The sequence below is a fragment of the Megascapheus bottae genome, chromosome 2 (assembly GCF_031878675.1).
Source record: "Megascapheus bottae isolate mThoBot1 chromosome 2, mThoBot2.hap1, whole genome shotgun sequence".
Lineage (NCBI taxonomy): Eukaryota > Metazoa > Chordata > Mammalia > Rodentia > Geomyidae > Megascapheus > Megascapheus bottae.
In genome coordinates, this window is record NC_143510.1 from 11,550,873 (window position 1) to 11,695,051 (window position 144,179).

The window sequence follows — 144,179 nt, forward strand, 5'->3', positions numbered from 1 at the left end:
CATCCAGACCCCCGACCCCAGACCCCAGACCCAGACTCAGACCCCCGACCCCATACCCCCGACCCCAGCCTGACACCAGACCCCCAACCCAGACCCCAGACTGCGACCCCAAACCCCCGACACCTGACCCCAGACCTGACGCCAGACCCCCAAACCCAGACCCACAGACCCTGACCTCAGATCCAGACCCCAGACCCCTGATCCCAGACCCCATGCCCCAGGCCCCAGACCACTACCCCAGATCCTGACCTCAGACCCCAGGCCCCGGCCCCAAACCCCAGACCCCAGACCCCTGACCCCTGACCCCACACCCCAGACCCCAGACCCCAACTTGCCCGGAGAGCCCGCCCAACCCCAGTCCCCCGACCCCATATCCCAGATCTCAGACCCAGACCCCAGACCCAGGACCCCAGACCCCCGACCACAGACCACGACCCCAGACCCCAGACTCCAGACCCCAACCTGCCCTGAGAGCCCGCCCAACCCCAGACCCAAGAACCCCGACTCCAGACCCCAGATCCCAGACCCAGACACCTGATCCCCGAACCCTGACACCAGACCCCCGACCCCTGACCCCAGACCCAGACCCTGGTCCCACACCCCAGACCCCAGACTACAACCACAGGCCCAGACCCCTGACCCCTGATCACAGACCCCCGATGACCGACCCCAAACCCCTGACCCCAGTCCCCAGACCCCAGGACTAGACCCCCAACCTCAGACCCAGACCCCAGACTCCCAACCCCATACCCCAGACCCCGAACCCACACCCCAGTCCCTAGACCCAGAAACCAGACCCCTGACTCCCGACCCCGGACCCCTGACCCCAGACACCAGACCCAAACCCTAGACCAGATCCCAGACCTCAGACCCCAGACCCCACCCAGTCCCCAGACACCCATCCACCGACCCCAGAGTCCAGACCCCAGACCCCAGACCCCTGACCCCAGACACCAGACCCCGGGTCCAGACCCCAGATTTCCGACCCCAGACCCCAGACCCAGACACCAGACTCCAGACCCAGACCCCAGACCCCGACCCCAGACCCCGACCTTCGCCACAGGACCCCAGACCCTAGACCCCAGATACCGGCCCCAGACCCCAGACCCCCGGCCCCAGACCCCAGACCCCCAACCCCAGACCCCCGACCCCAGAACCCAGTCCCCCAACCCCAGACCCCCGACCCCAGACCCCCTCCACCAGACCCAGGACGCCCGACCCCAGACCACAGACCCCCTCCACCAGACCCCAGACCCCCGACCTGAGACCCCAGACACCGGCCCCAGACCGCTGCAATGCAATACCCATCAATATCCCAATGGCATTCTTTAAAGAAATAGAAGAGGCAATTCAAAATTTCATATGGAATAATAAAAGACCCCGTATAGCAAAACCACTTCTTAGCAGAAAGAACAGCGCTGGAGGAATTTCAATTCCAAACTTTAGACTCTATTACAGAGCTATAATTCTCAAAACAGCTTGGTACTGGCACAAGAATAGGCCTGAAGACCAATGGAATAGAACTGAGGACCCAGATATTAAACCACAGACCTATGGCCACCTAATCTTTGACAAGGGAGCCAAAAAAATAGAATGGAAGAAAGACACCCTCTTCAACAAGTTGTGCTGGCCGAACTGGTTAAGCACCTGCAGAAAACTAAAGTTGGATCCTTCTTTGTCACCTTGCACTAGAATTAACTCCAAATGGATCAAAGACCTGGAGGTAAAAGCTGACACACTGAAAACTTTACAGGAAGGATTAGCAGATGCACTGGCCTCCTTGGCACAGGTTGAAACTTCCTTAATTAGGACCAAGAAACACAACACATCAGAGAAAGGCTGGATAAGTGGGACTGCATTAAACTGCGGAGCTTTTGTATGGCAAAGGACATAGCTAGTAAATTAAATAGGAAGCCTACAGAGTGGGAGAAGACCTTCAACAACCAAACAACGGACAAAGGCCTCATATCTAAAACATATCAGCAACTCAAAAAATTGAATCACTCCAAAACTAACCTCCAAAGTAACAACCATCCCATTAAAAAATGGGCCAAAGACTTAAAGAGAGTATTCTCTGAAGAAGAAACAAAAATGGCCTATAGACACATGAAAAAATGCTCAACATCTCTGGTCATAAAAGAAATGCAAATCAAAACAACTCTAAGATTCCACCTCACTCCAGTTAGAATGGCCAGGATCAGGAAAATGAATAACAACAGAGGCTGGAGGAGATGTGGCCAGGAGGGATCACTACTACACTGTTGGTGGCAGTGCAAACTCATTCAACCACTCTGGAAAGCAGTGTGGCAGTGCCTTAAAAGGCTAAACATAGAACTCCCCTATGACCCAGCAATTCCACTACTTGGCATTTACTCAACCATCCAGAAACAAGGGCATAATAAATCCACTAGCACAACAATGTTCATTGCAGCACTATTTACCATTGCAAAGATATGGAACCAACCTAGATGTCCCTCAGTTGATGAGTGGATCAACAAGTTGTGGTATTTGTACACAATGGAAGTCTATGCTGCTGTCAGAAAGAATGACATCGCCCCATTTGTTAGGAAATGGAAAGACTTAGAAAAAATCATATTAAGTGAAGTAAGCCAGACTCAAAGGAACTTAGGCTCAATGGTTTCCCTCATTTGTCATAATCAGTAGAAACCTTGGGCTCTACTAGCAGAGATCTGCAATAGAGCAAAATCTTGATACATAAGGCCATATAGTATGAAGCTAATTGAAAGGACCTCCAGGATATCAAAACAAAAGCAATATAACGAATGATTGTTGTCCTTAATGTACTATGTTGTCTCTCATCTTCTTTGCTGTCCCTTGGTTATGTCATATTGTTATAGTATGTCACTTTGTTATCTGATATATTTAATCCCCCCCCTTACATGAAGGAGTCTTGTCTCCCCAGGGAGCCAGGTGGCAGGAAGCCCTTCCCACTGTGAAGACCAGTTTGCAGAATTCCGTGATTTGGGGGCTTGGGAAAAAGTCAAAATATGCAGTGTTTATGCAAAAATAAAGTCTATTCAATGACTTCAAACCAGTGTTTCCACATGAAAACACCAAGACTGAAAGAAAAATTATGAAATCTAAAGATTAAATATAAAAGTCACTTCGATAAGATTAATGCATTCTATGTGTAATAAGATTCTTAGCTTCCGTCCTTGCAAATTATCAGTTGCCAAAGTTAAGGTAAGTAAAGTTATTTTCTACAAGGACTGTTCCATTTTTCTTTGTTATATAGACATTCATTCTTTTCCAACTGAAAATTTCTTTCCAGAATTGCACATTGTAAGTGTAGATTCATAGTTCTCTATCCCCAAAAGAGAATCAAAGTAGCTCAATGTTTTTCAGTTAGCTAAGAGACTACTATGCCATGTTTCCAACAGAGCATCTCTCTGGAAAACGATACTTGTGAATTATAAATTACAGAAACAACCAACCCCTGGTTAAGGAAAAATCAAATGAAGTAATCCAGACTCTCCCAGAGTGACAAGAGAATAGCTTGCCTTGTTGTGTAAAAGAACAAGTTTCCTGTCTCCTGGCTGTCCTCTGTCCACTAAAGAGTCAACAACATTTTTATTGTTTCTCAGTACTCCATTTGGAGCATCTCAACTTGCTTTTTATATTGCCTTAGTTTATGAAAATAAATGTTGTACTTTCCTGGTGGGACCAAAAATAAATGATGGATCATACTGTACGTGGGTTCTTGCTCATGACAATCCAGACTGCTAACAGATTGTTAATATGTTAACAGTTCTATTATAAGATGTTCAAAAATGGGGGGGCGGGAAATGGGTACCAAGACATGTGAAAGGGTATCAATGTATGTGAATTAATGCACCTTCTATCTGGCAAATATCAGGTAACTCTTTTACTAATTACAATAAAAAATAAATTTAAAAAAAAGATGCTCAAAAATGTAATTTTAAGGCCATTTGTGGAGCTGGATTCTGCATGCCAGGGGTCATCAGGACTGACATAGCTGAGAAGCTGTATGACCTCTCCACTCAGGTGTCTGCAAAGGTGTGAAGGATGAGATAACCCAGCAGTTTAGGGTAGCAGTTTTCAAGCTGTTCTGTTTACCCAGGGGTAGCCATTTTGAGCAGAATGTTAACTAACATAATACAGTAAGTATGATCGAGTTCCTTTTGGTACAGAGCTACGTAAAATTAAACTAAGGGTATTTCACATCCAGAATTTTCTGGCAATGACAAAGGTGAAGAAAAATTACCAAAGGCTGAACTCAAAGAAATTAGTGTGTATTTTGCAGTTCCTATTCGCAAAGATATTGGCAGAAACATTTAATCATATGTGATCCAAAATACTTAGCTTTGGTGTTATTCACATGTTTTATTTATTATTTATATATGTTACTTAGAAATTACGAGGTGTTCCTACACAGATTCTTGATACTGATATTATAATGGGGAAGTCTAGCATTAGGTAGGAACCTCTGTGATATCACAAAGAAGAATATACAGAAACATAATTAGTCAGATAAACAGATAGGAGTACACTCCACACATTCATCTCAGTAAATTTTCACTGAATGAGTGGCATTATTTGAAAGAAAATATTTAGTAGAAGGTTGTTACCTACTGTCACAATTGCTACCCTCAAACACTAGATAGTAACAGCAAATTCCAGCTACTGATTTAGACTGACTCAGACAAATTTCATGCAAGTCAATTTTCCTCAAACACTTCAGTGCCATACACCACAGCAAATGTTTATACTCATAAATTTCCATAAGTCAATGTGTACTCCTATCTTACGCTGTGTCATTCAGTATTTTTTTTACAAACTAAAGTATTATAGAGAGTATTTTCACATTGTTATTATGTGTTTTACTTTAGTATTTGTGTATATTTATCATTTATAGAACTGAAATTGTAGGGGAGTGTTTTGGTTTTTCAGGTGTCCACACCCCACCTGCTCATTCTCTCCCTCACATTACTAGGCAGAGGTGATATTTCAAGTAAACATGCAGAGCTTCTGTTTGCCAAGGATATTTAAATATTTTCATGATGATAACTTTATTTGGAAGCCAATTCTTTAAAAAGCCTTTAACCAGTACTCCAGATTTCCCAGCCTAGTATGTTTTTCCAGTAATTGCATATAAACGCATAGAGACAATTTCATGCTGATGCACTCTGACTGTTACAAGGCCCTGAGCCCAACTCTGAATTCCAAAGGTAGGTTCAGCATCACCTAAAACATACATTGAGTTCAAGGAAAAAATTCCTGAAAGAAACTAAAGAAGGCTCACTACTCCCCTAACTTACAACTAAATATACACAAAAACAATGGTAATATGCCAAGTGAGAAAACCCCAAATCAACTCAGACCCGGTGATCATAAGGCCAGTGGGATGTGTGCACTGCACTGCACTGCTGGCCACGGCCACTGGGCTAGACCTCATCCAGGTGAGGAAGAGGCTCCTTCTGATATGCTCTCCACAACTCACACGCAAGTCATTCCATATGTGAGAGCACATCTGTTCTCCTCACAATTGTTATGTGGGAATAGAGCTATCTTCTTCCTAAAACTATTAGAAAGGACTTCAAACTCCAAGAAAAATAGAACTATTAGTATTTTCTGGTAGTTTTACATTTGTGTTATTTAAATGTAAGAAAGAAAATGTTATTTTCTATAAGAATGCCTCCTAAATATAACAAAGCAAAAGGGCTAAAGAGACCAGGCCGAGCAGGATTCACAATCTTCCCAGGGCTAGAAGTTCAGCAATAATGTTTGCCTAGCAAGCAAATCCTAGAGCTGCCAAATAGAAAACAAGCAAAACCTTTTCCAATTGTATTCCCTCTGAAACATTTAAAACTTCTGCCCAATGACAATCCTTCCTGAAAAGGCCTTCTGAGGTCAGAGATACTTAGAACTGTGCGGAAGTATCAAGTCACATGGGAACAATGCAACGATGCAGGTCTTATTACTTGTGATTAGAGTCAGATAACTAACCTCACACTATGACTTCTAATAATCATTTCTATACTATACTATAGTATTCTTGAAAGAACTCATACTGCTTTACACAAAACATCTGCAGCTGTGAGGAGGAAAATGTCCACTGACTCACGCTGGAGTTGGGGTATTTTGACATCATTTTCAAGGTAAGCAAACAGAGAGAGGTTAAATGACATTGGAAGGTCACATGTCTCCTCTTTCTGAAGGAAGATGATGGTTGCGTTCCAAATAAAGAGAACTTCAACCAGAGAGAATTAGTGGAGCAGTCACAATTTGACCTTTCACCCTCTGACTGTAGCAAGCTATTAGAATTGTGTATATATGTCATCGTTATACTATTGCATGAGAAATGAATTAACTAATTTCCACGCTGATACTCGTGCTGCTAGAAAATCATGCTTCCATTCAATTTTACATAAAAGTATACCAATGAATTTAGACTGTTCTACTAAATCTCATGTAATGTTTAGATTTTTATTATGTCAGGTAACTGAAACCATGTTCCCCATACTTCAGAATTGAACGTATCAGAAAAGCATGGAGAAGATATACAAATGTTTAGCTCAGTTGACAAAACTCGGGTTCCTTCTGAATTACTGTTATGTTTTTACTGCTGTCCCTGTAAGTCGGCAGTGTCAATGAGAAGCCTACTCTGTATGAATCAATAGATAATGAGATGAGTGAAGGTTTAGGATTGGAGAACACTAACACTAGTTCTTTGATATAGACTTTCAATCCCAGTTACAATATAATTATACTAACCTTAATTTTCCAATGACAAATTTGAACATTTATTTGAGAATCACAAAACAGACGTTCCTCTGCTTACATGTTTCAAAATAGTACTCTTGTTGAATTTTAATGCAACCAAGACATAATTCATATCATAAAAGAGATACAAACTTGTATGAGACTTTACTTACAAGTAGTTATTTTCAGTAGTTATTTTGTATAAGAAAGACAAGGATGTTTGTATGGCACAGAAAACATGTAAAGGGGAATTTTTAGGGATAGTTATGATTTTAACGTAGCCGAGATTATGATGGAAATCAAGACAGTCTTTACGACCCATTTGATTGAATAGTATTTGTTAGCAAGGGTTACGGGAGAATTTTTGGAACCAAATGTATTAAAAACTAGTTTGGAGAAAGAGAATACCATTAAATGAATATAGAAAAAAAGATGATATGAGTACAAAAGGTGAGAAAAATCAGAGGAACAGCTGTCTTTTTCCTTGTTGGTATTCTTTATATCAGTTTCCCTTTGTCCTCCTCTATCAATCTTCCCTACCTGGGAGTAACAGAACCACAAAAGCAAAATGGAAAGTATCAGTGGTAAATTAGCTTTCTTAGCTAGTGATAGATGTCTCATAATCAGGAAAGAAATAGGACAGCAAACTCAAGTAGTTTGTTGTATCCAAACTACTGCCTATTCTAACAGGGTACTAGAACTAGAGTTAACAAGTTCTCATTTAACCTTCTCTTCATCTCTAAAAGCAGCACTCAAAAGTCTTCACGGCTTAACTTGACTTTCAAGATCATGCATTTGGGATGTATTTATCATTGTTCAGAATAGGGGAGGAGAGTGCCCAGGTAAAAGAAAGGCAATTTCGCAAAATGAATTAAAGATAATTCAAGAGAAAGGAGATTGACAAAGAAAGAAACACTTGCCACAACTGCATACATTTTACTTATTTAAGGTACAGATAATGAGATTTTATAATGACTCATACATAAGATTACCACATAAATAATTTTATTTTCTTAAAAAATGGGAAATGCCAACCAATTCTAATAGGTGAGAGATACCAGCCAGGTTTTTGAGGAAGTTATTTAGATGGGAGGAATGATGAGTACAATAAAAGGACTCTGGATACCCCAGAACAGAAGAGCATAATAGTAGGAAATGTTTAAATAAGGAACTGTTTTCAGCAAGAGGTCATGAAGGGAATTAGCTGTTCCCACGAGTCCAGATGCTCCAAATCCACAGGGGCAATGGTAAGAATTTTATGTTTCACTGATAAGGGAATGGGGGTGATAAAAGAATTAAGCTGAAATAGACATCCTAGGAGGAACTGGTACACATGCCATGCCCATACTCCAGTTATATTTGGAAAGAAACTAAATCAGAACAATGTAATTGGAGTAACATTTCTAAAGCAGAAAATAGATTAAAAAGTAACAAATGTATGGCTTCCTTCTGCCAAGTCCTGGGTAGAGAAGGAAAAAAATCCACAACTTCTCAATACTTCGCAAAGAACCACTAGTCTTGAAAATAAGAACCAGCATCCTAGCAAAAGCAGAAAATACAGGAAACAACATCACGAGACCGAGACGTGTCACTTACTACTCAAAGTAGTGAAAGATGCAGCAAACCTGCAGATTTTAACCATAGGGTTTTGAAATAGAACAGAAAATAGGGTGCTTGAAAAAGAACAGAAGAGGTTTACTCATCCTTCTCCTTAGAGTTGAGACCAATCTCCTAGCTTTGTTCCTTGGTTCTAAACAAAGTAGAAACAATCATAAGCATCTGGATAGAATATAAAATGATACATGTACACTCTTCATGCAAGATAGACACCAGGAAGAAATCTTGTATTCAAGGAAGTAGGGTTTGCCCTGTTGAAGAGATAGGAGAGTGAGTAGGTAGGTGCTGGAGAAGCATCTTCTGTAGAATTATGAGTCAACCCAAGAAAACTAAATTTCTGTATCATAAAATTAGCCAGCAAAACAGAAAGAACAGTTCAAAACCATGAAACTTGCTTGGCTTGATTTCTGTTTATATTGGTGAAGTACTTGCTCATTGAGGATCAATATTTCCACTGCAAACAACAAGCAAACTTGACTAAAATATAAAATGACTTACGTCTGGAAAGCACTGGGGAGATTCCAAGGTGTTAAGAATTTGAGAACCAAGATCAAGGAGAGAGAGAAAGGATAAAAGCAAGAGACCTAAATACCAAATCACCACATGGAATGTACAAGCTCTAACATACAAGGTGAAAATAAAATCATGGGGTAGTTGCTAAGAGATGGAGTAGGTAGATCCACTTTTAAGCTTTGTCACCAAGTTTATAAAACAAACTTTGACAGTCATAAAAGAGGACACGGGTATTTTCTGCATGATTTTACTGATGGTAAGGCTCTACTTTGCATAAAAATGTTGAAAGAAAGCAACATTTGATCGTTGGCAAGTGGCATGCAGAGATGGAGAAACTTGAGAATACATATACCATACTAGCAACACTCTCCTTTTTGAGAAGTGAATTTTAGAAGTGCCCTTAAGATAACAGTCCAATAAGTCACATTTTTATTAGTATTTGATATGTATTTTTGTGTAAATACAACATATGTATGCAAATACATATGTATGTAAATACGATAAAAATTTGGCTATATCTAGTATCGGTAACATTACTCCATTTATGAGGCAGCACTGTCATGATGTAATGACTTTCTAAAGGACTCACCTCAACACAGCAATGAAATTCCAAAAGGGTATAGAGGAGTCATTCCACCTGCGAACATCCTGCCCTGGATCCTCCACAGTTCATGTCTAATTCATGTCTTCTGCAAACACAATATACATCCATTCTATACTCCATAGCTCCCAACATCCTCACGTATTCCAACAGCAACTCAACAGCAACTCACAGGTCCAAACTCTCAGCTAAATCAGACATAACTAGACCTAAAACATCCTGAGGCAAATTCTGTCTAGCTAGGATGTTTTAACTCAAAGTGTTAAGGTTAAGTGCTTCTCAAACACAGTGGAAGGGCATACATCAAAAAAGAAATGGACAACAGGACCCACGTAAATTCACACAGGGAAAGCAACATTAGACCCTAAACTCTATACCAGTTCTCTGCATGTGTTCTCTATTGGACACACAGTGGTGGTTGACACCACAAAGCCTTTGGCAACCCTGCCTCTTTGGCTTTGTAAGTTCATCTATCATATATTTTTCTTCCACAAAGCTCTAAAGCAGAGAGAGACTGCCGAGAGGATGGGTTTTACTCCATCTTCCAGGAAATTGTTCTCCATTTACACCATAGATTGGCTAACTATACTTCCATCAGCATTCTGTCAAATTACCTAAGCACTCTTCTTAGAGGATTCAGACTTTCTCTACAGCACCCTTCTTTCTCCCAATCCTCACCAGCACAAACCTCAATATTTTGCTAGTGACAATACTGGTTTTCTGGCCTGCTCTTCCAAATTCTTCTGGTTTTTATCCAGCTTCAAAGCTGCTTCCACATGTTCAACTATTTGCTATAGTGATAGTCTCACTTTTCAATATCAATTTTCTTTTTTAGTCTGTTTTGTGATGCAGTCGCTATACCACAGACTGGGTCAATCATAATCAGTAGAAGTTTTTTTTTGTCTCACAGTTCTGGAGACTGGGAAGTCTGAGATTGAGAGACTGCATCTGGGAGGTGTTTCATGCTATGTCTAAAAAGACAGCAGGACAAACACAAAGTATGATAGAGAGAAGAAAAAAGCTCAAAGAAATTCACCTTTTTTTGAGAGACTTTTGAGAGTTAGAAAAGCCTACAAACCATAACAAATAATCTATTCTAAACATGGCAGTTGTAGCTGAACATCTTTGATATTTTCTCCAGTTTCTTACTAATTTAAAACACTTTGTAGTCTGTGAGCTGGGAGTTGTAAACCTTAAAAAGGTTGTATTATCAAACATTTAAAACAAATGTAGAAAAATTCATATGTAAAATCTTAATTAAAAACACATAAGAGGTAGAATACTAATTTATAGGAGCTATTTCCAACAAAGAAATAATCTATAATTAAGTTTCAAACATGATTATGAACATAGAGCACCATTTTAAAATATGTCTGGATTGAAAGAATGCCACGGTTTATAAAACTGTAATACTTCTGGTGAGATGATTTTTATGGCTAAGTAAAACAAAAGGTAAGATTTTAAGCAAAAATTTAATATCAATCAAACTGTTTTATTTTATTTATTTTTTTATTTTTTATTGTAATTAATAAAAGGGTTACATGATATTTGCCAGATAGAAGGTGCATTAATTCACATACATTAATACCCTTTCACATGTCTTGGTACCCATTAACCTCCCCCCCACCCACCACCCACCCCCTATCTTGGTTTTCCCCCCTTCCCTATCAAATTTCAAATAACCAAATACAAATAAATTCAATATATCAGATAACAAAGTGAGATACTGTAACATTATGAGTTACCCAAGGGACAGCAAAGGAGATGAAAGATAACATAGTAGATTAAGGACAACAATCATTCGTTGTATGGCTTTTTTTTAATCATTATAATATTTATCATCTAAGCAGAAGTGCATCTTGTGTATTGGAAATGGCAGCATCAAATTGTTGAATTATTTCTTTTTTTTAAATTGTTTTAAATTTTTTTTATTTTTTTATTGTAATTAGTAAAAGGGTTACATGATATTTGCCAGATAGAAGGTGCATTAATTCACATACATTGATACCCTTTCACATGTCTTGGTACCCGTTTCCCTCCCCCCCCACACCCCCCACCCGTCTTGGTTTTCCCCCCTTCCCTATCAAATTTCAAATATCCAAATACAAATAAATTCGATATATCAGATAACAAAGTGAGATACTATACCAATATGAGATAACCAAGGGACAGCAAAGGAGATGAGAGACAACATAGTACATTATATGGCTTTTGTTTCAAAATCACATGATTGTGTCAATAGATGCAGAAAAGGCATTTGTCAAGATCCAACACCCCTTTATGTTAAAAGCTCTGGAGAAACTAGGAATCCATGGAACATTCCTCAATGTAATAAAGGCTGTGTATGAGAAACCCACAGCTAGTATTACACTTAATGGTGAAAATCCAAAGCCATTCCCTCTTAAATCAGGAACGAGACAAGGATGCCCACTCTCTCCACTCCTCTTGAACATAGTACTAGAATTCCTAGCCAGTGCAATAAGGCAAGAAGCAAGCATAAAGGGGATCCAAGTAGGGAAAGAGGAAATAAAATTATCCCTCTTGGCAGATGACATGATTCTGTATTTAAAAAATCCTATAGACTCTACTCCCAAGATCCTAGAGCTGATCCAAAGCTTTGGAAGAATAGCAGGCTATAAAATCAACCCTCAAAAAGCAACTGCCTTCCTTTATGCCAACAGTGAGAGGAACGAGGCAATAATCAGGAAAGCAACTCCTTTCACAATAGCCTCAAAGAAAATAAAGTACCTAGGAATTAGCTTAACTAAGAATGTAAAGGACCTTTTTGATGAAAACTTTAAAACCCTAAAAAAGGAAATTAAAGCAGAACTAAGGAAATGGAAAAACCTCCCATGCTCCTGGATTGGAAGAATCAACATTGTGAAAATGACAATCTTGCCAAGAGCTATCTACAAATTCAATGCAATACCCATCAACATCCCAATGTCATTCTTTAAGGAAATGGAATTATTTCTTAACGCTGCCTCTAACTTCCTTTACGTAGCAGCAATAGATTTTGTTTTGATCTTGATTTTTTTAGTGATTCAGTCCATATAGAGAATTAACAATTAATCTGGTCCTAATATCAATAGCCTGTGAAATACTAAATTAACTGACATTCCGGATTATTAATTACTGTTTTCCAAGTTAGCATTGATCTTTTCATGGTTGGCTATGGCGCACATTAGATATCTATAAGCAGCTCCAACAGCAACTGGGACATTGTAGGGTGCTCAATAATGTTTTATTGTTTTTGGTCGTGGGACCTGAACTCTGGGTCTCGGCATTGGCCCTGAGCTCTTCAGCCCATAGCTACCACCCTACATCTTGAGCCACAGCACCACTTCCTGCTCAATGAATTTTTGTTATTATTTTAGGAACCAGAATTGGCCACCACACAATAGAAAAATTATTGCTCACAAACATCACATTAATATATAAAAGAGAATGGCTATTAATATCTTTGAAATCCATTGTGAAAATATGGCAAGAAAATAAAAAGGTAGCTTGTTAATGATAATCACACTGATAAGACTTATTATTCCTTGTATATTCTACATATGTTCATTCAGCAGGTTTCTCATGTTGAGTACAACAGACTACATAAAGGTAAAGCAAAAAGTAATTCTTGTCCTATAGGATTTAGTCTAGAAAGAGAAACAGAAATCTTATTATACAGGTGAAATTTGTTTTTGTAGAGCTCACTGTGAAACCACCAGTAAAAATGCCTACTTAGTATGAGGATAACTATGTACATGTTAAGACTTGAAGGAAGAGTATAAGGGTAGGGCAATAATCTCTGCCATGAAAGAAGAACCCCATAGTTGGAGTTTGCAGTACATACAGAAATCTACATAATAGTTCAAGGTAGCTTTCAGGAAGGAGAAACTACCAGAATAAATGAAGCTCATACCACTGAGAAAATCTGAAAAAGTTCTCAGTAAATTTGTGAGACCTACATACATACACAGTTACTTATTTGAAATGTAAATACAATTGAGCATGCTATATTTATTTTTAAATCCGTATTCCCAGTGATCACATAAGTCCTGAGTAGAAAGTATATCAGAAGAAAAATCACAATTGCAAACATGAGAAAGGGTAGTAATGTTTGTGAAGTAATATATCTTCTATCTGGCAAATATAATATAACCCTTCTATTAATGACAATAAAAATATCTTAAAAAAGAAAATTTACATTTTCAGACAGTATTTGTGGAGCATTATATTTCTGCTTTTGTTAGCTCCAATTTCTACAGGCAGATCTACATATGAACATTCCTGGACAGTCTTCACTTTAAAATGTTGATTCAGTACCCAAGTAATTTTAACTCCCCTAGTCCATAGGCTATGGGAGTGAAATCACAATTTCAACAAGTGCTGGAGGCCTAGGATGTATAGGTATAGGTACCAGAATACACCTAGACAGCTTTATCATATCCATGTTCCTCCATAATGCCTAATATTCTCTGTGTGATCCATTCTTGTACTAGAACTGTTACTCTTCAAAAACCTCAAGGTGTTCAAGGAAGAATTGAGCTTCTTTCCCAAAAGAAATGCCAGTTCCTTAATAGCAGGGTATATACCTCAGATTATATCTTAACCTTTCACCATTACAATTGTAATTATAATTAACTTTTGTTGAGTTTTTGTTGCAGGCCCTGTTAAAAAGAGACTTAAATAAATTAGAGATCTAATTAAATTCGACAGTTCAGTAACTATTTCTTAAATGCTTTCCTCTCCCACATTTTTTACATTTTAAATATATTTTTTGTAATTAATAGAAGGGTTACATTATATTCACCAGATAGAAGGTGAATTACTTCACATACATTGATACCCTTTCTCATGTCTTGTTCCCCATTTCCCTCCCTCCATCCTCGCCACTCATCTTGCTTTCCCCCCTTCCCTATCCTATTTCAAATAACCAAATAAACATATACAATATATCAGATAAAAGGTAAAATACCGTTATAATATGAGGTAACCAACTCTCCCACAATTTTTTTTGCCAGTCCTGGCTTAAGCTCAGGGCCTGAGGACTGTCCCTGGACTTTCTCAAGGCTAGAACTCTACCACTTGAGCCTCAGCACCACTCCTGGCTTTTAAGTATATGGTACCAAGGAATCGAACCCGGGTCTTCATGTATGCTAGTCAAGCACTCTACCACTACGCCAAACTCCCAGTCCACTCCCACAATTTTTATAGTTAATTTTCAACATAGCATCTAGTGAGTATCACCAATACATTTGTTCACCCTGTGTCCCACCATTTCAGTGCCCCTCTCCCTCCCACAAATAGATAACATATATACCAGACAAAAGGTACAGAAATCACAAGTGGTGGCAAAGGAGAAAACAGACAAACATCAAAAAGACAAAAGGCAAAAATCAAAAGGCAAACAGCAAAAACCAAAGTCTTATCTCCATTTCTTGTAGTTCATTTCAATAAATCGTATTTCTGGATGATCATATGCACATAGCTATTGAGTTTTTTGATCTAGAATGTGCCTATAATTCTCCAAGTAAAAACATTGGAAAGTAAAAGACAAAAATTCACTAGGATATGATAAAGTATACAGGACTGTGAACACTCACACAGTAAGACCAGAGGAGGATATTCTTATTCTTCTCTTCCAAAATCTCACTATATAATAAGCACTGGTATTTCTTGGCATGGTGGCTTTGAAGGCTCCTGGGCATCACCTCATTTCTATATACTTTAAAGCCAAATCAACTCTCATCTCACCTTACCCTCTCTCCTGTATTTCTAAAATAGCTGCACAAATGGGGGTTTAAAGTGTTAAAACTATGACTGGAATTAAGAAAAGCAAACTAATGTGTGTGTCCAGTCTTAGAGATCAAGAACATGCACAAGCATTGACTTGACTCATTTAAATCTTGATGTTTTCAAGCAGTTCCTATGATGCTCTGAGTGTCTATTAATACCGAGTACCTGCTCTGCCTCACTCAGCCTTCACATTACTAGCTCCATTTCTTTTCCAGTTAGTTTACCAGATCAATATAAAGTTAAAAATGCTGATGGAACTATTTGAAATGGAAGACTAGGAGACTTAAGGGGGATTATGTAGGCTCTCAGAAATGATTTGAAGAGTTAGATCTCTATTGGCTTTAGAAAGATTTTTAAAATTGACATTCTGGCACATTGCTTCAAGGACATAACAACTTTGAAGTACAACAACCGAAATGATAATGCTAAAAAGAAAATATCTACTCTAGGACAGCAAAAGGCTTAAGGTAATTTGTTCCAGTAATAAGTTTTAAAAACTGTACTCTCCATGATTTGGAGATACAAATGAAACTTTATTATAGAATATGGCATTCATTCTTTGCTCTGATGGGAATACTGGTCCTAGAAAGAAAAAATACAATATTGTTATACATTTTAAAGAATTAAAAGTAATACAATGGCAAGCCCTCAAATCTGTCCACTAAGAATAAAACTATTGATTGTATACTTACTAAATTTAATATGAAAAGCCTCAGAAATGTTGAATTTCTCCTTTTAGGCTAAAAACACTTTTTCCCTTATTTGGACATTATGTTATTTAAAATGCAGTAATTTAAACAAGAGAAACACAACCCAAATTTACTTTACATAAAGAAGAAAGTTTACAGCTCATGTCCTGGAACGACAGTAGGTTGGGATATGATTTCCCAAAAGGTCAATAATGTCTCACAGTTTTGACAGTTTTCTCATTATCTTGCATTTCTCCTCCTTGTTCTATTTATTCTTTGGAACCCTCTACTACACCATCCTAACAAGCTTCTAACACCAATTCCCTTTGAAATAAAGACAACTGCCTCCCAAAAGTTTGATGAGAGACTCTGGAAGTTAACTTGTTGCCCCCGATAAGGCAATAAGTCAAACTCAATCATTTTGATCAAATTTTTGGTTCATATTCCTGTACCATTACATCAATGTGTGGTACTAGTTTTAAGTCCTGGACCATTAGGGATATTGTTTTTTCTATCTAAACATTTACCCATATCAATAAATTCTAATCTGCTTTGGTTGTTTTTGACAGACACAAATAAAATGACTTTCAAAATTATATTACTACTTGATTTGTAAAATGTACTATATTATCCATCACAAAACAGTACTATATATAATCAACAGTTAACTAAAATATGGCCAGGCACATGCTCATGCCAATAATCCTAGCTACCCAAGAAGCTCACATATGAGGACAGGAGCTCAAAGCTAGCACGGGCAGGAAAGCCCAGGAAATTCTTATCTCCAATTTGCCACCAAGAAATCAAAGGCAGAGCTGTTATACAAGTGGCTGAGTATTAACATCAAGTGAAAAATCTAGTGGATAGCAGCCTGACATCAGTTCAAGGCCCAGATACTGGCATACATACACAAAAAGTTAATTAAAATAGAATGAATCAAGAACAAACCATGTAATCATAATTCAAACTATATTTGCTTCCCTGACTTTTCCAGATATGATGAAGGTTGAATATTCTCCACATAGTCACACTGTTTGAGAGAGCCAATAAGCAAAGCAATATCACTGAAAACTTTTGTGCAAAAGTTTCAAGCCTAATATTAATTTATTTAAAATGTTTGAGAAAGTTTGCATAGAAAATCTTGACAAATTAAAAAAAATATTATTTGTTTTTACCCCAGTTTCTCAAAACTCCTTATATTCGATAGCAGAAGAAATGGAACGGTACAGCATTAACTTATGCACATATCAGCTGTTTCTATCTTAACTAGGAAGCACTGTTTCATCTCTTATCAGACACAAAATGGATTGAAAGTTAATTGGAAAAGTATTTCAGAAGAAAAGTGGTAGAGAAAGGTCTAATAGGTTTTTCAAGATGTAAAGATTCATATTTTTATGTTGGAAAGGATACCAAACCAGAGAAAAGTTTCTAGTTAAGAACACAGTGAATATTTTTAATGTATGAAAAACCTAGCTACAATAGAGCAAAATAATAATAATAGTAATAATAATAATAATAATAATAATAATAAATCTACAGTTCCACTATACCTAGCAGGTCATGAAATATTTGTGATAAGCTTGAACAACCACTTTTTCATGAACTTAATAATTTTTTCTTTTCTTTTCTGGTTAGTCTTGGGTCTTGAACTCTGGGCCTGGGCGCTGTCCCTGAGCTCTTCATCTCAAGGCAAGTGCTCTACTCCTTGTCTCACCAAATAAAGGTTATACCCTTTATTTTAAAAGCTATGCCTTTTCAAATTAACATTAAAACTTATACCACTTCTGCTTTTCTGGTGGTTAATTGGAGATAAGACTCTCACAGGCTTTCATGCCCAGGCTGGCTTTGAACTACAATACTCAGACCTCAGTCTTCTGAGTGGCTAGGATTACAGGTGTGGGTCACTAGCTCCTGGCTTAATCTTTTTTTCTAAGTACTCACTTTGTTTTCAGATGAGGGACTGCTTTCCCAAGAGCCCTCTTTGTCTATTGATATCATCTCAAAAACCTTCTTCTTTTCAGTCACCATCTGTGGCTGCCTGCCTAGATATTATATATTCTTCCTGACCCCTGGAACTTGATCTGCATATTTTATCATTGTGCATATAGTAGTTGTGTAGTTCTTTTTTTGCCATCATGGGCTTGAGCTCAGGGCCTGGGCACTGTCTTTGGACTTTCTCAAGGCTCAGCACTCTACCAGTTGAGCTTCAGCACCACTTCCAGCTTTTTTCTATGTATGTGGTACCAGGGAATTGAACGCTGGTCTTCGTGCATGCTAGGCAAGCACTCTGCCACTAGGCCCCAGTAGTTGTTCTTCTTTATCAATACTGGAAGATTCTGATGACTCAGATACATCTGAGTCATTTTTTGTAGCCCCTATAATACAACTATCTGCACTAAGATGTTCTGAATACACCTGAACACACACTCTGAAATCTAAAGAAAGGACATGCATTTTGATTTAATAATCCTGAATTCCAACAACTAGGACCAGTCAGAATTATTCTGGACTGGTATCCTTAAATTCAGTTGTTATGATAAAACAAAATACTGGACTATTTAAAACTATTGTCAAAAATCTCATTCAGTGGGGTAAAAGATAAGTCATCAAGGCAAATTGAAATACATATTTCAAGACCATGAAAAGGGGACTAATCTGAAGAAGAAAATCCAGAAACGATAAAGATTTCTACTCCTCTTAAATAGCATGCTTTCAATAATATGGGAATACCTGAATGCCCTAGAAAATTAAAGCCTAAGTACATTACAAAGAAGTCAATGCATTTTAATCATCTACCGTGAAATGCCCAGAAGTGAAGTTGATCATAGATATCTGCAAAAAAATTAGACTCCTGAATATGCTAGAAGACCAACAATGACATGAGGCAAGAGGTATTCTTAACAGAGCTGCCAGGTCTTTGCAAAGGCTAAGTCAGATGCTAGCATGGCTGTGTCCAAAATCCAGGCATGCATAGTCTCTCTTCATTCAGTCAAAGCCAAACTCCCGGAAGAGAGTGTCAAGACCTTCTGTTATCTGCAAGCATAGCAGCAGTCCTGCCTGCCTCCTCTCTGATCCCATCTCCTCCTCGCCCTTCACTCCCACTAAGTGCAGTGGTGTACATACTTGATGTTACTTCAGGGTGGCAGGTGATCTCTAACATGAAACAGCTCAGATCATCACTTTCCTCTGCCTGTGTGTTTCTCCCTGATGGTCACCAAACCCCCAACCTGCACACTTTGCCCATAGATCACTTTCTCAAAGACCTTTCAGGCACTGCTACCCTGCCTCATGCATTTTCAATCCTTATTCCTGTGAACTTTTCTCCTTTTCCCCTTCTGATGTCATGTTCCTATGTGCAATATAATTTACTGCTTTATTATGCTTAGTATTTATTATCTGGTTCCCTCTAGAATATAAGCACTGGAGACTGTCCTAAAAGCTGGTTGTAAATTTACAATGAAGTTTTTAAATTGTATTTTATTATCAGGATAAAGTATAGAGGGATTGCAGTTACATACATCGGGTAAGGGGTATATTACTTCTCAAACCTTGATAACCCGTTCTCATATTTTTGTACCCCTTTCTCTTCCTCCACCCCTTCCCAATCATCTCCTAACCAGGAATTGTTAATGCTAACTGACATTTAAAGGCTATGATATACCTACTCTTTTTAGACCACTGATGTTTTCAAATCATTTGGAATAAATATAATTCATTCAACTTCTTTTCAGACTTCTTGTGAGTACCAGAAAGGATTTACTGAGGGATATTTAGCTTCCTAATATGGCACAAGCATTCAATAAGGTACCAACTAAACTGGAATTATAGTAAAATCACCTTCAGTAGCATGAATCATAAGTAATGATTGACAACAGATAACTACCAAGGCGTTTTTTTTTTCTACAAGAGCCTATAAATGATCTCAATCTGTGTCTTAGAAGAAACAAACACCAATAATATCAGTGGAGATAGGAAGGTTGGGGCAGAAAAGCAACCCAGAAAAAAAACTCAAACTCTTAGAAAGGAAAAAAAATAACTAAAGCAGAAAGGGCCAGGGACATGATTCAAATAGTATAGCACACACAACTCTGTCCTCAAAAATCATGAGTACAGTATTTATCTTTCATTAATTCACACAATAGAGTTGCTAAAACTTTTTAAAGGTACTGGCTTTATGAAAATTATTTAGTACAAAGTGAGGGTCAAGATTTAAAGACATTGCCTAAGCTACCAGAGCACTGATAGCTTTGAAAATATCTGAACACTGCACAGATAAATATTAAGGTTATTCTGTGAAGGATAAGGGGATACCTGGTATGCTATGATAGCTCATAAGTGATGATGAACATTCACTGAAACACTGATTCATGAAAACACTTTGGGCAGTAGTGCTCCATGTAACTACTACTCTGGCTGTTTCTTTCACTTCTTTCTAAGGCTAAATAATTCCTAGAATTTCATGCCCTGTCTTCAAGTGAAATTAAATGTAGAATACTACAGCAGTGCTTTTACTTGGGAACTTGTGGCAAACACATTTGTCCAGCCTTGTCCAACAAACAGAGGAGGGACACTGGCATAGCAACTCAGGCTTAGGGAGAACCTAAGCATGACATTTAGAAAAATATTTGTGAAAAAGAAGGGTTTTGTTTCCACAGCAACCAACTTTCTTAGTCTTCTGAGCTCTACTAAAAAATAAAACAAATGAAAGCTGGTAAGAGAAACAGAGTAAGGTCTAATGTAGAATGGCACACAAAGCAAAAATAAAGGACGCTGAAGCCTAGTTCATTGGAAGAAGCATAGCAAATCCTCAGTTAATCATGAGTGTCCTAATCTGGTCATGACCCTTTAAATCTTCATTTCTTTATTTTTTGGTAACTACTGGCCATGAGATTCTTCTCTTTCCATAAAACAGAGCCTCCAGAATTTATTCATCTTGTACAATTGGGTTTCAGTGCCCAGGATCAGTAACTCTCTTGCCTCTGTTCTCTGCTACCCATCACCGCAACACCGTGAGGCTGTCTATTTTAGGTAACTTGCACAAGTCTTTGTTGTCTTGTGATGAGGTTACTTTGCTTAACACATCTTCAGAATTCGTCCCTACAGCTGCCTGTGTTTGAACTCCCTTCTTTTCTAGGGTTCAATAATACCCAATTTTGTGTATATAATACGTATACTTTGTCCATTCACCTGTGGTTGAGCCCTTACCACTTCTTGAGTATGGTGCACAGTGTTTCAATCAATATTGGGATTTGGGTTTTCTTTGAGGTATCTTAACTTATCCTTCAGTAACAAGTCAATGCCTGGCCTCATAAAATGAATTTCAATGTAATCCATCTTCTTTTAGTTTTTGAAACAACTAAATAGTCATTATTGATTCTCCTTTAAATGTTTGGTATGGTTCATCAGTGAAATGTTATGGATTAAGCTTTTCTCCTAAATGACTGTATGTCATTTCTACATTCCATTTCTTCATGATTAAATGCATAAGTGTTTTATGTTTGTTTACAAAGTGCAAGTGTATAGGCAAAAATGCAACTCAGATACATGCCTATTAATTTTCAAGAGGCCACAAACAAGAATTGCTCTAAAATTTCTTTGGCTTGAAAATACCATGATAACTTTCAAAACTACTGAAAACTCTAGAAAGCATATGATTATGTGAGTTTTATCAACTTATATTTTTTCAAATGTGAAGTTGAAATCAAGTAACTAAAAAACAGTTTGGTTATTCAACCATCTTGTAGGCCATGTTCACAAGAATTATATATTTAATGAGCTACTGATATACTCTAACAAAAATATGTGGTGAAAACTGCATTAACTTTTGACAAATCGTACACATCTCTCTAATATTTGACTTGATAGAAGACAATATTTCTCATATTTTGTTCTGAATTAAATCTGCTTGGATTTGTCATTCTGGTTATGCTGCATGAACAAAATTTGATGTTATTGAGATAAGAAAGTTAGAAAAGGGATATGAAATCAAAATAGTAGTTTAGCTTACAATCTGATCAAGTATCATCATTCCAGCAGAAGTACTTTGTGAATGAGTCTCACCATGCCACACAAACTGTTTAAAAGTATGCACTCAATGTACTGAGATTTATTGACAGTATCTGACTACAAGGACATGCGATTGTCTGATCACAATTAGGCCTGAGCACTTGGTAGTAAAGGTTACAAAAACTACTAGTGTAGTGTCCTTTCAGTGATATACTAAGGCTTTACAGCACCTTTGCCTATTATTGAGTTTGTACCAGTGAAGCAAACCTCAAACACACAAAAAAAACAGCAAATAATGCTTTATCATTACTATGGAAACCTTATCTTCTAACCTCCTAAAATCTCAAGGAAACCTAGGGGTCTGAAAACTCCATGTTGAGTCCCATTGTCTTAGCATGTAGCAGATGCAAACACTATGAGTAGACTATAGCACAGTATAAGCAACACAAATATTTGCCTCACATTTCCAACTCAAAAGACACAAAATGACTGGGAAATAAACCTTCAAAATATCTCTGTTTTTCCATTTACCTTCATCCAAATTCCCCTCCATCCCCCCATTTCCTCATGACCGCTTTCAATTGTTAAAAGGAGCACATCATGGAGAGAGGAGTATGGATTTTTCTTCTACTCTATAAATACATACTTCGTAGACATATGTATATAAATATACATAATGCATAAGCAAATTTAATGTATCTTAAAATATAATTTATAAGAGGACAACACTTTTCCAAATGCAACTCAGCAATATGAATTTTTAAAGTAGGGTTGTTTCACAGTCATTGGGTGACTGAAAGGTGACTTTCACCCGCAACTACATTAGTTAGTCAGCAATTCAATTTTCTCAGATCTGTAAGAGGGGGTAATAGCTGCAAATTGTCCTGACATATGCTACCAGCTGCTTCTGTAAAGCAACAGTTATACAACTTACTCTCTCTCAGTTTGAAGCAGAAAGAAAAAAATTTTCTTTAACAGTTATTTTCCATTTTCAAGTTTGGAATTAAAAGTCTGAAACTGCCTCTGTGCACAGTACACAAAAGCCAGTTCACAAAAGCTACTCTGATACATAATTTTAACTGCTGACTCATTTTTTCACAATTTGACCACATTTTAATGTTTCCATGAAATTTTCCACTACATCTGAAATAATACCGCATTTTTTCAAGAACTGTTCAGATCCCTCACTTCTTGAAGCCTAAAAACCATGGTGAGTGGTGTGTTCAGTGTATAATGCAGGGAGTACTTGCCACAGGTCCAAGCAGGAGAAACTGAAGTTCCAGGAAATCAGAATGTGACTACTACAAAATGAGTGTCTTGATTCCTGTTCCTTCATTCAACAACAGTAACATTCAACTCCACATGAGAAAACCATTCCTATCAGGAAATCATTCTACCTTTAATTCATGCTATTTATCCAAACTCAACAACACCACCTGTGATTTTCATGGTCTCCAGAGTGTCATGCTATGCTCTGTTCTTATAACTCAGTCTTACTCCCAAGGCATGGCCCACTGACTATCTTCTCCTGGGAGGACTTCCTCGAAATTCTTCAGCAGCCCATTCTCCAGCTCAGAATCATTTTTAGTATATTTTTATTGTAATTAATAGAAGGGCTACATTATATTCACCAGATAGAAGATGCTTTACTTCACAAACATTGATACCATTTCTCATGTCTTGGTCCCCATTTCCCTCCCTCCACCCCCAAACCTCATCTTGTTTTCCCCCCTTCCCTATCCAATTTCAAATAACCAAATAAACATATATACAATATATCAGATAACAAGGTAAAATACTGTAACAATTCGAGGTAACTAAGGGACAGCAAAAGAGATGAGAGATAACATAGTACATTAAGGACAACAATCACTCATTATATGGTTTTTGTTTCTATATCCTGGAGGACCTTTCATTTAGCATCATACTATATGGCCTTATGTATCTAGGTTTTATTCTATTGGAAATCTCTGCTAGGAGAGCCTAAGGTTTCTACTGATTAGGACAAATGAGGGAAACCATTGAGCCTATGTTCCTTTGAGTCTGGCTTACTTCACTTAAAATGATTTTATTCTAAGTCTTTCCATATCCTTACAAATGGGGCGATGTCGTTCTTTCTGACAGCAGCATAGAATTCCATTGTGTATAAATACCACATCTTGTTGATTCACTCATTAACTGAAGGGCATTTGGGTTGGTTCCATATCTTTGCTATGGTAAATAGTGCTGGAATGAACGTCATTGTGATAGTGGATGTGGTATGTCCTTGTTTCTGGACAACAGGGTAAATGTCAACTAGTGGAATTGCTGGGTCATAGGGGAGCTCTATGTTAAGTCTTTTGAGGAACCACCTGTCAGGAAGGCTCTTTTCCTTTGTTTTGCAGAAACTGTTCTGTATTCAAACAGAACCCTACCTGTATTACTCACTTCTGTAAAGGATTGTACTGCACCACCTAGCAAAAACACTGAGAAACTTCAGCTTCCTGAGCAACTAGCTGCAAAAAACTATGAAACATAAGTAATACACTACTTCGTTTTTTTTTTTGCCAGTCCTGGGCTTTAGCTCAGGGCCTGAACACTGTCCTTGGACTTTCTCAAGTTTAGAGCTCTACCACTTGAGCCTCAGCACCACTTCCGGCTTTTTTTTCTATGTATGTGGTACCGAGGAATCGAACCCAGGTCTTCATGCATGTTAGACGAGCACTTTAACCACTAGGCAAAACTCCCGGCCCCAGTGATGTCTTTCACATATCTTACATGCTAGCTTAAGCTCCCAGACTTAACAACAAAGAGGTTTTATTATAACAGTTCTAAACACTCATATATTTTGACCATATTCATTCTTTTTTTAATCTCTGCTCCTCTTGTTCATTTCTGGTTGCGTATCAAGCTCATGATTAAAAATGAAATTAATGTCCCCTAAGATATATTCCTCTTTGTTATGGCTTGTATCTAAAATGTTGCCCCAAAGCTATATGCTAAAGATTAGATTGCCTGCTGATATGCTTTTTACAAAGTGGTGGGATCATGAAAACTTTGTTCTCACCAAAGGATCAACCTACTCATGTGTCCATAATTTGATGAGCTATTGGGAAGGGATAAAAACTTTCCAATTTGAGCTGGGACTTAAGGTTGGTAAATGCATCCCTGAAATGTGTCCTTGTAAATGATCTTTGTTCTGCTATCTTCTCTCTCCTATTTCTCTTCTATCTCTGCTCTCCAGTCTTCAATTCTCTTTCTCCTTCTTCCACTTCTCTCCTTTTTCTCTTCTCTCTCTCTGTCCTGCCTACTTAACGTGAATAAAGAGCTTCCTCCTCCACATACTCCTGCTAACATGATGTTCTGCTTCTCCCCAAAGCAGACTGAAACTCCAGAAAGTATATTCCAAAACAAATGTTGCCACCGTTAAGCTGATTTTCTTAGGTATTTTGCCATAGAGCTAGAAGGCTAGCACATTCTTTTACTAGCTATTTTTCCATATATTTTTATTGTAATGAATAGAAGGGTTACATTATATTCACCAGATAGAAGATGCATTACTTCATAAACATTGATACCCTTTCTCATGTCTTGGTCCCCATTTCCCTCTCCCCACCCCCGCCCCTCATCTTGTTTTCCCCGCTTCCTTATCTATCCGATTTCAAATAACTAAATAAGCATATATACACTATATCTGATAACAAGGTGAAATACTGTAACAATATAAGATAGCAGAGGGACAGCAAAAGAGATGAGAGATAACATAGTACATTAAAGACAACAATCACTCATTATATGGCTTTTGTTTCTATATTCTGGAGGTCCTTTCATGTAGTGTCATACTATGTGGCCTTGTGTATCTAGGTTTTGCTCTGTTGGAAATCTCTGCTAGGAGAGCCCAAGGTATCTACTGATTATGACAAATGATGGAAACCATTGGGCCTATGTTCCTTTGAGTCTGGCTTACTTCACTTAATATGATTTTTTCCTAAGTCTTTCCATATCCTTACAGATGGGGCAATGTCATTCTTTCTGACAGCAGCCTAGAATTCCATTGTGTATAAATACTACATCTTGTTGATCCACTCATCAACTGAGGGGCATCTGGGTTGGTTCTATATCTTTGCTATAGTAAATAGTGCTATCTAGCTATTTTCTTTACCACTGCTTGCAATACTTCATTGATATCTCAGAGGCACACTCTGACTCAGCTTTCAGATATTAATGATTCTTTTATTTCTTTACACAAATAAAATTTTCCATTGTCCTTCAACTCTTCTACTCAGTAATCTTCAGTAGCTCTCTATTTCATCCAATAATAGGCCAAAATTTCTCCTGAACCAGGAAACAGAAACTTAAGTCTCTGAGCTAGCTAATTAAACTTCTAAATTTCAAAATCACCATCTATGCATATGTGTGGACATTTATATAGTAATATTCAAATGGTAAAAGATTCTTTATAATCTTTTCTATTCACCTAATGAATTATTCACATCATCATATAATCTTCTACTCCTTGGTTATGATTCCCACTGTGATCTCATTAACAATTCGTTATGGATCCCATTTCTTCTAAGTTTCTCTTATTTCTACTTAGGATGGTTTTCTCACACCAGTAACCTTATGTTTGACCTAATTTTGAAACTATTTTCTGACCCTGATCGAGAGCTCAGACATCAAAAAGATATTCACCATCTTTCTAGAAACTGGCTTTGGTTTAACCCTAAAATGAGTAAATAGGTGTTCTTCATGAACTGCACTCAAAGCTTACTTGCTACTTAAAGCAAGACCTCAAAAAACATCACAACTCATAAAATCAGTAATATCCCAGAGTTCTTTTGTAAAGAACTTCAAGCATTTACATATATGAAATGAAACTGATGTGCAGTCAAAAGGACAGAAACAGATGGTTCTGCCATCACTTAATATGACACTTGTTTCTCCAGGCTGGTGAACAGAAGGAACCAGTTGTAGAAGGTGAAAAGGGTCTTGCAATTTAGAACCCACTGAAGTATAAAATGCCACCAAACTTGTCTCAAATTAAAACACATTTTAGTTTCTTCATTTGAAATCCTATACTGCGTAAGATTAAAAATCTCATAACTACCCAGATTTAAACTCTGAGCTTCTGATCATCTGAGGCCTGAAAATACTGGTTTGTGATGAACAGGTCTTAGGAAAACAGAAGGGGCATTTCAAATTCAAGATAAAACTATATCCATTGAAAATCTATATAACTGTCCAAACAAGAGTTTTCAAGATAAAATATCCAATTTATTTTAAAGTAAGATGTTTTAAATGTTCATATTCACCAAGTTTCACCAACTTACATATTCCTTTATGTAACAGTGATTTATTGATAAGAAATAATACAGTATAATGAACAGAGCACAATATCTGGTATTGTATACCTTGGGTTTCCTTTCCTACCTCCCCTACTTGTTGATTCTGTAGATCTATAGTCCTGGAACAGAAGCCTGGCTTTATAAGATTCATTTTTCTCTACTGTCATGAAGCAGAATGTAGCATGTAAGTCCAGACAGTATTTGGCATTTTCTGAGCAACTACGTATAAACTCACCTCCTTCACTCACGTTCCTTCTCCTGCCATGTCCTATCATGCACATGTTGAGCACAGTTCAACTCCAAAGTTCAGAGTGTGAAAAAGTTCAAACTTTATACTTAATGCTGTGAATATTATCTCTCAGCCCAGAAAGCAGAATCACAATTCTGCCATTCTTTGGTGTCACTACTTTTCATCATTCACACTGCAGCTTAAATTTTGCACCCAAGAAAAGTCTAAATCACCAAGTTTGTACATTTTTATATTATATATCTGACAGTACAGTGACTAGGATTCATGTAGCCCATTATAATTCTCAGTTGTTCATCTTTTCTTAGAGCCTGGTTATTTTCTTTGGTGTCTAAAGTTATTTCATTAGGTCCAAACAAGATAAAATGATTTGCATTTCCGTACAGAATTACAGGATTTTCCCATGCTTTGACTACTTGTACTTATTTAATTAATTTATAGAGTTATTTATTTTCGCTGTCATACAAGCTTTGAACTCAGGGCCTTGGGCTTACTAAGCTGGTACTGACTCTGTAACTGAGTCAAGTCTCTAGTCCTGTTTTTTAAGAGTCTCATTTAACTCCCAAGCACACACTCAAGTCACAATTGACTTACTTTATGCTTCTCATAGGTGCTGGGCTAAGAAACACAAACCACCATGTCTATGGCTTGTGAAAGTGATACACACATTTCAGGGCTGGCCTCAAGCTGTGTCCTCCAATATTTCCCTCCCCAGAATCTAAGATGACAGGTGTGAGCTACCGGTAACCCCACTTGACTTATTACAATTTTTTTTTGCCAGTCCTGGGCTTGGGCTCAGGGCTTGAGCACTGTCCTTGTACTTTCTGAAGGCTAGCACTCTACCATTTGAGCCTCAGCACCACTTCCGACTTTTTGCTATGTATGTGGGGTACCAAGGAATTGAACCCGGGTCTTCGTGCATGCTATGCGAGCACTCTACCACTAGACCAAACCCCGGCCCTTACAATTTTTTTTATAATTTGAAAGCAGTTCAAGAAAAGAGATTACTCCTCAGAAACCACCAGCTCTCACAAAGTGCCTTACACAAAATCAACCAATTCTATAGAAGCCTTAAATAAATTAGTGTGTATATCCTTCTACTTCAGTTCTGCAATTCCACCTGCTCATAATTCTCCAACTATGCCTCAAATAGGTTTATATTTAATGTTATTAATGGCTTCATGTTATTCCTCCTCTTAGAAATAGCAGTTTTACACATGTCTTATTAACGATGGATTTCTGTCATTAGACAGAGCTCAGTGTATAAAAAATTTTGGAACTCTCTGTTGTGTCCAAACCCTATGACATATATCACCATCCAATCTGCCTGTGTACAACAACAGTTCTCCTTTCACTTTCAAAGTATTTCTACTTTTGATAGTTGCTATCATTCCCAGTTCAAGAATGCCTACAAAAGGAAGAAAGAAGAATCTAATTAAACCAAAAAGAACAGCTAAGTGGAAGGAAAATATTATCTATTGCCCACATATTGACATTCTTATGAATTATTCAACTTGGATTTGTGCAAAACCTCCCAAACTGTGATTGCATCTGTATGGATAGATGCCTTTGGAACATGGTGGGAGCGTGATTCTTTAGGTAGGAAGTAGTTACAGTGGAAATTTCTGTGGTGCTATCATCTACATGCCAAAGAGTTCTGTGGTTTGTTTTTGCTTTTGGAGAGACTGGTGATTGGTCAGGGTGAAAGGAGAGTCTCTAAATTCATCATTTCCTAGCAATACGAAGCCTGGGTTCTATCATTTATTTCTTGTATGTTTGTCTATTATCTCTCATTTGTCATACTAAGCTACTTCAGGAACTCCTCTTCATAGATATTTGTCTGCTATCTGCTATTCTAAACAAGAAATAATTTGGGGATCATGTAAGGTGATCTATTTGAGGCAATCCTGCTGAGAAACACTAACGTGGGATTTGCTGGCTCCCACTCTGTATTCAGCAGCATTGTGACATAGTTTATAGACTTCATTTTATTCTCTCCCTTATTTCCTTTTTCTCAATCACAACATGAACTAGGGTAGATTTAATAGTTTATAAATAATTCTGACACCTAAAGTAAGGTTTTGTTTTTTCTTGCTTTTTACTTAACCAAGAACAGAGATTGTTATGGTTATGCTCCGTGCCACCTTATTAAAACAAAGAGCCCAAACAGCCCAAACTAAATTTTCTATCTGGCAGATAATTCAACAGACTCATTTTAATATTCTGCTTAGCAACTGCAGTTTTATGGATACATACTGCCCTCTGCAAAGATGCACTGCATCCAGGGACAGAGGAAGAAAAACATTCTCCAAGTCCTTCATGTACATGGAAAATATATTCATTAATATATCCTGCCACTTATTGAAGAAGGAAAATAGTTGTGAGGCCTAAGCCCTTCCCTCCTACTCTACTAGCTTGGCCCGGGGCTGCTGGGCACCAGAGGCAGAGAGACTTGCTTTTAACACACATTTCATTTTAAAGATGCTGACAGTCTCCATTTGCTGACAGTGAAAAGCGAATGCTTTATGATCATGCAGGTTACCACGGACTAGTAAATTCCCTATTGCAAAAAATAAGCCACAATTTAGCTTTTAACGTAAGCTGTTACTCTCAAGGATATAGAATTTGCTACAACTACACTATGGCTCAAATAACTAGAGATGGAAGGACAGAAATTGTGTAAATATGTCTATTTAAGAACAATATGAAATTCCATATGTAATACGCCAAACAGAAAACAGAAAAACATTTGCCTAATAGTAAAGAAGAAAGAACTGAACAAACAACATCAACTGAAGAAAAAATATTTTAATATGATTCTGTTGCTACTCTTAATATGTTGTAAAGAGGGGTAACCATTGCATAAGGTAAATAATGAAAATTCTTTGTGTTTGCTGGTTCTGGGGTCTGAACTCAGGAACTGGGCATGATCACAGACCATTTTTGCTTAAGGATAGCTCTCTACCACTTGAGACAGAGCTCTACTTCTGGAAATTTGGGTGGCTAATTAGAAATAAGGTTCTCAAAAGACTTTCCTGCTAAGCTGGCTTAGAACCATGATCCTCAGATATCAGGCTCCTGAAGAAATTAGGATTACAGGCATGAACCAGCAAAATTTAGCTGAGTACAAGGTTCCAACTTCCTTCCTCTCATCTCTGACAAGATACACAGAAGAATAGCATTTTTTAAATTTAAAATGAAACTTGATTGCAAAACCTAAAACTTTTGAACATTTAAGGAATTTTGCTACATTAACTGAGGTAAGAGTTTTATACCCATAAGGGTATATTTGGAAAGTACCATATTCTCTCTAGTAGGGAACATGAATACCAAAAGATGTTCCCTTCACCATCAAACTGTCAAATCTTGCAAAACTACCAGACAGAATTTTGGCATAAGTATCAGCTTCTAGAAGAAAGTAGGAAATGCTTTCAATAAGCTTGCAAATTTGAGTCTAGCACTTCAATTCAATAACTAATAAATATTTGAACTCTACTTACAGTAATTTTCACATTACTATGACGTCTCACAACAGATGGTTGTTAATTGATTCAATTGTTGTCTGAAAAACAGTACATCAAGAATAGTAGTCTTTCCTTCAAAACTTTGATTTCACATACAAAATAATTTAGCAGGGCCAAGTCATTTGAACAAATTTTAAAACATCTCTTTAGCAGAAATTTCCTTATGCTAATTAAATTGTAATACAAAATTTATCTTCAATATACTATATTTCCTCCACTCATTCTAACATATATCTTTCTAGTGCTGTGTCTAAGATTTAATTGAAATGGTGAACTGACCTCAAGTTTTTCCTTCCCTAATCTCCATACATATCCATCAACAATTTTTGTAGAATACCTATTCTTTTTAATGAATTTTAAATATATTTAGAAATGGTGTGATATTCTATTGTTCTTTATATTATGTAGTAAAGACCATATTATATACCTTTTGAAAAATCTCTCCAAAATCCCAGAAAATTGTTCTATCTCCAGTAAAGCAAAGTTAGATATAAGATAAACATTGGGAGCTCAGGTCTATAAGTGTGACATATTGTTTTCATTCTATTTCTGGCTTCTCTCTAGAGAACAGTTAATGTAGAGATCACATCTCTAGAGCTCATCTCTCTAGCTTGACCCTTCCTTATTTCTTACATATCCATTCTGATAATGTGCACCTTCATAATATACTTTTTAATACTGTAATTGCAAAGATTGGAAAAGGGGTAGATTTAGTTCTTTTGACAATAGAGGTGAATTCTAGGGTGATTATATTTAAGGTAATTACTAGCTATCCACATTGGTGGAAGCATCACCTTGACAATAAAATTAAATTAAAAATAAATAAATATGAAATGTCTAAAGCCATTCGCACTAAAATCAGGAACGAGACAAGGATGCCCACTCTCTCCACTACTCTTTAACATAGTACTAGAATTCCTAGGCAGTGCAATAAGGCAAGAAGCAAGCATAAAGGGGATCCAAGTAGGGAAAGAGGAAATAAAACTATCCCTCTTTGCAGATGACATGATTCTTTATTTAAAAATCCTATAGATTCCACTCTCAAGCTCCTTGAGCTGATTCAAAACTTTGGAAGAGTAGCAGGCTATAAAATCAACCCTCAAAAATCAACTGCCTTCCTTTATGCCAACAGTGAGAGGAATGAGGCAATAATCAGGAAAGCAACTCCTTTCACAATAGCCTCAAAGAAAATGAAGTACCTAGGAATTTGCTTAACTAAGAATGTAAAGGACCTTTTTGATGAAAACTTTAAAACCCTAAAAAAGGAAATTAAAGCAGAACTAAGGAAATGGAAAACCTTCAATGCTCCTGGATTGGAAGAATCAACATTGTGAAAATGACAATCTTGCCAAGGGCTATCTACAAATTCAATGCAATACCCATCAATATCCCAATGGCATTCTTTAAAGAAATAGAAGAGGCAATTCAAAATTTCATATGGAATAATAAAAGACCCCATATAGCAAAAACACTTCTTAGCAGAAAGAACAGCGCTGGAGGAATTTCAATTCCAAACTTTAGACTCTATTACAAAGCTCTAATTCTCAAAACAGCTTGGTACTGGCACAAGAACAGGCCTGAAGACCAATGGAATAGAACTGAGTACCCAGATATTAAACCACAGACCTATGGCCACCTAATCTTTGACAAGGGAGCCAAAAAAAATAGAATGGAAGAAAGACAGCCTCTTCAACAAGTTGTGCTGGCAGAACTGGTTAAGCACCTGCAGAAAACTAAAGTTGGATCCTTCTTTGTCTCCTTGCACTAGAATTAACTCCAAATGGATCAAAGACCTGGTGGTAAAAGCTGACACACAGAAAACTTTACAGGAAGGATTAGCAGATACACTAGGCCTCCTTGGCACAGGTCGAAACTTTCTTAATAAGGACCAAGAATCACAACAAATCAGAGAAAGGCTGGATAAGTGGGACTGCATTAAACTGCGGAGCTTTTGTATGGCAAAGGACATAGGTAGTAAATTAAATAGGAAGCCTACAGAGTGGGAGAAGATCTTCACCAACCAAACAACGAACAAAGGCCTCATATCTAAAATATGTCAAGAACTCAAAAAATTGAATCACTCCAAAACTAATCTCCAAAGTAACAACCACCCCATTAGTAAATGGGCCAAAGACTTAAAGACAGTCTTCTCTGAAGAAGAAAGAACAATGGCCTATAGACACATGAAGAAATGCTCAACATCTCTGGTCATAAAAGAAATGCAAATCAAAACAACTCTAAGATTCCACCTCACTCCAGTTAGAATGGCCAGGATCAGGAAAACGAATAATAACAGATGCTGGAGGGGATGGGGCCAGGAGGGATCACTACCACACTGTTGGTGGGAGTGAAAACTCGTTCAACCACTATGGAAAGCAGTGTGGCAGTGCCTTAAAAGGCTAAACATAGAACTCCCCTATGACCCAGCAATTCCACTACTTGGCATTTACCCAATCACCCAGAAACAAGGGCATACTAAATCCACTAGCACAACAATGTTCATTGCAGCACTATTTACCATTGCAAAGATATGGAACCAACCTAGATGTCCCTCAGTTGATGAGTGGATCAACAAGTTGTCGTATTTGTACACAATGGAATTCTATGCTGCTGTCAGAAAGAATGACATCGCCCCATTTGTTAGGAAATGGAAAGACTTAGAAAAAATCATATTAAGTGAAGTAAGCCAGAGTCAAAGAAACTTAGGCTCAATGGTGTCCCTCATTCGTCGTAATCAGTGGAAACCTTGGGCTCTACTAGCAGAGATCTGCAATAGAGCAAAATCTTGATACATAAGGCCATATAGTATGAAGCTAATTGAAAGGTCCTCCAGGATATTGAAACAAAAGCCATATAATGAACGATGGTTGTCCTTAATGTATTATGTTGTATCTCATCTTTGCTGTCCCTTGGTTATCTCATATTGTTACAGTATCTCAATTTGTTATCTGATATATTGAATTTAGTTGTACTTGGTTATTTGAAATTTGATAGGGAAGGGGGGAAAACCAAGACGGTGGGAGGGTGGGGGGATTGTAATGGGTATGAAGACATGTGAAAGGCTATCAATGTATGTGAATTAATGCACCTTCTATCTGGCAAATATCATTTAACCCTTTTACTAATTACAATAAAAAATTTTTTTTAAAAAAGTCTAATAATGTATCACTTAAAAAATAAAATTTAACAGTAAAATTTTGCCTATCACCTGTGACACACTTTTATATGGTAAAAGACTTAAAAGTAAAACAAAATACATAAAAATATCAACACGTGCCTAACACATAAATAATATACTTCTTATTGTTTACAATAAACATATTATTCAACTGGCTAGTATGTTTGACACGGATTGCATTCACTAATTGCATTTGTCATCTAATGTGGTGAAAATTAAAGTGTGCTGGGACATATGAACCTTTAAATGAACGTAATTAATAAAGCGCATTCATGAACACTCATCGCAAACAACCATATATAATTATGTCCTTAAGAATTAAAAGCCTTAATCTCATCATTATTTCTTGAGAGTAATATGTAAGAATTTGATTAATAAACTCTAAATACTTATTAAGCCATCTACTTCTCTCTGGATTCAATTCTCGATAACTCACTGTAAGTGAACATCATTAACGCTAATGGTCATTGCTGAAAATATATGTGACTGTTCTTAATATCTTGGCTATCATCATTAGCAAATTATACAATTCCTCCCCCAGGCTTTAGGGGTTTGATTTTGTTTTGGCAAAATGGAGAAGTATTTAGCATAATCTGATTACAGCTCATACTTGAAATAATGAAGATCTCCTTATTTTCCAAAGTTCCATGCTATACTATATACATAGCACAGTTATGAAAAAAATTAAAACAAAAATATCTAAGTAAACTTTTTATTAAGGTGGAAATTAATGAATATTCCTATTTTGAAAAATGAACAATAATCTCTCTATATAGCCTAGTTCCTGAAAACATGAAAAAGTGCAATTGACAAAATCTATGTACCAAACTTAAAATCAGTTACTTTAACCTAGATGGCAAAGGAGTACTTCATTTTTTTCTGTATTATTACAAGATACATTTTTCTTGCTTAACTTTGATTAAATATAAAAAGAATACCGCTCAGTGCCCCAATTTCAAGATAAGAATCCTTTAGTGTCTACTTATCATATTTGGGGAAGTTAGGTATTCTAATTCTTACAACACTTAAAGACAAACAACAGTATCTTCATTTTTCAGACTGAGAAAAACAAAAGCAGATCCAGAACCGGTCTCAACTACCATTCCCTAAGCCATATAGCAGACACTAAGTAGACCCTGTCTGACTCTAAATCATGATTACACAATATTCCTTCAATAAGCCTATCTTGGGTATGTTCACAGAATAATCTCACAACTGCAAATATCAAAGGACTAAGTACTATATGGCCTTGTACTTTAATGAGACACTATATCTTTTTTACGTTTCTTTTTAATTCTAAAGGTGATATCCAAAGGGATTATTAATTATATAAGTCACTTCAAACGTAGTGTCAAACATAGTGTCTAGTGAGTATCATTGCTGAATTAGGTCTCCCTTTGTTCTACCATTTTTGTGATTTTCCTTCTTCTCCCCTAATCACTTACTAGACAAAGGGTAGAGAAATCAAAAACAGAGACAAAAGGGAAAAATCAGAAGAAAAAAAGAACCACAAACAGTATAATAAAAAGAAAACGTCTTGTTTTCATTTCTTGGAGTTCAATTCCATAAGCAGCAACATTTTCTATGATCATATGCACATAATTACTGAGCACTTGTGATCCTCTCCTAAGAATATCCTCCTTTGGTCTCCCTGTGTGAATGCTTTAGAGTCCTGACCAAAGTATAATATTTTGTCTTTTACTATTCATAAAGTTTACATGTAGATTTATAGGCACATTCTAATTATTACAAGTGAGGAAAATCATGCACCCTATGTTTCTTTTGGTCTGGCTTACTTCATTTAATATAATTTTTCCCAAGTCTTTCTATTTCCATATGAATAGGGCAATGAGACACTACCTCTTGAAAAAGTGGTGAGACCTAATAAACTGACATGCATATAATACTGGGTGACTAGGTCAAAGTGGACAGTCACAACATTCCCTTCACCATTAATCTGTGGGCACTCAGCAGCATTGCTTGGATGAATGACATCAGTCCCTAGTGAAATATAAATGTATCCTTGCCTCCTAGTATTAAAATGTGTTTACCGGGACTGTGTGAAGGTACTTTCATCTATTTCACGCAAAGAATAAGCCATGAAACATTTTTCTTCATTTAGTGCACATATACCATTGTAAGCTCTAAGCTGTATTATTCCCTTTGTCACTAAGAGAAAACCTATAAACTGTCTGGTTAGGAAAAGTGTTTTGCAGGTCGTCATACAACAAAAGAGATCACTGGCAAATTTGGCAGTTAATTGCCTCTGATTCCCAGAAGAAGCCACATGCTGACAATGATACAAATTGCCTTAGAAAACTACTTCTAAATAGAAGATATCAGACCAGAACATAAACCCAAATGAAGTGGATAACTTTACATGCTTCCCTAATCATCTTCATTCACAAGGAAGAAACTGACTGTTTTTTGTATAGTGAGAATTGATGTCAAAATAATCACATTTGTTAGATCATTTTTTGTGGTATATAATAGGCTTTTCTTTTGGGCTAGTCCTGGCACTTGCACTTGGGGCCTGAGCACTGTCCTTGGGCTTTCCTCAAGGCTAACACTCTACCACATCAACCACAGTACCACTTCTGGATTTTTCTGTGTATGTGGTATTGAGGAATCAACCCCAGGGCTTCTTCAAGAATGCTAGGCAAGCACTCTACCACTAGGCCACACACCCAACCCCCTATTATAGGCTTTTATGCCAGAATCTATATTACCGTTCCATACTCATAAAATAATTAATTTAAAATACTTTGGACGCCAAAGAGAACTTTTCAGAGATTACGTCTAGTTGACTGAGCCACTCAATCAGAAACAAAACACAAAATTAGTTGGCCCATAGTTTTTCCAAAAATATGATACTATAGTTCTAATTTAATTTTTTATTAGTCAAACTTATGAACAGACATTCAAAAAGTTTTACTACTAATGAGCCACTAATTCTTACAAAAAAACAAATGCTTCTATTGTATTTGACCTAGTCTGCAATTCATAAATTGTGAATAAAAATTATAAAATATCTGAAATAGGATAGGAAAGGGGGAATAGAAGATGAGGGGATCAGGGGAGGGAAACTGGGACAAAAACATGAGAAGGGGTATCAATATATGTGAAATAATGCACCTTCTGTCTGGCAAATATAATGTAACCCTTCTATTAATTATAATAAAAAGGAATATAAAATAAAAATTATAAAATACACAATTTAAGTATATAGTTATGAATTAAAAATTACGATAATCTCCATTTATTAATTCATCTACTTATCCAAAGAAATAAATGTTAAAAATCAATTATTAATAAAATAATTCATTAGGTATTGATTATTTAGGTACTAAATATTTAAGTTTATTAATCAATAATTGCTTTTAATTGCAACTATTAAAGATACCAACTAAAACTGCAAGTTTTAAAATAATTAAAAAACTTAGGAACCCATGTACATAAAAGATTTTGATGTCTTTTCAATATTTATTACACTAAAGTCTGACCATTTAATTGGTTAAATGTTATCAATGTTTCTGCATTTCAAAATCCTAAACATTTTGACTAATGTGCAAGATCATTAGTTGTACTGAAATTTCTTGGAGACACTATGAAATGTGTTCTCAATGGGATATTAATTAATTCAGAAATAAGTTTCTGTTGATTACCCTCGAGCTAGACATAAATATTAATAGAAGATCACTGCTTAAGAGATGATGAGATGTTTTTAAATAAAATGGACTGGAAGACTGGTTTTTGTCTTTATTTTTTTAATACCTCAATTGCCTGGCAATCACAGGGTTCTTTATTTTTTCTTTTCTTTTAATTGTATTTTATTGTCAAAATGATATATACAGGGGTTACAGTAACATTCATCAGGTAGTGGGTACATTATTTCTTGAACATTGATACTCATTCCCATGTGTTTATTTCATCTATTGCCAACATAGTTAAAAAGTAAAAGCAAGATTCTTAATTTACTCCATTGTATAAATTTCAGGAATACCGTGAAGAAGAACTACAGAATTACTCATAGCATGGTGGTCAACTTTACTACAGATATCAGAAAAGTGTTCTCATAGGAAATGTCACTTAAGCAAACCAGTAGTTGTCATATAGCAAAAGTGGTATAGGTAAAACTAGGAAGATAGGTTGGGGAGATAAAGCATGCCAGGTCTATGGGAAGCTCTGAGGCTGGAGAAGGCATAAAAACACATGAGGCTGAAGGTAGGTGACTGTAAATGGAATGAACAGGTATGGGAAAGCCCTTGCTATATGAACTCTTAAATATGTGTGTATGTATTTGTAGGGTAATGTGCAGAGGGTTGCTGTTACATAAGTCAAGTATTGAATACATTTTTAACAGTGTCACCCGTTCCCTTGCTCTCTCCCTGATTTTTCCCTCATCCTCACCTGGTGAGTATCACTGCTGCAATTTTTTAACCTTTAGTCCCATCCTCTCAAAAACAGATTAACAAAACAAAAACAAACAGCAACAAATTATTTTTTTTGCCAGTCCAGGGCTTGAGCTCAGAGCCTGAGCCCTGTCCTTGGACTTTCTCAAGACTAAAGTTCTACCACTTGAGCCTCAACACCACTTCTGGCTTTTTTCTATGTATGTGGTACTGAGGAATCGAACCCGGATCTTCATACATGCTAGGCACGCACTCTACCACTAGGCCAAACTCCTGGCCCAACAAATTTTTTAAAATACCCTCTTCTTTCTGCTTCCTGGAGTTGAATAGATATTATTTTATATGCACATAGCTATTGAATCTTTGTGATCCTCTGCCAAGATTATCCTTTGGTCTCACTGTGTCAATGTCTGGAGACCTGTATAATTTATCATGTCCCAGTGTATTTTTTTATCTTGTAATACTGAGTGTGTTTACTTGCAGATTGATAGGCATATTTTAGTTACCACAAATAAGAGAAATCAAGCAGTCTGTTTCTTTGGGTTTGGCTTACTTCACTTAATATACAGAAATACAAATACAAAGAAAGTTGAGATTCTACCTTACTGGAGTTAAAATGGCCATTATCAAAAAAGTAATAATAACAAATACTGGTAGGATGTGGCCAAAGGAACTCTACTACACTACTGGTAAGAATGGGAACTTGTTCAACCACTCTGGAAAGCAGTACAGAGGTTCTTCAAAGTTGAAACATTAGAGCTTCCCTATGATCCAGCAATTCTACTTCTGGGCATTTATCCAATATAACACAAAATGCAATTCTACTCTTCCATCAGAGAGAATGATTTTGTATCATAGAAACTCATAAATCAAAACTGAAGCTCTGATCTTTGTCCTGGGTGGCAGAGGAATGTAGTACAAGTCTTTAAAGTGTGCTGGCAATGAGAAGGAAGGGTTTGGGCAGGAGTTGGTAAAAGGTTATGGCATCAAATATGGCTTTACTTTACCAAGATGTTTAATCCCATGTAATTACAGGGATATTTTCCTACTACACTAATTGCAGAGAGAGTTATTCTTAAATTTCAAAATCCTTTCATGTATGCAGGGATATGAACTACATTTACTGTCACAGAATTATTACACACAGATTACTTCTTACTTTCTAATTTATCAATCATTTTATCATAACAACTTTTGTACAGTTTTAAGATCTTCACAATTTCATATCATTACTAATTATGATAAAAAGAAATCATGTATCATGTAACCTTAACCTATAGGTGAGTCTTGACCCCTAGAGGAAACTAGCTAAGTCCCTTCTCACCTAACTACAAGATTCTCTCCCCATTTCCCTGCCACAGAGCCTCCTAGATCAAGGTGATTTGCATGAGTCCTGCTCTTTCCTGAGATTTATGTATCAGTTCTGTGCATGCCCTTAAAATGCCTCAAAAAAGGTAAACCCTTCCACACACAGGATCAGAGGGCATCCATGCCTGAATCTAGTCACCTCCCACAGCTCCTGTCTTCTCATACAATGTCCTTCTTCCTGTAAACTTGAGTAACTATTATAAACTACTGCCATGTCCATCTGTCCAATGCTGTGATCCCTATATTCATCCATCTCTAGAAACTTGAGGCAGAATCTATCCACCACAAAGGACATGAGCAGGCAGTCATTAAACTAACAATTGGAGAAAGAAAACAGCCTGGGAAAATATGTTTGAAAGTGATGAAGTGCTTTACAAATATAAATGAGACCTCTATATTAAGCAAAGTTTCCCTATTTTTACTTTGAAAGTACCCTGCACTGCTTTAGAGATAATTGAGGCCAATCAATGAACTTGTTTCTTTCTAATGGTTGTTTCTCCCAAGATCATACAATTACTAAGCATTAAAGCTGGGATTTAAAATGTTTTGTTTGTCTGAACCCCAGGCCTTTATTGCTTCTATTCTGCCATTTTGCTATCATGTACCCCTCCCCCACACTCCTTCAAGAACAAAATGCAATAAATGATTACTATTTCTATTTAAAGGAATATAAACAATCAAGAAATGATTTTCTTAAAAATAATTTGTCATTATTCTCCTACTATCCACCCAGAATTGTAGGAAAATAACCATATACAAAGCTTTTAGGCCTAGTTCCTCCATCACTGTCATCTTCTGACAGGTACAAATAGAAGATCTAACACATGAAAGGTCTAACACACACACACACACACACACAATAACAAAATACATGGCTACGATTGCTGCCTACTCCACACAGCCTTGTGAAATTGCTAATTCTCATATAAAGAAGAGGAGGTTTTTCTCTACTCAATCAACACAGAGTGCATGTGCACCAAAAAGAAAGTGTAGTCATAATATTTTAACTGGGAAACCACAGATTATGCTGTTACTCTTATAATGTTTAAATGTGTTCATGACACTATTTATTTAGCACCCAACTTGGCCAATGTCTTGGGAAGATGTTTCAAAAAGCAAAGTCTAGTGTGTTAAGAAAGTACTGATAAGTGAATGTGATCATTACTCAGGTGTGCCAGGGTCTGAGGTGTGGACTGTTAGGCCAAGGGAGGGTCCAGAATGCAGTGCTGGGACAATCCTGTGGCCAGCTTCAATCTGGAAAATAAAAGATGACCACGTTATCTTACACTAGCAAATTAAATGCAGACATTGCTTATAGTATCAGGAATCAAAAGCAAGCTTGTGCTTCTTCTACATAATCTTCAACGTGGAGAAAAGACTTTCGTGTCTATTGTGACATTTACATTCCACATATGCTTGTATAAAACTAAATGGCAATATAAAGTATTTAGTCATGATTAGTCAGAATTAACAACAATACAAAACCCAAGTTAGCAGAGTAGAGAAGCTCTTTCTTCTCAAAAGTCAGCTATGCCTTCTATAACTGTACACACACACACACACACACACACACACACACACACACACACACTACAAGTGCCTGCATTTTGCCTTTCTAAATTCATCCTACTCAGGCAATTTTCCAAATAAGAAAAATTGTAGAAAGAGGAGGAAGCGCTGGATTTTATTTAAGTCACCAGCATCTACTGAGTGTCTAATATCTACTTGGAACCTGGTGCACTTTGAACATATATGTTAACTCAAATGTACACCATCTCTCAAATATGCCCCATGGTTAGCAAGAAGCAGAGATCTGCCCACCACTTTATTCTGACTGTTTTGATTCCATACCGTTCACTGGTAAACATTTGTGTCTTTCCACATGCGAACTGGCTGCTTCATCACCAGATGGAAAGCTCATTGAAGAAAGAACTCCTTCCTATCTGCTCCATGCACAGCTGTACACCCTGCCCTCCATAGGGACCTTCTATGTTGAATATGTACTATAATATGAAGAGGTTTCCCATACAACTCTCAGCAGCAATGATTCATCAGAACTCAACAATTAAGCAAAAAGCTGTATTATTTGGGGGGATAGTTTATTACAGCACAAACAGACTATTACTAGCAAACAAAAAAAAGCCTCCTCCTATGACAAGGTCCAGAGACCAAGCACGGTTTCTGTTATCCTCTCCCAGTGGACTAGCACAGACCATTCTTAATTTCCCCAGCCATGATGTATGACAACCGACATCAAACATTGTCAGCCACAGAAGTTTACTTGAGCCCTCTTGTCCAGGGGTCTTGCCCCTGTTAATCAAATAGGAATAAAACTCCTATGAAACTGACATTATCAAGCCAATCTCTAGCCTCTTCTAAGGCCAAAATGATAAGGCAATGACCCCATCAGCCTCAAGTGTGAGTCAATACCTCATTGCACAGAGTCAATACTTCAATGCTAAGAGAATGCAAGGTGAGGGATTTTTGCAAACAGAGTGCAACAACACCATAAAAAAAAGATGGAGCCTCGTTCTGAAAATATGAGAAAATATCCCTGTGGACACTGGTAGATACCCAGATCTGGAACATAAATGGGGGTTAACAAAAGCCAGAGGTTTATAAATGGAGGCCAGAGGGTTAGAAGTTTGGCCTAGTGATAGAGTGCTTGCCTAATATGAACCAAGACCCGGATTTGATTCCTAAGTACAACATACACAGAAAAAAGCCAGAAGTGGTGCTGTGACTCAAGTGGTGGAGCTCTACCTTGAGGAAGCCAAAGGACAGTGCTCAGGTCCTCAGTTAAACCCAGGACTGGCAAAGATAAATAAATAAATAAGGCCAGATGTATAAAGAGATAGGAAAAGAGAGGTGGCAGAGGCATGCAAAGTGAATATACAACATATGAAGATCTGGAGGCACAAATTTTCAAAATGTATGCATTTAAATTCATCTTTCAACTCTTAGGTGCATCCTTTTGTATTTTATATCAAGGAAAAAACAACTCCTTACTTTGGCCAATGCATTTTAAATTCCAGTCTTAGTCTTATGCTGCTGTTTATCTAATCAAATATGTTTATTGTGAGTTACTATGTATTAAACATAACACAGAATACTGTCAATATAACTATAAACCTCAGTTCTCACTATTAATGGGGCATTTTATCTAAAACGAATTGGCGCTGTTTTACAAGTTGGGATTATAAAAGAAAGGAAAACTATAAATTGGAGTAATAGGCTAAGTCATTAAGATTATAATGATCTAAAAGGAGTTAGGCAGGTAACAGACAGAGGATAGGAAGAAGACAATGGACAGCAGTACTGGAAAAGCTTCATTGCAGCATATGAAAGGAACTACTCGGGGAAACTTGAAGTGCTCCAGGAGTAAAAAGGAAATTAATACTCCTGGGCAGACAGCAAAAGAAATGGTAAGGGAGACATCTCATGGTAGAAGGCCTTCTGGAAGAAGGAAAGGAAGAATCCTTAGTTCTTAATGCAAAGTGAGGGTTACAGAGGGCTTTCTAGAACTATTCAGTTTTTTTGTAAGAACAGCTGTAAGTTTAAGGATATCTGTGAGATAAATTTCTGTCCTGCACATGGTGTTTTCTCATCATCCAATACGGCACCACAGACACATGCATGTACATGAACACTCTCTCCCTCCCTGTCTCTGTCTCTGTCTCTCCCTCTCTCTCTCCCTCCCTCCTGTCTCTGTCTCTGTCTCTCTCTTTCTCTCCCTCCCTCCTGTCTCTGTCTCTGTCTCTCTCTTGCTCTCTCTCTCTCTGTCTCTCTCCCTCCCTCCTGTCTCTGTCTCTGTCTCTCTCCCTCCCTCCTGGCTCTGGCTCTGTCTCTGTCTGTCTCTGTCTCTCTTGCTCTCTCTGTCTCTCTGTCTCTGTCTTTCTCTCTGTCTCTCTCTCTGTCTCTGTCCCTGTCTCTGTCCCTGTCTCCCTGTCTCTCTCTCTCTCTGTCTCTCTCTCTGTCTCTCTCTCTCTGTCTCTCTCTCTCTCTCTCTTTCTCTCTCTCTCTCTCTCTCTGAGTGATTTTGTGCCTTTCCAAGAGCAGACTAGTGCTGTATGACTCCCACCAGCTATGAGACAAGAAGAGGTCCTGCATTTACTTAAGAAGGGGCAGAACCCAGGGGTGATATAATCAAGTCTCCATCACTGGTAACCTTGTAAGTCCAAGATTCAGACTTCCTAATGCTACATTTTCCAACACTTAGTTTTGAATCCATTAGTGTAAAATGTGATAATATTCATTCTCTCTCTCTCTCTCTCTCTCTCTCTCTCTCTCTCTCTCAATCTTACCAGATAGATAGATAAATAGATACATAAATACATATGGTAAGTATATATACAGTGAATTTATTTTAAAACACAAAGAAGATAAGGGTTGAGGTGCTTGCACTCAGAATGCAAAGCCTTTTAAAATGACATAGTAATGAATTAAATTCTGTATGTTCTCTCAGAAGGAGAAGCAAGAAGTGTCCCTAACAAAGGAAAAAGTTTAAAAAGCATAGAGAAAACATTGTCATCAGTTCCTCTGCTTTGGCTTTGTAGTTGAGTAGGATGAGAACCCCTATCGCTCTGAACGATTTCCTGTTTTGCACCATGCTACAATTACTCCCCTGTTTAAACAGTGATTTTAAAAAATAAAAGAGAGAGAGGACAGAAGATGGCGCCGAGACAATAGGGACGCTGCCTAGCTCTCTCTCACAAAAAGAGAGAACCAGGGAGTCCCACGAGCCAATTATCTTAAGAAATCCACACCAACAAACTTAAAAAGCAACAGAGAAGGACTCAAAGTGGAAAAGAAATCCAGATAAAGCTCACATCCAACTTTCTCAAAGAATTCGGAACGCGAGGACCCCTCCCCCCAACTCTCTCCTCTGGCTCCAAGCTGCGAAAACTGGCGGCTGGCGGAGGGCAGCCCGACCCCTGCAGAAACCAGCATAGAACTGGTTCCACCACCGTGGAACACACACAGACGGAAAGCAGAGGCGTGAGTAATACAGCAAGTCCCTAAACCCATCGGGAAAGCAGAGCAGGTGCCAAGCAATAGAATTTAACTCAGACCCCTTCACCCCACCCGAGAAAGACTGGCAGGAGTAGTGGGGCAAGGAATTAAGCATCCTGTCCCTTCCCTCAACAGCCCCCTCCCTCAGGCCATTGACTGGAGATTGACAGGCAGACTACCTAAGACCCAGCACCCCATCAAGGGAGGCGGAGCTGTCCCAACTCCCCCCCGCCCAACGGGCTTAACTCCCAGCCATCTGACTGGAAACTGACAAGCAGGCGGACCCTAAGACTCCTCTCCCAGGCCACTGGATCTGGAATGTGGAGGGCGCTGGGACCCAACAGTGGGTAGGGTGTGCAGGAAAATAAGAGCCAGCATCTCTCCCCCCTCAATTCTTGAGCGGGGCATCCTCCAGGACCTTTTTGATGAAAACTTTAAAACCCTAAAAAAGGAAATTAAAGCAGAATTAAGGAAAAGGAAAAACCTCCCATGCTCCTGGATTGGAAGAATCAACATTGTGAAAATGACAATATTGCCAAGGACTATCTACAAATGCAATGCAATACCCATCAATATCCCAATGGCATTCTTTAAAGAAATAGAAGAAGCAATTCAAAATTTCATATGGAATAAAAAAAGACCCCGTGTAGTAAAAACACTTCTTAGCAGAAAGAACAGCGCTGGAGGAATTTCAATTCCAAACTTTAGACTCTATTACAAAGCTCTAATTCTCAAAACAGCTTGGTACTGGCACAAGAACAGGCCTGAAGACCAATGGAATATAACTGAGGACCCAGATATTAAACCACAAACCTATGGCCACCTAATCTTTGACAAGGGAGCCAAAAAAAATAGAATGGAACAAAGACACACTCTTCAAAAAGTTGTGCTGGCAGAACTGGTTAAGCACCTGCAGAAAACCAAAGTTGGATCCTTCTTTGTCACCTTACACTAGAATTAACTCCAAATCGATCAAAGACCTGGAGGTAAAAGCTGACACACTGAAAACTTTACAGGAAGGATTAGGAGATACACTAGGCCTCCTTGGCACAGGTCGAAACTTTCTTAATAAGGACCAAGAATCACAACAAATCAGAGAAAGGCTGGATAAGTGGGACTGCATTAAACTGCGGAGCTTTTGTATGGCAAAGGACATAGGTAGTAAATTAAATAGGAAGCCTACAGAGTGGGAGAAGATCTTCACCAACCAAACATGCTGGAGGGTATGTGGCCAGGGGGGATCACTACTACACTGTTGGTGGCAGTGCAAACTCGTTCAACCACTATGGAAAGCAGTGTGGCATTGCCTTAAAAGGCTAAACATATAACTCGCCTATGACCCAGCAATTCCACTACTTGGCATTTACCCAATCATCCAGAAACAAGGGCATGCTAAATCCACTAGCACAACAATGTTCATTGCAGCACTATTCACCATAGCAAAAATATAGAACCAACCTAGATGTCCCTCAGTTGATGAGTGGATCAACAATTTGTGGTATTTGTACACAATGGAATTCTATGCTGCTGTCAGAAAGAATGACATTGCCCCATGTGTTAGGAAATGGAAAGACTTAGAAAAAAATCATATTTAGTGAAGTAAGCCAGACTCAAAGGAACTTAGGCTCAATGGTTTCCCTCATTTGTCATAATCAGTAGAAACCTGTGGCTCTACCAGCAGAGATCTGCAATAGAGCAAAATCCTAGTACATAAGGCCATATAGTATGAAGCTAATAGAAAGGACCTCCAGGATATTGAAACAAAAGCCATATAACGAACGATTGTTGTCCTTAATGTACTATGTTGTCTCTCATCTCCTTTGCTGTCCCTTGGTTATCTCATATTGTTATAGTATCTCACTTTGTTATCTGATATATTGAATTTAGTTGTACTTGGTTATTTGAAATTTGATAGGGAAGGGGGGAAAACCAAGACGTGTGGGGGGCTGGGGGTAGGGTAATGGGTACCAAGACATGTGAAAGGGTATCAATGTATATGAATTAATGCACCTTCTATCTGGCCAATATCATGTAACCCTTTTACTAATTACAATAAAAAATTTAAAAAAAAGAAATAAGAGGAAGGACAAGGACAAAGTAGAGGTAAGTCTATCTAGAGTTCAAGGGGTTTCAACCCATAAAACTCCTCAAAACAATTTGGGCATTTTTCAGAAGAGAAATTAGTCTTGTTCCTAATGGTCCTTACCATTAGCATCCTGTGATGGGAGCTAAAAACTGTAATTAGTAGAATATTTAAATTGTCAGTGGTTGGAAGTTACCCCATTTAAGAATAAAGAATCAGTAGTTTATCTAGTGAACCACAATGTCTGGATAGCATTACCCAAGAATACGAAGAAGCGAGTCAGACATGCATGATATCCAGTACTTCAGAGAAAAATACCATAAGCACAAAACATATATTTCTACTATTTTCTTTCATCACTCACTCCTCCTCATAATATTCTCACTCATCTTTTCAAGAAAAAAAATCTAACTGAAAGTTCAACATACTCTTTGTAGATCAGCTTATAAACATTCTTAAATACATTCAAACAATCTAAGAGCAACAGTGTTTCTTGGATAAATAATGATGTCTGAAATGGTATGTGACAATACTGACATGCATACTACCTAGTAAGCCTCACATTTGATTATTGATACCCAACATAAAATTGATAATTATTTCAGGAAAATCATAGCCTTAACATAAGTTATAAAATGAAAAATTCCAAATGGCAAAATCTAGTAATTGAACTGCTTTCAGGTAAAAGGATTTCAGGGATGCTTGATTGTTGTTCTTAATGTAGTATGTGACATTATTTCTTTTCTTTTTCCCGTTTATGATTTATCTTAAAGACTAGATAAAATTATGTGCTTGCTTTATATTTGTTTAATGCAATTACAAGTGAAATTTCAAATTATGTTGATAAATACACATAAATTTTTTTCCTTAACCTATTTTAATATGTTGTCTACCTAAATCTCTCTTCACTACTGTAATTACACAGTTTTCAAATGACTGACAAGGTTTAACAATGAAGTACTTGTTTAGAGAGACACGGAGATGAAACCTAGTTTTTTTTTCCCTCAAAACTAAAGAAAGACAGATAATGACAGTGACTTTCAGAGGATGAAACTCTTATTTTTCCCTACATATGTCATAATTTCAAAGGGTCAGTACACTGAGAAGAATATACTTTTCAAAACAATCCTCCAGAAAGGTCACCCCCACAGTGACAGTTACTGGCAAATTTGACAACTACCATCACCAATTAGAGTGTCTTCCTCCTGGGAGTCTGCCCCTGTTTTATTCTAGATGTGCAATTTGGCCTCTATCTGTCACAGACCTCCTCTTGGTAGGGCACAATAAGGAAACCAACACTGTTGCTTAATTTTTTTCAGCCATAGGAAATTTCAATCCACAGCCATCTCATCCATTGGTGTTAATTACTCTTCCCTCTTCCCGGAGCCCAAATTGGGAAGACAATACCCACAGGTCACTGAAGTGCAAGACCAGGTCAACAGGAGTTTGCAAATGGCACATTCAGCAAACCCATCAATGCAAGTGTGTGTACACAAATTATTACAGCAAAGTAGGCCCGGTTCATGGCAAAACAATAAATTAAGAGAAAAGAAAAAGAATAAGGGCCTCCCTTTCTTTGCTTTTTTCATGTATTTTTATCATAATTAATAGAGGGGTTATATAATATTCGCCAGATAGAGGGTGCATTACTTCACAAACATTGATACCCTTTCTCATGTCTTGGTCCCCATTTCCCTTCCCCCACCCCCACCCCTCATCTTGTTTTCCCCCCTTTCCTATCCGATTTCAAATAACCAAATAAACATATATACAATATATCAGATAACAAGGTGAAACACTGAAGAATATGAGATAGCCAAGAGACAGCAAAAGAGATGAGACATAACATTAAGGACAACAATCACTCATTATATGGCTTTTGTTTCTATATCCTGGAAGTCCTTTCATTTAATATCATACTATATGGCCTTATGTATCTAGGTTTTATTCCATTGTAAATCTCTGCTAGGACAGCTCAGTGTTTTTACTGATTATGAAACCATTAAGCCTAAGTTCCCTTGAGTCTGGCTTACTTCACTTAATATGATTTTTTCTAAGTCTTTCCATTTCCTTACAAATGGGGCAATGTCATTCTTTCTGACAGCAGCATAGAATTCCATTGTGTACAAATACCACACCTTGTTGATCCACTCATCAACTGAGGGGCATCTGGTTTGGTTCCATATCTTTGCTATGGTAAATAGTGCTGCAATGAACATCACTGTGCAAATGGACTTAGTATGTTCCTGTTTCTGGACAACTGGATAAATGCCAAGCAGTGGAATTGCTGGGTTATAGGGGAGCTCTATGTTTCGTGTTTTGAGGAACTGCCATACTGCTTTCCATGGTGGTTGAATGAGTTCGCACTCCCACCAACATTGTAGCAGTGATCCCTCCTGGCCACATCCTCTCCAGCATCTGTTGTTAGTAGATTTCTTGAACATGGCCATTCTAACTGGAGTGAGGTGGAATCTTAGATTCCCTTTGTATCCTCTTTATGCTTGCTTCTTGCCTTATTACTCTGGGTAGGAATTCTAATACTATGTTTTTAGCGGAGTGGAGAGAGTGGGCATCCTTGTCTCGTTCCTGATTTTAGAGGGAATAAGGGCCTCTCTTTCTAAGCAGATTGCTGAAATTCCACTACATTTTTAAGATAAGGAAAAGGGAAAGATGAGGAAAAGCAGAAATGTTCTCTGTCGCTTCAGCTATAAGTACTCTCTTCCTTTCCCTAAAAGTTCCTACCTGTAGATCAATCTTTCCTCTCCCAGAAATAAACAAGAAAAGGAGCACTATGAAACAAAGGATCAGGGATACTAGCAAGGCATTGAGTCAGAGCAACAACCTGGAAGGAAGACAAGCTTCAGAGGACTTCCCCTAGCCAAGAGCAAAATCTTGATACATAAGGACATATAATGTGAAGCTAATTGAAAGGACCTCCAGGATAGTGAAACAAAAGCCATATAATGAATGACTGTTGTCCTAAATGTACTGTGTTGTCTCTCATCTCCTTTGCTGTCCCTTGGTTATCTCATATTGGTATAGTATCGCACTTTGTTATTTGATATACTGAATTTATTTGTATTTGGATATTTGAAATTTGAAGGGGAAGGGGGGAAAACCAAGACGGGTGGGGGGTGTGGGGGGGGAGGGAAACGGGTAGCAAGACATGTGAAAGGGTATCAATGTATGTGAATTAATGCACCTTCTTTCTGGCAAATATCATGTAACCCTTTTACTAATTACAATAAAAAAACAAAAAAATAAAAAATAAATAAAAAAAACAAAGTGAAATGTATTAGCTCATGTATCTAAAACACTTGACCATGGCACCAAAAGTTCTGTGTGTGTTTATCTTTATGTGTGAAGTTGGTTTTCTGTTGATATTATTTGGGATTTTTGTTGTTGTTTTGTCAGTTGTGGGACTTGAACTCAGGGCTTGGGGGCTGTCCTTGAGCCTCTTTGTGCTCAAGGCTAAAGCTCTACCACTTGAGCCACAGCATCATTTCCAATTTTGGAGTGGTTAACTGGTGGTAAAAATCTCATGGGGACTTTTCTGCATGGGCTGGTTTTGACCCACAATCCTCAGATCTCAGCCTCTTTTGTAGCAAGGATTACAAGAGTGAGCCACCCATGCCCAGATTTGTGTGCGAGTTTTCCCTACTTCCCTCCATCTTCCAAGATATTTATAGATCTACTAAGCTTCCCTCATTCACATTCAGTGGGGAAAAAGTCACCTTTTCTCCAGAATTTGATCAAAGTGCCTCTTACTCAGATTGTACCAATTTAGATGACATAGAAACAGGGTGGCTGGCCTGAATAATCTCTTGCATAGTGTTTCAGATAATACATAAATATCTATAGAAATTGTAGTAAATCAAAATGGAACTCACTCTTCAGTAAAATCAAAGGGTTCAGATGACTACCCTTATTGGGTGCTGGAAACACGTGTACAATCTTAGCTATTCAGGAAGCTACTCGGGAAGCTACCTACAGCATTGTAGTTTGAGGCCAGCTTAGGTGAAAAGTCCATGAGACTATCTCTTCCAAATAAGAAAAATCAGGACGGAAGGATGGAGTGTTCTGACTACAAAGCAAGCCAAATGAGGACAAGACTGTTGTAGGGAAAAGTTGAGTGTTAACCTTAGCTGCTAAGTATAAATTAATTTTCCACCTTTATTTTTAAAGGTAGTAATCTAAGAACAAAAGTTATTTCAACTTTAATGCAGCACAACAAAAAATATAAAACAAATAAAAACTGAACTATGAATTTATGGATAGGGATGGGAGGGGAAAATGAAAGAGGGCAAAGGAAGGGATGATACTAATCAAGAAGCACTGTACTCATAACCTGACTTACAAAATTGTAGGACTTTTATACAACTACTTAATAAGAAAAATAAAAAATACAAGAAATGAACAAGACAAGAAACATAAAACAGTGTTATCATAACAGTCAGTAGAAGAACTGCTGCCCTCTGGCAATACAAAATCCATTACCACCAAATAAATATTTGAAAGTATTACAGGACCACTACCAAAGTATTTTTATAAACTATGATTTTAAATCTCAATACTCTTATGCTTATTTGTGTTTTCGATTAGCCACTTATGAATTCTAATGATAAAAGGTCATAGAGAATGTTGACATCCACAAAATAAAATTAACATTAAATATTAGAGAACTTCTTTGAATAATGAATTGCTTGAATAACAAGGTTTGCTTTAATTAGCATTTTTGGTGTATATTTATATCTGGACAAGGGAATAAATTACAATGCAAATTATTGAATCACTTCTCTGTAAAGTTTAGAGAAAAGGTAAACAAGCACCTTAAATAACTAGATAAAAAATGATAACTAGCTTTCATATAATGACCGTATCCTACATTGAAAGTACATATAAAATTATATACACCTGTGCCAAAAACAAAAAAAGACAACATAAGCCAGTGCTCCAAAAAAATCCTTGCATATAGAACTTTAGGTACTGATAGCCTCTTTTACATAGAAATTAAACAGCAACAGTCTATAAAGTCTATAAAGTCCTTTAAAAAGTGTATTCAGTGACCTCTGTCTCCCTGAACGGGTCATCTTCACTCTGTCATTACTTTTACCATCTCCTCCATTCTTACAGCTTCTATTCCAATATCCATGCTCGGAATGACTCAGAATTCCTCAACAAGCCTCCACCTCAGACCTCTTCATTTGCTAGTTTCTCCTGCTTGGATTGGAATTTTCTTCATGCCCTGCTCTCCTACTTCCTTCTGTTTTTTTTTTTTACCTAAATATGACATCCATGGTAAGTCCTTCTCTGACTACCCACCTGAAACAAATAAAATAACTTCCCCAATACCATTTCTTACTTTTTACCAATACTTCACCTGTGTGTATATAGATATTACACATCGGCCTATATACACACACATATACATATATTTAATTTATTGGGATATATTCCTAAGGGACACATGATGCAAAATACAAACAGCAATAAAGTAGAGAATTAAAGTCATAGAGTTAGTGCTTTCCATAATTCATGCCTGTGCTTTTGGTCTAGTGATTAAAATGCAAATCAAATACATCTTCCAGGGGACCTGACTAGGCAGCAATCCCTCAGGTGAACAAGAGTGTATTTCAGACAGTACCATCCTTTGGTGAAATAAGCGGCTTTTTGGCAGGTCTGTAAGAGTATGAGGAAAATGAGAGGATCACTCATTATAACTGCCCTCCTGGAGTCCTTTCAAGAATATGCCTCCCTACAGACAAAGGGAATTCAAAGGCTAAGAGGCACTCCACTAAAATTTACAGGAGGCTTTGGCATAGATCCACATGAAAGATAAATACAGAAGTGCAAAGGATAAAAGATGTGTCAGGTTGACAATATCCTTCATGTGCTGTGGAAAGCAGTGTTTCTGAAGATGCAAATCCAGCCTGTTGAACAGTCCTTGGCAATGACATTTTAAAAGAACATCAGGAAACTAGACGACCTATAGGGAAAATGGCTTAGAATCCAAAATTAGAGAAGCTGAGCACTAAAGCAAAACATGTACTGCCTTCTAAACCTTATGGTTCAAAGATCACTGCCATTTGTGGTGTAGAAATTACAAAGTTGAATCACTTCCAATAATTTCTGTGTTAACAAATGATGTATAACCAAAATTTATGGTATCACAATATTCTGCTCTCCTTTCTAAGGGGTTCTTTCTCTCAAATTTAACAGGATTTTACAAAGTAAAATAGATACTTTTCGGTAGTGCAAGCTAAAGATTCCTGTAAACGTTCAAAATCGAGCCAGGACTTTGGCTTAGCAGTAGAGTGCTCTCCTAGGATGCATGAAGCCCTAGGTTCAATTACTTGGTTAACCACATACCCAGAAAGAGCTGAAGTGGTGCTGTGGCTCAACTGATAGAGCAGTAGCCTTGAGAAAGTTCAAGGACACTGTCCATGCCCTGAGTTCAACCCCAGGACTGGCAAATAAAGAAAAAAAATTTGGTGACTCCTCTATACATTGCAATAAAAAATTTTCAAAATCATCTTTTATAAAATTATAAATCAAGATATGTAATGGGAAGAAAATGGCATGAGCTATACGGTACCCTGCTCTCAATAACCATTCTTTCCTCTATATTTCTTTGGGAATACAAAATACTATAAACACAAATTATTAATTTATATCCTAAATTCCTGAACCCATATAAAATACATAGAAAAAATTAATATATTCAATGGTTTCCCTCATTTGCCATAATCAGTAGAAACTTTGGACTCTCCTGGCAGATATTTGCAATAGAGAAAAACATTGATACAAAAAGGCCATATAGTAGGACACTGAATGAAAGGATCTCTAGGATGTAGAAACATGTCATATAATGAATGCTTGTTGTTCTTAAGGTACTATGTTATCTCTCATCTCTTTTGCTGTCCCTTGGTTATCTCATATTGTTACAGTATCTCACTTTGTTACCTGATATATCGGATATATTTGTATTTAGTTTTTTGAAATTGGATAGGGAACAGGGGAAAACAAGATGAGGGGTAGGGTTGGGGGGGAGGGAAATGGGTACCAAGACATGTGAAAGGGTATCAATGTATGGGAATTAATGCACCATCTATCTGGCAAATATCATGTAACCCTTCAATTAATTACAATAAAAATTATGAAAAAATTAATATATTATAAGTTCTAAATTATGATTTCTTTAATTTTTTATTGTAATTAGTAAAAGGGTCACATGATATTTGCCAGATAGAAGGTGCATTCATTCACATGCATTGATAACCTTTCACATGTCTTGGTACCCATTACCCTACCCCCCGACCCCCCACCTGTCTTGGTTTTCCACCCTTCCTTATCAAATTTCAAATAACCAAGTACAAATAAATTCCATATATCAGATAACAAAGTGAGATACTGTAACAATATGAGATAACCAAGGGACAGCAAAGGAGATGAGAGACAACATAGTACATTAAGGACAACAGTGTTTCGTTATATGGCTTTTGTTTCAATATCCTCGAGGTCCTTTCAATTAGCTTCATACTATATGGCCTTATGTATCACGATTTTGCTCTATTGCAGGTATCTGCTGGTAGACCCCAAGGTTTCTACTGATTATGACAAATGAGGGAAACCATTGAGCCTAAGTTCCTTTGAGTCTGGCTTACTTCACTTAATATGATCTTTCCTAAGCCTTTCCATTTCCTAACAAATGGGGCGATGTCATTCTTTCTGACAGCAGCATAGAATTCCATTGTGTACAAATACCACAACTTGTTGATCCACTCATCAACTGAGGGACATCTAGGTTGGTTCCATATCTTTGCAATGGTGAATAGTGCTGCAACGAACATTGTTGTGCTAGTGGATTTATTGTGCCTTTGTTTCTGGATGGTTGGGTAAATGCCAAGTAGTGGAATTGCTGGGTCATAGGGGAGTTCTATGTTTAGCCTTTTAAGGCAGTGCCACACTGCTTTCCATAGTGGTTGAACGAGTTTGCACTCCCACCAACAGTGTAGTAGTGATCCCTCCTGGCCACATCCCCTCCAGCATCGGTTGTTATTCGTTTTCCTGATCCTGGCCATACTAACTGGTGTGAGGTGGAATCTTAGAGTTGTTTTGATTTGCATTTCTTTTATGACCAGAGATGTTGAGCATTTCTTCATGTGTCTATAGGCCATTGTTCTTTCTTCTTCAGAGAAGACTCTCTTTAAGTCCTTGGCCCATTTTTAATGGGATGGTTGTTACTTTGGAGATTAGTTTTGGAGTGATTCAATTTTTTGAGTTCTTGACATATTTTAGATATGAGGCCTTTGTTCGTTGTTTGGTTGGTGAAGATCTTCTACCACTCCGTAGGCTCCTAATTAACTTACTAGCTATGTCCTTTGCCATACAAAAGCTCCGCAGTTTAATACAGTCCCACTTATCCAGCCTTTCTCTGATTTGTTGTGATTCTTGGTCCTTATTAAGAAAGTTTCGACCTGTGCCAAGGAGGCCTAGTGTATCTCCTATTCCTTCCTGTACAGTTTTCAGTGTGTCAGCTTTTACCTCCAGGGCTTTGATCCATTTGGAGTTAATTCTTGTGCAAGGTGACAAAGAAGGATCCAACTTTAGTTTTCTGCAGGTGCTTCACCAGTTCTGCAGCACAACTTCTTCAAGACGCTGTATTTCTTCCATTCTATTTTTTTGGCTCCCTTGTCATAGATTAGGTGGCCATAGGTCTGTGGTTTAATATCTGGGTCCTCAGTTCTATTCCATTGGTCTTCAGGCCTGTTCTTGTGCCAGTACCAAGCTGTTTTGAGAATTATAGCTCTGTAATAGAGTCTAAAGTTTGGAATTGAAATTCCTCCAGCACTGTTCTTTCTGCTAAGAAGTGTTTTTGCTATACGGGGTCTTTTATTATTCCATATGAAATTTTGGATTGCCTCTTCTATTTTTTTAAAGAATCGCATTGGGATGTTGATGGGTATTGCATTGAATTTGTAGATAGCCCTTGGCATGATTGTCATTTTCACAATGTTGATTCTTCCAATCCAGGAGCATGGGAGGTTTTCCCATGCTAGTATTTTAATAGTTTAACGGCCCTCAGAGTTTGCCATACAATTTTTAAGAGTAGATAAAACAGGCTTCCAAATCCCAGATCTCCTCCTTTTCTCTCTTTGTGTAAAACTGCTACAGAATAAAAATTTTATTGTACTGAACAGCTTTAAATAATTCAGATAACAGCAATGAACTACTTTTATGACACTATCTAGAATGCTTTCATGGGCATAAATACCTAGCTTTGTTTTAATGGGCTACACAAAAGTTTATCCTAAATTTGCAGTATTTGCAAAGGCCTTTAAGATACAGGATGTTTGTACAAGATGATGTATATGCCCTCATTGGATGGTGACTTTTGTCCCAGGTCAAAAAAAGTTAAGTTTAATCATATCAACATGCATCATTATAATATGCTAAATTAAAACCAAGGAAATATTTTATCCTCAGGTAACTCTTACTTTAATTTGAAAAGTCTCTCTGAAACAACTAGGAACTGAATTAGTTGGATTTATTTTTTTATTTTTATTAAGTTTACTTATCAAGGATATCTTGAGATTTTCCTGGATACAAGCCCAAGGTGCAGGAAGAATAAAACTTTTAGAGGCACAAAAGTTAAAGAATCTTTCCAAGATACTGGTCAATGGGTGTTAGCAACAGGATGTGTACATGATCACACTGAGTGAACACAGGTGGCTAGAAATGATGACAAAGAAGATTCTAATGTATACTAAGCACTTCCTACATTTCTCACTATTCTGAGCCTTCCATATACATCTAAACTTTTTAAATTTTTTTACATCTAAACTTTTGATAAACTTTTCTGAGATCACTCTTCTCAATTCACAGTCACAAAAACTGAGCACTAGAGATAGGGGTAATACCTGCAAAATCACACAGCTTCCAATGGCATGCATTCTGAACCCAAGAGTTGCTTGACTCCAACTCCATGTTTGGAGAGAAAGGAAATACTTATAATGACCAGAGATATGCCAAGGACTATCCAGCACAGCTGAAAGTCTACACTCACATTGGCTATATATATAAAATAGGAGAATCTAAAGCCAGATGGTTGTAAGGAGATGGAACATTCATGGACATCCTAATGGACATCCATTAATTCTTTTGCTCGGGAGTTTCTTCATGGTTATCTAAACCCCACACATATCATCAAGCTGCCAGCACTGACAGTCATCTAGAAAGTTATACAGCCAGGGTCACTCCTACTGCCCAAATACTTTAGCCATCTGGAGTGAAATCAAATATTGCATTGTCAGTCATGGGTCTTGAACTCTGGCCTGGATGCAGCCCCTGATCACTTCAACTCAAGGCTAGTGCTCTACCACTTGAGCCAGAGCACCACTTCCAGTTTTCTGATGGCAAAGCGGAGATAAGAGTCTCATAGATTTTTGTGCCCAGACTAGCTTTGAACTGAGATCCTCAGATCTCAGCCTCTTGAGAATTACAGATGTAAGCCACCAGCACAAGGCTGACACTACCCTTTTAATTGACATGGATAAAGGAATAAGATCCTGCCATAGGGAATAGGAACAAATACACTCACACCTGTTATCAATCACTCCAAAGTGAACTGTGCACAAGAAGTCACTGAGAAAGAACCCCCAAATCAGAGGTCCTCCTTTTAAAATACTTCATTCAATATTTCACTTGGCTTAAGAATAAGCTGCAATAAATACTTCCACCAAACTAGCAACAATGCCCCTCATCTACTCCTATATACAAAGAAACCAATGAGGCTAATAGATATGAACTAAAACAATGGGGCAAGACTAAAGCAGCCACATGAAGCATCAGGGTGGCTGGCTAAAGGACAGGAGAGCAAGGGCTGTGCTGCAGAGGCCAGGAAGCCCAAGGCAGTAAGACCAGATCACATCACAAAATCCAAAGGAGAGGACTTGAGAGAACTGTTCTCTTCCTGATGGCTTCATTCCATTCATGATTCACATAGAAATATACCCTACTTCTGCATTCCACCTGTCTACCATGAAAAGGCAGAAAGACAGAAATTAATACCCTCCAATAAAAAGTGACTAGTAATAGCAGTTACCAGCATTTTAAATGGAATCATTATTCTATCTCATGTCAACAGCTCTGCAGCAGAGGGGCACATTTTCAAAATCTTGACAAGTATTTTAAATCCAGATATCAGGTTTTTCTAGTTACAATAGCACACACAGGAAGCACTTACCTTCCTGACTATATATTGTCTTGGGTTTTAAACCCCCAGAGGGGAATGCTATATTCTACACTTAATTCTGAATAACCTTTTTCTTTTAAATAACTCATTGCTTTTATAAAGCAGATTATATATTTCAGTGGAGTTTTTCTATTATAACATTTTATTTGACTTTCATCGTCTTATCCCAAGTGTATAGACAGAAGCTGAAAAAGAATACTTTCCCAAGAACACATAGCTACTCAATACAAAAAATTAAGGTAAGAATCTGAATCTTCTGATGTAAGGGAAACAAACCTAATTTTTCAGATTTGCTTATTTTCAACAACAACAAAAAAGCAACAGTGATTTTTATTGTATAGCCTCCCTCTTAAATTGACTACTCAGCCTAAATCATGGATCAGACACGAAGAAACCTTAAATAGAAGGTCTAGGACAATTACTGTTTAATCTTAGAAATTATTTTTTTTAATTTCAATATATAGAGGGGTTAGAGTTATATTCGCCAGATAGAGGATGCATTACTTCTCACACATTGATATCCCTTCTTATGTTTTTGTCTGCATTTCCCTCCCACTACCCCCTACCCTCATTTTCCCCTCCTATTTCAAAGAAACAAGTAAACATCTATATAATATACCAGGTAACAAAGTGGGATAATGTAACAATATGAGATGAACCAAAGGGCAACATAAGAGAAGGGAGAAAAACATAATACATAAAGAGTAACTTATACTTAAAGTCTTGTTTCCATGTCCTGGAGGTCCATTAGTTTGGCCTCATCCTATATGGTCTTCTGTATCTAGGGTTTGAGCTATTGTAATCCTCTGCTAGGAGAGTTTTAGATGTGTACTAATTATTACAGATGAGGGAAACCATTGAGCCTATGTTCCTTTATGTCTGGCTTACTTCACTTAATCTGAATTTTTCCAAGTCTTTCCCTTTCCTTACAAATGGTGTGATGTCATTCTTTCTGATGGCAGCATAGAATCCCACTATGTATAAATACCACATCTTGTTGATCCACTCATCAACTGAGGGGCACCCTGGTTGGTTCCATATCTTCGCTATGGTAAATAGTGCTGCAATGAACACTGTTGTTCTAGTGGATTTAGTATGTCCTTGTTTCTGGACCAATGGGTAAGTGCTCAGTAGTGGAATTGCTGGGTCTACAGGGGGCTCTATGATTAGCCTTTTGGGGAATCGTTATACTGCTTTCCATAGTGGTTGAACAAGTCTGCACTCCCACCAACAGTGTAGTAGTGTTCCCTCCTGGTCACATCCCCACCAGCATCTGTTGTTAGAATTCGTGATTATGGCCATTCTAACTAGAGTGAGGTGGTATCTCAGAGTTTATGCATTTCTTTTATGTCCAGAGATGTCAAGCATTTCTTCATGTGCCTAGAGATCGTTCTTATTTCTTCTTCAAAGAAGTCTCTAAGTTTTTGGCCCATTATTTAATGGGATGGTTGTTTCTTTGGAGATTTGTTTTGGAGAGATTCAATTTTTTAGATATTTTAGATATGAGGCCTTTGTTGTATGGTTAGTAAAGATCTGTGGGCTTTCTATTTAACTTGCTAGTTATGTCCTTTGCCATACAGAAGTTCTGCAATTTAATGCAGTCCCATTTGTCCAAGCTATCTTTAAGTTGTTGTGTTTCTGTGTCTTTATTAAGTGTGTTTCTGGGTTTTTATTAAGAAAGGAGGACTCTCCTATTCCTTCTTGTAAAGTTTTTGAGGTGTATGCTTTTACCTCAAGGTCTTTGATCCATTTTGAATTAATCCTGGTGTGGGGTGACAAAGAAGGATCCAACTTTAGCTTTCTGCAGGTGCTTAGCCAGTTCTGCCAGCACCACTTGTTGAAGAGGATGTCTTTCTTCCATTCTATTTTTTGGCTCCCTTATCAAAGATTAGTGGCCATAGGTCTGTGGGTTGATATCTGGGTCTTCAGTTTTATTCCTTTGGTCCTCAGGCCTGTTCTTGTGCCAGTCCCAAACTGTTTATCTTAAAAACTGTTTTAAACGATAATGTAACCGATTGCTAATAAAGTGGAATGAGGATAGATCATTCCTCTAAGCAAGAATTTAATCTGGACTGATAAAGGTGGATTGTTAGTACAATGCTCTACTGAAAGACTTAAAAACAAAAGGAAGAAAAGGACAATGTCATGGATTGAAGGTGTGTGGGATGATATTTACTGATGTGGACTTCAGGAGCTAATGGGATTAGATTAGACCATTACAGTTGGGTTTTCATGATGGGATTGTATGCATATAAAAAGAAAGGCACTCCACTGCTGTATCTGTGTGGCCATAGGAGGACATAACCAGGACCTCACCAAGAACCTAACCCTCCTGAGCCCCTGATCTTGGGCATCCAGCTCCAAGAGCACTAAGGACTGAAACATCTCTAGTGTAACACCCCAACTATGGTATTCTGGAAGGGCACTCTGAGCAGGCTGAGAACAGTGCCGATGAACAGATGTCATCTGTGGCCACATTACAAGCTAAGTGTGGCAGCAATTCCACACACCAAGTGATCCCTGTCATTATGTGAAATTGTGACTCAACAGCCAAAGTAAAGTCATTTTTCTATACTGTCTTCTAAAAGATATGACAACAAAAATCTAGCTCTTAGTAAGTTCTAGTTACTGAAATACCACCAACCTCTAGCTTTTCAAAACACAGCTAATGAGTTAAATGGGGACCAAGACATGAGCAAGGGTATCAACGTTTGTGAAGTAATGTACCTTCTATCTAGTGAATATAATGTAACCATTCTATTAATTATAATAAAAATATATTTAAAAATAAATAAAAACAAAAACACAGTTACATATATATATATATATATATATATATATATATGATAAATTAATGGAAAACTCGCAAGTACCACTACTCTATTTAGAGGACTGTCTCAACATAACACTTCTCTATGAGATGACATATACTAAGGACAATACCTATGCATCCGCCAGATGAATCCCAAAACCACCAATACTCACAAACCCTGTTCTGTGATGCCTTTCCACCTCAACAAAACACAGAAGCACTGGCTCTAACTTTGATAGTCTGAAGTATGACCACAGAGTAATATGCATTTTCTCCTTCATAATTTCACAGATCGATTTAGTCTATCCATGAAAAGCATGAGGTAGTAAGAAATTTACATTTTATGCCAAAACCAAATTTTCACTTTAGGAAAACTGTAAAGAATAAGGTTATTTACCTACCAAAGTAAGAATTTTCTTCATTTTTAAGCAAAGTTATTATAAATGTTTATCATATGAACTCAATAAGAAATCGAATTTTAAGTTTTAAGGAATAATAAAAGAACTCTATTTGTGACTCTCACCAAATATAATCGCAGATATTATATTTACATAAATGTATTTTTGAATTTCATATTGAAGTTAATATCAAAGTACTGGAGAATATATATTTGATAATATACATTATTCTAAACCCAGAAATATAGAATATATGATAGCTTCAGCTTCTGAAGAGCATTAATCATCAGGGTAGAGTATTTTAACTTAGCTAACATTGACTTTTTCTTCTTTTTGGCTAGACCTGGGGCTTAAGCTCAAGGACTGGGTACTGTCCTTGGACTTTTTCAAGGCTAGAGCTCAATCACTTGAGCCACAGCATGACTTCTGGCTTTTTCCATGTAAGTGGTACCAAGGAATCAAACCCAAGGCTTTGTGCATGCTAGGCAAGCACTCTACCACTAGGCCACACTCCCAGCCCGTGAAGTCAAGATTTTGAGCTCCAGAGAAAGAATTCTGTTAAGCAGTAAACGCAAGGGATTTAAATCCTAACAGAGTAGAAGTCAAACTCTGCCCCTTCCACTTTCTGACTGTATAATCTGTAAGTGATCAGCAGTCAACCTGCTTCCTTATAATATGTGTAGTTACCAAACATGTTGCCAGGTGGAATATCTGAGATGAGATGAAGTGAAAAAGAAGTGAGAACAGTACCGCACTCAAGATAAGAAGCCAATGGCAACCATTATTTAAGGAAAACAAGGAAACTTCTATATACAAATATATGTATAATTCTGTTGGTGGGAGTGCAAACTCGTTCAACCACTATGGAAAGCAGTGTGGCAGTGCCTCAAAAGGTTAAACATAGAACTCCCCTATGACCCAGCAATTCCACTACTTGACATTTACCCAACCATCCAGAAACAAGGACATACTAAATCCACTAGCACAACAATGTTCATTGCAGCACTATTCACCATAGCAAAGATATGGAACCAACCTAGATGTCCCTCAGTTGATGAGTGGATCAACAATTTGTGGTATTTGTACACAATGGAATTCTATGCTGCTGTCAGAAAGAATGACATTGCCCCATTTGTTAGGAAATGGAAAGACTTAGAAAAAAATCATATTAAGTGAAGTAAGCCAGACTCAAGGGAACTTAGGCTCAATGGTTTCCCTCATTCGTCATAATCAGTAGAAACCTTGGGCTCTACTAGCAGAGATCTGCAATAGAGCAAAATCTTGATACATAAGGCCATATAATGTGAAGCTAATTGAAAGGACCTCCAGGATATTGAAACAAAAGCCATATAATGAATGATTGTTGTCCTTAATGTATTATGTTGTCTCTCATCTCCTTTGCTGTCCCTTGGTTATCTCATATTGTTATAGTATCTCACTTTGTTATCTGATATATTGAATTTATTTGTATTTGGTTATTTGAAATTTGATAGGGAAGGGGGGAAAACCAAGACCGGTGGAGGGTGTGGGGGGGGGAGGAAAATGGGTACCAAAACATGTGAAAGGGTATCAATGTATGTGAATTAATGCACCTTCTATCTGACAAATATCATGTAACCCTTTTACTAATTACAATAAAAAAACAAATATGTGTATAATTACATATTGTATGTAATTATAATATAGAATTATATATAATTGCATATTAAACATTTATTATACAACTGCTTTCATGAGACATGTGGTAATTATTTCATGTATCTGTCCCCTTATTGGAGACCTAGCTCCCAGAGGCAGATTTCGCCTTTTTCCACATTTAATAAGGATCTTCATACATATTTGGTGCAGAATGATTTTTTTGTACATGAAGTAAAGCTTAAGTGGCTATTATTTTTAAGCTATTATTTCCAATTATTTTATCTAAGAAGCAGAACTATGTAGCCCTGTATTCTGCTTCAAATATTTAGAAGTATTTAGGATAAATTACCTTCCAAAAACTTCCATCAAATACAATACTAAAAGGGGAATCTGTTCCCAAGAAAAATACGCTGTGCTATGCTTTTCAGCTGGTAGTAGAGTTCAAAGTCTCAAGGCAAGTATCGAGTTAATGTCTAACAACTGAACTGCTATTTCATTTTAAGTACTGACAGTGTTCTTAGCAATCGGCAAAGAAGAAAGGCTGTAATGTTCTTTCAGATACAGGGACAGAACTGTTGGTTCTGGGCTCTAACCCCTGCTGCATAATTTACATTCAGAAGGTTATTTTCAAAGCCAAAAGATCAAGGACTACAAAGGCTTCAAGTAAGAAATTTAGGAATTACTGTATCTAAAAGTCTTCATATTTTAAAACTGTCTTCACATGATAATAGGATTCTGAGTATAATGAAGAAAAGAAAGTCTTCACTTTTCCCCCTGGAAAATGAATTTTTCCCATGGGGAATGACCTGAACTAGTTTAAAGTTATGTTCATAGATATTTCATGGGTTGCAGTTAACTACAGAGTGCTGAAGGAGTGGACATGTTTCTGGAATCCTGACTCAACAAAACTGAATCAAAGCAGAAGCTCTGAGTACCCCCTCACACCTGCTTCCGAAGCTGCATCCAGGGCTTACCTGGCCTAGACAAAGCTCAGCAAATCTCTGAAGGTGGGTGCTCAATTACAGCAGGAAGAGGCTACCTCCCATCAGTTAATCTAACATCTGCCTGGAAAGCTAGAAGTGTTGACTGTGATCTAGAGCAGAAAACAAGGTGGTAAGTTTGCAGTAAGGAGGCAAAGAAGGAAGGTGAAGTGTACAGTAGAGACAAGAAAGGCTACCACAACCACTTAGGTAAGAGTTCTGACCAGCCATTTCAACTGTCTCCAACTTACTACTCTAGAAGGATCTTCTTCTCGCTAGGGTATTGTGCTCAGCGTTTGGAGTTCTTTACTTTCCCCTTCTCTGACCTGTGGCCTTAGGAATTGAATCCATTTCAAGTAGTGCCTATGCACTGATGTGATCCCCAGTGTTCATCTTGAGTACTGCCTGTGCTCTTTTGATATGGACATGTAGGCCATCTAATGCACCACTGCTAATACAGGACCCTTGAACATGTGCCCCACGTCAGCCATCCCAGCCAGTCAGAATCAATGGCAGCACCACCTACTTACTTCTGTTTTCCCCAACAACATTCTAGTCAAAACAACTCTTCCCTGTCACTCCCAAAGGTCTTCCACAGGCACCTTTGTTCCCTAGCATTCATTCCCCACACTGCCAGACCCAGGCATTTCCTTTTCTTTTGAAGAACAGCAACTTCACAATCACAATTCTGAGGAAACATTTACTATGGTTTACCTCTGCTCCTAGAACCAACTCTTACTGTAGTCAAAAGTCCCTGCATCATCTGTTCCCTCCCAATGACCACTTTTCCTCCTCCTCCTCTATTCAAAATATACCAGTGCCTTGAGCATGGGAAGTCCCATTGGAACGGAGCCCATGAAGTCATTCTCTTTTCACTCTTAGGGAAAGGATTTTAAATAAAATTCACTGTGTACAAAATTTCTCTTGGATGCTATATCATAATCTCTGGTTTGGTTCTTTGTACACTGTCCCTCTTTCTGTCCTGGGAGTCAGTCCTTCAAAACCCTTGTCATTGCAAATTCCTCTCCTTATCTGGAAATTATGTTCCCATCTCCACACAGGATCCACTGCTTTTCCCTATACAGGACTGACAGTGATCCACAATTAAATATTCCAGGATGCGTTCTGATTTGATTACTCATTCTAGTAAAAGTCCACATGGGGCTTCAACAAAACACTGCACAGTGGGAGAAGGGTTTGGCAATTCAAATCAAGATGATCCTGAAGACTTTGCATATATTTGTTTCCTCCATTAGTCTGCTCTCTGAACATACAATATTTACTGCCTCCATTCGTATGCTCTCTATACATATATTTACTGCCCCTGTAGTATATCAGGCATCATATACATTTTGAAGGGTGACTATCAGCAAATGTACGTGAAAAGTACACCTTACTCCTGTAATCACTCATGATACTCATATGTCCAAATACACTTCAAATGACAACCAGTATCTGCTCTAATGCGAATTGATCTGCAAACCTTACTTTGTTCATAGTACACATAACATATTACATTTTAATGTAGATCTGTTTCATTATCTCTGTACATGCTCTTTTCCACATCAAATTAGGTCTTATCCTTCTGTATCACAAGAGTAGACTATAGCACAGTATAAGCAACACAAATATTTGCCTCACATTTCCAACTCAAAAGACACAAAATGACTGGGAAATAAACCTTCAAAATATCTCTGTTTTTCCATTTACCTTCATCCAAATTCCCCTCCATCCCCCCATTTCCTCATGACCGCTTTCAATTGTTAAAAGGAGCACATCATGGAGAGAGGAGGATGGATTTTTCTTCTACTCTATAAATACATACTTCGTAGACATAAGTATATAAATATACATATTGCATAAGCAAATTTAATGTATCTTAAAATATAATTTATAAGAGGACAACACTTTTCCAAATGCAACTCAGCAATATGAATTTTTAAAGTAGGGTTGTTTCACAGTCATTGGGTGACTGAAAGGTGACTTTCACCCGCAACTACATTAGTTAGTCAGCAATTCAATTTTCTCAGATCTGTAAGAGGGGGTAATAGCTGCAAATTGTCCTGACATATGCTACCAGCTGCTTCTGTAAAGCAACAGTTATACAACTTGCTCTCTCTCAGTTTGAAGCAGAAAGAAAAAAATTTTCTTTAACAGTTATTTTCCATTTTCAAGTTTGGAATTAAAAGTCTGAAACTGCCTCTGTGCACAGTACACAAAAGCCAGTTCACAAAAGCTACTCTGATACATAATTTTAACTGCTGACTCATTTTTTCACAATTTGACCACATTTTAATGTTTCCATGAAATTTTCCACTACATCTGAAATAATACCGCATTTTTTCAAGAACTGTTCAGATCCCTCACTTCTTGAAGCCTAAAAACCATGGTGAGTGGTGTGTTCAGTGTATAATGCAGGGAGTACTTGCCACAGGTCCAAGCAGGAGAAACTGAAGTTCCAGGAAATCAGAATGTGACTACTACAAAATGAGTGTCTTGATTCCTGTTCCTTCATTCAACAACAGTAACATTCAACTCCACATGAGAAAACCATTCCTATCAGGAAATCATTCTACCTTTAATTCATGCTATTTATCCAAACTCAACAACACCACCTGTGATTTTCATGGTCTCCAGAGTGTCATGCTATGCTCTGTTCTTATAACTCAGTCTTACTCCCAAGGCATGGCCCACTGACTATCTTCTCCTGGGAGGACTTCCTCGAAATTCTTCAGCAGCCCATTCTCCAGCTCAGAATCATTTTTAGTATATTTTTATTGTAATTAATAGAAGGGCTACATTATATTCACCAGATAGAAGATGCTTTACTTCACAAACATTGATACCATTTCTCATGTCTTGGTCCCCATTTCCCTCCCCCCACCCCCAAACCTCATCTTGTTTTCCCCCCTTCCCTATCCAATTTCAAATAACCAAATAAACATATATACAATATATCAGATAACAAGGTAAAATACTGTAACAATTCGAGGTAACTAAGGGACAGCAAAAGAGATGAGAGATAACATAGTACATTAAGGACAACAATCACTCATTATATGGTTTTTGTTTCTATATCCTGGAGGACCTTTCATTTAGCATCATACTATATGGCCTTATGTATCTAGGTTTTATTCTATTGGAAATCTCTGCTAGGAGAGCCTAAGGTTTCTACTGATTAGGACAAATGAGGGAAACCATTGAGCCTATGTTCCTTTGAGTCTGGCTTACTTCACTTAAAATGATTTTATTCTAAGTCTTTCCATATCCTTACAAATGGGGCGATGTCGTTCTTTTTGACAGCAGCATAGAATTCCATTGTGTATAAATACCACATCTTGTTGATCCACTCATTAACTGAAGGGCATTTGGGTTGGTTCCATATCTTTGCTATGGTAAATAGTGCTGCAATGAACGTCATTGTGATAGTGGATGTGGTATGTCCTTGTTTCTGGACAACAGGGTAAATGCCAATTAGTGGAATTGCTGGGTCATAGGGGAGCTCTATGTTAAGTCTTTTGAGGAACCACCTGTCAGGAAGGCTCTTTTCCTTTGTTTTGCAGAAACTGTTCTGTATTCAAACAGAATCCTACCTGTATTACTCACTTCTGGAAAGGATTGTACTGCACCACCTAGCAAAAACACTGAGAAACTTCAGCTTCCTGAGCAACTAGCTGCAAAAAACTATGAAACATAAGTAATACACTACTTCGTTTTTTTTTTGCCAGTCCAGGGCTTTAGCTCAGGGCCTGAACACTGTCCTTGGACTTTCTCAAGTTTAGAGCTCTACCACTTGAGCTTCAGCACCACTTCCGGCTTTTTTTTCTATGTATGTGGTACCGAGGAATCGAACCCAGGTCTTCATGCATGTTAGACGAGCACTTTAACCACTAGGCAAAACTCCCGGCCCCAGTGATGTCTTTCACATATCTTACATGCTAGCTTAAGCTCCCAGACTTAACAACAAAGAGGTTTTATTATAACAGTTCTAAACACTCATATATTTTGACCATATTCATTCTTTTTTTAATCTCTGCTCCTCTTGTTCATTTCTGGTTGCGTATCAAGCTCATGATTAAAAATGAAATTAATGTCCCCTAAGATATATTCCTCTTTGTTATGGCTTGTATCTAAAATGTTGCCCCAAAGCTATATGCTAAAGATTAGATTGCCTGCTGATATGCTTTTTACAAAGTGGTGGGATCATGAAAACTTTGTTCTCACCAAAGGATCAACCTACTCATGCGTCCATAATTTGATGAGCTATTGGGAAGGGATAAAAACTTTCCAATTTGAGCTGGGACTTAAGGTTGGTAAATGCATCCCTGAAATGTGTCCTTGTAAATGATCTTTGTTCTGCTATCTTCTCTCTCCTATTTCTCTTCTATCTCTGCTCTCCAGTCTTCAATTCTCTTTCTCCTTCTTCCACTTCTCTCCTTTTTCTCTTCTCTCTCTGTCCTGCCTACTTAACGTGAATAAAGAGCTTCCTCCTCCACATACTCCTGCTAACATGATGTTCTGCTTCTCCCCAAAGCAGACTGAAACTCCAGAAAGTATATTCCAAAACAAATGTTGCCACCGTTAAGCTGATTTTCTTAGGTATTTTGCCATAGAGCTAGAAGGCTAGCACATTCTTTTACTAGCTATTTTTTCATATATTTTTATTGTAATGAATAGAAGGGTTACATTATATTCACCAGATAGAAGATGCATTACTTCATAAACATTGATACCCTTTCTCATGTCTTGGTCCCCATTTCCCTCTCCCCACCCCCGCCCCTCATCTTGTTTTCCCCGCTTCCTTATCTATCCGATTTCAAATAACTAAATAAGCATATATACACTATATCTGATAACAAGGTGAAATACTGTAACAATATAAGATAGCAGAGGGACAGCAAAAGAGATGAGAGATAACATAGTACATTAAAGACAACAATCACTCATTATATGGCTTTTGTTTCTATATTCTGGAGGTCCTTTCATGTAGTGTCATACTATGTGGCCTTGTGTATCTAGGTTTTGCTCTATTGGAAATCTCTGCTAGGAGAGCCCAAGGTATCTACTGATTATGACAAATGATGGAAGCCATTGGGCCTATGTTCCTTTGAGTCTGGCTTACTTCACTTAATATGATTTTTTCCTAAGTCTTTCCATATCCTTACAGATGGGGCAATGTCATTCTTTCTGACAGCAGCCTAGAATTCCATTGTGTATAAATACTACATCTTGTTGATCCACTCATCAACTGAGGGGCATCTGGGTTGGTTCTATATCTTTGCTATAGTAAATAGTGCTATCTAGCTATTTTCTTTACCACTGCTTGCAATACTTTATTGATATCTCAGAGGCACACTCTGACTCAGCTTTCAGATATTAATGATTCTTTTATTTCTTTACACAAATAAAATTTTCCATTGTCCTTCAACTCTTCTACTCAGTAATCTTCAGTAGCTCTCTATTTCATCCAATAATAGGCCAAAATTTCTCCTGAACCAGGAAACAGAAACTTAAGTCTCTGAGCTAGCTAATTAAACTTCTAAATTTCAAAATCACCATCTATGCATATGTGTGGACATTTATATAGTAATATTCAAATGGTAAAAGATTCTTTATAATCTTTTCTATTCACCTAATGAATTATTCACATCATCATATAATCTTCTACTCCTTGGTTATGATTCCCACTGTGATCTCATTAACAATTCGTTATGGATCCCATTTCTTCTAAGTTTCTCTTATTTCTACTTAGGATGGTTTTCTCACACCAGTAACCTTATGTTTGACCTAATTTTGAAACTATTTTCTGACCCTGATCGAGAGCTCAGACATCAAAAAGATATTCACCATCTTTCTAGAAACTGGCTTTGGTTTAACCCTAAAATGAGTAAATAGGTGTTCTTCATGAACTGCACTCAAAGCTTACTTGCTACTTAAAGCAAGACCTCAAAAAACATCACAACTCATAAAATCAGTAATATCCCAGAGTTCTTTTGTAAAGAACTTCAAGCATTTACATATATGAAATGAAACTGATGTGCAGTCAAAAGGACAGAAACAGATGGTTCTGCCATCACTTAATATGACACTTGTTTCTCCAGGCTGGTGAACAGAAGGAACCAGTTGTAGAAGGTGAAAAGGGTCTTGCAATTTAGAACCCACTGAAGTATAAAATGCCACCAAACTTGTCTCAAATTAAAACACATTTTAGTTTCTTCATTTGAAATCCTATACTGCGTAAGATTAAAAATCTCATAACTACCCAGATTTAAACTCTGAGCTTCTGATCATCTGAGGCCTGAAAATACTGGTTTGTGATGAACAGGTCTTAGGAAAACAGAAGGGGCATTTCAAATTCAAGATAAAACTATATCCATTGAAAATCTATATAACTGTCCAAACAAGAGTTTTCAAGATAAAATATCCAATTTATTTTAAAGTAAGATGTTTTAAATGTTCATATTCACCAAGTTTCACCAACTTACATATTCCTTTATTTAACAGTGATTTATTGATAAGAAATAATACAGTATAATGAACAGAGCACAATATCTGCTATTGTATACCTTGGGTTTCCTTTCCTACCTCCTCTACTTGTTGATTCTGTAGATCTATAGTCCTGGAACAGAAGCCTGGCTTTATAAGATTCACTTTTCTCTACTGTCATGAAGCAGAATGTAGCATGTAAGTCCAGACAGTATTTGGCATTTTCTGAGCAACTACGTATAAACTCACCTCCTTCACTCACGTTCCTTCTCCTGCCATGTCCTATCATGCACATGTTGAGCACAGTTCAACTCCAAAGTTCAGAGTGTGAAAAAGTTCAAACTTTATACTTAATGCTATGAATATTATCTCTCAGCCCAGAAAGCAGAATCACAATTCTGCCATTCTTTGGTGTCACTACTTTTCATCATTCACACTGCAGCTTAAATTTTGCACCCAAGAAAAGTCTAAATCACCAAGTTTGTACATTTTTATATTATATATCTGACAGTACAGTGACTAGGATTCATGTAGCCCATTATAATTCTCAGTTGTTCATCTTTTCTTAGAGCCTGGTTATTTTCTTTGGTGTCTAAAGTTATTTCATTAGGTCCAAACAAGATAAAATGATTTGCATTTCCGTACAGAATTACAGGATTTTCCCATGCTTTGACTACTTGTACTTATTCAATTAATTTATAGAGTTATTTATTTTCGCTGTCATACAAGCTTTGAACTCAGGGCCTTGGGCTTACTAAGCTGGTACTGACTCTGTAACTGAGTCAAGTCTCTAGTCCTGTTTTTTAAGAGTCTCATTTAACTCCCAAGCACACACTCAAGTCACAATTGACTTACTTTATGCTTCTCATAGGTGCTGGGCTAAGAAACACAAACCACCATGTCTATGGCTTGTGAAAGTGATACACACATTTCAGGGCTGGCCTCAAGCTGTGTCCTCCAATATTTCCCTCCCCAGAATCTAAGATGACAGGTGTGAGCTACCGGTAACCCCACTTGACTTATTACAATTTTTTTTTGCCAGTCCTGGGCTTGGGCTCAGGGCTTGAGCACTGTCCTTGTACTTTCTGAAGGCTAGCACTCTACCATTTGAGCCTCAGCACCACTTCCGACTTTTTGCTATGTATGTGGGGTACCAAGGAATTGAACCCGGGTCTTCGTGCATGCTATGCGAGCACTCTACCACTAGACCAAACCCCGGCCCTTACAATTTTTTTTATAATTTGAAAGCAGTTCAAGAAAAGAGATTACTCCTCAGAAACCACCAGCTCTCACAAAGTGCCTTACACAAAATCAACCAATTCTATAGAAGCCTTAAATAAATTAGTGTGTATATCCTTCTACTTCAGTTCTGCAATTCCACCTGCTCATAATTCTCCAACTATGCCTCAAATAGGTTTATATTTAATGTTATTAATGGCTTCATGTTATTCCTCCTCTTAGAAATAGCAGTTTTACACATGTCTTATTAACGATGGATTTCTGTCATTAGACAGAGCTCAGTGTATAAAAAATTTTGGAACTCTCTGTTGTGTCCAAACCCTATGACATATATCACCATCCAATCTGCCTGTGTACAACAACAGTTCTCCTTTCACTTTCAAAGTATTTCTACTTTTGATAGTTGCTATCATTCCCAGTTCAAGAATGCCTACAAAAGGAAGAAAGAAGAATCTAATTAAACCAAAAAGAACAGCTAAGTGGAAGGAAAATATTATCTATTGCCCACATATTGACATTCTTATGAATTATTCAACTTGGATTTGTGCAAAACCTCCCAAACTGTGATTGCATCTGTATGGATAGATGCCTTTGGAACATGGTGGGAGCGTGATTCTTTAGGTAGGAAGTAGTTACAGTGGAAATTTCTGTGGTGCTATCATCTACATGCCAAAGAGTTCTGTGGTTTGTTTTTGCTTTTGGAGAGACTGGTGACTGGTCAGGGTGAAAGGAGAGTCTCTAAATTCATCATTTCCAAGCAATACGAAGCCTGGGTTCTATCATTTATTTCTTGTATGTTTGTCTATTATCTCTCATTTGTCATACTAAGCTACTTCAGGAACTCCTCTTCATAGATATTTGTCTGCTATCTGCTATTCTAAACAAGAAATAATTTGGGGATCATGTAAGGTGATCTATTTGAGGCAATCCTGCTGAGAAACACTAACGTGGGATTTGCTGGCTCCCACTCTGTATTCAGCAGCATTGTGACATAGTTTATAGACTTCATTTTATTCTCTCCCTTATTTCCTTTTTCTCAATCACAACATGAACTAGGGTAGATTTAATAGTTTATAAATAATTCTGACACCTAAAGTAAGGTTTTGTTTTTTCTTGCTTTTTACTTAACCAAGAACAGAGATTGTTATGGTTATGCTCCGTGCCACCTTATTAAAACAAAGAGCCCAAACAGCCCAAACTAAATTTTCATCTGGCAGATAATTCAACAGACTCATTTTAATATTCTGCTTAGCAACTGCAGTTTTATGGATACATACTGCCCTCTGCAAAGATGCACTGCATCCAGGGACAGAGGAAGAAAAACATTCTCCAAGTCCTTCATGTACATGGAAAATATATTCATTAATATATCCTACCACTTATTGAAGAAGGAAAATAGTTGTGAGGCCTAAGCCCTTCCCTCCTACTCTACTAGCTTGGCCCGGGGCTGCTGGGCACCAGAGGCAGAGAGACTTGCTTTTAACACACATTTCATTTTAAAGATGCTGACAGTCTCCATTTGCTGAGAGTGAAAAGCGAATGCTTTATGATCATGCAGGTTACCACGGACTATTAAATTCCCTATTGCAAAAAATAAGCCACAATTTAGCTTTTAACATAAGCTGTTACTCTCAAGGATATAGAATTTGCTACAACTACACTATGGCTCAAATAACTAGAGATGGAAGGACAGAAATTGTGTAAATATGTCTATTTAAGAACAATATGAAATTCCATATGTAATACGCCAAACAGAAAACAGAAAAACATTTGCCTAATAGTAAAGAAGAAAGAACTGAACAAACAACATCAACTGAAGAAAAAATATTTTAATATGATTCTGTTGTTACTCTTAATATGTTGTAAAGAGGGGTAACCATTTCATAAGGTAAATAATGACAATTCTTTGTGTTTGCTGGTTCTGGGGTCTGAACTCAGGAACTGGGCATGATCACAGACCATTTTTGCTTAAGGATAGCTCTCTACCACTTGAGACAGAGCTCTACTGGAAATTTGGGTGGCTAATTAGAAATAAGGTTCTCAAAAGACTTTCCTGCTAAGCTGGCTTAGAACCATGATCCTCAGATATCAGGCTCCTGAAGAAATTAGGATTACAGGCATGAACCAGCAAAATTTAGCTGAGTACAAGTTTCCAACTTCCTTCCTCTCATCTCTTACAAGATACACAGAAGAGAAGCATTTTTTAAATTTTAAATGAAACTTGATTGCAAAACCTAGAACTTTTGAACATTTAAGGAATTTTGCTACATTAACTGAGGTAAGAGTTTTATACCCATAAGGGTATATTTGGAAAGTACCATATTCTCTCTAGTAGGGAACATGAATACCAAAAGATGTTCCCTTCACCATCAAACTGTCAAATCTTGCAAAACTACCAGACAGAATTTTGGCATAAGTATCAGCTTCTAGAAGAAAGTAGGAAATGCTTTCAATAAGCTTGCAAATTTGAGTCTAGCATTTCAATTCAATAACTAATAAATATTTGAACTCTACTTACAGTAATTTTCACATTACTATGACGTCTCACAACAGATGGTTGTTAATTGATTCAATTGTTGTCTGAAAAACAGTACATCAAGAATAGTAGTCTTTCCTTCAAAACTTTGATTTCACATACAAAATAATTTAGCAGGGCCAAGTCATTTGAACAAATTTTAAAACATCTCTTTAGCAGAAATTTCCTTATGCTAATTAAATTGTAATACAAAATTTATCTTCAATATACTATATTTCCTCCACTCATTCTAACATATATCTTTCTAGTGCTGTGTCTAAGATTTAATTGAAATGGTGAACTGACCTCAAGTTTTTCCTTCCCTAATCTCCATACATATCCATCAACAATTTTTGTAGAATACCTATTCTTTTTAATGAATTTTAAATATATTTAGAAATGATGTGATATTCTATTGTTCTTTATATTATGTAGTAAAGACCATATTATATACCTTTTGAAAAATCTCTCCAAAATCACAGAAAATTGTTCTATCTCCAGTAAAGCATTGTTCTTTCCAAGAAAGAAAAGTAAATAGAGAAAGTAAACAGAGGAAATGGCAAGGAGGTGGGCAAGATTAGGACAAAAGGAAAGAAACAAATAAAAAATAAGGATATACAAAAAATAAAAAGAAACAGAAGGTACAAATAAGAATAAGAGAAGCTGAAATATTGAAAAAAACCCAACTAAGTTTAAAAATGAGCAACTCCTAACGCTTATCTCAAACAAAATGGGGCATTGTCAAATAACATATAGACTAAAATCTTCAGGGAAAATGGGGCAGTACTGACAATGGTCTTATCTCAGTACTGAGAGACAATTAGCCCTAGAGTAAACAGGTGTTGAGAGCAAAATTAAAACGATTCAACCATTTCCAATGAAATAATCTCAAGTATTTTTATAGGATAGCAAAGATATACAGCACCTATGAAATAAATGCTATAAGATCTGGAATATGATTAGGTATTCTAAGAAAACGAATGAGCAGAAAATACAGTTCATCAAAACCTATCTGGAGTTGACATTGTTGTTAGAATTATCAGGCAAGAAGTACTTATTAGTTTTTGTAACTTTCTGTTTAAGTGTAGATATGGGAGATACTTTAAAAATGAACATGTAGAGATGAAAAGTACAATGTGCGTAATGGGCCCAAGACACTGGGTTACTGACAGTTTGAAGATCATTGACTCAAACATTAATGCACTTCAATACACATGATACACATCACTCAAAAGATAACATCATGGAAAACATAATTTAAGAAAGTAAACATTTATCACTGAGCCTGTGAAGCTTTTAAGAAATAAAACAGCATCAAATATGAACCTACAGAGAAAAAGAAAAGAACATAAAATATCTGAAGAAATAATGCCCCAAATTTTCTAAGAAGCCCATTAAACTTAAGCACAACCCATAAAGAAAGCTATATACAAGATTTCATAAACAACCTCCTCAAACCAATGATAAAGAAAAAAGCTTTTCAAATTTTGAGTTTCTGAAAAATAATGAGAAATAAGGCAAGCAATGTACAGAAGACAAATGATTAAAAAACAATGAGAGGTTAAGGGAGGGAGGTGTGGAGGAGTCACCACTGGCATGTCTAGGGGTGGCGCCAGCCCAGATGACCCATGCCTGGCTTCCAGTCAAGGTTTGTGGCCACACCAAGACAGCATTGTTTCAGCAGTGAATAGGCAGAGACACAGCTTGAAACAGAATGCTTGGAGATTGTAGCAAGGGGAAAGACTACAGTGAGGAAGCAAAGTATTCAGTGGTAAAGGACAACAGCTACAGTGAAAATAAACATTTGGAAAATGGAAAACTACAATTTTAGTCATGAGCAAAGAAAATCTTAGCAGTTTAAGAGACCACAAAGACGGATGGGGGGTGTGGGGGGGGGAGGTAAATGGGTACCAAGACATGTGCAAGGGTATCAATGTATGTGAATTAATGCACCTTCTATCTGGCAAATATCTTGTAACCCTTTTACTAATTACAATAAAAAATTAAAAAAATCTAAAAAAAGAAATCTGTTGTAAAAATCAATGGTAATAAATTCTTTAATAAAAAAAGAAAAGAAAAAAGAAAAAAAGAAAAAAAATCCATTAATGCTAGTCACTGGTGGCTCATGATTTTAATCTTAGTTAATCAGAAGGCTGAGATCTGAAAATTGTGATTATAAACTAGCATAGGGTAGAGTCAAGAAATGCAAATCAAAACAACTCTAAGATTCCACCTCACTCCAGTTAGAATGGCCAGGATTAGGAAAACGAATAATAACATGCTGGAGGGTATGTGGCCAGGAGGGATCACTACTACACTGTTGGTGGGAGTGCAAACTCGTTCAACCAATATGGAAAGCAGTGTGGCACTGCCTTAAAAGGCTAAACATAAAACTCCCCTATGACCCAGCAATTCCACTACTTGGCATTTACCCAATCATCCAGAAACAAGGCCATGCTAAATCCACTAGCACAACAATGTTCATTGCAGCACTATTCACCATAGCAAAAATATAGAACCAACCTAGATGTCCCTCAGTTGATGAGTGGATCAACAAGTTGTGGTATTTGTACACAATGGAATTCTATGCTGCTGTCAGAAAGAATGACATTGCCCCATGTGTTAGGAAATGGAAAGACTTAGAAAAAAATCATATTTAGTAAAGTAAGCCAGACTCAAAGGAACTTAGGCTCAATGGTTTCCCTCATTTGTCATAATCAGTAGAAACCTTGGGCTCTACCAGCAGAGATCTGCAATAGAGCAAAATCCTAGTACATAAGGTCATATAGTATGAAGCTAATTGAAAGGACCTCCAGGATATTCAAACAAAAGCCATATAACAAATGATTGTTGTCCTTAATGTACTATGTTGTCTCTCACCTCGTTTGCTGTCCCTTAGTTATCTCATATTGTTATAGTATCTCACTTTGTTATCTGATATATTGAATTTAGTTGTACTTGGTTATTTGAAATTTGATAGGGAAGGGGGGAAAACCAAGACGGGTGGGGGGGCGGTGGTTAGGGTAATGGGTACCAAGACATGTGAAAGGGTATCAATGTATGTGAATTAATGCACCTTCTATCTGGCAAATATCATGTAACCCTTTTACTAATTACAATAGAAATTAAAAAAAAAGAAATAAGAGGAAGGACAAGGACAAAGTAGAGGTAAGTCTATCTAGAGTTCAAGGGGTTTCAACCCATAAAACTCCTCAAAACAATTTGGGCATTTTTCAGAAAGAGAAATTAGTCTTGTTCCTAATGGTCATTACCATTAGCATTCTGCAATGGGAGCTAAAAACTGTAATTATTAGAATATTTAAATTGTCACTGGTTGGAAGTTACCCCATTTAAGAATAAAGAATCAGTAGTTTATCTAGTGAACCACAATGTCTGGATAGCATTACCCAAGAATACGAAGAAGCGAGTCAGACATGCATGATATCCAGTACTTCAGAGAAAAATACCATAAGCACAAAACATATATTTCTACTATTTTCTTTCATTACTCATTCCTCCTCATAATATTCTCACTCATCTTTTCAAGAAAAAAAATCTAACTGAAAGTTCAACATACTCTTTGTAGATCAGCTTATAAACATTCTTAAATAAATTCAAACAATCTAATAGCAACAGTGTTTCTTGGATAAATAATGATGTCTGAAATGGTATGTGACAATACTGACATGCATACTACCTAGTAAGCCTCACATTTGATTATTGATACCCAACATAAAATTGATAATTATTTCAGCAAAATCATAGCCTTAACATAAGATATAAAATGAAAAATTCCAAATGGCAAAATCTAGTAATTGAACTGCTTTCAGGTAAAAGGATTTCAGGGATGCTTGATTGTTGTTCTTAATGTAGTATGTGACATTATTTCTTTTCTTTTTCCCGTTTATGATTTATCTTAAAGACTAGATAAAATTATGTGCTTGCTTTATATTTGTTTAATGCAATTACAAGTGAAATTTCAAATTATGTTGATAAATACACATAATTTTTTTCCTTAACCTATTTTAATATGTTGTCTACCTAAATCTCTCTTCACTACTGTAATTACACAGTTTTCAAATGACTGACAAGGTTTAACAATGAAGTACTTGTTTAGAGAGACACGGAGATGAAACCTAGTTTTTTTCCCTCAAAACTAAAGAAAGACAGATAATGACAGTGACTTTCAGAGGATGAAACTCTTATTTTTCCCTACATATGTCATAATTTCAAAGGGTCAGTACACTGAGAAGAATATACTTTTCAAAACAATCCTCCAGAAAGGTCACTCCCACAGTGACAGTTACTGGCAAATTTGACAACTACCATCACCAATTAGAGTGTCTTCCCCCTGGGAGTCTGCCCCTGTTTTATTCTAGATGTGCAATTTGGCCTCTATCTGTCACAGACCTCCTCTTGGTAGGGCACAATAAGGAAACCAACACTGTTGCTTAATTTTTTTCAGCCATAGGAAATTTCAATCCACAGCCATCTCATCCATTGGTGTTAATTACTCTTCCCTCTTCCCGGAGCCCAAATTGGGAAGACAATGCCCACAGGTCACTGAAGTGCAAGACCAGGTCAACAGGAGTTTGCAAATGGCACATTCAGCAAACCCATCAATGCAAGAGTGTGCACAGAAATTATTACAGCAAAGTAGGCCCGGTTCATGGCAAAAAATAAATTAAGAGAAAAGAAAAAGAATAAGGGCCTCCCTTTCTTTGTTTTCATGTATTTTTATTGTAATTAATAGAGGGGTTATATAATATTCGCCAGATAGAGGGTGCATTACTTCACAAACATGGATACCCTTTCTCATGTCTTGGTCCCCATTTCCCTTCCCCCACCCCCACCCCTCATCTTGTTTTCCCCCATTTCCTATCCGATTTCAAATCACCAAATAAACATATATACAATATATCAGATAACAATGCGAAATACTGTAACAACATGAGATAGCCAAGAGACAGCAAAAGAGATGAGACATAACATAGTACATTAAGGACAACAATCACTCATTATATGGCTTTTGTTTCTATATCCTGGAAGTCCTTTCATTTAATATCATACTATATGGCCTTATGTATCTAGGTTTTATTGCACTGTAAATCTCTGCTAGGACAGCTCAGTGTTTTTACTGATTATGAAACCATTTAGCCTATGTTCCTTTGTGTCTGGTTTACTTCACTTAATATGATTTTTTCTAAGTCTTTCCATATCCTTACAAATGGGGCGAAGTCGTTCTTTCTGACAGCAGCATAGAATTCCATTGTGTATAAATACCACACCTTGTTGATCCACTCATCAACTGAGGGGCATCTGGGTTGGTTCCATATCTTTGCTATGGTAAATAGTGCTGCAATGAACATCACTGTGCAAGTGGATTTAGTATGTTCTTGTTTCTGGACAACTGGGTAAATGCCAAGCAGTGGAATTGCTGGGTTATAGGGGAGCTCTATGTTTCATGTTTTGAGGAACTGCCATACTGCTTTCCATGGTGGTTGAATGAGTTTGCACTCCCACCAACATTGTAGTAGTGATCCCTCCTGGCCACATCCTCTCCAGCATCTGTTGTGAGTAGATTTCTTGATCATGGCCATTCTAACTGGAGTGAGGTGGAATCTTAGATTCCCTTTGTATCCTCTTTATGCTTGCTTCTTGCCTTATTACTCTGGGTAGGAATTCTAATACTATGTTTTTAGCGGAGTGGAGAGAGTGGGCATCCTTGTCTCGTTCCTGATTTTAGAGGGAATAAGGGCCTCTCTTTCTCAGCAGATTGCTGAAATTCCACTACATTTTTAAGATGAGGAAAAGGGAAAGATGAGGAAAAGCAGAAATGATCTCTGTCCCTTCAGCTATAAGTACTCTCTTCCTTTCCCTAAAAGTTCTTACCTTAGATCAATCTTTACTCTCCCAGAAATAAACAAGAAAAGGAGCACTGTGAAATAAAGGATCAGGGATACTAGCAAGTCATTGAGTCAGAGCAACAACCTGGAAGGAAGACAAGCTTCAGAGGACTTCCCCTAGCCAAGAGCAGCACCCCATTCTCCAGCAAGTAGCTCCCCTGGAGAGGGACATCCAAGGCCTCATTGCTTTCCAAGGCAGATACAAATCAAGATTGCTACTAAAAATTCTCCCATTTTTCAAGTGGTAGCTTAAATATTATAAAGATGCAATAAATAAACCAACTTAAATGCTGCTGGAGAACAAGCAAATAAGTATATTCAAAAGTTACTTGTGTCTACTTCAGTTTAGTCTTCATAACTCTCCAACTTGATTTTTTTAATCAGGACAAAAAGCAGCTGTTTTAGAGACATTAAAAGGATTACATGAATAAAGTACTTTTGATTATACATTGTACAATATACATTGCAAATGACTACTAGATATCTGCTATACACAGTTAAGTAGGAATTTAATTTTAGCTTACCCCAAGGCCTACCCTTTACCAATTCAACATTATCATTCCTTTAACAAAGCCCTATTTTAGAGTTTTTATCATAAGTCCCTGATTGATCCAAGGGTTAACTGGCACATTTGGAAAGCTAAACATTGGTTAAGTGTCATTTTTCTCCTATAAAAGAACATCTAATTCAACGTGAAATGTATTAGCTCATGTATCTAAAACACTTGACCATGGCACCAAAAGTTCTGTGTGTGTGTGTTTTTTTTTTGCCAGTTTGGGCTTGAGCTCAGGGCCTGAGCACTGTCCTTGGACTTCCTCAAGGAGGCTAGAGCTCTACCACTTGAGCCTCAGCACCACTTCCGGCTTCTTTTTCTATCTATGTGGTACCATTGTATCTATGTGGTACCCGGGTCTTCGTACATGCTAGGCAAGCACTTTAAACACTAGGCCAAACTCCCGGCCCCAGTGTGTGTGTTTATCTTTATGTGTGAAGTTGGTTTTCTGTTGATATTATTTGGGATTTTTGTTGTTGTTTTGTCAGTTGTAGGACTTGAACTCAGGGCTTGGGGGCTGTCCTTGAGCCTCTTGGTGCTCAAGGCTAAAGCTCTACCACTTGAGCCACAGCATCAGTTCCAGTTTTGGAGTGGTTAACTGGTGGTAAAAATCTCATGGGGACTTTTCTGCATGGGCTGGCTTTGACCCACAATCCTCAGATCTCAGCCTCTTTTGTAGCAAGGATTAAAATAGTGAGCCACCCATGCCCAGATTTGTGTGCGAGTTTTCCCTACTTCCCTCCATCTTCCAAGATATTTATAGATCTACTAAGCTTTCCTCATTCACATTCAGTGGGGAAAAAGTCACCTTTTCTCCAGAATTTCGAGCAAAGTGCCTCTTACTCAGATTGTACCAATTTAGATGACATAGAAACAGGGTGGCTGGCCTGAATAATCTCTTGCATACAGTTTCAGATAATACATAAATATCTATAGAAAGTGTAGTAAATCAAAATGGAACTCACTCTTCAGTAAAATCAAAGGGTTCAGATGACTATACTTATTGGGTGCTGGTAACACGTCTACAACCTTAGCTATTCAGGAAGCTACTCGGGAAGCTACCTACAGCATTGTAGTTTGAGGCCAGCTTAGGTGAAAAGTCCATGAGACTATCTCTTCCAAAAAACAAAAATCAGGACGGAAGGATGGAGTGTTCTGCCTACAAAGCAAGCCGAATGAGGACAAGACTGTTGTAGGGAAAAGTTAAGAGTGTTAACCTTAGCTGCTAAGTATAAATTAATTTTCCACCTTTATTTTTAAAGGTAGTAATCTAAGAACAAAAGTTATTTCAACTTTAATGCAGCACAACAAAAAATATAAAACAAATAAAAACTGAACTATGAATTTATGGATAGGGATGGGAGGGGAAAATGAATGTTATGTGGGAATAGAGCTATCTTCTTCCTAAAACTATTAGAAAGGACTTCAAACTCCAAGAAAAAATAGAACTATTAGTATTTTCTGGCAGTTTTACGTTTGTGTTATTTAAATGTAAGAAAGAAAATGTTATTTTCTATAAGAATGCCTCCTAAATATAACAAAGCAAAAGGGCTAAAGAGACCAGGCCGAGCAGGATTCACAATCTTCCCAGGGCTAGAAGTTCAGCAATAATGTTTGCCTAGCAAGCAAATCCTAGAGCTGCCAAATAGAAAACAAGCAAAACCTTTTCCAATTGTATTCCCTCTGAAACATTTAAAACTTCTGCCCAATGACAATCCTTCCTGAAAAGGCCTTCTGAGGTCAGAGATACTTAGAACTGTGCGGAAGTATCAAGTCACATGGGAACAATGCAACGATGCAGGTCTTATTACTTGTGATTAGAGTCAGATAACTAACCTCACACTATGACTTCTAATAATCATTTCTATACTATACTATAGTATTCTTGAAAGAACTCATACTGCTTTACACAAAACATCTGCAGCTGTGAGGAGGAAAATGTCCACTGACTCACGCTGGAGTTGGGGTATTTTGACATCATTTTCAAGGTAAGCAAACAGAGAGAGGTTAAATGACATTGGAAGGTCACATGTCTCCTCTTTCTGAAGGAAGATGATGGTTGCGTTCCAAATAAAGAGAACTTCAACCAGAGAGAATTAGTGGAGCAGTCACAATTTGACCTTTCACCCTCTGACTGTAGCAAGCTATTAGAATTGTGTATATATGTCATCGTTATACTATTGCATGAGAAATGAATTAACTAATTTCCACGCTGATACTCGTGCTGCTAGAAAATCATGCTTCCATTCAATTTTACATAAAAGTATACCAATGAATTTAGACTGTTCTACTAAATCTCATGTAATGTTTAGATTTTTATTATGTCAGGTAACTGAAACCATGTTCCCCATACTTCAGAATTGAACGTATCAGAAAAGCATGGAGAAGATATACAAATGTTTAGCTCAGTTGACAAAACTCGGGTTCCTTCTGAATTACTGTTATGTTTTTACTGCTGTCCCTGTAAGTCGGCAGTGTCAATGAGAAGCCTACTCTGTATGAATCAATAGATAATGAGATGAGTGAAGGTTTAGGATTGGAGAACACTAACACTAGTTCTTTGATATAGACTTTCAATCCCAGTTACAATATAATTATACTAACCTTAATTTTCCAATGACAAATTTGAACATTTATTTGAGAATCACAAAACAGACGTTCCTCTGCTTACATGTTTCAAAATAGTACTCTTGTTGAATTTTAATGCAACCAAGACATAATTCATATCATAAAAGAGATACAAACTTGTATGAGACTTTACTTACAAGTAGTTATTTTCAGTAGTTATTTTGTATAAGAAAGACAAGGATGTTTGTATGGCACAGAAAACATGTAAAGGGGAATTTTTAGGGATAGTTATGATTTTAACGTAGCCGAGATTATGATGGAAATCAAGACAGTCTTTACGACCCATTTGATTGAATAGTATTTGTTAGCAAGGGTTACGGGAGAATTTTTGGAACCAAATGTATTAAAAACTAGTTTGGAGAAAGAGAATACCATTAAATGAATATAGAAAAAAAGATGATATGAGTACAAAAGGTGAGAAAAATCAGAGGAACAGCTGTCTTTTTCCTTGTTGGTATTCTTTATATCAGTTTCCCTTTGTCCTCCTCTATCAATCTTCCCTACCTGGGAGTAACAGAACCACAAAAGCAAAATGGAAAGTATCAGTGGTAAATTAGCTTTCTTAGCTAGTGATAGATGTCTCATAATCAGGAAAGAAATAGGACAGCAAACTCAAGTAGTTTGTTGTATCCAAACTACTGCCTATTCTAACAGGGTACTAGAACTAGAGTTAACAAGTTCTCATTTAACCTTCTCTTCATCTCTAAAAGCAGCACTCAAAAGTCTTCACGGCTTAACTTGACTTTCAAGATCATGCATTTGGGATGTATTTATCATTGTTCAGAATAGGGGAGGAGAGTGCCCAGGTAAAAGAAAGGCAATTTCGCAAAATGAATTAAAGATAATTCAAGAGAAAGGAGATTGACAAAGAAAGAAACACTTGCCACAACTGCATACATTTTACTTATTTAAGGTACAGATAATGAGATTTTATAATGACTCATACATAAGATTACCACATAAATAATTTTATTTTCTTAAAAAATGGGAAATGCCAACCAATTCTAATAGGTGAGAGATACCAGCCAGGTTTTTGAGGAAGTTATTTAGATGGGAGGAATGATGAGTACAATAAAAGGACTCTGGATACCCCAGAACAGAAGAGCATAATAGTAGGAAATGTTTAAATAAGGAACTGTTTTCAGCAAGAGGTCATGAAGGGAATTAGCTGTTCCCACGAGTCCAGATGCTCCAAATCCACAGGGGCAATGGTAAGAATTTTATGTTTCACTGATAAGGGAATGGGGGTGATAAAAGAATTAAGCTGAAATAGACATCCTAGGAGGAACTGGTACACATGCCATGCCCATACTCCAGTTATATTTGGAAAGAAACTAAATCAGAACAATGTAATTGGAGTTACATTTCTAAAGCAGAAAATAGATTAAAAAGTAACAAATGTATGGCTTCCTTCTGCCAAGTCCTGGGTAGAGAAGGAAAAAAATCCACAACTTCTCAATACTTCGCAAAGAACCACTAGTCTTGAAAATAAGAACCAGCATCCTAGCAAAAGCAGAAAATACAGGAAACAACATCACGAGACCGAGACGTGTCACTTACTACTCAAAGTAGTGAAAGATGCAGCAAACCTGCAGATTTTAACCATAGGGTTTTGAAATAGAACAGAAAATAGGGTGCTTGAAAAAGAACAGAAGAGGTTTACTCATCCTTCTCCTTAGAGTTGAGACCAATCTCCTAGCTTTGTTCCTTGGTTCTAAACAAAGTAGAAACAATCATAAGCATCTGGATAGAATATAAAATGATACATGTACACTCTTCATGCAAGATAGACACCAGGAAGAAATCTTGTATTCAAGGAAGTAGGGTTTGCCCTGTTGAAGAGATAGGAGAGTGAGTAGGTAGGTGCTGGAGAAGCATCTTCTGTAGAATTATGAGTCAACCCAAGAAAACTAAATTTCTGTATCATAAAATTAGCCAGCAAAACAGAAAGAACAGTTCAAAACCATGAAACTTGCTTGGCTTGATTTCTGTTTATATTGGTGAAGTACTTGCTCATTGAGGATCAATATTTCCACTGCAAACAACAAGCAAACTTGACTAAAATATAAAATGACTTACGTCTGGAAAGCACTGGGGAGATTCCAAGGTGTTAAGAATTTGAGAACCAAGATCAAGGAGAGAGAGAAAGGATAAAAGCAAGAGACCTAAATACCAAATCACCACATGGAATGTACAAGCTCTAACATACAAGGTGAAAATAAAATCATGGGGTAGTTGCTAAGAGATGGAGTAGGTAGATCCACTTTTAAGCTTTGTCACCAAGTTTATAAAACAAACTTTGACAGTCATAAAAGAGGACACGGGTATTTTCTGCATGATTTTACTGATGGTAAGGCTCTACTTTGCATAAAAATGTTGAAAGAAAGCAACATTTGATCGTTGGCAAGTGGCATGCAGAGATGGAGAAACTTGAGAATACATATACCATACTAGCAACACTCTCCTTTTTGAGAAGTGAATTTTAGAAGTGCCCTTAAGATAACAGTCCAATAAGTCACATTTTTATTAGTATTTGATATGTATTTTTGTGTAAATACAACATATGTATGCAAATACATATGTATGTAAATACGATAAAAATTTGGCTATATCTAGTATCGGTAACATTACTCCATTTATGAGGCAGCACTGTCATGATGTAATGACTTTCTAAAGGACTCACCTCAACACAGCAATGAAATTCCAAAAGGGTATAGAGGAGTCATTCCACCTGCGAACATCCTGCCCTGGATCCTCCACAGTTCATGTTTAATTCATATCTTCTGCAAACACAGTATACATCCATTCTATACTCCATAGCTCCCAACATCCTCACGTATTCCAACAGCAACTCAACAGCAACTCACAGGTCCAAACTCTCAGCTAAATCAGACATAACTAGACCTAAAACATCCTGAGGCAAATTCTGTCTAGCTAGGATGTTTTAACTCAAAGTGTTAAGGTTAAGTGCTTCTCAAACACAGTGGAAGGGCATACATCAAAAAAGAAATGGACAACAGGACCCACGTAAATTCACACAGGGAAAGCAACATTAGACCCTAAACTCTATACCAGTTCTCTGCATGTGTTCTCTATTGGACACACAGTGGTGGTTGACACCACAAAGCCTTTGGCAACCCTGCTTCTTTGGCTTTGTAAGTTCATCTATCATATATTTTTCTTCCACAAAGCTCTAAAGCAGAGAGAGACTGCCGAGAGGATGGGTTTTACTCCATCTTCCAGGAAATTGTTCTCCATTTACACCATAGATTGGCTAACTATACTTCCATCAGCATTCTGTCAAATTACCTAAGCACTCTTCTTAGAGGATTCAGACTTTCTCTACAGCACCCTTCTTTCTCCCAATCCTCACCAGCACAAACCTCAATATTTTGCTAGTGACAATACTGGTTTTCTGGCCTGCTCTTCCAAATTCTTCTGGTTTTTATCCAGCTTCAAAGCTGCTTCCACATGTTCAACTATTTGCTATAGTGATAGTCTCACTTTTCAATATCAATTTTCTTTTTTAGTCTGTTTTGTGATGCAGTCGCTATACCACAGACTGGGTCAATCATAATCAGTAGAAGTTTTTTTTTGTCTCACAGTTCTGGAGACTGGGAAGTCTGAGATTGAGAGACTGCATCTGGGAGGTGTTTCATGCTATGTCTAAAAAGACAGCAGGACAAACACAAAGTATGATAGAGAGAAGAAAAAAGCTCAAAGAAATTCACCTTTTTTTGAGAGACTTTTGAGAGTTAGAAAAGCCTACAAACCATAACAAATAATCTATTCTAAACATGGCAGTTGTAGCTGAACATCTTTGATATTTTCTCCAGTTTCTTACTAATTTAAAACACTTTGTAGTCTGTGAGCTGGGAGTTGTAAACCTTAAAAAGGTTGTATTATCAAACATTTAAAACAAATGTAGAAAAATTCATATGTAAAATCTTAATTAAAAACACATAAGAGGTAGAATACTAATTTATAGGAGCTATTTCTAACAAAGAAATAATCTATAATTAAGTTTCAAACATGATTATGAACATAGATCACCATTTCAAAATATGTCTGGATTGAAAGAATGCCACGGTTTATAAAACTGTAATACTTCTGGTGAGATGATTTTTATGGCTAAGAAAAACAAAAGGTAAGATTTTAAGCAAAAATTTAATATCAATCAAAGTGTTTTATTTCATTTATTTTTTCTTTTTTTATTGTAATTAATAATGCACCTACTAGCTGGCGAATGTAACCTTAACCCCTCTATACATTACAATAAAAATATAAATAAATTCTAATAAACATTTTATGATCTCTATAAAAATTCTGAAAAATATCTCCAAATTATCATATGATGTGAAAGAATACAATCTATATGGCTTCATCACATTAGGATACATCATAAATTAAACTTACAAGACACTATCACAAGATAATTGATACACTGATAATAGAGAAATATCGAAATTGTTACTCTAGGACTAAAGGATTCGTTTTAGCATTAAAGAAATTGCATGCCTAGACATCTCTAGCCATAAAAGAAATACAAATCAAAACAACTCTCAGATTCCACCTCACTCCAGTTAGAATGGCCATGATTAAGAAATCTAAAAACAGCAGATGCTGGCAGGGATGTGGCCAGGAGGGATCACTACTACACTGCTGATGAGAGTGCAAACTCGTTCAACCAGTATGGAAAGCAGCAGTATGGCAGTTTCTCAAAAGACTAAACATAGAGCTCCCCTATGACCCAGCAATTCCACTACTTGGCATTTACCCAATCGTCCAGAAACAAGGACATGCTAAATCCACTAGCACAGCGATGTTCATTGCAGCACTATTCACCATAGCAAAGATATGGAACCAACCTAGATGTCCCTCAGTTGATGAGTGGATCAACAAGTTGTGGTATTTGTACACAATGGAATTCTATGCTGTGGTCAGAAAGAATGACATCGCCCCATTTGGAAGGAAATGGAAAGACTTAGAAAAAAATCATAGTAAGTGAAGTAAACCAGACTCAAAGGAACATAGGCTCACTGGTTTCCCTCATTTGTCAAAATCAGTAGAAACCTTGGGCTCTTCTAGCAGAGATTTGCAATAGAGCAAAACCTAGACACACAAGGTCTGTATACAGTATGACGCTAAATGAAAGGACCTCTAGGATATAGAAACAAAAGCCATATAATGAGTGATTATTGTCCTTAATGTGCTATGTTATCTCTCATCTCTTTTGCTGTCCCTTCGTTATCTCATATTGTTACAGTATTTCGCCGGGTTATCTGATATATTGCATACATGCGTATTTGCTTATTTGAAGTCCGACAGGAAAGGGGGGAAAACAAGATGAGGGGCGGGGGTAGGGGGAGGGAAATGGGGACCAAGACATGAGAAAGGGTATCAATGTTTGTGAAGTAATGCACCCTGTATCTGGTGAATATAATGTAACCCTTTTATTAATTACAATAAAAATATATTAAGAAGAAGAAGAAGAAGAAGAAGAAGAAGAAGAAGAAGAAGGAGGAGGAGGAGGAGGAGGAGGAGGAGGAGGAGGAGCAGGAGGAGGAGGAGGAAGAGGAGAAGGAAGAAGAGGAGGAGGAGGAAGAGGAGGAGGAGGAGGAAGAGGAGGAGGAGGAGAAGGAGGAGGAAGAAATTGCATGCCCTGGAGTGCATTCTAAATTATTCACAGAACTAGTAATTGTCTTCACAGAATCTGTCAATAATTAATTTTCCTAACTTAATGCATTTCAACAGAATCTCTCTAAATTTCCATATTCAAGAAAAATGTTTATAAAATATAATAAATATATGTACAAAATTTGATAAAGTTTCGGCAAAGTTAGATATATGATAAACATTGGGAGCTCAGGTCTATAAGTGTGATATATTGTTTTCATTCTATTTCTGGCTTCTCTCTAGAGAACAGTTAATGTAGAGATCACATCTCTAGAGCTCATCTCTCTAGCTTGACCCTTCCTTATTTCTTATATCCATTCTGATAATGTGCACCTTCATAATATACTTTTTAATACTGTAATTGCAAGTATTGGAAAAGGGGTAGATTGAGTTTTTTTGACAATAGAGGTGAATTCTACGGTGATTATATTTAAGGTAATTACTAGCTATCCACATTGGTGGAAGCATCACCTTGACAATAAAATTAAATTAAAAATAAATAAATATAAAATATCTACAGCCATTCGCTCTAAAATCAGGAATGAGACAAGGATGCCCACTCTCTCCACTACTCTTTAACATACTACTAGAATTCCTAGGCAGTGCAATAAGGCAAGAAGCAAGCATAAAGGGGATCCAAGTAGGGAAAGAGGAAATAAAACTATCCCTCTTTGCAGATGAATGAAATGAAGAATTTGATATATTATTATATGTTAATCTTTTAACACAGTCATGAATTCTGTTTCTAAAACACCGAGTAGTTGGGCAATTGAAATAAGCACACTTTAAGACCAGCACAAAATTTTTTCCTACAGTACTTACAATTAAACCTCATTTTAGTAACATCACAATATTCGCGAAAAAATCTTAGTCTCTCTTTCAGATAGATATACTAATTAATTATATTCTCTTCATCAAACAAAATAGTGGGATTAGATCAATGCTGTGCATATTTATACAAATAATATAACCTTCACTTTTTGTGAGGAAAGGAATGCCCTACCAAATGAGGACTAGTTAAAATGTGGAAGAATATACCCTTGGTAGTGGGGTAGCTATTTTTACAATGAAACCTGAACTTTGTCTAACAAGTTCCCTGGGGAATTAAGAGAAAAACACATTGAAATAGAGAATATAAATTTTAGCACAAAATTACATGGACTAACTTTAGACTTTAGAGTAAATATTCACATTGTATACAACAGGACTGAATTTCTCATGAATAAAATATACAAAATTATCAATACTTAATTTTGTCTAGAAAGTAAAATGCATAATTGCCCAAACATTTCTCACTGGTTTTTAAAATGTACATGATACTTCAGATGATGACAGTTTTTGGTATTGGAAATGATTATACAATAAATTCTAACTGGTCTGAAAAAAAGGAAGTAAAGTGCAGAGGAAAGCAATTCATGAGGGGCCGAGAGCATGGCCTAGTGGTTGAGTGTTTCTCTAACATTCATGAACCCCTGGGTTTGATTCCTTAGTACCACATAAACAGAAAAAAGCTGTAAGTGGTGCTGTGGCTGTGGTAGAGTGCTAGCCTAGACAAAAACACAAGGACAGTGCCCAGGCACTGAGTTCAAGCCCAGGACTGCCCAAAGGAAGAAGCAATTAATGAAGGAAGCATGTATATCTAAGTCATCAATGCCATAGAAATGATTTATTTTATGGAATACATTTTGACTCATATGTCAAGAATTTTTGTGACTCAGAAAATGCATTATTTGGGGCTGGGAGCATAGCCTAGCAGTAGAGTGCTTACCTAGTATTCTCAAAGCCCTAGGTTCAATTCCTCAGAACCACATACTTAGAAAAAGCCAGAAGTGGTACTGTGGCTCAAGTGGAAATATTATTTTCACCCAGTATAATCTCAGTTGCAATCAAACTATAAACAAATGGCTTTGTCCTAACAGACATGTATTTCCAGTTTTCACATCCTTATAGTCTACAAAGTTACAAAACTAATGTAAATAAACATAGTAACCATAAAGGCTTTTTCTTGCACTCAAATGGCATAGCAGTATTCATTTTATATACTCATTAGAAAAGTCCCACAGAAATTCAATACTGTTGTCAGAGGATGCTTGGAAAATGGTGGCTCTATTGAACACCAACTTGGTTAACTTGTTTTCATCAGCAGTAGCTGAGAATAGCAGGAGGACAGGACCTACAAGAGACAAGCAAGGTTCTATCTCCTTTATCCATCCAAAGGAGACACAGTTTCTCTGCATCAGAGGCAAATTTTGACAACAGTGTTATAGATGCTAGAGGGTTCTTGCAGGCCTGAATTTGTAGCCCATAACTCCTCTAGTAATTACAGGAAAAGTAAATGGAAAGCACCCAGTGCCTGACACTGGAAGATGAAAGAAGAACGGAAATAAGAATGTTCACTTCAGAACATCCAGAGGTGACAGACTACTGCCAACTACTGTAACCTCAGGTCTCATGTGTGAAGAGCAAAGCAACTTATATTCCTTAGAAGTTCCGTCCATTAACGTACTGAGGAAGTAGTGTGAAAAAAAATTACCACAAGTTCAATGGAACCCAACTTTAAATAAGATCATAAGAGTACATCAATATATTTAAGAAAAGAATAAAGCAAGTTCCTGGAAACTGACTACATCCTCATAACAAGAAGATATAACAAAAGACATGGGAATCTCTTATCTACTTTTCTTAAAAGCCACAAGTGGTGCTGTGGCTCAAGTGATAGAGCTCTAGCCTTGAGAAAGCCCAAGGACAGTGCTCAGGCCTCTGAGTTCAAGACCCAGGACTGGAAAAAAAAATCATCAACATGAACTCTTGTAACAATGTCTGAAACATGACTGATTCTCAATAAATTTGTTGGTGTTGAATGCATAAGCAGGTAAGTGATTGAACAAAGTTGACGCATCAAGTAAACTTTGTGGTTCCACATCCTCAATTACATCCTCAATTTTAGTATGGTGCTGATCTCTTTTACAAACTACCAGAAGGCATGGTGGAATTTGTGTAGGGTGACTGCCGTGAACAGTGAGTGCTGAAATTGTGGTCTTTCATTCAGCAAAAGTCAGTGAATGCCAGGCAGACGCCATGCCTGTGATAGACAGCCTCGTTTGTGCACAATTACTTTCTTGAACCTTTCCCACATTTCCTTGTAGGCAGAGTATCATTCTTGCTCCAGTGATTTCAGGCTCAGTCCAGTCACTTGCTACAGCCAGCAGAAAGCCCCTGGCTGTGATTTTTTTGCTGCCTCTGGGCACAAGTGGGAAGGGGAGTGGTATGGTGTGCTGATCCCTGGCTCTGAGAAATGCATCATGGGAGCAGCATGCTCCAGATGGTGATTGGCTGTATCTTCAGCTTGGGCTCTGAGTGAAAAGACATACGGAATGCAGGCAATCCCATCAGGATGAAAGCTTTCCACAGCCTCATAACATGAACCAAAAAAATCATTTTTGTTACATGCCTCTGGATATACTGGGGTTGTTTCTGCTGCATAATAACTAGAGAATAGCATTAACTATTTCAGTGTCTACTGTGAATGCTGGAAAAGATGAGAACACATTATTCGTGGTCATATCTGCATCCCAGAGGCCAGAGCCACATGTCTGGTAGCCTGGTGACATTTGTCAAATGAAAGGGATTATACAAATATCACAAATGCCTGTAATGAGCTTGAGAAGCCTGAACCTCATCTGTCAGCACTTTGCAACAGCTTCGCATTGCCATGAGCAAACCCTTTCCAGGGAGTATGCCCTGCATTTCCCATCTAGCAGGCAGACATTGCTATACTGTCAATTCTTTTCCCTCAGCCACCATACTTGAGTGAGCGTGTGATTGCCTGGGTGGGTATGTGTGGGTGAGTTCACTGCTGGTGTGGTATCATCAGTACATTCCCATACTCATAGTCAGCATGATTCTCACCAGCTCTACTCTTCTGTGAGCCCATACTGCTTCTTAAAATTTGGTCAGAGTATAATGCCTGCTGAAGTCCTTTTAATTATTCTTCCCTATACCTTCTTACTATCAGAAGAAGCTTATTTAGAAGGAACCAGGGCTTAATGAGCTATTTTATCCAAACTAGCCACATAGCAAGTAACAAGTCTCACACCGCTTTGATAACTCAATGTATATACTCCAGCAGAAAGATCAGTTTAAAAATTCTGAAACTGTTCTATCAAACCACTAGCATTTCCCCCCCCCCACAGCCCCCACCCGTCTTGGCTTTCCCCCCTTATGTTTGGTATGGTTCATCAGTGAAATGTTATGTTTTAAGCTTTTCTCCTAAATGACTGTATGTCATTTCTTCATTCCATTTCTTCATGATTAAATGCATAAGTGTTTTATGTTTGTAGGACTGTTTCCCAGTTCCCCTAGGTCAATTATTTTTCTTTCAGATAATTGTTATAAATTCTAATGGTCCTTTCTCTTTCTGAAACATCCATTGTAATACCTCCTCTCTTTTTATCTAATTTTATTTAATTTTATATTGTTTATTTCTTAGTATAGATGAAGGACTTTAATATTTCTTTTTTTTTCCAGTCCTGGGTTTGAGCTCAGACCTTAACACTGTCCTTGGATTTTCTCAAGGGTAGCGCTCTACCACCTGAGCCTCAGCACCACTTCCGGTTTTTCTATGTATGTGGTACCAGCAATCGAACCCGGATCTTCATGCATGCTAGGCAAGCACTTTAACCACTAGGCCAAACTCGCGGCCCCTGAAGGACTTTAATTTTTTTTTAATTTTTTATTGTAATTAGTAAAAGGGTTACATGATATTTGCCAGATAGGAGGTGCATTAATTCACATACATTGATACCCTTTCACATGTCTTGGTACCCATTGCCCTACCCCTCGCCCCCCCACCCATCTTGGTTTTCTCCCCTTCCCTATCCAATTTCAAATAACCAAGTACAACTAAATTCAATATATAAGATAAGAAAGTGAGATACTCTAACAATATGAGATGACCAAGATAGAGCAAAGGAGATGAGAGACACCACAGTACATTAAAGACAACAATCATTCGTTATATGGCTTTTGTTTCAATATCCTGGAGGTCCTTTCAATTAGCTTCATACTGTATGGCCTTATGTATCAAGATTTTGCTCTATTGCAGATCTCTGCTAGTAGAGCCCAAGGTTTCTACTGATTTTGACAAATGAGGGAAACCATGGAGCCTAAGTTCCTTTGAGTCTGGCTTACTTCACTTAATATGATTTTTTTTAAGTCTTTCCATTTCCTCAAAACTAATCTCCAAAGTAACAACCATCCCATTAAAAAATGGGCCAAAGACTTAAAGAGAGTCTTCTCTGAAGAAGAAACAAAAATGGCCTATAGACATACGAAGAAATGCTCAACATCTCTGGTCATAAAAGAAATGCAAATCAAAACAACTCTAAGATTCCACCTCACTCCAGTTAGAATGGCGAGGATCAGGACAACGAATAATAACAGATGCTGGAGGGGATTTGGCCAGGAGGGATCACTACTACAATGTTGGTGGGAGTGCAAACTCGTTCAACCACTATCAAAAGCAGTGTGGCACTGCCTTAAAAGGCTAAACATAGAACTCCCCTATGACCCAGCAATTCCACTACTTGGCATTTACCCAATCATCCAGAAACAAGGCATACTAAATCCACTAGCACAACCATGTTCATTGCAGCACTATTCACCATAGCAAAGATATGGAACCAACCTTGATGTCCCTCAATTCATGAGTGGATCAACAAGTTGTGGTATTTGCACACAATGGAATTCTTTGCTGCTGTCAGAAAGAAGGACTTTAATTTTTATAAGAAATAATTATTAGTTCACTGATTTTTGTCTTTACTGATTTTCCATTTTCTTTGTTTCTATTGTTGTTTTGGTTCTACATTAAATACTAATTTCTGCAAACTGGACTTCATTTGTCGTTTTTTTTCAATGTCATTATAATGTGTAATGTATAATGTTAGGTTACTTATTTGAAACACTTCTTGTTTCTTTTTTGACTGTCCTGGGTTTTGAACTCAAGGTTTTATGTTTGCTAAGAAGGTGCTCGGTCACTTGAACCAAAACTCCAGATCTATATTGCAGTTATTTTTAAGATAGAGCCTCAGTGATGGACCTTGATACTCCTGTCCACTCTTCTCAGACTAGCTGGACTACTAGCACATGCCGCCATTCCCAGCACCTGTTGAAGTGGGATCTCATGAAAGCTTCTGCCTATACTAAATTCTGATTTTCCAGATCTCTGCCTCCTGTACAGCTGGGGTGATAGGTGTGTGCAATTGGTTATGAGAGATCTTATGACCTTTCTCCCTCCAGGATGACCTTCAATGGCCTGGGCAGTTTTGCTTTATATATTTACTCTTATGATAGTGATCATGTATTTACCACTATTATGATTTCTTGGTGAATTGGAACTTACATAACTACATATTGTTTCTGTTTATGTCTTAGAACAATTTTTACTGAAATTCTACTCTGTATGATATAAATATAGCCACTTCATTCTTTTTTTTTGCTTGCCTTTTGCATGGGATGTCTATTCTTTTCCTTCACTTTCAGCCTACACATGCCCTTAAATGTAAAGTAAGTTACTTATAGCCAACATATAGTTTGATTTTAAGCTACACGTGCACATGCACAAATACATATAAAATTTTTGAACTCAGGCACGCTTACTTGATTTACGTGGTTGGCCAGAACTCTACCATTTAAGTCAGTACAGCCCTGCTCTTTGCTTGTTATTTTACAGATGTGGTCTAGAAAACTCCTCACTGACTGGCCTTGGACCACAATCCTTCGGATCTCAACCTGCTGAGTAACTATGATTACAGGCCTGACACACCAGTCTCCAAACTCATCCTGTTTTCCATGTAGCCTCTCTAAGACAATAGTAATGTAAATGTCTCTTGTGCCATGAATATTTCATACTTTCTTATTATCACATTTCTCTCCCTTCCAAGGTAACTTTCTTTGTTTTAAAGTTCATGTGATCAAATGGGGTCTACCTAAATTTTACAATTGAGGAGAGTTTCCTTATTTTAAAACCTGGTCTACAAACTTAATCCTATCTGTAAGGCCCTTTTTGCTATAGAATGCAACATATTCATAACTTGTAGAGATTAGGAATCATTATCATACCTACTACAGTCACAAATCCAAGAAACAAATACTCATGAATACTACTTACACCGAACAAAACAGATCTGTTGTCCTAATCATAACTCAGGGATCTCTAGGAAATAAATGTCATCAACAGAATATTACTCTTAAAATAAAGCTCTTAAATTAACTTCATGAAGATAAATACATTATTTAATTTTACAATCTTTATCGCTATATGCAGTCGCTAGTACTACACAAAGGTCAAGGTGCTGTGGTGTGGGATATATGAATAGTTAATAACCAACATTTGTTCTCAGTCTTCCTCCATTTGGAAGAATAGATGGAGTCATTACTATTGTGTACAGTGCCTTGAAGCCAGTATAAATAAGTCACTTTTTTATTGGGCTTGATTTATATAAACTATTAAACATTTTCAATGGGTCAAAAGACAACATTGCCCCACAGAGTCATCTGTCATTTGTTTATTCTCATTAGCTGTATGAAAAATAAACCATGGAACTACATAAAAATATATTGGCTACTTTATGTCCCTCATTGTAGTTATCTACCTAAACAGGCTTTTTGTGAGGTTTTGTAATCTGAAGCAAGGTCACTGTCATCTAGTTATCACCTTGTCTTGGGTCCAAAAAATAGAACACAGTCCTGTAACAAGTTCTACGAAGTAGGTTTATTAGTTACAAGAATAGGAGTCCAAGATCCACTGCAAGCTGGTTCCTAACGCTAAAGAAAGCTCTCCACAGCAGTCGCCTCACTTGCACCACAGGTGAAGGATTCCCCAAAAGTTTCATCTTAAGTTTTACACGAGGACAGATGAGTTTCTGTGTTAAAGGGCATCTGTCTCCTAAATGGGACTAGAATGAGCACAGATGTTTTCATCATGACAAATTTATCATCTTGATAAATTGCATTCCTATACAATACAACCTACAGTTAATTTTGAGCATTACAAACGATGCAAAGGAAAGAAATGGGTCTCTCTAAGGCCACTCAGAAAAATGTTCCACAGAAATGAATTTAACTAATCGAGAATTTATTTACATGTGCTTTTGAAAGTTTAATACCTTCATAACCCATTATTTTATATAGTATTTTGTCTCTTCAAAGTAAAGGACAATATAACAGCTTCCATTTACTAAGTACACACTGTGTACCAGCATGGCCCTTAGTGTTTATGAATATCTGCTCATCTAATGTTCACAGAAATTTGAGGCATTTACTCTTAATAACCTCGGAGGTTTTTCAAAGAAAACAGTGAAGCACAGAGTGGCTTGTTCAAGGTCATCTAGGTTGTAAATGAATGCAGTAAGTTTTGAAGCTAAGCAGCAGCTTTCAGAACCCATATTTACATCCATTAAGCTACAATGCCAAGGATGAAAGCCTAAAAAGGGGTAGATATACCTCTGTACTCCAACTACCATTTTTAAGGTCAGTGTAAATGTTTGGAGGTGTGTAAGCAAAATTGCAATTGTGCCTTTCTTCAACTACACTAGATATAAAGTGCATGCTATAAGTAGAAATGGCAGAGTAAGGGTAAGAGATGACAGGAGATTAGGAAGAGGAATGAATATTTTGACTAGTTAGAAAGGCTGGTAGCGCTAAGAAATGTCTGAAACACAATGAACTAGATATAATCCCGGAATTCTAGCTCTGCTGCTATTGTGGGGCACATCTTCAACTAAAATAAGAAGTGGAATCTAAAACCCAGACTAAATTAGACTCATATTTTCTAAAGATTATCTAATTTAATTATATTATTGTATAAATTACAGAAACACTGCCTTTGGCCACGAAGTCAATTTACTATTTTTTTCATCTTTTTTTTTTTAACATTTCTCTCTTTACTTTTTTTTTTTTGCCAGTCCTGGGCTTGAGCTCAGAGCCTGAGCCCTGTCCTTGGACTTTCTCAAGGCTAGCACTCTACCACTTGAGCCTCAGCACCATTTCCAGCTTTTGTCTATGTATGTGGTACCAAGGAATCGAACCTGGGTCTTCGTGCATGCTAGGCAAGCACTTTAACCACTAGGCCAAACTCCCGGCCCCAAATAGATTTTGGTAGCTCTTTTTTTTGCCAGTCCTGGGCTTGGGCTCAGGGCCTGAGCACTGTCCTTGGACTTTCTCAAGGCTAGAACTCTACCACTTGAGCCTCAGCACCACTTCGGGGTTTTTTCTATGTATGTGGTACCGAGGTTTTTTCATCTTTTTAACAAGATTCTCTTAAATGAAATTTTTCATTAAATTAATGCATTCATGTAATTTTACTCAAGCCAAGAAAACTGAATAGATATTATCATCTAAAGCAGGGAGTCTGGGACCACAGTGTCCTGGACCAGTCCACTCTTGTCTGTAAAATTCAGTGTTTCAACCAAAAGGGATTATTTCCACATTCCATTCTGATAGAATGTTTTGCTCAGGGTCCAGTAAGAACTTCTGGGAAAAGGTATTCTGTTTAGCCATTTATTAAGCACCTTAATTCATAAATAAAAACAACCCCCAAAGGATCAACAGTTGGTGAAATTATGTAGGACAGATATATAGACAGGAAGACTCTGGGCATTACATCTTTTGTAAAGGCTCATGGATAAATAGTAGCTAAAAACTCCAGGATTTAGCTTCCTGTGTTTCTGATTTCTCTGGATGGGGAACTTTCTATGACTAATAGCACCCTTTGGCATCTGTTTCCCTAGGGGGAAAATACATTAGCCATAGAAAGATTAAATATAATGATTGTGATTTCCATTTCTGGGACAAGGCCTTTTCATCAATAATTATGATTCGGTGCCAAACTGGCAATCTTTAAGCACTGGCCCTATCGTTCATAATAATGAGCAGATTCATAACCCATGCTCCTTAGCTGTAGAAGGCTAATTAGGACTTTAACCAAAAACACCACTCATGTGAACTGCTCACAGAGGTCACTGGCTTCAGAACACCAGTTCTGGCCAAATGAACTCCATGTGCTGATCAGGAGTAAAGAGTACCTGCACTAGAAAAGAAAGTTACAGCTCAGAGTGTAACCCTCAGAGAGAGGCAAGTTTTAATTCCTGCAGGAGTATGTACTTAAACATGCAAATGGAAATCACAGCCAAATCAAATATTCCAAAGGGCAGTGAACAACTATGGATAAAATATGAAATACCACATGCTCACAGGTGGATGAGGACAAAATAAGTCAAAACATTAAAATTTATTAAATATGTATGATGATAACAAAAGACCAATTTTTGTCTGAGCTTTTTTTTGTTTACCTAAGATATCTACTAACTGCAGAAAAGATTTTAAAATATATTACTCGTCTAATATGCAGGCTACCAAACAGTACTCACTGGATTTGCTCTGACACTGCACTTTCTAATTTATAAGTCATTAATCACACATTTTCTGATGCTTTTCAGTCTCACTGTTGTCCTACAACAAGCCCTGCAGGAAAAGGATTTATTTATTCTCACAGTATCCCCAAGAGCCTAGTTAAGAGCTTGCCACTGCATGTCACTTGTATATTACACGTACACATTTTATCTATTCCACAGGTCATAATGAAGAAAATTCATGAAGGACCTCCCTGCCTCTCCGTCAAAGGAAAGCAATGAGGCTTCATTGGGCAGACCATAAAGTGCCCTGCAAAACACACGGAGGACGAGAGAAACTTATAAATGAGTTTTTGGCTGTAGAGTGGAAAAGCTTATAATTTATTTTAGGCTCTTTACCAGAATTTTGCTCCCAGGAGATAACAAATGGTCAACACACCACCAGGCCACCACTCACTAGCTATTCCCTGGTCTGTTTGAAGCACACATTGTTGATCTACTGCCTCTCACTCCCCTTTACATTGTAATTTGGTAAAGTAACAATAAAGTCTGGATTAAAGTTCATTATGTATGAAGCTAACTGTAGTAATCCATATGCTATGCTTCATTTGCACAATTCACTGTACCTATTTCCAGTGGTCGATTTTACCTTTTATTATTGATCCAATGTTATTTCAGGAGCTAAGGTAAATGAATGCCTTTGCAAGTTCGTACAATGGCTCATATCTTCTTTGTGCAGAGTGTCCTTGAACTTTTGCTGAATTACTGTAAGGAATCAGAATTCCCAATTCTATTTTCACAGTCTAGTATCCTAAAGAAAACCTACTAGTTGCTTTTATGAATTTTGAAGCAGTCTAAAAGCTGTAAGAAGGAAAGAAGCCTGAAAAAGATCAGAGGTGACTGAAGAATCCATCCGAAGGTCATTCACTAAACAGGCATGACTTTCTCTAAGTCGGAGACATGAGTATCTGTGTAATTCACAGATTGTGACAAAAGACAACATTTAGTGCCTCTCATAGCTATTCCTTTCTCATACTCTGTACTGAGAGAAAAATATGGTGAGATAAAGGTTGTTTACAAAGTGCAAGTGTATAGGCAAAAATGCAACTCAGATACATGCCTATTAATTTTCAAGAGGCCACAAACAAGAATTGCTCTAAAATTTCCTTGGCTTAAAAATACCATGATAACTTTCAAAACTACTGAAAACTTTAGAAAGCATATGATTATGTGAGCTTTATCAACTTATATTTTTCAAATGTGAAGTTGAAATCAAGTAACTAAAAACAGTTTGGTTATTCAACCATCTTGTAGGCCATGTTCACAAGAATTATATATTTAATGAGCTACTGATATACTCTAACAAAAATATGTGGTGAAAACTGCATTAACTTTTGACAAATCGTACACATCTCTCTAGTATTTGACTTGATAGAAGACAATATTTCTTATATTTTGTTCTGAATTAAATCTGCTTGGATTTGTCATTCTGGTTATGCTGCATGAACAAAATTTGAAGTTATTCAGATAAGAAAGTTAGAAAAGGGATATGAAATCAAAAGAGTAGTTTAGCTTACAATCTGATCAAGTATCATCATTCCAGCAGAAGTACTTTGTGAATGAGTCTCACCATGCCACACAAACTGTTTAAAAGTATGCACTCAATGTACTGAGATTTATTGACAGTATCTCACTACTCTACAAGGACATGGGGTTGTCTGATCACAATTAGGCCTGAGCACTTGGTAGTAACAGTTACAAAAACTACTAGTGTAGTGTCCTTTCAGTGATATACTAAGGCTTTACAGCGCCTTTGCCTATTATTGAGTTTGTACCAGTGAAGCAAACCTCAAACACACACAAAAAAACAGCAAATAATGCTTTATCATTACTATGGAAACCTTATCTTCTAACCTCCTAAAATCTCAAGGAAACCTAGGGGTCTGAAAACTCCATGTTGAGTCCCATCGTCTTAGCATGTAGCAGATGCAAACACTATGCTCTGTGTTTAACTAAGAATACAAGGAAAACGGGGATGGCCTATGGTCTGCATTTTTGTTCAACCTGTCAGCCTGCTCTAAGTTAATTGTCACAGAAATGAAGCTTCAGCAAGCCAACAGAAGCATTCCACATGCAAGAACCAAAAACAAAAATTGATAAGAACAAATGACATCATTTAAGTTGCCCAACTCACAGCTAAATAATGTCGTATGTTTGTATGTACAACTCTCTTCAGCCACACTATCCTCTCATGAACACGTTCCAGTTCCTACTCCCTCTGCTTCATTCCTCTTTTAATCCAACATACTTCTCATCATAAATAGCAGTTTCCTGATTATGTTTTGCTAACACATACTAAAGCATTCTTAAAATATTATCTCTGGGTGGCTTAACTACATTTAAAAGCTGTATTCTAGCCCAAAGCAATTAAAAATGGTGTAATCTAAATCTCTGGATGATAAAATTCTAAGGAGAAAACAAAATGCATATAGTTCCTAATTATCTTTGCATGCATTTTAAATCTTTCCAGAGGACAGAATATCATTTAAACATGAATAATTGTACTGCAGAGGAAATGAGTTCATCCTAGAATGCAATCTGCAAAGATAACAGTTTACTTCACTCAATGGTGGTTGAAACTTTGGCTAAATCAAATATATGAGTAAAAATCTCTTCAGGAATAAGGCAGAAAGTTTGAGAGAAGAAAGATGCAATCAATATTTCCAATTCTAAATTACAGGCTTACTAACCTGTACCATACTGCAGATGTTGCTTGATGTGTTATAAGCAAACGATAGCAAATTTCCTCCTACACAGAATAAAATTATTACCTTGGCGCAAATTTTTTTTTAAAAGAGATGATGTGAGACCGGGAGTTTGGCCTACTGTCTAGAGTGCTTGCCTAGCATTAACAAAGACTGGGGTTCAATTCCTCTGTACCACATACATAGAAAAAATGTGGAAGTGGTGCTGTGGTTCAAGTGGTAAAGCACTAGCCTTGAGAAAGCCCAAGGACAATGCTCTGGCCCTGAGCTGGCAAAAAAAAAGAAAGATGATGTGAGATAAAGTGATTATCTCTCACTAAGTTACAACTTGAAAATTGGTCCCAACTGAAATCTATTCTGCCTTTAGGCATTAAAACATGGTTAATGATACCTCATATCAGTCACTTACGTGCTATTTAGGTCTTCATAATTGAATAATATTTTATCATAAAAAGGAGTACACACTGAGGTTGGGTAATTTTCCCAGTATATATTTGTTAAAGGACTTTCTGTGTCCAACATTATGGCAAACAGACGGATGAATTCTTTGTTATAAGTACCTACAAGACAGAAGAAATTTAGTTATGTTCTTCCTAGGATCTTAGTACAATAATCTATATATCAAAGACCCTAAGAGAAATGGATATTGTAATTTTGAATGTTCTGATAAAATTTAAAAGACAAATTTTAATACTTATACATAAGAATTATGCCTTACATTTTCTAGAATTCCTGTAATGCAAACATAAATATATACCAGCTGAGTGGTGTTTTATTCAATAAACAGCTCTAGTTTAATTTCAACAAACAAAAAATGGAATCCTGTATACTTCCTGTCAATCTTTCATAGCCTTTAGCAGTTCATATTAATAAGAACAGTACAGATTTCTAGTTGTGGTGTTACAAAGCTTTATTATCTAGCATTTAGGGATCTATAAATGTAGGTGTCTTATTATCATCCAATGTTCAGATTGTAGCCACAACATAATTATTACATATTGGAACTTTATTTATAACATTATTTTTCAAAGATTATCAAAACTGTCTCTGAAACACTGGCTAAAATATTTATGGTGACATCTTTCTTTGACCCAAAAATTTAAAATCTAAACTAACCTAACATTGCATAACCTACAGAAAAAAATGGAACAAAGTGCCACTAAGAAATTAAAAGATAGACCAGAAATCTTTTTCCCTATAAGTATGGGCTAGAAGATTTTGGACAACTCATAGAAATAGAATGTATCCGGATCATCACTCTTACAGCCAATTTTTTCTCTCTCTCTCTCATTTTGTTTTAGTCCATCATGGACTAGAACTCTGGTCCTGGGTGTGTCAAATGAGACAAAGCATTGGAGTTTTTGGTTTTTTGTGGGTTTTTTTTTTTGCCAGTCCTGGGCTTGATCTCAGAGCCTGAGCACTGTCCTTGGACTTTCTCAAGACTAGAGCTCTACCACTTGAGCCTCAACACCACGTCCAGCTTTTATCTATGTATGTGGTACCGAGGAATTAAACCGGGTCTTCGTGCATACTAGGCAAGCACTCTACCACTAGGCCAAAAGCCCAGCCCCAGGAACTGGGTTTCTAACTAAACTATCCTTCCATAGAAGTATTAGAATTGTTACTTATTTATAGATCTAAATATCTGTATGTAATATTTGATTTTAAACAAATTTGTATTTCTCTATATATGCAAGCAGAAATATAGAAACAGATACACATATATATGAATATTATATACATATTTTGGGGCACAAGGCTGGTACTCTACCATTTTGATCCACATCTACACTTCCTGATTGTTAATGGAGTTGAGAGTCTCATGGATTTTCTTAATGAGTGCTGGCTTCGAATCTTGACTCAAATATCGCAGCCTCCTATTAGTAGCTAGGATTACAGATATGAGTCACCAGTACATGACTTCCAACAGTGTTTTCAAATATTCTGATCTGAAAAATCTCCACATTAAAATCTTTTAAATTAAAATTTCATTACTTTTAAGTACCTGCTATAAACTTAAGAAAAAATGGATTTATCTTTCTTGGTAAAGAAATAAGAATAATTTACATATTTGTCTATTGGTTATCAGTTTAAAAAGTGTACCACTTTACTTTGTCAAAAACATTTGTCTATTAATTATCAGTTTAAAAGGTATATTACTTTACTTTGTTAAACTGCATGGAGGAAAAATGGCTAGTAGTAAACATTATCACCAGCAACTTATATTTATAAAGAATTTTATAAAGTGAAATAAGTTCAAATTACCACCATTATAAATTTATGAAGTAGTGAAAACAAATTACCATATAATTACCATCCAAGTTCATCCTGATTAATAAGTACATTTCTAAGAAAAACAAGGTTTTTGAAAAGGATGACCATACTTAGAATTCAAAAAGTACTCTTTTTCCCATGAGTCCTGCTGAGATGGATAAACTGCCACTCACATTAGGTACAGTGGCTTGTGGCTGTCTGTAATCACAGCTACCCAGGAAGATTGAGCAAAAACATTAGTTAAGGCCTGGTCTCAAACCATGAGACAAGTGTGTCAGTTCATACCTAGCATCCCAGCTACAAAGAAGTCCATGAGAAGGAAGGCCAGTCCCAGGCAACAACACAAGATACTATTCAACAATAAGTAAAGTGACAAGGTCTGAAGGGATGGCTTGTGTTGACCGCCTGACTAGAAAGCATCAAGTGTTCAGTGTAAGTCCCAATACCAGTAATGATAACAACTGTCCAATAGCTGATATTAAAAACTTCCAAAGTCCCTTCAGTTACAGTGGTGTCTTTAGAGACTGGAAATCCCCATTCTCTAAACAAAAGCTCACTCTGGACTCCACAGGAAGAATATCTGTGGTGGTCACCCAGCTTCCACCCTAAAAAACTGCCAGGGCTCCCTTGACTTTCCAAATGCTCTAAGTAAAACTGGTCCAACCATTGTGAGACCCAAACAAACGGTAAACAATGAGAGGAATGTGTTTTATTTCTCACACTGAGCAACTCCTTTCTGAAAACCTTTTAATAAAAATCTTATGATCTGAATTTGATTATTTGAAATAGGAAAGGGAAGGGGGAAAACAAGATGATTGAGAGTGGGTGGGGAGGGAAATGGGGACAAAATATGAGAAGGGGTATCAATGTATGAGAAGTAATGCACCTACTAGCTGGCGAATGTAACCTTAACCCCTCTATACATTACAATAAAAATATAAATAAATACTAATAAACATTTTATGATCTCTATAAAAATTATGAAAAATATCTCCAAATTATCATATGATGTGAAAGAATACAATCTATATGGCTTCATCACATTAGGATACATCAATAAATTAAACTTACAAGACACTATCACAAGATAATTGATACACTGATAATAGAGAAATATCGAAATTGTTACTCTAGAACTAAAGGATTCGTTTTAGCGTTAAAGAAATTGCATGCCTAGACATCTCTAGCCATAAAAGAAATACAAATCAAAACAACTCTAAGATTCCACCTCACTCCAGTTAGAATGGCCATGATTAAGAAATCAAAAACAGCAGATGTTGGCAGGGATGTGGCCAGGAGGGATCATTACTGCACTGCTGATGAGAGTAAAAACTCGTTCAACCAGTATGGAAAGCAGCAGTATGGCAGTTTCTCAAAAGACTGAACATAGAGCTCCCCTATGACCCAGCAATTCCACTACTTGGCATTTACCCAATCGTCCAGAAACAAGGACATGCTAAATCCACTAGCACAGCGATGTTCATTGCAGCACTATTCACCATAGCAAAGATATGGAACCAACCTAGATGTCCCTCAGTTGATGAGTGGATCAACAAGTTGTGGTATTTGTACACAATGGAATTCTATGCTGCGGTCAGAAAGAATGACATCGCCCCATTTGTATGGAAATGGAAAGACTTAGAAAAAAATCATAGTAAGTGAAGTAAGCCAGACTCAAAGGAACATAGGCTCAATGGTTTCCCTCATTTGTCAAAATCAGTAGAAACCTTGGGCTCTTCTAGCAGAGATTTGCAATAGAGCAAAACCTAGACACATAAGGTCTGTATACAGTATGACGCTAAATGAAAGGACCTCTAGGATATAGAAACAAAAGCCATATAATGAGTGATTATTGTCCTTAATGTGCTATGTTATCTCTCATCTCTTTTGCTGTCCCTTCGTTATCTCATATTGTTACAGTATTTCGCCGGGTTATCTGATATATTGTATACATGCATATTTGGTTATTTGAAGTTCGACAGGAAAGGGGGGAAAACAAGATGAGGGGCGGGGTATGGGGAGGGAAATGGGGACCAAGACATGAGAAAGGGTATGAATGTTTGTGAAGTAATGCACCCTCTATCTGGTGAATATAATGTAACCCTTTTATTAATTACAATAAAAATATATTAAGAAGAAGAAGAAGAAGAAGAAGGAGAAGAAGGAGAAGAAGAAGAAGAAGAAGAAGAAGAAGAAGAAGAAGAAGAAGAAGAAGAAGAAGAGGAAGAAGAAGAAGAAGGAGGAGGAGGATGACGAGGAGGAAGAGGAGGAGGAGGAGGAGGAGCAGGAGGAGGAGGAGGAGGACGAGGAGGAGGAGGAGGAGGAAGACGAGGAGAAGGAGGAGGAAGAGGAGGAGGAGGAAGAGGAAGAGGAAGAGGAGGAGGAGGAGGAGGAAGAAATTGCATGCCCTGGAGTGCATTCTAAATTACTCACAACACCTAGTAATTATCTTCACAGAATCTGTCAATAATTAATTTTCCTAACTTAATGCATTTCAACAGAATCTCTCTAAATTTCCATATAAAGGAAAAATGTTTATAAAATATAATAAATATGAGTATAAAATTTGATAAAGTTTCAGCAAAGTTAGATATAAGAAAAACATTGGGAGCTCAGGTCTATAAGTGTGACATATTGTTTTCATTCCATTTCTGGCTTCTCTCTAGAGAACAGTTAATGTAGAGATCACATCTCTAGAGCTCATCTCTCTAGCTTGACCCTTCCTCATTTCTTACATATCCATTCTGATAATGTGCACCTTCATAATATACTTTTTAATACTGTAATTGCAAAGATTGGAAAAGGGGTAGATTTAGTTCTTTGACAATAGAGGTGAATTCTACGGTGTTTATATTTAAGGTAATTACTAGCTATCCACATTGGTGGAAGCATCACCTTGACAATAAAATTAAATTAACAATAAATAAATATAAAATATCTAAAGCCATTCGCTCTAAAATCAGGAACAAGACAAGGATGCCCACTCTCTCCATTACTCTTTAACATAGTACTAGAATTCCTAGCCAGTGCAATAAGGCAAGAAGCAAGCATAAAGGGGATCCAAGTAGGGAAAGAGGAAATAAAACTATCCCTCTTTGCAGATGACATGATTCTGAATTTAAAAAATCCTACAGACTCCACTCCCAGCTCCTTGAGCTGATTCAAAACTTTGGAAGAGTAGCAGGCTATAAAAATCAACCCTCAAAAATCAACTGCCTTCCTTTATGCCAACAGTGAGAGGAATCAGGAAAGCAACTCCTTTCACAATAGCCTCAAAGAAAATGAAGTACCTAGGAATTAGCTTAACTAAGAATGTAAAGGACCTTTTTGATGAAAACTTTAAAACCCTAAAAAAGAAAATTAAAGCAGAACTAAGGAAATGGGAAAACCTCCCACGCTCCTGGATTGGAAGAATCAACATTGTGAAAATGACAATCTTGCCAAGGGTTATCTACAAATTCAATGCAATACCCATCAATATCCCAATGGCATTCTTTAAAGAAATAGAAGAGGCAATTCAAAATTTCATATGGAATAATAAAAGACCCCATATAGCAAAAACACTTCTTAGCAGAAAGAACAGCGCTGGAGGAATTTCAATTCCAAACTTTAAGACTCTATTACAGAGCTATTGTGACTAAAACAGCTTGGTACTGGCACAAGAACAGGCCTGAAGACTAATGGAATAGAACTGAGGACCCAGATCCTAAACCACAGACCTATGGCCACCTAATCTTTGACAAGGGAGCCAAAAAAATAGAATGGAAGAAACACACCCTCTTCAACAAGTTGTGCTGGCAGAACTGGGTAAGCACCTGCAGAAACCTAAAGTTGGATCCTTCTTTGTCACCTTGCACTAGAATTAACTCCAAATGGATCAAAGACCTGGAGGTAAAAGCTGACACATTGAAAAATTTACAGGAAGGAATAGCTGTTACACTAGGCCTCCTTGGCACAGGTCGAAACTTTCTTAATAAGGACCAAGAATCACAACAAATCAGAGAAAGGCTGGATAAGTGGGACTGCATTAAACTGTGGAGCTTTTGTTTGGCAAAGGACATAGGTAGTAAATTAAATAGGAAGCCTACAGAGTGGGAGAAGATCTTCACCAACCAAACAACGGACAAAGGCTTCATATCTAAAATATATCAACAACTCAAAAAATTCAATCAGTCCAAAACTAATCTCCCAAGTAACAACCACCCCATTAAAAATGGGCCAAAGACTTAAAGACAGTCTTCTCTGAAAAAGAAACAACAATGGCCTATAGATACATGAAGAAATGCTCAACATCTCTGGTCATAAAAGAAATGCAAATCAAAACAACTCTAAGATTCCACCTCACTCCAGTTAGAATGGCCAGGATCAGGAAAACGAATAATAACAGATGCTGGAGGGGATGTGGCCAGGAGGGATCACTACTACACTATTGGTGGGAGTGCAAACTCGTTCAACCACTATGGAAAGCAGTGTGGCAGTGCCTCAAAAGCCTAAACATAGAACTCCCCTATGACCCAGCAATTCCACTACTTGGCATTTACCCAATCATCCAGAAAAAAGGGCATACTAAATGCACTAGCACAACAATGTTCATTGCAGCACTATGTACCATTGCAAAGATATGGAACCAACCTAGATGTCCCTCAGTTGATGAGTGGATCAACAAGTTGTGGTATTTGTACACAATGGAATTCTATGCTGCTGTCAGAAAGAATGACATCGCCCCATTTGTTAGGAAATGGAAAGACTTAGAAAAAAATCATATTAAGTGAAGTAAGCCAGACTCAAAGGAACTTAGGCTCAGTGGTGTCCCTCATTCGTCATAATCAGTAGAAACCTTGAGCTCTACTAGCCAAGATATGCAATAGAGCAAAATCTTGATACATAAGGCCATATAGTATGAAGCTAATTGAAAGGACCTCCAGGATATTGAAACAAAAGCCATATAATGAACGATGGTTGTCCTTAATGTATTATATTGTATCTCATCTTTGCTGTCCCTTGGTTATCTCATATTGTTACAGTATCTCACTTTGTTATCTGATATATTGAATTTAGTTGTACTTGGTTATTTGAAATTTGATAGGGAAGCGGGGAAAACCAAGACAGTGGGAGGTGGGGGGATTGTAATGGGTACCAAGACATGTGCAAGGGTATCAATGTGTGTGAATTAATGCACCTTCTATCTGGCAAATATCATGTAACCCTTTTACTAATTACAATAAAAATTTTTTTTAAAAAAGTCTAATAATTTATCACTCAAAAAATAAAATTTAACAGCAAAATTTTGCCTGTCACCTGTGGCACACTTTTATATGGTAAAAGACTTAAAAGTAAAACAAAATACATAAAAATATCAACACGTGCCTAACACATAAATAATATACTTCTTATTGTTTGCAATAAACATATTATTCAACTGGCTAGTATATGTTTGACACGGATTGCATTCACTAATTGCATTTGTCATCTAGTGTGGTGAAAATTAAAGTGTGCTGGGACATATGAACCTTTAAATGAACGTAATTAATAAAGCGCATTCATGAACACTCATCGCAAACAACCATATATAATTATGTCCTTAAGAATTAAAAGCCTTAATCTCATCATTATTTCTTCAGAGTAATATGTAAGAATTTGATTAATAAACTCTAAATACTTATTAAGCCATCTACTTCTCTCTGGATTCAATTCTCGATAACTCACTGTAAGTGAACATCATTAACGCTAATGGTCATTGCTGAAAATATATGTGACTCTTCTTAATATCTTGGCTATCATCATTAGCAAATTATACAATTCCTCTCCCAGGCTTTAGGGGTTTGATTTTGTTTTGGCAAAATGGAGAAGTATTTAGCATAATCTGATTACAGCTCATACTTGAAATAATGAAAATTTCCTTATTTTCCAAAGTTCCATGCTATAATATATACATAGCACAGTTATGAAAAATTAAAACATAAAAATATCTAAGTACACTATTTATTAAGGTGGAAATTAATGAATATTCCTATTTTGAAAAATGAACAATAATCTCTCTATATAGCCTAGTTCCTGAAAACATGAAAAAGTGCAATTGACAAAATCTATGTACCAAACTTAAAATCAGTTACTTTAACCTAGATGGCAAAGGAGTACTTCATTTTTTCTGTATTATTACAAGATACATTTTTCTTGCTTAACTTTGATTAAATATAAAAAGAATACCGCTCAGTGCCCCAATTTCAAGATAAGAATCCTTTAGTGTCTACTTATCATATTTGGGGAAGTTAGGTATTCTAATTCTTACAACACTTAAAGACAAACAACAGTATCTTCATTTTTCAGACTGAGAAAAACAAAAGCAACTACCATTCCCTAAGCCATATAGCAGACACTAAGTAGACCCTGTCTGACTCTAAAGCATGATTACTCAATATTCCTTCAATAAGCCTATCTTGGTATGTTCATAGAATAATCTCACAACTGCAAATATCAAAGGACTAAGTACTATATGGCCTTGTACTTTAATGAGACACTATATCTTTTTTATGTTTCTTTTTAATTCTAAAGGTGATATCCAAAGGGATTATTAATTATATGTCACTTCAAACGTAGTGTCAAACATAGTGTCTAGTGAGTATCATTGCTGAATTAGGTCTCCTTGGTTCTACCATTTTTGTGATTTTTCCTTCTTCTCCCCTACTCACTTACAAGACAAAGGGTAGAGAAATCAAAAACAGAGACAAAAGGGAAAAATCAGAAGATAAAAAGAACCACAAACAGTATAATAAAAAGAAAACATCTTGTTTTCATTTCTTGGAGTTCAATTCCATAAGCAGCAACGTTTTCTATGATCATATGCACATAATTACTGAGCCCTTGTGATCCTCTCCTAAGAATATCCTCCTTTAGTCTCCCTGTGTGAATGCTTTAAAGTCCTGACCAAAGTATAATATTTTGTCTTTTACTATTCATAAAGTTTACATGTAGATTTATAAGCACATTCTAATTATTACAAGTGAGGAAAATCATGCACCCTATGTTTCTTTTGGTCTGGCTTACTTCATTTAATATAATTTTTTCCAAGTCTTTCTATTTCCATATGAATAGGGCAATGAGACACTACCTCTTGAAAAAGTGGTGAGACCTAATAAACTGACATGCATATAATACTGGGTGACTAGGTCAAAGTGGACAGTCACAACATTCCCTTCACCATTAATCTGTGGGCACTCAGCAGCATTCCTTGGATGAATGACATCAGTCCCTAGTTTAATATAAATGTATCATTGCCTCCTAGTATTAAAATGTGTTTGCCAGGACTGTGTGAAGGTACTTTCATCTATTTCATGCAAAGAATAAGCCATGAAACATTTTTCTTCATTTAGTGCACATATACCATTGTAAGCTCTAAGCTGTATTATTCCCTTTGTCACTAAGAGAAAAACCTATAAACTGTCTGGTTAGGAAAAGTGTTTTGCAGGTCGTCATACAACAAAAGAGATCACTGGCAAATTTGGCAGTTAATTGCCTCTGATTCCCAGAAGAAGCCACATGCTGACAATGATACAAATTGCTTTAGAAAACTACTTCTAAATAGAAGATATCAGACCAGAACATAAACCCAAATGAAGTGGATAACTTTACATGCTTCCCTAATCATCTTCATTCACAAGGAAGAAACTGACTGTTTTTTGTATAGTGAGAATTGGTGTCAAAATAATCACATTTGTTAGATCATTTTTTGTGGTATATAATAGGCTTTTTTTTGGCTAGTCCTGGCGCTTGTACTTGGGGCCTGAGCACTGTCCTTGGGCTGTCCTCAAGGCTAACACTCTACCACATCAACCACAGTATCACTTCTGGATTTTTCTGTGTATGTGGTATTGAGGAATCAACCCCAGGGCTTCTTCAAGAATGCTAGGCAAGCACTCTACCACTAGGCCACATTCCCAACCCCCTATTATAGGCTTTTATGCCAGAATCTATATTACGGTTCCATACTCATAAAATAATTAATTTAAAATGCTTTGGACTCCAAAGAGAACTTTTCAGAGATTACGTCTAGTTGACTGAGCCACTCAATCAGAAATAAAACACAAAATTAGTTGGCCCATAGTTTTTCCAAAAATATGATACTATAATTCTAATTTAATTTTTTATTAGTCAAACTTATGAACATACATTCAAAAAGTTTTACTACTAATGAGCCACTAATTCATACAAAAAAACAAATGCTTTCTATTGTATTTGACCTAGTCTGTAATTCATAAATTGTGAATAAAAATAATAAAATATCTGAAATAGGATAGGAAAGGGGGAATACAAGATGAGGGGATCAGGGGAGGGAAACTGGGCCAAAAACATGAGAAGGGGTATCAATGTATGTGAAATAATGCACCTTCTTTCTGGCAAATATAATGTAACCCTTCTATTAATTATAATAAAAAGGAATATAAAATAAAAATTATAAAATATACAATTTCAGTATATAGTTATGAATTAAAAATTACGATAATCTCCATTTATTAATTCATCTACTTATCCAAAGAAATAAATGTTAAAAATCAATTATTAATAAAATAATTCATTAGGTATTGAATATTTAGGTACTAAATATTTAAGTTTATTAATCAATAATTGCTTTAACTGCAACTATTAAAGATACCAACTAAAACTGTAAGTTTTAAAATAATCAAAAAACTTAGGAACCCATGTACATAAAAGATTTTGATGTCTTTTCAATATTTATTACACTAAAGTCTGACCATTTAATTGATTAAATGTTATCAATGTTTCTGCATTTCAAAATCCTGAACATTTTGACAAATGTGCAAGATCATTAGTTGTACTGAAATTTCCTGGAGACACTATGAAATGTGTTCTCAATGGGATATTAATTAATTCAGAAATAAGTTTCTGTTGATTATCCTCGAGCTAGACATAAATGTTAATAGAAGATCACTGCTTAAGAGATGATGAGATGTTTTTAAATAAAATGGACTGGAAGACTGGTTTTTGTCTTTATTTTTTTAATCCCTCAATTGCCTGGCAATCACAGGGTTCTTTATTTTTTCTTTTCTTTTAATTGTATTTTATTGTCAAAATGATATATACAGGGGTTACAGTAACATTCATCTGGTAGTGGGTACATTATTTCTTGAACATTGATACCCATTCCCATGTGTTTATTTCATCTATTGCCAACATAGTTAAAAAGTAAAAGCAAGATTCTTAATTTACTCCATTGTATAAATTTCAGGAATACTGTGAAGAAGAACTACAGAATTACTCATACCATGGTGGTCAACTTTACTAGAGATATCAGAAAAATGTTCTCATAGGAAATGTCACTTAAGCAAACCAGTAGTTGTCATATAGCAAAAGTGGTATAGGTAAAACTAGGAAGATAGGTTGGGGAGATAAAGCATGCCAGGTCTATGGGAAGCTCTGAGGCTGGAGAAGGCATAAAAACACATGAGGCTGAAGGTAGGTGACTGTAAATGGAATGAACAGGTATGGGAAAGCCCTTGCTATATGAACTCTTAAATATGTGTGTATGTATTTGTAGGGTAATGTGCAGAGGGTTGCTGTTACATAAGTCAAGTATTGAATACATTTTTAACAGTGTCACCCGTTCCCTTGCTCTCTCCCAGTTTTTTCTCTCATCCTCACCTGGTGAGTATCACTGCTGCAATTTTTTAACCTTTAGTCCCATCCTCTTAAAAACAGATTAACAAAACAAAAACAAACAGCAACAAATTATTTTTTTTGCCAGTCCTGGGCTTGAGCTCAGAGCCTGAGCCCTGTCCTTGGACTTTCTCAAGACTAAAGTTCTACCACTTGAGCCTCAACACCACTTCTGGCTTTTTTCTATGTATGTGGTACTGAGGAATCGAACCCGGATCTTCATGCATGCTAGGCAAGCACTCTACCACTAGGCCAAACTCTTGGCCCAACAAATTTTTTAAAATACCCTCTTCTTTCTGCTTCCTGGAGTTGAATAGATATTATTTTATATGCACATAGCTATTGAATCTTTGTGATCCTCTGTCAAGATTATCCTCCTTTGGTCTCACTGTGTCAATGTCTGGAGACCAGTGTATTTTTTTATCTTGTAATATTGAGTGTGTTTACTTGCAGATTGATAGGCATATTTTAGTTACCACAAATAAGAGAAATCAAGCAGTCTGTTTCTTTGGGTTTGGCTTACTTCACTTAATATACAGAAATACAAATACAAAGAACGTTGAGATTCTACCTTACTGGAGTTAAAATGGCCATTATCAAAAAAGTAATAACAACAAATACTGGTAGGATGTGGCCAAAAGGAACTCTACTACACTACTGGTAAGAATGGGAACTTGTTCAACCACTCTGGAAAGCAGTACAGAGGTTCTTCAAAGTTGAAACATTAGAGCTTCCCTATGATCCAGCAATTCTACTTCTGGGCATTTATCCAATATAACACAAAATGCAATTCTACTCTTCCATCAGAGAGAATGATTTTGTACCATAGAAACACATAAATCAAAACTGAAGCCCTGATCTTTGTCCTGGGTGGCAGAGGAATGTAGTACAAGTCTTCAAAGTGTGCTGGCAATGAGAAGGAAGGGTTTGGGCAGGAGTTGGTAAAAGGTTATGGCATCAAATATGGCTTTACTTTACCACGATGTTTAATCCCATGTAATTACAGGGATATTTTCCTACTACACTAATTGCAGAGAGAGTTATTCTTAAATTTCAAAATCCTTTCATGTATGCAGGGATATGAACTACATTTACTGTCACAGAATTATTACACACAGATTACTTCTTACTTTCTAATTTATCAATCATTTTATCATGACAACTTTTGTACAGTTTTAAGATCTTCAGAATTTCATATCATTACTAATTATGATAAAAAGAAATCATGTATCATGTAACCTTAACCTATAGGTGAGTCTTGACCCCCAGAGGAAACTAGCTAAGTCCCTTCTCACCTAACTACAAGATTCTCTCCCAATTTCCCTGCCACAGAGCCTCCTAGATCAAGGTGATTTGCACGAGTCCTGCTCTTTCCTGAGATTCATGTATCAGTTCTGTGCATGCCCTTAAAATGCCTCAAAAAAGGTAAACCCTTCCACACACAGGAACAGAGGGCATCCATGCCTGAATCTAGTCATCTCCCACAGCTCCTGTCTTCTCATACAATGTCCTTCTTCCTGTAAACTTGAGTAACTATTATAAACTACTGCCATGTCCATCTGTCCAATGCTGTGATCCCTATATTCATCCATCTCTAGAAACTTGAGGCAGAATCTATCCACCACAAAGGACATGAGCAGGCAGTCATTAAACTAACAATTGGAGAAAGAAAACAGCCTGGGAAAATATGTTTGAAAGTGATGAAGTGCTTTACAAATATAAATGAGACCTCTATATTAAGCAAAGTTTCCCTATTTTTACTTTGAAAGTACCCTGCACTGCTTTATAGATAATTGAGGCCAATAAAATGAACTTGTTTCTTTCTAATGGTTGTTTCTCCCAAGATCATACAATTACTAAGCATTAAAGCTGGGATTTAAAATGTTTTGTTTGTCTGAACCCCAGGCCTTTATTGCTTCTATTCTGCCATTTTGCTATCATGTACCCCTCCCCCACACTCCTTCAAGAACAAAATGCAATAAATGATTACTATTTCTATTTAAAGGAATATAAACAATCAAGAATTGATTTTCTTAAAAATAATTTGTCATTATTCTCCTACTATCCACCCAGAATTGTAGGAAAATAACCATATACAAAGCTTTTAGGCCTAGTTCCTCCATCACTGTCATTTTCTGACAGGTACAAATAGAAGATCTAACACATGAAAGGGCTAACACACACACACACACACACAATAACACAACACATGAAAGGTTTAACACACACACACACACACACACAATAACACAATACATGGCTACGATTGCTGCCTACTCCACACAGCCTTGTGAAATTGCTAATTCTCATATAAAGAAGAGGAGGTTTTTCTCTACTCAATCAACACAGAGTGCATGTGCACCAAGAAGAAAGTGTAGTCATAATATTTTAACTGGGAAACCACAGATTATGCTGTTAATGTTATAATGTTTAAATGTGTTCATGACACCATTTATTTAGCACCCAACTTGGCCAATGTCTTGGGAAGATGTTTCAAAAAGCAAAGTCTAGTGTGTTAAGAAAGTACTGATAAGTGAACGTGATCATTACTCACGTGTGCCAGGGTCTGAAGTGTGGACTGTTAGGCCAAGGGAGGGTCCAGAATGCAGTGCTGGGACAATCCTGTGGCCAGCTTCAATCTGGAAAATAAAAGATGACCACGTTATCTTACACTAGCAAATTAAATGCAGACATTGCTCATAGTATCAGGAATCAAAAGCAAGCTTGTGCTTCTTCTACATAATCTTCAACGTGGAGAAAAGACTTTCGTGTCTATTGTGACATTTACATTGCACATATGCTTGTATAAAACTAAATGGCAATATAAAGTATTTAGTCATGATTAGTCAGAATTAACAACAATTCAAAACCCAAGTTAGCAGAGTAGAGAAGCTCTTTCTTCTCAAAAGTCAGCTATGCCTTCTATAACTGTACACACACACACACACACACACACACACACACACACACACACACACACACACACACACTACAAGTGCCTGCATTTTGCCTTTCTAAATTCATAGTACTCAGGCAATTTTCCAAATAAGAAAAATTGTAGAAAGAGGAGGAAGCGCTGGATTTTATTTAAGCCACCAGCATCTACTGAGTGTCTAATGTCTACTTGGAACCTGGTGCACTTTGAACATATATGTTAACTCAAATGTACACCATCTCTCAAATATGCCCCATGGTTAGCAAGAAGCAGAGATCTGCCCACCACTTTATTCTGACTGTTTTGATTCCATACCGTTCACTGGTAAACATTTGTGTCTTTCCACATGCGAACTGGCTGCTTCATCACCAGATGGAAAGCTCGTTGAAGAAAGAACTCCTTCCTATCTGCTCCATGCAGAGGTGTACACCCTGCCCTCCATAGGGACCTTCTATGTTGAATATGTACTATAATATGAAGAGGTTTCCCATACAACTCTCAGCAGCAATGATTCATCAGAACTCAACAATTAAGCAAAAAGCTGTATTATTTGGGGGGATAGTTTATTACAGCACAAACAGACTATTACTAGCAAACAAAAAAAAGCCTCCTCCTATGACAAGGTCCAGAGACCAAGCACGGTTTCTGTTATCCTCTCCCAGTGGACTAGCACAGACCATTCTTAATTTCCCCAGCCATGATGTATGACAACCGACATCAAACATTGTCAGCCACAGAAGTTTACTTAAGCCCTCTTGTCCAGGGGTCTTGCCCCTGTTAATCAAATAGGAATAAAACTCCTATGAAACTGACATTATCAAGTCAATCTCTAGCCTCTTCTAAGGCCAAAGTGATAAGGCAATGACCCCATCAGCCTCAAGTATGAGTCAATACCTCATTGCACAGAGTCAATACTTCAATGCTAAGAGAATGCAAGGTGAGGGATTTTTGCAAACAGAGTGCAACAACACCATGAAAAAAAGATGGAGCCTCGTTCTGAAAATATGAGAAAATATCCCTGTGGACATTGGTAGATACCCAGATCTGGAACATAAATGGGGGTTAACAAAAGCCAGAGGTTTATAAATGGAGGCCAGAGGGTTAGAAGTTTGGCCTAGTGGTAGAGTGCTTGCCTAATATGAGCAAAAACCCAGATTTGATTCCTCAGTACAACATACACAGAAAAAAGCCAGAAGTGGTGCTGTGACTCAAGTGGGAGAGCTCTACCTTGAGGAAGCCAAAGGACAGTGCTCAGGTCCTCAGTTAAACCCAGGACTGGCAAAGATAAATAAATAAGGCCAGATGTATAAAGAGATAGGAAAAGAGAGGTGGCAGAGGCATGCAAAGTGAACAAACAACATATGAAGATCTGGAGACACAAATTTTCAAAATGTATGCATTTAAATTCATCTTTCAACTCTCAGGTGCATCCTTTTGTATTTTATATCAAGGAAAAAAACAACTCCTTACTTTGGCCAATGCATTTTAAATTCCAGTCTTAGTCTTATGCTGCTGTTTATCTAATCAAATATGTTTATTGAGAGTTACTATGTATTAAACATAACCCAGAATACTGTCAATATAACTATAAACCTCAGTTCTCACTATTAATGGGGCATTTTATCTAAAACGAATTGGCGCTGTTTTACAAGTTGGGATTATAAAAGAAAGGAAAACTATAAATTGGAGTAATAGGCTAAGTCATTAAGATTATAATGATCTAAAAGGAGTTAGGCAGGTAACAGACAGAGGATAGGAAGAAGACAATGGACAGCAGTACTGGAAAAGCTTCACTGCAGCATATGAAAGGAACTAGTCGGGGAAACTTGAAGTGCTCCAGGAGCAAAAAGGAAATTAATACTCCTGGGCAGACAGCAAAAGAAATGGTAAGGTAGACATCTCATGGTAGAAGGCCTTCTGGAAGAAGGAAAGGAAGAATCCTTAGTTCTTAATGCAAAGTGAGGGTTACAAAGGGATTTCTAGAACTATTCAGTTTTTTTTGTAAGAACAGCTGTAAGTTTAAGGATATCTGTGAGATAAATTTCTGTCCTGAACATGGTGTTTTCTCATCATCCAATACGGCACCACAGACACATGCATGTACATGAACACTCTCTCCCTCCCTGTCTCTTTCTCTGTCTCTCCCTCTCTCTCTCCCTCCCTCCTGTCTCTGTCTCTGTCTCTCTTGCTCTCTCTGTCTCTCTCCCTTCCTCCTGTCTCTGTCTCTGTCTCTCTCCCTCCCTCCTGGCTCTGGCTCTGTCTCTGTCTCTGTCTGTCTATGTCTCTCTTGCTCTCTCTGTCTCTCTGTGTCTGTCTTTCTCTCTGTCTCTCTCTCTGTCTCTGTCCCTGTCTCTCTCTCTGTCTCTGTCCCTGTCTCTCTGTCTCTGTCTCTGTCCCTGTCTCTCTCTCTCTCTCTCTCTCTCTCTCTCTCTTTCTCTCTCTCTCTCTCTCTCTCTCTGAGTGATTTTGTGCCTTTCCAAGAGCAGACTAGTGCTGTATGACTCCCACCAGCTATGAGACAAGAAGAGGTCCTGCATTTACTTAAGAAGGGGCAGAACCCAGGAGTTGTGGTATTTGTACACAATGGAATTCTATGCTGCTGTCAGAAAGAATGACATCGCCCCATTTGTTAGGAAATGGAAAGACTTAGAAAAAATCATATTAAGTGAAGTAAGCCAGACTCAAAGGAACTTAGGCTCAATGGTTTCCCTCATTCGTCATAATCAGTAGAAATCTTGGGCTCTACTAGCAGAGATCTGCAATAGAGCAAAATCTTGATACATAAGGCCATATAGTATGAAGCTAATTGAAAGGACCTCCAGGACATTGAAACAAAAGCCATATAACGAATGATTGTTTTCCTTAATGTACTATGTTGTCTCTCATCTCCTTTGCTGTCCCTTGGTTATCTCATATTGTTATTGTATCTCACTTTATTATCTGATATATTGAATTTATTTGTATTTGGGTATTTGAAATTTGATAGGGACAGGGGGAAAACCAAGACGGGTGGGGGGTGTGGGGGGTAGGGTAATGGGTACCAAGACATGTGAAAGGGTATCAATGTATGTGAATTAATGCACCTTCTATCTGGCAAATATCATGTAACCCTTTTACTAATTACAATAAAAAATAAAGAAAGAAAAGAAACAGCATGTGCACTGTTTTGCTTGCAGGCATAGAAATTACATTATTCAAAAAATATTTTCTACATAGTAGGTAGGGTAGCTACACTGGACATGAAAGGGCGGGGACAATTAATATGGATGAAACAGTCCTGTTTCATTAACTTTCCACCTTATTGTTCATTTATTTTTTCAAATTTTGGGTTTGTCTGAGAGATGAGAGATTCTCTTCTCTCTTTGATTATATCAGAATAAAAATAGATATTGGTCTGGAGGTGTGGCTCAAATACTAGAGCAGCAGATGTGCAAGCAAGTTGAGCAAATATGAAGCCATAAGTTCAAACCAAGTATTTTCTAAAATCATCATCATCATCAATAAAAATAATAAATAGCATAAGCTGGGGACAAGGCAGAAAAGTTCATGAAATGTTAATTTCTAATTAATCAGCAAAAAGAAAAAATTCAGAAGTGGAGATATGGGCTCAAGTGGTAGAGCATGAAATAGTTGAAATAGCCAAGTGAGAGCTCAAGGTCCTGAGTTCATGTCCCAGTGGTGCTTCTCTTAATCATATATGAATGCACATATACACACAGGACTGAAAATGTACATGGTATACACTGCCAAATACACAGCTCACTCCCTCCAGCAGCTCCTAAAACCTGTTTTTAGGTTGCAGGTTTGAAGTCTATAGCAACTCCACATCTCTTAGGCACCTTATTTCAAAGAGGATTGAACAGAGGGACCAGGAAAAGACTTAATTAACTAGGGCAGTATTTCTCGAGATATTTGTTGTTGACATTGCAAAAGGGACAACATATTATATTTGATTTCCCATTTTCAAAGCAGAAGGAAAGGCAATCCACAACATAGGAAACATTTCACTTTCCTTCCTATTTTAATCAATCTTGAAAGAAAGACTGGGGTGGGAACACTTAAAGCATAATTCTGCGGTTATTGAAAACCCCAAGAATGATGAACTTCATGCATATGATGTTGAAATAACACACAATGAATTGTAGGCACTCTGAACGGCAGTGAAATTTACAACTCCTTTCCTCTGTTCCAAAATAAAAAAAGAATTTCTATCTTCCCAGCAAGTGGTCTCCAAAATAAATGCTGTTCTCACACCCATGAACAAAGAAATAACTTGGGGCAAGAAAGCACAGTGTGTTTTTATTTACAAATTATATACATCTCATCACTTTACTAACATGCTGCCAAATATAAAAACTGAAAAATAAACTGTATGAGATATAAAATGCATAGCGTATTAGGCATCTCAGTATTTTTCCCCACATTGTCTGACATACTGTTCCACATAACTCAAATACTGACTATGATGATGTCTCGTGCATAACTATAAATTTCTACCTCCCTAAATATCCCTTCCACACAGCTGAAAACAAAAAACTTGAAGATAACTCTTATTGCTGGCATGCCTCTTTTAGAGAGCCTAAAAGGACAGAAATAAGTTGAGACCATAAATGATTCTCTCAATTTGGGTAGGTACGATACTAACTGAGTGCTTTCCAGGTGTGAGGCATTGTAATGTCTTGTGTTTAATTTTCCCCAAAACTCCATGTGGTAGATCATCTTCCCAGTTAACAGCTAAAGAAACTGAGGACTAACGTACCTTAGAATTGGCTAGTTAGAAAACAGTAGCAAACTGTGTAAGAATCCTTTCTTGACTGAATTTATTCTGGGTCCATGGCTCACCAGAGAGAAGCTTGGATTCCCAAGGGGATCCTTAGCAACATGGGAAGGAGGGGGAAATTTGGGTTGTCTGGAGGCACAGGGAGACGTCAGGGTTCCTCTCATCTTTTGGTAGAAGCGAGGGATGCTAATATTCTGACGTGGACAGGACAGTCCAAGAACATACCTACAGTGCTGTGGAGGGAGAATCAAGAGGTATCAGAGACGAATGACGAGCCAGATATGTTCATCACAGTGCAATTTGTAATAGCTGAGTATTCCAAGACTCAATAAATTACAGTGTATCTATTTATCAGAGCTCTGTGGCTACTAGCATGACACTTTTTCAAAAGAATAACCATATGAAAAAATTCACACTTCCTATTTACATGTGCAAAAGCAATATTCACCAAAACATTCATATTCACAAGTCCTAAAAGTAATCTGGTTAGCAGGGCTGTTGTGTTAGAAAAGTATTTATATGTTTATGTATGCACATGGGAAATACTTTGGAAGACATCAGCCAAAGTTTTAATTACTATTTGTTGCTGAAGTATAGTCGAGAGTCCATATAAAATATTTTATGACAGAATCATTATGAATAGCCACACATACCACTGTAAGAAGGAAACACTCATAAGTAATATAATCTATTATCTCAAAGTCCTTATGAATTCCGTAAGGCAAAGTTTTGATACCCATCTTTTCAGAATGTGTCACTGGCAGCATTTTATTTCGTTTTATTTTCTGACATCAAGTTCTTTAATAATAGAAAAGAAAAGCACCAGGTGTTTCTCACCAGGTGCCTTTGCAATGGCAGCAGAGTTCACTGGTATTTTTTTCAGAGCCAGAATAGCACCTACTATTCACATGCCCTATCTTTAAAGCCTTCATTGTTTCACTATGATTCAAAAGTGAACTTACTCACTCCCGCCCACACAGCAAGAACAATACGATCACGACACTGAACTGAATAAATGCTTGAAACTTCATAAATACTAAGTATCTCATCTCAGAATGTCTTATGAGTAGAAATCATTATGATGCTGTCTGCCATATAATTTATCATCATCATCATCATCATCATTTGGGTTTTTGTTCTGGTACTGGTGATGGAACTCCATCACCTGAGCCACACCACCAGTCCAACATTTTGCTGGTTAATTGGAAATGAAGAATTTTCTGTTTGGACTAGCTTCAAACTGATCCTCCAGGTCTCAGCATAGTGACTAGGTAGGATTTCATATGTCAGCCACTGGTGTCTTGCTCAGAAGTCTTACTTTATTAGAACACAGTCTAACAAATTACCCTTTATTTTACTGACAAGTACCTCATTGTGACCTGGAAAAAAATACAACTAAAATGGCAGCAAACCTTCAAAAATACCATGAGATTTATATCGGCCAAAAAAACTGCTAAGAAAAAGTTTATTCCCCAATACAGATGAAAAATTTGACTTACAGTAGCAAGACAAACAACAAAAAAGAAAGAGCTGGACAAATATAAAAAGAAGATAAGAATTGTGATTTCTTTCAAAATTGTAATGATTAAATAAAATAAAATTTGCTTATTTTCATCTTCAAGGAATCCAAATGGTTTACATTGTATCTAGCATACAGACTATTACTAAATAATAACAGTTAACAATATCACAAAGTATAAAGGTTTTCAGAAACATAAAAATGTTAGAAGGTATTTCAGAAACTTCTTTGATTCAAATTAGAGAAGATATATCTAATTATGACATGATATGAAAAGGAATGCTGTATAAACTAAGTAAGCAAAGATATTTGCCAGTAATATTAAAAGTAATTCCTGAATGTTTCTCAAGTATGTGAAATACAGAGAAAATCAATGCATAGCATGACAATGCCACTTGTCAAAACAGTCTGTTAATTATCTTTATCATGCTCTTGGCAAAATAGGATACTGTTGGACAAATAACATCTTCACATAATTTAAATCCATGCTATGTTTTATTAATTTATTTTTATTTTTTTTAAATTTTATGTTTTTATTGTAATTAGTAAAAGGGTTACATGATATTTGCCAGATAGAAGGTGCATTAATTCACATACATTGATACCCATTCACATTATTAATTTAGATCCTCCGTTTACCCCAAGAGGGGGTGGAGATGATTGGCTACATCTTCTGTTGCAAATATACACAAAGCCTTATTTGCAATGGAACAAAAACACAAATTTAGAATTGGATTGACGAATGTCCAAAACCCAACTCTACTACTTCAGTGCCTGTCTTTGCACAATTTACATAATACTACTGACCTTCCGTGTCTCTATACATTAAAAATAAACAGTGCCAATAATCAGATCCCTCATAGGGTCCTGTAAGAAAAACAATGAGATATTATTTGTGAAGTTCTGGCAACACAGTAGGGATTTGATTGCTGTGAATTTTTTTATCTCCTTCCCATTTTTACCTTTCTGTCCTTGCTTTCATACCTAGATCTTCACAAGGCAAGTTGATCTGGAGGGAAAACAGAAAGAAGGAAGAAATAAAGGGGGGGGAGAAGGGAAGGAGGAATAGAGGAAAGGAATGGAGGGAGGGAGGTAAGAAGACAAAGAGGAATTCACCTTACCAGAGGCTTACACCTGTAATCCTAGCTACTCAGGAGATTGAGATCTGAAGATGGAGGTTGGAAGCTAGCATGGGACAGGAAAGTCTGTGAGACTCTTTAACCACCAAAATTCAGACGTGGAGCTGTGGCTCAAGGGGTAGAACTACAAGGAACAGTGCTAGGTCCCTAAGTTTAAATCCTAGTGCCAGCACCAAAACAAAGAAACTCACCTTAAATTCAAAGAATGTTCTAGGGAAAAGGAACTGTAAACAGCAACAGGCTCAAATCCCCTGATTATACAGATTGTGAAACTGAGACCACATCAGGATCATTCTATAGAAACATGCATGTGCAGGGACCATTTCCTCTTATCCTCCAGAAATGTCTAAAACTAGAGGCCATTGGGGAAAAAAACCCTTCAACTTCCAGGGCTCAAAGGGCTGATTGTTCCATGGCCACAAAGTTCCCTTTTACCCAGTTTATACAAGATGTGGAAGGTGGTAAACTAGGAGTTTACCACAAAGGCATCAAATTGGAACTGAATAACACATCTCCACCAACGAAAACCCTGTAACTCATAGAGATTGAACAACACATTGTTGAGTCACCAATGGGTCATCGAAGAGATCAGAACAGAAATCCAACAGTTTATGAAATTTAACAGTAAGGAGCACACAAAATACCAACTCCTTTGGGACACAGCAAAGGCAGTACTCAGAGGAAAATATATACAATATATCAGATAACAAGGTGAAACACTGTAACAATATGAGATAGCCAAGAGACAGCAAAAGAGATGAGACATAACATTAATGACAACAATCACTCATTATATGGCTTTTGTTTCTATATCCTGGAAGTCCTTTCATTTAATATCATACTATATGACCTTATGTATCTAGGTTTTATTCCATTGTAAATCTCTGGTAAGACAGCTCAGTGTTTTTACTGATTATGAAACTATTGAGCCTAAGTTCCCTTGAGTCTGGCTTACTTCACTTAATATGATTTTTTCTAAGTCTTTCCATTTCCTTACAAATGGGGCAATGTCATTCTTTCTGACAGCAGCATAGAATTCCATTGTGTACAAATACCACCCTTGTTGATCCACTCATCAACTGAGGGGCATCTGGGTTGGTTCCATATCTTTGCTAAGGTAAATAGTGCTGCAATGAACATCACTGTGCAAATGGACTTAGTATGTTCTTGTTTCTGGACAACTGGGTAAATGCTAAGTAGTGGAATTGCTGGGTTATAGGGGAGCTCTATGTTTAGTGTTTTGAGGAACTGCCATACTGCTTTCCATGGTGGTTGAATGAGTTTGCACTCCCACCAACATTGTAGCAGTGATCCCTCCTGGCCACATCCTCTCCAGCATCTGTTGTTAGTAGATTTCTTGAACATGGCCATTCTAACTGGAGTGAGGTGGAATCTTAGATTGCCTTTGGATCCTCTTTATGCTTGCTTCTTGCCTTATTACTCTGGGTAGGAATTCTAATACTATGTTTTTAGCGGAGTGGAGAGAGTGGGCATCCTTGTCTCGTTCCTGATTTTAGAGGGAATAAGGGCCTCTCTTTCTAAGCAGATTGCTGAAATTCCACTACATTTTTAAGATAAGGAAAAGGGAAAGATGAGGAAAAGCAGAAATGATTTCTATCGCTTCAGCTATAAGTACTCTCTTCCTTTCCCTAAAAGTTCCTACCTGTAGATCAATCTTTACTCTCCCAGAAATAAACAAGAAAAGGAGCACTATGAAACAAAGGATCAGGGATACTAGCAAGGCATTGAGTCAGAGCAACAACCTGGAAGGAAGACAAGCTTCAGAGGACTTCCCCTAGCCAAGAGCAAAATCTTGATACATAAGGACATATAATGTGAAGCTAATTGAAAGGACCTCCAGGATAGTGAAACAAAAGCCATATAATGAATGATTGTTGTCCTAAATGTACTGTGTTGTCTCTCATCTCCTTTGCTGTCCCTTGGTTATCTCATATTGGTATAGTATCTCACTTTGTTATTTGATATACTGAATTTATTTGTATTTGGATATTTGAAATTTGAAGGGGAAGGGGGAAAACCAAGACGGGTGGGGGATGTGGGGGGGAGGGAAACGGGTAGCAAGACATGTGAAAGGGTATCAATGTATGTGAATTAATGCACCTTCTATCTGGCAAATATCATGTAACCCTTTTACTAATTACAATAAAAAAATAAAAAATAAATAAAAAAAACAAAGTGAAATGTATTAGCTCATGTATCTAAAACACTTGACCATGGCACCAAAAGTTCTGTGTGTGTTTATCTTTATGTGTGAAGTTGGTTTTCTGTTGATATTATTTGGGATTTTTGTTGTTGTTTTGTCAGTTGTGGGACTTGAACTCAGGGCTTGGGGGCTGTCCTTGAGCCTCTTTGTGCTCAAGGCTAAAGCTCTACCACTTGAGCCACAGCATCATTTCCAATTTTGGAGTGGTTAACTGGTGGTAAAAATCTCATGGGGACTTTTCTGCATGGGCTGGTTTTGACCCACAATCCTCAGATCTCAGCCTCTTTTGTAGCAAGGATTACAAGAGTGAGCCACCCATGCCCAGATTTGTGTGCGAGTTTTCCCTACTTCCCTCCATCTTCCAAGATATTTATAGATCTACTAAGCTTCCCTCATTCACATTCAGTGGGGAAAAAGTCACCTTTTCTCCAGAATTTGGGCAAAGTGCCTCTTACTCAGATTGTACCAATTTAGATGACATAGAAACAGGGTGGCTGGCCTGAATAATCTCTTGCATACAGTTTCAGATAATACATAAATATCTATAGAAAGTGTAGTAAATCAAAATGGAACTCACTCTTCAGTAAAATCAAAGGGTTCAGATGACTACCCTTATTGGGTGCTGGAAACACGTCTACAATTTTAGCTATTCAGGAAGCTACTCGGGAAGCTACCTACAGCATTGTAGTTTGAGGCCAGCTTAGGTGAAAAGTCCATGAGACTATCTCTTCCAAATAACAAAAATCAGGACTGAAGGATGGAGTGTTCTGCCTACAAAGCAAGCCAAATGAGGACAAGACTGTTGTAGGGAAAAGTTGAGTGTTAACCTTAGCTGCTAAGTATAAATTAATTTTCCACCTTTATTTTTAAAGGTAGTAATCTAAGAACAAAAGTTATTTCAACTTTAATGCAGCACAACAAAAAATATAAAACAAATAAAAACTGAACTATGAATTTATGGATAGGGATGGGAGGGGAAAATGAAAGAGGGCAAAGGAAGGGATGATACTAATCAAGAAGCACTGTACTCATAACCTGACTTACAAAATTGTAAGACTTTTATACAACTACTTAATAAGAAAAATAAAAAATACAAGAAATGAACAAGAAAAGAAACATAAAACAGTGTTATCATAACAGTCAGTAGAAGAACTGCTGCCCTCTGGCAATACAAAATCCATTACCACCAAATAAATATTTGAAAGTATTACAGGACCACTACCAAAGTATTTTTATCAACTATGATTTTAAATCTCAATACTCTTATGCTTATTTGTGTTTTTGATTAGCCACTTATGAATTCTAATGATAAAAGGTCATAGAGAATGTTGACATCCACAAAATAAAATTAACATTAAATATTAGAGAACTTCTTTGAATAATGAATTGTTTGAATAACAAGGTTTGCTTTAATTAGCATTTTTGGTGTGTATTTATTTATATCTGGACAAGGGAATAAATTACAATGCAAATTATTGAATCACTTCTCTGTAAAGTTTAGAGAAAAGGTAAACAAGCACCTTAAATAACTAGATAAAAAATGATAACTAGCTTTCATATAATGACCGTATCCTACATTGAAAGTACATATAAAATTATAAAATTATATACACCTGTGCCAAAAACAAAAAAAGACAACATAAGCCAGTGCTCCAAAAAAATCCTTGCATATAGAACTTTAGGTACTGATAGCCTCTTTTACATAGAAATTAAACAGCAACAGTCTATAAAGTCTATAAAGTCCTTTAAAAAGTATATTCAATGACCTCTGTCTCCCTGAACTGGTCATCTTCACTCTGTCATTACTTTTACCATCTCCTCCATTCTTACAGCTTCTATTCCAATATCCATGCTCGGAATGACTCAGAATTCCTCAACAAGCCTCCACCTCAGACCTCTTCCTCATGAGGGAATACTTCTCAAACCTTTATGCCAACAAATTTGAGAATCTAGAAGAAATGGATGAATTCCTAGCCAATATTAACATACCCACATTGAACCAAGAAGAACTAACCCAACTCAACAGGCCTATTTCAATCTCTGAAATAGAAATGGCAATTAGAGAACTTCCAACTAAGAAAAGCCCAGGGCCAGATGGATTCACAGCTGAATTCTGTAAGTTCTTCAAAGCAGAGCTCACACCAATACTCCTCAAGCTCTTCAATGAAAATGAAACCAAACGTTATTTACGAAACTCATTCTATGAAGCCAGTATAACCCCCATCCCAAACCAGACAGAGATTCATCAAAGCAAGAGAACTCTAGACCTATTTCTTTGAAGAACATCGATGCAAAACTTCTCAACAAAATACTGGCCAACCGTCTACAACAACTCATCAAAAAAATTATACACTATGATCAAACTGGATTCATCACAGGGAGGCAAAGCTGGTTCAACATATGCAAATCAATTAATATAATTCAACACATCAACAGGAGCAAGGACAAAAATCACATGATTGTCTCAATAGACACGGAAAAGGCATTTGACAAGATCCAACACCCCTTTATGTTAAAAGCTCTGGAGAAACTAGGAATCCATGGAACATTCCTCAATGTAATAAAGGCTGTGTATGAGAAACCTACTGCTAGTATTACACTTAATGGTGAAAAATCTAAAGCCATTCCTTCTTAAATCAGGAACGAGACAAGGATGCCCACTCTCTCCACTCCTCTTTAACATAGTACTAGAATTCCTAGCCAGTGCAATAAGGCAAGAAGCAAGCATAAAGGGGATCCAAGTAGGGAAAGAGGAAATAAAACTATCCCTCTTTGCAGATGACATGATTCTGTATTTAAAGAATCCTATAGACTCTACTCCCAAGCTCCTTGAGCTGATTCAAAGCTTTGGAAGAATAGCAGGCTATAAAATCAACCCTCAAAAATCAACTGCCTTTCTTTATGCCAACAGTGAGAGGAACGAGGCAATAATCAGGAAAAACTCCTTTCACAATAGCCTCAAAGAAAATAAAGTACCTAGGAATTAGCTTAACTAAGAATGTAAAGGACCTTTTTGATGAAAACTTTAAAACCCTAAAAAAGGAAATTAAAGCAAAACTAAGGAAATGGAAAAACCTCCCATGCTCCTGGATTGGAGGAATCAACATTGTGAAAATGACAATCTGGCCAAGAGCTATCTACAAATTCAATGCAATACCCAGCAACATCCCAATGTCATTCTTTAAAGAAATAGAAGAGGCAATCCAAAATTTCATATGGAATAAGAAAAGACCCCGTATAGCAAAAACACTTCTTAGCAGAAAGAACAGCGCTGGAGGAATTTCAATTCCAAACTTTAGACTCTATTACAGAGCTATAATTCTCAAAACAGCTTGGTACTGGCACAGGAACAGGCCTGAAGACCAATGGAATAGAACTGAGGACCCAGTTATTAAACCACAGACCTAGGGGTGAACTGCAAACCTCAGATCTTGGACACCTTAGCAACTAGGAATACAGAGCACCATCACCTGGCAAAAAAAAAAAAAAAACAATGCTTTCCACACATCCCCTCACACCCTAACCCCCATGCACCATGCAAGATGTGGGCTGGGAGCAACATGTGTTGGGATCCATACAGCCCATCCTACATTTGAGTGTACACCCAGATCCCACACTTACGATTGATTCAAAGGTTCTGGAATCTTCATCTTTTCTCATCACAGCACCTACAGTGAAAGGAGTCTCTGAAGAACAAATGCTCAGCATCCCGAGGCATCTCTTCCGCTGAGCAGGATCTGGGGTAGTGCTGACAGAAGGAAAAAAAGAAAAAGCCACATAGACCACGCTTTCTGCTCCCACCATCTGCTACCCCACCAAGCTCCTCATGAGGCAGATCCCAGGCCAGGGAAAGCGGCAGGCGGCTTGCCAGGCCTCTCCACTCTCCACCAGGCCCTAGGCCTTCTAAACTGAAAATTCACCGCTGACTGTGAGCTGCCTCTGGAGGTCTGGCTTGGGCCTAACATGTGCTCTTCAGGAAGAGCACAAAGAACGCACAGGGCTTGGCAGGCCACACTTCACACACCTTCACAGCCACCACCTGCCCATGCCTTGTATAGACCTGGCAAGAAGCACTGCTTTACCTCAAGAGCCCTGGCCTTCTCACACACATGCAGCCTCTGAGTATAGATAGGCTCCTTCAGGTGTTTCCCCAAGAAGAAATGCTACCAGCAGTTTACAGGCTGGGTGAACACAAAACAGGCCGAGAGTGCCCCGAGAGGCCCCGGAACAAATGCCGCTCTCTCAGAGGAAGGCGGCTGCAGTGGAGCCTCTCACAGGCCAACTGATCCCGGGCAGAACCGCCCAGAACCAGATCAGCGTCCTCTCCCCGCCCCAGACCCCTTAAGTCCTCACTCAGCCCCACCACTCTCAGCCTCTGAACCTGCTAGCCCCGGCCCTGACGACTCACATCCTCACTCTGCCCAACCCCTCTCAGGCTGAACCCACAAACCCCGCCTGCAACCCCTCAAGTCCTCAGAGTAGAGGGGCAGCAGCCCAGACCCTGTTTGCTCTGACCCCTCCCTCCCGTGGCAGCACCGTCCCCAGGCCTGGATGGAGGAAAATAAAACAATAGAGGAGGCAGTGGCGGGCGTGCTGCCGTGCCTGTCCACTCACAACCAGGCCCTGGGCCTACACTGAAAGCTCACCACTGACGGACCTGGCTCTGGAGGCCTGGCTTCAGCTTAACATGGCCGAAGGCCCTTCAGGGAGAGGAAAAATGAAGCTGCTCACCCCACTTCTCCACACACTCACAGCCACCACGCACCAGGCCCCGGCTCTGCCTAGGCTAAAAAGCACACCTCTGACAGGGAGCTGGCTCCAGAATCCTGGCTTAGGCCTAAGGGCCTTCCTCTCACACATGCAGCGTCTGGGTAGAGATAGCCTCCTTCAGGCCCTTCCCCAAGAAGAAACGCTGCCGGCAGCTTACAAGACGGGTGAACACACAACAGGCCGAGAGTGTCCTGCCCTGCTCTCTAGGCCCCAGAACAAATGCCGCTCTCTCTCTCGCACTGGAGCCTTTCACAGGTGGACTGGTCCCAGGGCGAACCGACCAGAACCAGTTCAGTGTCCTCGCCCCGCCACTAATGCCTCACGTCCTTGCTTCGCCCCACCCCTCTCAGCCTCTTAACCTGTAAGCCCCAGCCCTGACCTCTCACGTCCTCGCTCCGCCCAACCCCTCTCTGGCTGACACACAAGCCCCACCTGCAACCCCTCAAGTCCTCACAGTGGAGTGGCAGCTGCCCAAGCCCCATTTGCTCTGACCCCTCCCTCCCGTGGCGGCACCAGGCCTGGATGGAGGAAAATAAAACAAAAGAGGAGGCAGTGGTGGGCGGGCTGCCGCACCCGTCCACGCTCGACCTGGCCCTGGGCCTACACTGAAAGCTCACCGCTGATGAAGCTGGCTCCGGAGGAGCCTAACATAGGCGAAGCCCCTTCAGGAAGAGGAAAAATGAAGCAGCAGGCCCCACCTCATACACCTTCACAGCCACCACACACCAGGCCCCAGGCCTGCCAAGGCTAAAAAGTGCACCTCTGACTGGGAGCTGGCTCCGGAAGCCGGGCTTAGGCCTAATATGGCCTTCCTCACACACACGAGGCATCTGGGTAGAGACAGCCTCCTTCAGGTGCTTCCCCATGAAGAAACGCTGCCTGCAACTTACAGGACCGGTGAACAGGCAACAGATGCCCGGCCTCAGGCCGAGAGTGCCCGCCCAGCTCTGCAGGCCCCAGAACAAATGCTGCTCTTTCAGAGAAAGGCGGCCGCACTGGAGCCTCTCACGGGCAGAACCGCCAAGGACCAGTTCAGTGTCCTCGCCCCGCCCCGGACCGCTCACATCCTTGCTCCACCCCACCCGTCTCAGGCTCTGATCCCGCAAGCCCCGCCCCTGACCTCTCACGTCCTTGCTCTGCTCCAGCGCTCTCAGGCTCGGACCATGCAAACCCCGCCCCCAGACCACCTGTTCCGTGCCCTGGCTCCACCACCCTGGAGCTCTCCCTCCAAGCCCCGCCCTAGACCGCTGACCTCTGTTCCTCGTCCAGGCCCCACCCCCCCGGTACTCAGCACCCCTCAAGCCCCGCCCTTCTCAAGCCTCAGCCCCACTCCGGCTCCAGCCCGCCTTTTTCTCTGGCTGTTCTTCCCACTGCCTTTGGCTGCTCTCCTCTCAGCTCCACTTCTTCCCCTTCCCACCTGGAGAGGCGGGGCGAACAGAGCAGCAGCCTGTGAACCAGAACAGACCCCTGACCACAGACCACAGACCACAGACCCCCGACCCCAGACACAGAACCCAGACCCCCGACCCCACCCAGACCCCACACACCTGACTCCAGACCCCCAACCCCAGAACACAGATCCGAGACGCCAGACTCCCGACCCCCGACCCCCGACCCAAGACCCCAGACCAGTCCCTAGCCTCGGTCCGAGACCCCATATCCCAGCGCCCTGTCCTCAGACCCCAGACCCCCGACACAACACCCCCTACCTCAGACTCAGAACCCAGACCCCGGTCCCCCGACCCCAGACCCCCGACCCCAGACCCCAGACCCTAGAACCCAGACCTCAGGCCCTAGACCCCAGACCGCAGACCCAGAACCCCGACCCTAGACCTAGACACAGACCCCAGACCCCCGACCCCCAACTCCAGACCCCAGACCCCAGACCCCTGACCCCCGACTCCAGACCCGACCCCAGACCCCAGACTTAGACCCCACACCCCAGACCCCAGCCCCAAACCCCAGACCCCACACCCCAGACCCCAGGCCCAGACCCCATCTCCAGACCCAGAACCCAGACCCCACACACAGACCCCACACACAGACCGCAGACCACAGACCACCAACCCCAGACCCACGTCCCCAGACCCAGGACCCCAGATCCCAGACCCAGGGCCCGAGACCCCAGATCCCGGTCCCCAGGCCCCGACCCCAGACCCCAAACCCCCGACCCCAGATCCCAGACCCCAGATCCCCAACTCTGACCCTTGACCCCAGACCCTAGACACCCGACCCCCGATCCAGGCCCCAGACCCTGACCCCAACCCCATACTCCAAACTTCCAGGAGGGCCCGCCCGACCCAGACCCCAGACCCCCGACGCCAGACCACCGACCCGAGACCCCAACATGCCCGGAGAGCCCGCCTGACCCCCGACCCAAGAACCCGACCCTCATTTGTCAAAATCAGTAGAAACCTTGGGCTCTTCTAGCAGAGATTTGCAATAGAGCAAAACCTAGACACATAAGGTCTGTATACAGTATGACGCTAAATGAAAGGACCTCTAGGATATAGAAACAAAAGCCATATAATGAGTGATTATTGTCCTTAATGTGCTATGTTATCTCTCATCTCTTTTGCTGTCCCTTCGTTATCTCATATTGTTACAGTATTTCGCCGGGTTATCTGATATATTGCATACATGCGTATTTGCTTATTTGAAGTCCGACAGGAAAGGGGGTAAAACAAGATGAGGGGCGGGGGTAGGGGGAGAGAAATGGGGACCAAGACATGAGAAAGGGTATCAATGTTTGTGTAGTAATGCACCCTGTATCTGGTGAATATAATGTAACCCTTTTATTAATTACAATAAAAATATATTAAGAAGAAGAAGAAGAAGAAGAAGAAGAAGAAGAAGAAGAAGAAGAAGAAGAAGAAGGAGAAGAAGAAGAAGGAGGAGGAGGAGGAGGAGGAGGAGGAGGAGGAGGAGGAGGAGGAGGAGAAAGAGGAGAAGGAAGAAGAGGAGGAGGAGGAAGAGGAGGAGGAGGAGAAGGAGGAGGAAGAAATTGCATGCCCTGGAGTGCATTCTAAATTATTCACAGACCTAGTAATTGTCTTCACAGAATCTGTCAATAATTAATTTTCCTAACTTAATGCATTTCAACAGAATCTCTCTAAATTTCCATATTCAAGAAAAATGTTTATAAAATATAATAAATATAAGTACAAAATTTGATAAAGTTTCGGCAAAGTTAGATATATGATAAACATTGGGAGCTCAGGTCTATAAGTGTGACATATTGTTTTCATCTATTTCTGGCTTCTCTCTAGAGAACAGTTAATGTAGAGATCACATCTCTAGAGCTCATCTCTCTAGCTTGACCCTTCCTTATTTCTTATATCCATTCTGATAATGTGCACCTTCATAATATACTTTTTAATACTGTAATTGCAAGGATTGGAAAAGGGGTAGATTTAGTTTTTTTGACAATAGAGGTGAATTCTACGGTGATTATATTTAAGGTAATTACTAGCTATCCACATTGGTGGAAGCATCACCTTGACAATAAAATTAAATTAAAAATAAATAAATATAAAATATCTAAAGCCATTCGCTCTAAAATCAGGAATGAGACAAGGATGCCCACTCTCTCCACTACTCTTTAACATAGTACTAGAATTCCTAGCCAGTGCAATAAGGCAAGAAGCAAGCATAAAGGGGATCCAAGTAGGGAAAGAGGAAATAAAACTATCCCTCTTTGCAGATGAATGAAATGAAGAATTTGATATATTATTATACGTTAATCTTTTAACACAGTCATGAATTCTGTTTCTAAAACACCGAGTAGTTGGGCAATTGAAATAAGCACACTTTAAGACCAGCACAAAATTTTTTCCTACAGTACTTACAATTAAACCTCATTTTAGTAACATCACAATATTCGTGAAAAAATCTTAGTCTCTCTTTCAGATAGATATACTAATTAATTATATTCTCTTCATCAAACAAAATAGTGGGATTAGATCAATGCTGTGCATATTTATACAAATAATATAACCTTCACTTTTTGTGAGGAAAGGAATGCCCTACCAAATGAGGACTAGTTAAAATGTGGAAGAATATACCCTTGGTAGTGGGGTAGCTATTTTTACAATGAAACCTGAACTTTGTCTAACAAGTTCCCTGGGGAATTAAGAGAAAACCACATTGAAATAGAGAATATAAATTTTAGCACAAAATTACATGGACTAACTTTAGACTTTAGAGTAAATATTCACATTGTATACAACAGGACTGAATTTCTCATGAATAAAATATACAAAATTATCAATACTTAATTTTGTCTAGAAAGTAAAATGCATAATTGCCCAAACATTTCTCACTGGTTTTTAAAATGTACATGACACTTCAGATGATGACAGTTTTTGGTATTGGAAATGATTATACAATAAATTCTAACTGGTCTGAGAAAAAAAGAAAGTAAAGTGCAGAGGAAAGCAATTCATGAGGGGCCGAGAGCATGGCCTAGTGGTTGAGTGTTTCTCTAACATTCATGAAGCCCTGGGTTTGATTCCTTAGTACCACATAAACAGAAAAAAGCTGGAAGTGGTGCTGTGGCTGTGGTAGAGTGCTAGCCTAGAGAAAAACACAAGGACAGTCCCCAGGCACTGAGTTCAAGCCCAGGACTGCCCAAAGGAAGAAGCAATTAATGAAGGAAGCATGTATATCTAAGTCATCAATGCCATAGAAATGATTTATTTTATGGAATACATTTTGACTCATATGTCAAGGATTTTTGTGACTCAGAAAATGCATTATTTGGGGCTGGGAGCATAGCCTAGCAGTAGAGTGCTTACCTAGTATTCTCAAAGCCCTAGGTTCAATTCCTCAGAACCACATACTTAGAAAAAGCCAGAAGTGGTACTGTGGCTCAAGTGGAAATATTATTTTCACCCAGTATAATCTCAGTTGCAATCAAACTATAAACAAATGGCTTTGTCCTAACAGACATGTATTTAGAGTTTTCATATCCTTATAGTCTACAAAGTTACAAAACTAATGTAAATAAACATAGTAACCATAAAGGCTTTTTCTTGCACTCAAATGGCATAGCAGTATTCATTTTATATACTCATTAGAAAAGTCCCACAGAAATTCAATACTGTTGTCAGAGGATGCTTGGAAAATGGTGGCTCTATTGAATACCAACTTGGTTAACTTGTTTTCATCAGCAGTAGCTGAGAATAGCAGGAGGACAGGACCTACAAGAGACAAGCAAGGTTCTATCTCCTTTATCCATCCAAAGGAGACACAGTTTCTCTGCATCAGAGGCAAATTTTGACAACAGTGTCATAGATGCTAGAGGGTTCTTGCAGGCCTGAATTTGTAGCCCATAACTCCTCTAGTAATTACAGGAAAAGTAAATGGAAAGCACCCAGTGCCTGACACTGGAAGATGAAAGAAGAATGGAAATAAGAATGTTCACTTCAGAACATCCAGAGGTGACAGACTACTGCCAACTACTGTAACCTCAGGTCTCATGTGTGAAGAGCAAAGCAACTTATATTCCTTAGAAGTTCCGTCCATTAACATACTGAGGAAGTAGTGTGAAAAAAATTACCACAAGTTCAATGGAACCCAACTTTAAATAAGATCATAAGAGTACATCAATATATTTAAGAAAAGAATAAAGCAAGTTCCTGGAAACTGACTACATCATCATAACAAGAAGATATAACAAAAGACATGGGAATCTCTTATCTACTTTTCTTAAAAGACACAAGTGGTGCTGTGGCTCAAGTGATAGAGCTCTAGCCTTGAGAAAGCCCAAGGACAGTGCTCAGGCCTCTGAGTTCAAGACCCAGGACTGGAAAAAAAATCATCAACATGAACTCTTGTAACAATGTCTGAAACATGATTGATTCTCAATAAATTTGTTGGTGTTGAATGCATAAGCAGGTAAGTGATTGAACAAAGTTGACGCATCAAGTAAACTTTGTGGTTCCACATCCTCAATTACATCCTCAATTTTAGTATGGTGCTGATCTCTTTTACAAACTACCAGAAGGCATGGTGGAATTTGTGTAGGGTGACTGCCGTGAACAGTGAGTGCTGAAATTGTGGTCTTTCATTCAGCAAAAGTCAGTGAATGCCAGGCAGACGCCATGCCTGTGATAGACAGCCTCATTTGTGCACAATTACTTTCTTGAACCTTTCCCACATTTCCTTGTAGGCAGAGTATCATTCTTGCTCCAGTGATTTCAGGCTCGGTCCAGTCACTTGCTACAGCCAGCAGAAAGCCCCTGGCTGTGATTTTTTTGCTGCCTCTGGGCACAAGTGGGAAGGGGAGTGGTATGGTGTGCTGATCCCTGGCTCTGAGAAATGCATCATGGGAGCAGCATGCTCCAGATGGTGATTGGCTGTATCTTCAGCTTGGGCTCTGAGTGAAAAGACATACGGAATGCAGGCAATCCCATCAGGATGAAAGCTTTCCACAGCCTCATAACATGAACCAAAAAAATCATTTTTGTTACATGCCTCTGGATATACTGGGGTTGTTTCTGCTGCATAATAACTAGAGAATAGCATTAACTATTTCAGTGTCTACTGTGAATGCTGGAAAAGATGAGAACACATTATTCGTGGTCATATCTGCATCCCAGAGGCCAGAGCCACATGTCTGGTAGCCTGGTGACATTTGTCAAATGAAAGGGATTATACAAATATCACAAATGCCTGTAATGAGCTTGAGAAGCCTGAACCTCATCTGTCAGCACTTTGCAACAGCTTCGCATTGCCATGAGCAAACCCTTTCCAGGGAGTATGCCCTGCATTTCCCATCTAGCAGGCAGACATTGCTATACTGTCAATTCTTTTCCCTCAGCCACCATACTTGAGTGAGAGTGTGATTGCCTGGGTGGGTATGTGTGGGTGAGTTCACTGCTGGTGTGGTATCATCAGTACATTCCCATACTCATAGTCAGCATGATTCTCACCAGCTCTACTCTTCTGTGAGCCCATACTGCTTCTTAAAATTTGGTCAGAGTATAATGCCTGCTGAAGTCTTTTTAATTATTCTTCTCTATACCTTCTTACTATCAGAAGAAGCTTATTTAGAAGGAACCAGGGCTTAATGAGCTATTTTATCCAAACTAGCCACATAGCAAGTAACAAGTCTCACACTGCTTTGATAACTCAATGTATATACTCCAGCAGAAAGACCAGTTTAAAAATTCTGAAACTGTTCTATCAAACCACTAGCAGAAAGAACATTAATATTCAGAAAGTGTTGATTAAAAACAGGACTAACCATCTGATAATGAATCATCAGTTAATTTGTACACACACGGGAGCACTGGCACTTACCTTGCATTGTCCAGTGCTTCAAAAGGTGAGAAAAGCTGCAAGGACAACCTTGGAGAAATTCACTTCTACCTTCAACCATACTCCCCGGAAAGTCCCATGACCTTAGGAAGATACATAATTTCTTTGGCTGTCAATTAGGACTCATCTCTATAGTGTTGTCTACCTCTCAAATGTTATGATTTCCTAAGTTCTGGAAGCATCCCATTTATACAGGTAATAGGTGCATTAATTGTTGAACCTTGATACCCCTTCCCATGTTTTTATCCCCTATATAACATTAGTAATCTCAACATGCTTTGATATTTTCCCTTCTTAAAAATTTATTCTATAATTCACAGATACTGATAAATGCTGTGTATATTGTGAGAGCTCTCAAAATATTATTCAATAATTTGAATCAAAGTTTTTATTTTAAGCATTACTGGACCTGTACAGAGCTATATATCATTAGCATCCCAAAGTACTTATTGTATAACATTCTATATAATTTAGTACATTAGGGTGACAATCTGTTTCTTTTTTCTTTTTTTTAAATTAAAGAATTTATTAACATTGATTTTTACATTATATTCCAAATGTCATGTTTAACAAACAAGTATTCAAGAAGGGAATCTCTATATATGATCACTGGCACATAGATTTTAGAATATAATTAAATTAAGCTGAAGGTTTATATGTCATAGATACATATTAATATATGTAATAAGACATTATGTCCATAGCATATATAGCCCATCATAGATTTTATGTCTATGTAGTTATATTTATATCTCCAAGACCATGTCCATAACCTTGGGTACCGAAATATTGAGTCATTGCTGGTGTAGTGCTTGGATCTAATATCCATAGATTAAGGATACCATATGCCTTTTGTTCCTTTGGTCTTGACTTATCTCAATCACAATGATTTGCTCTAATATGTTTCTTTTTTACTATTTTTATTGTAATTGATAAAAGGGTTACATAATATTGTGCATTAATTCACATACATTGATACCCTTTCACATGTCTTGGTCCCCATTACCCTCCCCCCACCCCTCCATCTTGGTTTTCCCCCCTTCCCTATCCAATTTCAAATAACCAATTACAAATATATCCAATATATCAGATTACAAAGTGAGGTACTATAATAATATGATATAACCAAGGGACAGCAAAAGAGATGAGAGATAACATAGTACATTAAGGACAACAATCATTCATTATATGGCTTTTGTTTCAATATCATGCAGGTCCTTTCAATTAGCTTCATACTATATGGCCTTTTGTATCAAGGTTTTGCTCTATTGCAAATCTCTGCTAGTAGAGCCCAAGGTTTCTACTGATTATGACAAATGAGGGAAACCATTGAGCCTAAGTTCCTTTGAGTCTGGCTTACTTCACTTAATATGACTTTTTCTAAGTCTTTCCATTTCCTAACAAATAGGTCTAATCTGTTTCTTAAAGAGAAAATAAACGGTTTTACTGGGCTGTTGTTTTCAGTTTTTTAATAGGTGGGTCCTGCTTGAAGTCAGGCCTGGTTGCTGTCTATGAGCTTTTCATTCAAGGGTAGTGCTTGAGCCACAACCCCAGTTCTGGTTTTTTTTTTTTGGAAGAGATAATAGTCTTATGGATTTGCTGCTGGGATGGCATTTAACCACAATCCTCAGATCTCAGCTTCCTGAGTAGCTAGGATTACAGGTATGAGCCAGTGGCACCTGACTTAAACAAGTTTTAATTTAAATTTTACATATTTTATATAACTAAACATAATGGCATTTCCAACAAGAAAAGTCAAAAGGCTTATTAAGCAATGCTTTGCAAACTGTTACATCTATAACTAACCATGATTTAATTTCAGGTAATCATATTCTCCAAAGATCAGTTACTTTATAAATATTGCTGTAAATTAAAACAAGTGGGAGTCAAAGAAGAGAAACAATCCAATAGTCAAGGCACAGAAACCATAAATTCCCTTTGTTCAATTAAGAGAACCTGGAAAACATGCAATTTTATAACATATGCCCTCCTGAAAAAGTTAACATTTTTGAACCTACTAATTAACGCTGATACTTAGTGCAAGTTGCATAAAATTGTTAAGAATTAATTAACTAATATAGTCTAAATAGGATCTCATTATGAACTGTAAAAACACAGGGAGGAACCTGCAAAAATTGCCTGAGGCTTTTCAAATGTAAGAGTGATAATAAGTAATCAGAGAAAGAAAGTTTCCTTAAATTAGTCGATTTATATTTTGGATTTGGGCAAGAAAGTTATTTTTAACATTATTCTAAAAGCTTCAATATTTTAAAATACAAAGAAGTCAATGCATTTTAATCATCTACCGTGAAATGCCCAGAAGTGAAGTTGATCATAGATATCTGCAAAAAAATTAGACTCCTGAATATGCTAGAAGACCAACAATGACATGAGGCAAGAGGTATTCTTAACAGAGCTGCCAGGTCTTTGCAAAGGCTAAGTCAGATGCTAGCATGGCTGTGTCCAAAATCCAGGCATGCATAGTCTCTCTTCATTCAGTCAAAGCCAAACTCCCGGAAGAGAATGTCAAGACCTTCTGTTATCTGCAAGCATAGCAGCAGTCCTGCCTGCCTCCTCTCTGATCCCATCTCCTCCTCGCCCTTCACTCCCACTAAGTGCAGTGGTGTACATACTTGATGTTACTTCAGGGTGGCAGGTGATCTCTAACATGAAACAGCTCAGATCATCACTTTCCTCTGCCTGTGTGTTTCTCCCTGATGGTCACCAAATCCCCAACCTGCACACTTTGCTCATAGATCACTTTCTCAAAGACCATTCAGGCACTGCTACCCTGCCTCATGCATTTTCAATCCTTATTCCTGTGAACTTTTCTCCTTTTATCCTTCTGATGTCAAGTTCCTATGTGCAATATAATTTACTACTTTATTATGCTTAGTATTTATTATCTGGTTCCCTCTAGAATATAAGCACTGGAGACTGTCCTAAAAGCTGGATGTAAATTTACAATGAAGTTTTTAAATTGTATTTTATTATCAGGATAAAATACAGAGGGATTGCAGTTACATACATCGGGTAAGGGGTATATTACTTCTCAAACCTTGATAACCCGTTCTCATATTTTTGTACCCCTTTCTCTTCCTCCACCCCTTCCCAATCATCTCCTAACCAGGAATTGTTAATGCTAACTGACATTTAAAGGCTATGATATACCTACTCTTTTTAGACCACTGATGTTTTCAAATCATTTGGAATAAATATAATTCATTCAACTTCTTTTCAGACTTCTTGTGAGTACCAGAAAGGATTTACTGAGGGATATTTAGCTTCCTAATATGGCACAAGCATTCAATAAGGTACCAACTAAACTGGAATTATAGTAAAATCACCTTCAGTCGCATGAATCATAAGTAATGATTGACAACAGATAACTACCAAGGCGTTTTTTTCTACAAGAGCCTATAAATGATCTCAATCTGTGTCTTAGAAGACACAAACACCAATAATATCAGTGGAGATAGGAAGGTTGGGGCAGAAAAGCAACCCAGAAAAAAACTCAAACTCTTAGAAAGGAAAAAAAAATAACTAAAGCAGAAAGGGCCAGGGACATGATTCAAATAGTATAGCACACACAACTCTGTCCTCAAAAATCATGAGTACAGTATTCATCTTTCATTAATTCACACAATAGAGTTGCTAAAACTTTTTAAAGGTACTGGCTTTATGAAAATTATTTAGTACAAAGTGAGGGTCAAGATTTAAAGACATTGCCTAAGCTACCAGAGCACTGATAGCTTTGAAAATATCTGAACACTGCACAGATAAATATTAAGGTTATTCTGTGAAGGATAAGGGGATACCTGGTATGCTATGACAGCTCATAAGTGATGATGAACATTCACTGAAACACTGATTCATGAAGACACTTTGGGCAGTAGTGCTCCCTGTAACTACTACTCTGGCTGTTTCTTTCACTTCTTTCTAAGGCTAAATAATTCCTAGAATTTCGTGCCCTGTCTTCAAGTGAAATTAAATGTAGAATACTACAGCAGTGCTTTTACTTGGGAACTTGTGGCAAACACATTTGTCCAGCCTTGTCCAACAAACAGAGGAGGGACACTGGCATAGCAACTCAGGCTTAGGGAGAACCTAAGCATGACATTTAGAAAAATATTTGTGAAAAAGAAGGGTTTTGTTTCCACAGCAACCAACTTTCTTAGTCTTCTGAGCTCTACTAAAAATAAAACAAATGAAAGCTGGTAAGAGAAACAGAGTAAGGTCTAATGTAGAATGGCACACAAAGCAAAAATAAAGGACGCTGAAGCCTAGTTCATTGGAAGAAGCATAGCAAAACCTCAGATAATCATGAGTGTCCTAATCGGGTCATGACCCTTTAAATCTTCATTTCTTTATTTTTTGGTACTACTGGCCATGAGATTCTTCTCTTTCCATAAAGCAGAGCCTCCAGAATTTATTCATCTTGTACAATTGGGTTGGTTTCAGTGCCCAGGATCAGTAACTCTCCTGCCTCTGTTCTCGGCTACCCATCACCGCAACACCGTGAGGCTGTCTATTTTAGGTAACTTGTACAAGTCTTTGTTGTCTTGTGATGAGGTTACTTTGCTTAACACAACATCTTCAGAATTCGTCCCTACAGCTGCCTGTGGTTGAACTCCCTTCTTTTCTAGGGTTCAATAATACCCAATTTTGTGTATATAACACATATACTTTGTCAATTTACCTGTGGTTGAGCCTTTACCACTTCTTGAGTATGGTGCAGTGTTTCAATCAACATTGGGATTTGGGTTTTCTTTGAGGTATCTTAACTTACCCTTTAGTAACAAGTCATTGCCTGGCCTCATAAAATGAATTTCAATGTAATCCATCTTCTTTTAGTTTTTGAAACAACTAAAGATTCATTATTGATTCTCCTTTATTTTTTTTAATTTTTTATTGTAATTAGTAAAAGGGTTACATGATATTTGCCAGATAGAAGGTGCATTAAGTCACATACATTGATACCCTTTCACATGTCTTGTACCCATTTCCCTCCCCCCCCACACCCTCTACCCGTCTTGGTTTTCCCCCCTTATGTTTGGTATGGTTCATCAGTGAAATGTTATGGTTTAAGCTTTTCTGCTGAATGACTGTATGTCATTTCTACATTCCATTTCTTCATGATTAAATGCATAAGTGTTTTATGTTTGTAGGACTTTT